General features: G+C 35.4%; 18 protein-coding genes across 35 annotated transcripts; all 18 read right to left on the bottom strand.

Annotated features, from left to right (window-relative positions):
• Positions 1–592: 592 nt before the first annotated feature.
• On the bottom strand, positions 593–10885 carry LOC135841746 (cytochrome P450 4C1-like). Of its 2 annotated transcripts, XM_065358894.1 has the most exons (12): positions 9482–10885; positions 9295–9401; positions 5714–5807; positions 5312–5497; positions 5139–5208; positions 4755–4878; positions 4602–4677; positions 4388–4488; positions 3883–3948; positions 1178–1343; positions 896–1075; positions 593–818 (listed from the first exon to the last, which is right to left on the bottom strand). In XM_065358894.1, exons 1-12 carry the CDS (start codon positions 9681–9683, stop codon positions 634–636), a joined length of 1557 nt encoding a protein of 518 aa, XP_065214966.1. In that variant the 5' UTR covers positions 9684–10885; the 3' UTR covers positions 593–633. The 2 variants fall into 2 exon arrangements, with proteins under 2 accessions (XP_065214966.1, XP_065214975.1); XM_065358903.1 differs by lacking the exon at positions 3883–3948.
• A 139-nt stretch (positions 10886–11024) lies between these two features.
• On the bottom strand, positions 11025–16030 carry LOC135841721 (cytochrome P450 4C1-like). Its single transcript, XM_065358857.1, has 12 exons — positions 15524–16030; positions 15326–15432; positions 15163–15256; positions 14723–14908; positions 14550–14619; positions 14114–14237; positions 13961–14036; positions 13739–13839; positions 11857–11922; positions 11586–11751; positions 11303–11482; positions 11025–11229 (listed from the first exon to the last, which is right to left on the bottom strand). The coding sequence occupies exons 1-12, from the start codon at positions 15723–15725 to the stop codon at positions 11045–11047; spliced, it is 1557 nt and encodes a 518-aa protein (XP_065214929.1). The 5' UTR covers positions 15726–16030; the 3' UTR covers positions 11025–11044.
• Positions 16031–16853: 823 nt separating this feature from the next.
• On the bottom strand, positions 16854–23220 carry LOC135841447 (esterase FE4-like). Of its 2 annotated transcripts, XM_065358420.1 has the most exons (11): positions 23083–23220; positions 22741–22881; positions 22488–22644; positions 22169–22354; positions 21875–22080; positions 21629–21791; positions 21371–21537; positions 21136–21286; positions 20824–20956; positions 18254–18411; positions 16854–16926 (listed from the first exon to the last, which is right to left on the bottom strand). In XM_065358420.1, exons 1-11 carry the CDS (start codon positions 23218–23220, stop codon positions 16922–16924), a joined length of 1605 nt encoding a protein of 534 aa, XP_065214492.1. In that variant the 3' UTR covers positions 16854–16921. The 2 variants fall into 2 exon arrangements, with proteins under 2 accessions (XP_065214492.1, XP_065214484.1); XM_065358412.1 differs by lacking the exon at positions 16854–16926 and having other exon boundaries at positions 18140–18411.
• Positions 23221–25484: 2264 nt separating this feature from the next.
• Positions 25485–28090, bottom strand: LOC135841478 (probable cytochrome P450 6a18). The gene is made up of 6 exons (XM_065358454.1): positions 27608–28090; positions 26902–27175; positions 26544–26836; positions 26240–26461; positions 25897–26145; positions 25485–25809 (listed from the first exon to the last, which is right to left on the bottom strand). Exons 1-6 carry the CDS (start codon positions 28011–28013, stop codon positions 25643–25645), a joined length of 1611 nt encoding a protein of 536 aa, XP_065214526.1. The 5' UTR covers positions 28014–28090; the 3' UTR covers positions 25485–25642.
• A 3062-nt stretch (positions 28091–31152) lies between these two features.
• On the bottom strand, positions 31153–33561 carry LOC135841614 (probable cytochrome P450 6a14). 2 transcript variants are annotated; one of them, XM_065358661.1, is made up of 6 exons: positions 32884–33561; positions 32538–32811; positions 32163–32449; positions 31856–32077; positions 31487–31738; positions 31153–31403 (listed from the first exon to the last, which is right to left on the bottom strand). In XM_065358661.1, the coding sequence occupies exons 1-6, from the start codon at positions 33257–33259 to the stop codon at positions 31240–31242; spliced, it is 1575 nt and encodes a 524-aa protein (XP_065214733.1). In that variant the 5' UTR covers positions 33260–33561; the 3' UTR covers positions 31153–31239. The 2 variants fall into 2 exon arrangements, with proteins under 2 accessions (XP_065214733.1, XP_065214725.1); XM_065358653.1 differs by having other exon boundaries at positions 31487–31741; positions 32884–33559.
• A 3070-nt stretch (positions 33562–36631) lies between these two features.
• Positions 36632–38844, bottom strand: LOC135841580 (probable cytochrome P450 6a21). Its single transcript, XM_065358598.1, has 6 exons — positions 38396–38844; positions 38047–38320; positions 37691–37980; positions 37377–37598; positions 37030–37284; positions 36632–36934 (listed from the first exon to the last, which is right to left on the bottom strand). Exons 1-6 carry the CDS (start codon positions 38769–38771, stop codon positions 36771–36773), a joined length of 1581 nt encoding a protein of 526 aa, XP_065214670.1. The 5' UTR covers positions 38772–38844; the 3' UTR covers positions 36632–36770.
• Positions 38845–41968: 3124 nt separating this feature from the next.
• Positions 41969–44680, bottom strand: LOC135841460 (probable cytochrome P450 6a23). The gene is made up of 6 exons (XM_065358431.1): positions 44216–44680; positions 43861–44134; positions 43206–43474; positions 42899–43120; positions 42333–42587; positions 41969–42255 (listed from the first exon to the last, which is right to left on the bottom strand). Exons 1-6 carry the CDS (start codon positions 44589–44591, stop codon positions 42092–42094), a joined length of 1560 nt encoding a protein of 519 aa, XP_065214503.1. The 5' UTR covers positions 44592–44680; the 3' UTR covers positions 41969–42091.
• A 7055-nt stretch (positions 44681–51735) lies between these two features.
• LOC135841700 (probable cytochrome P450 6a13) lies at positions 51736–54644 on the bottom strand. 2 transcript variants are annotated; one of them, XM_065358829.1, is made up of 6 exons: positions 54036–54634; positions 53669–53945; positions 53294–53571; positions 52464–52685; positions 52112–52363; positions 51736–52021 (listed from the first exon to the last, which is right to left on the bottom strand). In XM_065358829.1, the coding sequence occupies exons 1-6, from the start codon at positions 54406–54408 to the stop codon at positions 51858–51860; spliced, it is 1566 nt and encodes a 521-aa protein (XP_065214901.1). In that variant the 5' UTR covers positions 54409–54634; the 3' UTR covers positions 51736–51857. The 2 variants fall into 2 exon arrangements, with proteins under 2 accessions (XP_065214901.1, XP_065214908.1); XM_065358836.1 differs by having other exon boundaries at positions 51904–52034; positions 54036–54644.
• A 5242-nt stretch (positions 54645–59886) lies between these two features.
• On the bottom strand, positions 59887–61702 carry LOC135841789 (acyl-CoA Delta-9 desaturase-like). Its single transcript, XM_065358982.1, has one exon. The coding sequence runs from the start codon at positions 61395–61397 to the stop codon at positions 60309–60311; it is 1089 nt and encodes a 362-aa protein (XP_065215054.1). The 5' UTR covers positions 61398–61702; the 3' UTR covers positions 59887–60308.
• A 2709-nt stretch (positions 61703–64411) lies between these two features.
• Positions 64412–66294, bottom strand: LOC135841807 (acyl-CoA Delta-9 desaturase-like). Its single transcript, XM_065359005.1, has one exon. The coding sequence runs from the start codon at positions 65343–65345 to the stop codon at positions 64563–64565; it is 783 nt and encodes a 260-aa protein (XP_065215077.1). The 5' UTR covers positions 65346–66294; the 3' UTR covers positions 64412–64562.
• Positions 66295–66521: 227 nt separating this feature from the next.
• LOC135836062 (mucin-4-like) lies at positions 66522–77572 on the bottom strand. The gene is made up of 8 exons (XM_065350649.1): positions 73515–77572; positions 73252–73449; positions 68561–68974; positions 68205–68481; positions 67841–68115; positions 67212–67433; positions 66874–67125; positions 66522–66789 (listed from the first exon to the last, which is right to left on the bottom strand). The coding sequence occupies exons 1-8, from the start codon at positions 77431–77433 to the stop codon at positions 66626–66628; spliced, it is 5721 nt and encodes a 1906-aa protein (XP_065206721.1). The 5' UTR covers positions 77434–77572; the 3' UTR covers positions 66522–66625.
• Positions 77573–77704: 132 nt separating this feature from the next.
• LOC135841797 (acyl-CoA Delta-9 desaturase-like) lies at positions 77705–79668 on the bottom strand. The gene has a single exon (XM_065358994.1). It carries the CDS (start codon positions 79369–79371, stop codon positions 78307–78309), a length of 1065 nt encoding a protein of 354 aa, XP_065215066.1. The 5' UTR covers positions 79372–79668; the 3' UTR covers positions 77705–78306.
• Positions 79669–83686: 4018 nt separating this feature from the next.
• LOC135841755 (probable cytochrome P450 6a23) lies at positions 83687–86014 on the bottom strand. Its single transcript, XM_065358915.1, has 6 exons — positions 85410–86014; positions 85040–85310; positions 84674–84948; positions 84363–84584; positions 84033–84284; positions 83687–83922 (listed from the first exon to the last, which is right to left on the bottom strand). Exons 1-6 carry the CDS (start codon positions 85777–85779, stop codon positions 83759–83761), a joined length of 1554 nt encoding a protein of 517 aa, XP_065214987.1. The 5' UTR covers positions 85780–86014; the 3' UTR covers positions 83687–83758.
• Positions 86015–88063: 2049 nt separating this feature from the next.
• On the bottom strand, positions 88064–90736 carry LOC135841770 (probable cytochrome P450 6a23). Its single transcript, XM_065358942.1, has 6 exons — positions 90272–90736; positions 89898–90168; positions 89532–89806; positions 89206–89427; positions 88846–89097; positions 88064–88525 (listed from the first exon to the last, which is right to left on the bottom strand). Exons 1-6 carry the CDS (start codon positions 90639–90641, stop codon positions 88362–88364), a joined length of 1554 nt encoding a protein of 517 aa, XP_065215014.1. The 5' UTR covers positions 90642–90736; the 3' UTR covers positions 88064–88361.
• A 1989-nt stretch (positions 90737–92725) lies between these two features.
• LOC135841738 (probable cytochrome P450 6a23) lies at positions 92726–95070 on the bottom strand. Its single transcript, XM_065358883.1, has 6 exons — positions 94491–95070; positions 94154–94427; positions 93794–94068; positions 93480–93701; positions 93153–93404; positions 92726–93051 (listed from the first exon to the last, which is right to left on the bottom strand). The coding sequence occupies exons 1-6, from the start codon at positions 94858–94860 to the stop codon at positions 92888–92890; spliced, it is 1557 nt and encodes a 518-aa protein (XP_065214955.1). The 5' UTR covers positions 94861–95070; the 3' UTR covers positions 92726–92887.
• A 1796-nt stretch (positions 95071–96866) lies between these two features.
• Positions 96867–111669, bottom strand: LOC135841429 (MAM and LDL-receptor class A domain-containing protein 1-like). Of its 3 annotated transcripts, none has more exons than XM_065358384.1 (18): positions 111049–111669; positions 101492–101628; positions 101372–101396; positions 101121–101276; positions 100885–101029; positions 100624–100792; positions 100366–100542; positions 100131–100287; positions 99880–100064; positions 99724–99808; positions 99476–99646; positions 99274–99406; positions 99013–99199; positions 98850–98937; positions 98616–98774; positions 98350–98543; positions 98112–98280; positions 96867–98043 (listed from the first exon to the last, which is right to left on the bottom strand). In XM_065358384.1, exons 2-18 carry the CDS (start codon positions 101621–101623, stop codon positions 98000–98002), a joined length of 2376 nt encoding a protein of 791 aa, XP_065214456.1. In that variant the 5' UTR covers positions 101624–101628; positions 111049–111669; the 3' UTR covers positions 96867–97999. The 3 variants fall into 3 exon arrangements, with proteins under 3 accessions (XP_065214456.1, XP_065214465.1, XP_065214473.1); XM_065358393.1 differs by lacking the exon at positions 111049–111669 and adding an exon at positions 106034–106178; XM_065358401.1 differs by lacking the exon at positions 111049–111669 and adding an exon at positions 105646–105992.
• A 3598-nt stretch (positions 111670–115267) lies between these two features.
• On the bottom strand, positions 115268–120578 carry LOC135841510 (cytochrome P450 6k1-like). Of its 12 annotated transcripts, none has more exons than XM_065358565.1 (8): positions 119778–120578; positions 118736–118773; positions 117505–117702; positions 117162–117432; positions 116789–117081; positions 116481–116702; positions 116103–116354; positions 115268–115844 (listed from the first exon to the last, which is right to left on the bottom strand). In XM_065358565.1, the coding sequence occupies exons 2-8, from the start codon at positions 118737–118739 to the stop codon at positions 115675–115677; spliced, it is 1410 nt and encodes a 469-aa protein (XP_065214637.1). In that variant the 5' UTR covers positions 118740–118773; positions 119778–120578; the 3' UTR covers positions 115268–115674. The 12 variants fall into 12 exon arrangements, with proteins under 12 accessions (XP_065214637.1, XP_065214591.1, XP_065214616.1 ...); XM_065358519.1 differs by having other exon boundaries at positions 118736–119428; XM_065358544.1 differs by lacking the exon at positions 118736–118773 and adding an exon at positions 119429–119496.
• Positions 120579–121975: 1397 nt separating this feature from the next.
• On the bottom strand, positions 121976–129117 carry LOC135841501 (cytochrome P450 6k1-like). The gene is made up of 6 exons (XM_065358492.1): positions 128464–129117; positions 128073–128343; positions 123877–124166; positions 123557–123778; positions 122604–122855; positions 121976–122525 (listed from the first exon to the last, which is right to left on the bottom strand). Exons 1-6 carry the CDS (start codon positions 128834–128836, stop codon positions 122353–122355), a joined length of 1581 nt encoding a protein of 526 aa, XP_065214564.1. The 5' UTR covers positions 128837–129117; the 3' UTR covers positions 121976–122352.
• Positions 129118–137925: the final 8808 nt, after the last annotated feature.

A 137925-nucleotide genomic window follows, 5' to 3' on the forward strand; every position in this document is an offset into this window, starting at 1 on the left:
ATAATGGTTGATAGCACAAAATCGACCATGAGTAACCCATTATCTCTGAAAAAAGATCGCTATGTTGAGTAAAACAAAAAAACAAAAAAGACAAGTTTTCTTGGCCAATTTTTTTTTATTGATTTAAAAATGTTTTTTGGGCAAATTTTTGGATTTAAAGCAGGTAAATAATGGTTGACAACACAAAATCGACCACGAGTAACCCATTATCCCTGAAAAAGTAAATTTTTAATCGACTTCGCAGTTTTAAAATGGCGATATCTCACTGGTTTTTTGACTTTGTGAAGTGGGGGTGGTCTCATCATAAATGATAGAGGAAGGTCTGAAGAATAACAATATGGATTCATCTCAAAAAGGACATATGTGTCATACATACCCCTTTTTGTTATGACGTCTTCAATTGCTCAACTTTTTCAAATTGAAAACAGGAATAGGTATTTCTACATATTTGTTCTAATGTTTTTTTTGGTCACTTTTTCAAAACTTTTTTGTTTATTGCTCGTGAAGTTATTAGGTCAATATGTAATGTTTGAAATTCTTGAAGCCTCTAGATTAATTTTTCACTGTGTATCTGATTATAAATGAGTAGCACTCAAAAAATAAACCATTATTTAATCTACATAGTAATAAATTTTATTTCTTTAAATAAGAAGGTTTCCTAACTCGCGATGTAATAGACAACTTATATCCATTCACGGAAGTCATTGCGAATCCATTATCCGTATAAACATCTTCCAATTTCATATTTGTATAGAACGTGAATTTTCTCAGCAACGCACTCAGCGTTAGTTTTGTTTCGAGCATACCAAAATTGTAGCCTAAAATAGAAAGATGGTCAGTATTTGTTATCTATGTATTTGATAAAGAGTCAATAGAATATTAAGACGTTACTCACCTAAACACATTCTGGGACCTGCACTGAATGCTAAAAATGCCAGTTTGGGACGTTTTCCTACATTTTCTGGACTGAAATTATCCGGATTGAACTTCCAAGGATCCGGGTAGTATTTAGGATTCAAGTGTACCGCAGAAATAGATACAATTACGATGGTATTTGCCGGAATAATTCGATCTCCTAAAAGTGAAAACGAGTATTCATAAATATTTTGCTGATGTATGTATAATTTTTTGAAATGGATGCCAAGCACTTCGCTGTGTCGATGTCGGTACTCTGTACCTATTTTAACATCTTCCTCAGCTTCACGAAGTATCATAGGTATAGGAAATCGTCGCAAGGTTTCTTTTATAACTTGATCTAGATATAGCAATCGTTCCACGTCATTTTCATCAGCTGGTCTATCACTGTCTCCAAAAATTTCGTACAGCTCGTCGTATAATTTATCCTGTAAATATTTCGAAAGAAAACGTGATTAATTTGAGTTCAGTAAGTATCCACATTGTGAAGTACTCTGAATGAGATAAGATTTTAATGTCTAGTTAACCCTTAAAGACCCAGGGTAATCCTGAGATGTTGGGTGAAAATGCTTTCAATTTCCTGAATTAGATCATCACAAGCATCACTTTAACCCACAGTTTGCCCCCCCGCCCCTTAAAGCTGTCTCGTAAAAGCCGTACCAATTTATTTAATTTTCCTTGAAAACCGAGAAAGCAAAAACCCCAATGAGGTCAATCATGGAACTGAATGATATAGTATCATTAGGTGTACTGAATGAGTGAAAGCATATCCCTAAAGAACACCCCACCCCTTTTTGGGGGGCAAATTTTCAAAAAAGTTGGGATAAAAAAATTGGACCCATGCTCCATTTTTGGATAAACATATTGATGGTAGACCCTTCACAAAATGAAATCATGAAAGGTGTGAAAATGGTGGACCAGAGCGATTTTTTGAAAATTTGATTCGCTTGTCTCGATAAAAACCCGAAAAAACAGAGCATGAATACGCAAAGTACATAATATGGGAAATATTATCAAGTAGGCTTGAAATGACAGAAACAAGAATTGAAAGGAACACAGATGCTTTTAACAGCACATAAGTTCAGATAATCTACAATCCACCCATCAAATCTGTTTATCACTCTGTGGATATTCTTTCTCGATATTTGTCACCAAATAGTTACATCCTACAAAGGTTAGCAGTACGATTGTTTTTCTGCAGAAATATCGAAATAGGTTTATCTACCACTTTGAAAAGCTTTACACAGTCAAATTGCAGCACTCCCTGGCATTTCATAATGTTCAAGCATTCATGAAGAAGTCACTATCCCTCCTCGATCATAGATAATGTAGTTCTACATCTTGAAAATTGCACGAGCAGAAGTCATCGTTTATAATCATGAGATTGTGTCTAGCTTATGACTACAGGATTCAGGGGATTTGAGATTCAGTAAAAAGCTTTCAACTGTTGTTCAACCACAACTCTGAACTTTTGAATGTTTTGAGAAATTCCTGCTGAAGTTGATATTCTTTCTCGATATTTGTCAACAAATAGTTACATCCCGCAAAAGGTTAGTGGTACAATTGTTTTTCTGCAGAAGTATCGAAATAGGCTTATCTACCACATTGAAAAACTTTACACTGTCAAATTGCAGCTGTCTCTGGCATTTCATAATGTTGAAGCATTCATGAAGAGGTCACTATCCCTCCTCGATCATTGATAGTGTAGTTCAACATCATGAAATATCATGATTGGAAACAACGAATTCTGCTCAAGCAATTTTCAAGATGTACAACTTCACTATCAATGATCGGGGAGGGATAGTGACTTCTTCATGAATGCTTCAACATTATGAAATGCCAGAAACAGCTGCAATTTGACAGTGTAAAGCTTTTCAAAGTAGTAGATAAGCCTATTTCGATACTTCTGCAGAAAAACAATTGTACCACTAACCTTTTGCGGGATGTAACTATTTGTTGACAAATATTGAGAAAGAATATCAACTTCAGCAGGAATTTCTCAAAACATTCAAAAGTTCAGAGTTGTGGTTGAACAACAGTTGAAAGCTTTTTACTGAATCTCAAATCCCCTGAATTCTGTAGTCATAAGCTGGACACAATCTCATGATTGTAAACCTCGACTTCTGCTCGTGCAATTTTCATGATGTAGAACTACATTATCTATGATCGAGAAGGGATAGTGACTTCTTCATGAATGCTTGAACATTATGAAATGCCAGGGAGTGCTGCAATTTGACTGTGTAAAGCTTTTCAAAGTGGTTGATAAACCTATTTCGATATTTCTGCAGAAAAACAATCGTACTGCTAACCTTTGTAGGATGTAACTATTTGGTGACAAAAATCGAGAAAGAATATCCACGGAGTGATAAACAGATTTGATGGGTGGATTGTAGATTATCTGAAGTTATGTGCTGTTAAAAGCATCTGTGTTCCTTTCAATTCTTGTTTCTGTCATTTCAAGCCTACTTGATAATATTTCCCATATTATGTACTTTGCGTATTCATGCTCTGTTTTTTCGGGTTTTTATCGAGACAAGCGAATCAAATTTTCAAAAAATCACTCTGGTCCACCATTTTCACACCTTTCATGATTTCATTTTGTGAAGGGTCTACCATCAATATGTTTATCCAAAAATGGAGCATGGGTCCAATTTTTTTATCCCAACTTTTTTGAAAATTTGCCCCCCAAAAAGGGGTGGGGTGTTCTTTGGGGATATGCTTTCACTCATTCAGTACACCTAATGATACTATATCATTCAGTTCCATGATTGACCTCATTGGGGTTTTTGCTTTCTCGGTTTTCAAGGAAAATTAAATAAATTGGTACGGCTTTTACGAGACGGCTTTCAGGGGCTGGGGGGCAAACTGTGGGTTAAAGTGATGCTTGTGATGATCTAATTCAGGAAATTGAAAGCATTTTCACCCAACATCTCAGGATTAGCCTGGGTCTTTAAGGGTTAAACAAACCTGTATATCTGGATGCATAGCTACCATTAATAGGAACAATGAGGTTACGAGTGCTGGATCTGTTCCCTGTAATAGAGCATTGCCAATCGGTTTTAACTGAAGGGTAGAGGGTAAGAACCAGATAAGTGGATAATTTTCGAAAATGAGTTCTGGGTCGAGTTGAATTCACCCTGAGGATTGAGAAAATGTAGTCTATTTACATTTTTAAAAATTCGTTTTTTTTTGTGGTGAAAATGACCTTTAAAAAATGGAGGAGGGGAAAGAAATGATCCGAAACCAATTCTGAGGCAAAAGGAAGAAAATCTGAACATTAGTAAGTATAGGTAACTATTTAGAATGCAAAAATTTTTCATTAGGTGTGACATATTTAAATTCTCTAAATTCTCTACAAAGTTATAACTAGCACCAAAGTTTCAAAAAGATACTAATCTGGTTCTTTTTCTGTACCCTTCAGCTATCTACCGTATCATAAATAATTCTTCACTACAACATGCTGAGAACTTACCCCTGCAAGTATTATGATAAGTTCATCCAACATACTGTTTTCATCATTTTCTGAGTCTGCTAATTCGTAAGCTAATGTTAGAAATCGTTTTGCTGGAACATCTGAAATGAAAAATCAAAAAGATAGATCAACGAACAGACAGATAATAATTTACGTACCAATCTGTGTATCCACCATTTAATTTCAGCTTATGAATTCTTGATGATTTACATACCTTCTGGGTTGGCTCCAACTGTGGTTTTATGAGCTTCTATTTCACTTAGAATTTCATGTTTTTTCTCTTCAATCAGCTAAAATAGATCAAAAATGTTTCATGGATAAGTTGAACTTGGACATCAACTCTTCGAGATCCGTACTCAGTACACACTTTTCGTAGGAATTCTTCAGCTGTTCTTCGATGTGTTTGAGATTTCTTCTTGTATAAAAAGTAATCAATGACTTTGTGTTGCAACCAAGGCGATAGAACTTTTCTAAAACATATGTCCAAGCCTCTGAAAAATGCAATTCAACTGAAACTTTAGTACATGCAACAATTTTCATAGCCATAGCATTAGCTACCCAGTAGGAAAAGATTGGAAATGAAATCATATGCACACTCCTAGAGGCAAGTGATCAGTTGATCACGTCTGATAAGATGAGATCAGTAGAGCAGATCAAGACGTTCTCTAGATTCAAGGTCGGATCAGGCGTTCAGGCCTGAGTGAGTAGAATCTTCTTATGAAGATCGCCTAATACTTAATCCTTCACTTACTCGAGGCTCGCATTGTAGTACTGCAGAAGTGAACTGTCATTCCAATCCAAATCGACATTCATCATTGATTCTGAAAATACAACAACAATGTCACTTCATCAAAAATAAGTACCTGTACAAAGCTCCTGCTTAAAGTGCTTACTAAGCAGTGGGCAGATATAATCAGCACATACTGAGAATAATATCGAAAGCCAAGTTCGGCATGTAATCCCAAGCGTCGAATTCCGGACCGTCTACTAAATCTTGCATTTTTTTAGCCACCAATTCAGTTTTCTCATTAATTATAGATGTGTATCTTGGTAATGCGTTGCGGCTTAGTACAGGGAAAAAGTATTTTCTGTGCTTTTTCCATTTCGGAACTGCAAATGATCGTTTGAGAGTTATTGAAAAAGGCATACAACAAAAACAACTTGATATAATACGAGGTTATGGAAAAAGTGGTCTGGAAACCCTGGAAAACCAGGACAAATCGTTTCCGAAAATGGGTGAACATCCTGGAAATGGTACATGGTACCAATTTTCACACATTTCGACCTGGTGAGAAAGAATAAGGAACGAATGTTAATAATGCTTACTAGAACTTGTAATCAGTATCCCATCACCAAAGAAATCCTGAAGTGGTTGAAAGAGTTTCGGTTTCTTCAACATTTTCGAGTTCATAAAAATGTTCTGGAAATAGATCAATTTAAATCTGAAGTAGGTACCTACTTGATATTTTATCCTCTTGCAAGACTATTCAGTTAGTGGGTACATTTCCCCGTACCCCCCCATTTTGGGAGGGGTGGTAAAAAGCACCTAGAAGGATAGTGCTAGGTTAGTGCTGGATAGTGCACGTATTGCCGACGTTAGTGCACGCCCCCTTCACCCCCATTTTTTAAAAAATATAGGGGGGGGGGGTAACAGGGAAACGTGGTACCCCCCCATTCACGGAAGGGGGTTAAAAACCAGCTAGAAGGATAGTGCTAGGTTAGTGCTGGATAGTGCACGCATTCCCGACGTTAGTGCACGCCCCCTTATACCCAATTTTTTTAAAAATTTGTGGGTGGGTACAGGGAAATGTTGTACCCCCCCCCATTCGTGGAAGGGGGTTAAAAACCACCTAGAAGGATAGTGCTAGGTTAGTGCTGGATAGTGCACGCATCCCCAACGTTAGTGCACACTCTCTTCACCCCCGTTTTTAAAAAAAATTGTGGGGGGTACGGAGAAATGATTTACAAAAAAGGGGAAGAACGTTGTTAAAAGGGTTAAAACCCACATAGTTCGATTCAGATTCGTTAGTGCTAGTTAGTGCACACACTTATACAATTATTCTCCCTCCCCCTCCCCCTCAATATTAAATATAGTATATTACACAACGAGTGCCGAAAAAGTGATTTTGGACGAGGGTGAGGTTTGTGACCCGAACGAAGTGAGGGGAACAACTCACACGAGTTCAAAATCACTTTTTCTCCGAGTTTAGTGAAGTAATTTTTCCTGAACGAGGGTGGAAAGTACTTATTTTTACATCCGAGCGATTCTCGCGAGGTTGGAAAAGTAGTACTTTTCACCCCTAGATAGGAAAAATAATTTTACACCCTATGGTCGAGTAAAATTAGCATCGAATAGGGAAAATCGAAGTGGCAAGCTGATTTTCGGTATATTGGACCATTTTGATGTCCTGAAAACAAATCGGAGAAGTCCCCTACTGTACCGGGTGAGCTTCTCCCCAAATTGTGGATCTTATCTCCCCCCCCCCCAAATCGGTGTTTGACCAAAATCTCGAATAATACATGTTGACTCTAGCGCAAAAAAGGTTTTAAAAAATGTTGTTCTACTTGTACGTCACATTTCCCATCAGATGAGCAATTGATCAGTTTTCCAGTCCCAAGGGGGGGGGGGGGTGGACCTACCGCGCTTCGAACATAAGTGGGTTTGGAATAGCTTCATAACGTTGATAGTTAATATTGATCGTAATACGAGTATTTTTAATCATTCAAAAATGGCATGGTGATTGAATAATCATCAATCATCATTAAATCGATTATTTTGTTTTACAAGGTGAATTATTTGACTCCTGTTACGAGATGTATTTTTTAGTGTTTCAATGACTTTTCAATCCCGGATTTTCACAAACTTTCGCAAAGTGTGATTTTGTGTCTTCGCTGAAGACTCTCTCCTCCCCTCCCACTTCCTCAAATTTTTCTAAAAGTCCCTATTCTGTAACAATAAACTAAAAATTCCCTCCAGGTACCTTTTTTAAAGGTGTTACCATAGGTAGCAGTCTCGCTAAAAAAAAATCATTTTCGTCACAAACTTCTAACAGTTTAGAGGGGAGGAGTGGGATAGGAATAAATCACTGTAATCCTAATCTGCACACTTCATACTTTCGGTTTCATGTGAAATAAACAAACTTTGGAGACTCTCATTTCTCAAGACTTGAGTGAACTTGAAGTAAATCTGATTGTGGAATTTTAGAAAAATTACATAAGGGATTCCAAATCAGTGATTAAAATTTCAAAAGCTTGCTGGACGTTCAGGCAAACATATTGAAGTTGAAATCTAAAACTGAAAAAAAAATATTGCGAATACTTTTTTTTTGATTTTGTGCATATTATATAATTTATAAAATTACCTAATTACACATTTTTGCGCTGCTTTACAATTGAATTGGAAATTTCATTGTGAGAACGAGAAGGTAGGTACTAGGTAGATAATAGGTATTCAATGATTTAGGTTCATCCCCCCTTCAGGGGTGAGAAATGTGAAGGAAGGTGTATAAATTATGGCAAGTTACATGAATTAGAACATAACAATAGCAGAATTTTTCCAATTTGACCCATATTGAAGAAGATGAATAGGAAACAGTTTCGGGGGGATTGGGGTCCACAAAGGGGGAGAATTCATTACTCTACATTAAAATGGGTGTTTGAAACTCGTATTAACATTCAATTCGACATTTTTACAATTTTTCGTGCATTTCAATTCACTTCACGTACGTTATATGGGCAAATAACTAAATGGTGAGGGGCAGGTGGGAGAGGTGACACTGTAGTCCGCTCTGTACCACAAAAAACAAAGTGAACCACTTCAATCACCATGCCATTTTTGAATGATTAAAAATACTCGTATTACGATCAATATTAACTATCAACGTTATGAAGCTATTCCAAACCCACTTATGTTCGAAGCGCGGTAGGTCCACCCCCCCCCCCTTGGGACTGGAAAACTGATCAATTGCTCATCTGATGGGAAATGTGACGTACAAGTAGAACAACATTTTTTAAAACCTTTTTTGCGCTAGAGTCAACATGTATTATTCGAGATTTTGGTCAAACACCGATTTGGGGGGGGAGATAAGATCCACAATTTGGGGAGAAGCTCACCCGGTACAGTAGGGGACTTCTCCGATTTGTTTTCAGGACATCAAAATGGTCCAATATACCGAAAATCAGCTTGCCACTTCGATTTTCCCTATTCGATGCTAATTTTACTCGACCATAGGGTGTAAAATTATTTATTTAATATTGAGGGGGAGGGGGAGGGAGAATAATTGTATAAGTGTGTGCACTAACCAGCACTAACGAATCTGAATCGAACTATGTGGGTTTTAACCCTTTTAACAACGTTCTTCCCCTTTTTTGTAAATCATTTCTCCGTACCCCCCACAATTTTTTTTAAAAACGGGGGTGAAGAGAGTGTGCACTAACGTTGGGGATGCGTGCACTATCCAGCACTAACCTAGCACTATCCTTCTAGGTGGTTTTTAACCCCCTTCCACGAATGGGGGGTACAACATTTCCCTGTACCCACCCACAAATTTTTAAAAAAATTGGGTATAAGGGGGCGTGCACTAACGTCGGGAATGCGTGCACTATCCAGCACTAACCTAGCACTATCCTTCTAGCTGGTTTTTAACCCCCTTCCGTGAATGGGGGGGTACCACGTTTCCCTGTACCCCCCCCACATATTTTTTAAAAAATGGGGGTGAAGGGGGCGTGCACTAACGTCGGCGATACGTGCACTATCCAGCACTAACCTAGCACTATCCTTCTAGGTGCTTTTTACCACCCCTCCCAAAATGGGGGGGGGTACGGGGAAATGTACCCTCAGTGAGTAATCTAGGTACATACAAATATGAAAGTAAATAAATAGACACCTCTAGTCCTCTAATACCTACCTCTAAATCGTCAACGTTGCAAAACGTTATCGCAAGGTATTTGCTCAACCATAATCGATACGTATCGCCGTATTTTCTATTGTATTCAACAGCCAGCTTTACCGGATCTGAATGTTTTAATACATCATAATTAAGTATCATGCAAGTACCTTTCTTATTCTTCTACTTTTATAAAACAAAGTAATACCTTCTTTGGAATGAAACTTCAGACTATTCCCAACTAAAGGCAACGCTGGAGGGCCTGGCAAGGTTTTGGCAAATTTCACCATACGAGGGTCTCTTTGACACTGAGTTATTGTGTACTTGATTAAAAACGTGAGCAAGCTTATTCCCAGAAGAATCAACAGCGATGCAGGATCGAATACGTTGAGAACACCGAGTAATTCCATTTTCACGAAGCAAGAAAAAATACAGATAAAATTTCACTTTATCGGAGAAAATTGGGCAATATAAAATTGTAGAACACCAAATTAAGAATGAGTGTGACCCATTGTTAAAAATGGCCAAAAATACGGTGAAATATTTTAGGCGTAAAATCACACTCTGAGAAAAATAATGCACGATTTGATTTCTGGCGCACAACAGATCCAAAAGTTAACGACGAAACGAATCGAAAAAAATAAGTTGTCTGATATTAGGTATGTATTTATTTATACGTAGAAGTTTCATAACATTTCTTAATGAACGTAAAAGTAAACGGTTCAAATTGTTATCAATAAAAATTGAATGCGTGTTTATATTTTGTGAAACTAAGTCATTCTCGAGGTCATTTTGATTAAATTAGGTATTATACTCTCGAAGTCAAACAATTTAAAAATTTACAGCAGCACTTTTCAAGTTTACAAATTCAGAATGGGATCAGATATTTATTTATCTACATTAACATTTCTTAAGTTTATAAGTATGGTAGGCTACTTGCGCACTTGAATACCATTCATGGACGTTGTCGTTCGAATGGAGAAAAGCTTAGCTACTCGTACTTAACATACTAGTACTGTACTTACATGTCTTTCAAGGCATCTACTCTACAAGGTCATCCTAATGAGGGAACCTTTCGAACTCACACTCTCTAATTTGAATGAAACCACGCTAGATCAAAAGAGCATGTTCTAAAACTCCCGTCGCCAAAATATCAGATTGTGAAGTTCATTTTTGGGCCTGTGGCGAATTTTTGAAAATTTAAAAAAAGTCAAAAAAGTGTTGTTTTATGGGCGATTTTGAAACTTTTTCATGAGAGAGAAGTTTTTGAGCAGAGTGATCGAATGTGAATAATTTCTTCAATTTCACAATCACGCACTATATATCAGCTAGTAGTTTTCGACTATTATGGAGCTTCCAGGGAGTTTTCAAATATCTGCAGAAATTTCAAATCGCGCTGGAAGGGCCGAAAGTGATCTTTGAACTGTATAACTTTGGTTGGTGCCTATTTGGCCGCTTTTTTGGAATTTACAAGCCGTTCAAAAATTCACTTTCGAACGCACACTCCTGGAATTTCGCAAATTACGGGTTCTAAAATACTCGTAGGATTTGGGGAGTATGCTGATCGTCTTTACTTATTAGCACGGTTATCCAGATATGAGAAATAGGGATTGAAGATCTAACTAAATTTCAAAAATTATTCGCGCATTAAGTGAGACGTGAGTCAATATTGTTTGAATTCTTGAATCCTCCAGATTAATTTTTCAATGTGTATCTGATTAAATAAGAAGTGCCATTCAAAAAATAAACAGTTACAATCTAATAATAAATTTTATTTCTTTAAATAAGAAGGTTTCCTAACTCGCGATGTAATAGACAACTTATATCCATTCACAGAAGTCATTGCGAATCCATTATCCGTATGAACGTCTTCCAATTTCATATTTGTATAAAACGTGAATTTTCTCAGCAACGCACTCAGGGTTAGTTTTGTTTCGAGCATACCAAAATTGTAGCCTACAAGAACAAGATGGTTAATATTTAAATATTTGATGAGTTTATAAAACATCAAGACTGTACTCCTACTCACCTATACACATTCTGGGGCCGGCACTGAACGCTAAGAATGCCAATTTGGGACGTTTTCCTACATTTTCGGGGCTGAAATGATCCGGATTGAACTTCCAAGGATCGGGGTAGTATTTAGGATTGAAATGTACCGCAGAAATCGATACAATTACAATAGTATCTGCCGGAATAATTCGATCTCCTAAAAGTAAACAATTATTTATGAAAATGTTTCTCTTATGTATAATTTTTTGAAATGGATGCCAAGCATCCACTGTGTCGTCTGTCTGTACTGTACTCTGTACCTATTTTGACATCTTCTTCGGCTTCACGAACTATCATAGGCAAAGGAAATCTTCGCAAGGTTTCTTTTATAACTTGATCCAGGTATGGTAATCGTTCCACATCATTTTCATCAGCTGGTCTATCACTGTCTCCAAAAATTTCATACAGCTCGTCGTATAATTTATCCTGCAAACATTTCGAAAGAATTCGCGATTAATTACATTCAATAAGAATCCACATTGTGAAGCAGGTACTCTAAATGAGTTAAGATTAACGTCTGGTCAAACAAACCTGTATATGTGGATGCATAGCTACCATCAATAGGAACAACGAAGTTATGAGTGCTGGATCTGTCCCCTGTAATAGATCATTTCCAGTCAGTTCCAACTCAAGGGCACAGGAAAAGAACCAGATAAGTCGAAAATTTTCGAAAATGTGTTCAGGGTCGAATTACATTTACACGAATCAGTAAATAAATTTAAGTAGTCCACTTAGATTTTGAAAAAATTTGATTTTTTGTGGTGAAAATGGCTTTTGAAAAATAGAGGAGGAGAGAGAAATGAGCGGAGACCAAATCTGACAAGGGAACCTCTTGAGGTGTCACACTCCGATTTGAACGGCACCGCGATTTTTGGAAAGAGCATAAATAGTCTAAAACCCCACAAACAAATTTTCAGCTGCCCAAGTTCATTTTTCGATTTTTGGCGAACGTTTGAAAATTCAAAATCGACTGTTTTTGGCGATTTATGCATTTTTTTAAAAAGTACGTACTTGATCAGTAAAAATGGTGAAAATAAATCCCAAAACTAATATCAATTACTCAAATCCAAATTTCACCATTTCCAGCCATTCTGGAGCTTCCAGCGCGATTTTCAATTTCTCCAGAATTTTGAATTTGCTCCAGAAGGCGTGAATATGCAGTTGGGCAGCTAAAAATCGAGTTGTGTATCACTTTCGACCTGTTTAACGAGTTTATTCACATTTGAGCTGATTTTGAGAGTGACACCTCAAAAGTGGTTTTTTGACCAGCTTTTTTCAAAATTGAAAAATCAAAAAAATCAAAAGTTTTCCGTCTGCGTGGAAAATTTTGAAATTCGCGCGAATCGCTGTATTTTGTTTATCACTAACCCCTCAAATCCCAATTTCACCATTTCCAGCCATTCTGGAGCCTCCAGCGCGATTTTCAATTTCTCCAGAATTTTGAATTTGCTCCAGAAGGCGTGAATATGCAGTTGGGCAGCTAAAAATCGAGTTGTGTATTACACTCTACCTGTTTAACGAGTTTATCCACATTTGAACCGATTTTGAGAGTGACACCTCAAGAGTGGTTTGTTGACCAGCTTTTTTCAAAATTAAAAAATCAAGTTTACTCCCAATATCGGCTCAAATGTGGATAAACTTGTTGAACAGGTCGAGTATAATACACGACTCGATTTTTAGCTGCCCAATTTTATATTCACTCCTTCTGGAGCAAATTGAAAATTCTGGAGAAATTGAAATATCGCGCTGTAGGCTCCGAAACTGCTGGAAATGGTAGAATTTGCGCTCCAAGTGTTAGTTCTTGAAGAAATACAGCGATTCGTGCGAATTTCAAAAATTTCCACGCAGATGGGAAACTTTTGATTTTTTGGATTCTTCAATTTTGAAAAAAGATGATCAAAAAAACACTTTTGAGGTGTCACTCTCAAAATCGGCTCAAATGTGGATAAACTCGTTAAACAGGTCGAGTGTAATACACAACTCGATTTTTAGCTGCCCAACTGCATATTCACGCCTTCTGGAGCAAATTCAAAATTCTGGAGAAATTGAAAATCACGCTGGAGGCTCCTGAATGGCTGGAAATGGTGAAATTTGGATTTGAGTAATTGATATTTGTTTTGGAATTTATTTTGACCATTTTTACTGATCAGCAAGTACGTACTTTTTAAAAAAATGCATAAATCGCCAAAAACAGTCAATTTTGAATTTTCAAACGTTCGCCAAAAATCGAAAAATGAACTTGGGCAGCTGAAAATTTGGTTATGAGGGTTTTAGACTATGCTCTTTCCAAAAATGGCGGTCCCGTTCAAATCGGAGTGTGACACCTCAAGAGGTTCCCTTGTGAGACAAAAGGGAGAAAATTTGAACACCAATATCTACTTAGAATGCGATGTTTACTATGCTGAGAACGTACCCCTGCAAGTATTATGATAAGTTCATCAAGCATAGTGTTTTCATCATTTTCTGATTCCGATAATTCGTAAGCTAATGTTAGAAATCGTTTTGCTGGAACATCTAAAATGGGGAAAAAATGGATACCAATATCAGCGTTTAAATCAGGTAATATACCAATCTATCTAATCTATCCATCATTTACTAATTATTTTGGCTTATGAATTCTCAATGATTTTCGTACCTTCTGGATTGGCTCCAACTTTGTTTTTATGAGCTTCTATTTCACTTAAAATTTCATGTTTTTTCTCTTTAATCAGCTAAAACAGACCAAAAACGTTTCATGGATAAGTCGAACTTAGACATCAACACTTCAAGATCCGTACCCAATACCCACTTTTCGTAGGAATTCTTCAGCTGTTCTTCGATGTTTTTGAGATTTCTTCTTGTATAAAAAGTAATTAACGACTTTGTGTTGCAACCAAGGCGATAGAACTTTTCTAAAACATATGTCCATGCCTCTGAAAAATTCAAGTCAAGTCAAACTTCAGTACAATGACTTTCAGAGCCATAGCTATTCTGTAGAAAAAGATTAAATCTGTTAAGATCTGAGTAGGCCTGCTCAGACTCGCTTTCATCAGAACTGCTGAAATTTTCTACGCACTCAGAGGAAAGTGATCAGATCTGATTATAGATGCGATCAGTCATGTGCCGACCAATTTGTTTACATCAGCTCAAAACATTATCTAGATCCATAGTCAGATCAACTCTGATCAGATCTGATTAGATTCTTCTAATGAAGATTAATTATGATACTCAAATCTTTCACTTACTCAAGGGTCGCATTGTAGTACTGCAGAAGTGAACTATCATTCCAATCCAAATCAACATTCATTGCTGATTCTGAAAATACAACAACAATGTCAAATCATCAAAAATTAAAGGTACTCTTAGCCCCTGCTTATAGTGCTTTACCAAGCAGTGAGCCGATATAATCAGTACATACTTAGAATAATATCGAAAGCCAAGTTCGGCATGTAATCCCAAGCGTCGAATTCCGGACCGTCTACTAAATCTTGCATTTTTTTAGCCACAAATTCAGTTTTCTCATTAATTATAGATGTGTATCTCGGTAATGCATTGCGGCTTAGCACGGGGAAAAAGTATTTTCTGTGCTTTTTCCATTTTGGAACTGCAAATGATCGTTTGAGAGTTATTGAAAAAGGCACATAACAAAAACAACTTGATAATACGAGGATATGAAGCATGACATAAAATAAATTGAAATGCCGGACGAATGGCCTCCGGCCGCGATTGAATCGTGTGCAAAAATTTTATTGGCGAGGACCTAAGAGAATGGAGAGGGTATAGGTATGATTCCAGTTTTTACACAATTTCAACCGAGGTGAGAGAAACTAAGGAAAGAATGTTTCTAATAATGCTTACTAGAGCGTGTAATGAATATCCCATCACCAAAGAAATCTTGAAATGGTTGAAAAAGTTTCGGTTTTCCCAACATTTTCGAGTTCATGAAAACGTTCTGGAAATGTGTATAAAATTCTTGCAAGATCATTCTCTCAGTAACCTAATTATTTGGTACTTAACTTACCTCTAAATCGTCAACGTTGCAAAAAGTTACCGCAAGGTATTTGCTTAACCACAATCGATACGTATCGCCGTATTTTCTATTGTATTTGACAGCCAGCTTCAACGGATCTGAATGTTTTAGTACACATAATAAAATATCATGCACATATCTTACTTACGCTTCTAGGTACATACTTTCATAAAATAAACCAATACCTACCTTCTTTGAAGTGAAACATCAAACTATTCCCAATCAAAGGCAATGCTGTAGGGCCTGGCAAGGTTTTGGCAAATTTCACCATACGAGGGTCTCTTTGACATTGAGTTAGTGTGTACTTTATCAAAAATGTAATCAAGCTTATTCCCAAAAGAATCAACAGCGATGCAGGATCGAATATGTCGAAAATTCCAAGTAATGCCATCTTTTCACGAAGCAGGAAAAGATACAGGTGCTATGTCGGTGATAATCAACGAGTAAAATTTCACTTTATCAAAGAAAATTGGGCAATATAATAAAATGAAATTAATCTCTTAAGGCACTAAATTAAAAATGAGTGTGACCAATTGTTAAAAATATGGTCCAATTTGCGCTTGAAAAGTTGTGAACAAAATATTTTGAAAGAAAAATCGCACTGTGAGTAAAATAATCACACGATTCGATTTCGAACACACAACTGATTCAAAACTTAACGGCGAAACGAATCGAAAAAATCAAGTTGTTTAATATTATTTATACGAGTACGTAGAAGTGTAGAAGTTTCATAACATTTCATAATAAGTGTAAAAATAAGTGGTTCAAAATGTTATCAATAAAAATTGAATGCATTTTATATTTTATGATATGTACTAAGCTACTCTCGAGGTCGTTTTTATTAGATAGCTATTATATGTATGTTCTCTCGAAGTCGAACAATTTAAAATTTTACAGCAGCGCTTATCAAGTTTACAAATTCAGAATAGGGCCTGATATTTATTTATCTACATTTGACATTTATAAAGTATGGTACTGGTAGGCTACTTGCGCACTTGAATACCATTCATAGACGATGTCGTTCAAAAACAGAAAAGCCTACATACATTACTTACATGTTTTCAAGGTGTCTACAAGGTCATCTATAACAAGGGAATATTTTGAACTCACATTCTCCGATTTGAACGAAACCATAGCGAGATCGAAAGAACATGTTCTAAAACCTCCGTCATCAAAACTTCAAATTCCAAAGTTCATTTTTGGACCTCTGGCGAATTTTTGAAAATTGAAAAAAAAAACTCAAATTGGAAGCTGTCTTATGGGAGATATTCAAACTTTTTCATGAGAGTGAATTTTTTGAACGAAGTGAACCAATGTGAATAATTCTCTCAATTTCACTCTCACGTACCAACAACTATAGTGGTTTTAGACCATTATGGAGCCTCCAGCGAGTTGTCAAATTTCTCCATAAATTTCGAAATCGCTCTGGAAAGGCCAAAAATGAATTTTAAAATGTGAGAAACTTTGCTCAACGCGGGAAATCCCAGTTTCGTCGACACTGTGAAGAAAGTACTCGTAATACACGCGAATATGATTTATTCAACATAACGGCAAGTCATCGAATGCACAAACAAACAAAATTGTAATTTAAACATTGCACAGTGGGCTGTGAGCACCCTCAAAACGGGCGTAATTCAAAAACTTACAATGAACCCTAAAAAAATGGTACAATGATATCCTCCCTTATGTTTTTGGGGTCGCAGAATACGAATTTGACAATATTTTTTTTGTAGGGGTGGGGGGTGAGGGGGTGAGGGGAGCGAAAAAGTCAAAATTTGACTATAATGATGTGTGATATGTCGAAATGTATGTTATTGAGGGTGTAGATCACGAATCTGACAATATTTTTTTCATAGGGATCAATGGTGGGGGCTGAAGGGGGTGAAAACGGCGAATAATTCAAAATTTGAATATAATGATGTGTGATATGTCAAAATGTACCAAATATGAATAATTCAACTAAAAGTGAGTAATTTTCATCAATTTACTCGATTTTAGTTGTTATAAAGTAATTATAGAGGTATAATTTACGTTGAAACTCCGTTTTTTGCCTACTCTGCTGCATAAATAGTGGTAGAAAAAATTTTTGCACGTAGATGCACGGGAAATTCCAGTGGCTGGTAATACTTAAGATAGTGTATTTCAAGATGTTAATTGCCATTTTTGCTCCAAAGTGCTCCGGCGACCTCCACAGTCGATTATAGTGAAAAATCTTGGTGAATTTCGTCAAAATGTGACAAATTTTTTTTCCAGGGACTTTGACGGCTCCCCAATAGAAAATTCTTCATCCCCCACCCTTCAGCCCTTCTACACCCTCGAAAACGTACATTTTGACATATCACACGTAATTATGGTCAAATTTTGAATTTTTCACCGTTTTTACCCCCTTCATCCCCCACCATTCACCCCTACAAAAAAAATATTGTCAAATTCGTGATCTACACCCTCAAAAACATACAATTCGATATATCACACATCATTATGGTCAAAATTTGAATTTTTCACCCTCTTCATCCCCCACCATTCACCCCTACGAAAAAAATATTGTCAAATTCATTATCTACAACCTCGAAAACATACATTTCGACATATCACACATCATTATATGCAAATTTTGAATTTTTATACATTTTCACCCCCTCAGCCCCCACCATTGACCCCTACGAAAAAAATATTGTCAGATTCGTGATCTACACCCTCAAAAACATACATTTCGACATATCACACATCATTATAGTCGAATTTTGACTTTTTCGCTCCCCTCACCCCCTCACCCCCCACCCCTACAAAAAAAATATTGTCAAATTCGTATTCTGCGACCCCAAAAACATAAGGGAGGATATCATTGTACCATTTTTTTAGGGTTCATTGTAAGTTTTTGAATTACGCCCGTTTTGAGGGTGCTCACAGCCCACTGTGCATTGTAGGGTTTGGCTACTGGTTCTAGTAAATTTCTGAAAAATTTTAGTCGTGTTCCGTACACGTTACCTTCCTGTAGTTCAAGAGTACGATTTATGTTCAAATATCGTGGTTGATTCGAAGTGGAAGGTGACCAAATGGACTCATCGCTTGGTTTTCTGTAAAAAAAAAAAAATCCAATAAAAATAAAAGAAATCTCGCACTTTTCCATTCGTGAAAAGAAAATGTGTGTTTGCGATTAAAAATCTTGTAATTGCTTCAGAGTATTAAATTTTTTGAATCTCGAATTAGTTGACGAAAAAATGGAGTCGATAATTTGATTTAGAAGGGGCAAGTACCAAAATTAGCAAAATTCAAAGTTTCCAATTTCGTTTTCTGGCATAGTAAATTTTTGAGAGGAACCAAAAAATTGTACCGGGAGAATTTAAGGGAGGATCCAGCGTAATTACGAATTTTGGTTCGTAAATTACCAAAAATCGAGATTTATGGTTTACGAAATCTGGAATGATAGAAATACGGAAACGTAGATTAGACTAATCCATATTAACTTTGTTGTCTGGATATCTTTTTAAGCACTGGGTTGTCCATTTATAGATGTGATTAATTAAAAGGTGATATCTCTCGCGATCTGATGGTTAGCTCAGGTGATCTTCAGGGTCGTGATAGATCGCGGACGAAATTGGGGGCTCCCTCCTGGAACGAAATTCAGTTATGAGATGTCATAACAGTTTAAATTTAACGCAGGGCTTGCATATTAGTTGAATCCACAATATTGGTGTTTGGGCAAAACATCCCACTGATTTATAAGGTGAGACGGACCTATTAGTTGAAACAGCTATTAGATGAAAAATCGATCGATCATTGATCGACAGGTCGAAACTGGGGTCGAAAATCAGGATTTTCGACTAGAATACTTACGAGTTGGCATATTATAAGATGAAAATACTTCGGCGATTCAATGGCCAAAATAGCATTTTGACCATTATATAGACTCGACACACACATTTATATTGGATTGAAACGCATCGCAATACCAATCTTTGGTCACCATTTAAGGGATGAAATTGAAGGTTATTTGACTATTATTTCGAGGAAAGAATAGATTTTAGAAAACTTAGGTCAATAACACGAGGGTACTTATGAGAATAAACCTAGGACTGTTGGATACACGGGTTGCTTAGGTCAATAAAAGATACACGGGTTGCTTAGGTCAATAAAACTTAGGTCAATAAACTCGAGGATGCTTAGGTCAATAAGGAAATAATAAGGAACGAAAAGGATACGAAACAGAAAATAATAAGTCGAACTCCGCGGTAAACTTACAGAAGGCGATCCGAGAACAATGAGAAATCTCCAACTGTCCCCTAGGGGACGCAAAATAAGGAATACATAATTGTACAATTACGATCCCGAGTGGAGTCTGGGTGGTATTTCGCTGGTCCATATGAGATGATTATAAGGTGAAAGGTTGCCAAGTTGACCCAGACTGGAAACATTACTTAGTCCAGATTTTGAAAATATTTGTAAGTCCAAAAGGCGACACTTAGAAAAAATAGGCATCGAAACGAACTGGAACAGAACGGCCACTGGGTTGGGAACAAGTCCCAAGCCCACCAAAGGAACATCAAACTCGTACTTAACACAGGAACCACCGCAGAACACACACTGACGAGCGAGATGTTATTCTGATCGCTTCTCTAGAAATTATGATTTTTTAGGAAAAAGAGAGGGTAAGTTGTGCGCGCGCCTCGAATTACGATTGGCTAAGCATTACCCCCGGAAGTATTAAAGAACAAATAGGAAGTCGAGAATATGACGTACATATAATATTTAGTCGATTGCATCATATGCGGAAGTAATGTTTCCGGAAGTTACGTCATATTCAATAATAAATAGGTAAGATCGATTAGGTAGGTACGCGGGGCGGCAGGTAGGGTCGATGTATAAACGAGTGGTCATTAAAATTGATCATTTCAGTGAGTGGAAAAAATTCTCACTGATCGAATGAGAAAAATACCAAGTATTTTTCTCCCATCTATAGCTGACGGATAAGTCGTAATATTTCTCCCACTTAGGCGGCATAAAATCGCGGTAATTACATATATTTCAAGTCGATTTTTTTCTCCCAGTATAAGATGGCATAAAATGTTTTCTCCCAGTATAGACGACTGGCTTCTAACAACTTTCTGTCACTATACGTGGGAGAAATCGATTAGTTTTCTCCCAGTATAGGTGATACAAATCTGATTATTTTCTCCCATTACAAAATAAATAGGTACCTACGTATGACTTGAAAGATTCAAATTCAAATTCTTCTATTGTATGAAATAGGCAACAGATTAATCGAATACTTGAGTGAGACTAGCATCGTATTTTGTGATGATGATGATGATTTGTGTATTTTTGAGGATTTGAGATTGGTTCTTATTTTTGGTTTTTGGTTGAGTTTCAGGGAAATCGATATTTAGAGGCAAATTACACCTTCGAGCACACTACGTGCGCCAAGTTTTGTGCAAATTGAGGTGGGAATTTCTGCCAATTTCCTCTCGAATATGGATATAAAGACTCACCCAGTCTTGGCAAAATTGGTCCATAGCTCGGTAATGTTTTGTATCACTGCTAGGTCATCGCCTTCCAACGTCGGATTTGGGAACATTTTTGGGCTGTAGAAAAGGTATCCTTGTTCGTCTGCATGACACGCACCTGTTTCGAATAGTACATCTTATAAATTCCGTACAACTTGATGTAAAAGATTATTTACTAACTTAATTCTATTTTCAAATGAATAATTAATAATAATATTATGTATGTACTAAGTATGTAGATACCTTTGTCTAGTTTATATTATGTTATGTATGTACTAAGACTAAGTATGTAGATACCTTTGTCTAGTTTAATAATCGCAGAGAGCATGTGTTTGACAAAGTTCAGTCCGCCGCTGTATGTAAATTCATACACATATGGAGGAGTTGAGGAGTCGATGACGAATTCAATTGGTTCGTACAGTTGGTAGAAAAATATATCTGAGAATAACTGAGAACAAACAAGAAGAGATTTTTCCATTCGAATAAAATGATTGTAGCTTATTATGGAAGGAAGTGGGTAAATTTTACCTACATCTATTAAATGATCTGCTGTATCGGGGCCAATTTCTTTATCACCGAAATAAAACTCTTTGACTTTGGCGCTGACTTCAGGCAGACGAGCCGAATCGATGTCGAAATACTGTTTTAAAACGATGCTGAAATCCGTTTTGAGCAAGTCCCATATTTTATTCTGATGGACTAGAAAGAAAAACGAGATGAAATACATTTTACATTCGAGTTTTTTTTTGTAGCCTTTAACTGCATGTTGTGTGGAAAGGAGCACACTTACTGAAAAACGCCATTACTCCTTCTTTTTCATCTACTCCATATATAATAGGCAATGGATCTGGAGTTTTCAGTAGTTTATGAGGTAATTCGGGTAAAAATGCACCTTCCTTGATTTCTTCGACCGATGGTGCAAAAGGAATGTTTATACCTTTTTCCGGATGCTCCTGCAAGTTTTGAGTTATTTTAATGTATGTACGAGCTTCCAGCTGTGTTATCTTGAGTAGGTACACTCTCGTTTACTACCTACCTTCATTAGATTTTCAATCATTTCCATAACGTGACCAGTCAGCTCTTCAGCAGTTTGTTTTTTCAGGAAATTCAATAGATCCTGATCAGATCCACCTTTAAATCCAAATGTTTCGCCTAGTTTTCTAGCCTTGTCTTTAGGATCCAATGTCAGGGCCCAAGCTGATAATGCTGAGCCACTTTGTATGATAGCTTTTTTAAACAGACCTGAAAAAAATTCATTATGGCGATTTTGAGTCGATGCTTTAATGACGAGGAAATTGGATTTCCCGTGGTTGAGGTCTGTTTAGGATACCTTTGCTCGGAGGAGATAAGATATGGTAATGAACAGACGATGCTCCGGAGCTGATGCCAAAAAGTGTGACATTATCTGGATTGCCTCCGAAATGTGTAATGTTTTCTTTAACCCATTTCATAGCGAGAGTTTGATCCTTGAGGCCTGCGTTTCCAGGACATTCGGGTAAACCGAGGTTTAAAAATCCTGCAGGCATGTAAAAAGTATTTGTTTTTAGTTTCTGATTCGAATGTTTGAAATATGTAACTCGATCTTATGTGGTAGTGTTTATGATTGAAATTAAGTAGGTTATTTATCCACGTCGTAAAAATACGTTTACCTAAAACATGTTGTCTGAAATTGAATCGAACTAAGATAATATCATGCTGGATTAAATAATCGGACGAATAGATGTCTTGCGATGCAGATCCATTAGAAAATCCTCCTCCGTGAATGAATACTATGACTGCCTTGGGTACTCTTACTTCATTGGGAAGCTGTTGAGGAATAACGATTTATTTTCCGGTGAAATTACACATAATAATAGTAACTTTCAAGATTGAATGTGGCAAAAAGTCATTCATTCGCCTTACCTGAAGAATATCCACGCTAAGAAATAGACAGTTTTCTGATCCAGAATAAGCCTGAGGTGGGGCTAAATCCTTTTGCGTGCATGCATCTCGGTCAAAAGTAGCATCGTATACTCCCTCCCACTTTTCACTAGGTTGTGGAGCCTGACAAAAAAAAACCATAATTTTAATTACTGAATGAAATATAGTTATCATCGATATATCTTTGTACAATGTATTCGAGTGAGCGTAAACGCAAAGTGGATAAAATAAAGATAAATTTTTATTGCATTCTAATGCTACAAATATTGTAGGTACTTGATATAGGTGCTTAGATAGTTAGTGCTTATTGCGTAGAAAATTTACCTGAAATCGTAAATCCCCTATCGGAGGTTTAGCGTACGGAATTCCCAAAAAAGAATAATATTTCTGTCCATTTAATATAGATTTACTTTCTTTTCCTTGCAGTTTGCCTTGCGGTATTTCGACGATTAACGAAGACATTTTGAGCACGAGATCAAGCAACTTAGAACTTCAAAAGCACAGAACACCGAAACACGAGTAAGTTACTATGAACTCTTCAGAGTAATGTTTAAATGAATACGTATTCACTCGAATTGTTTTAGAAGATTACTTATATACATGTGCAAGTGCCTGTTCTAATTTTTCAATTTTGGGACCCCCGCCTTGCGTGTAATTGATTCTTATCAAAGTAACCTTGAGGCTTGATTTGAATTATTTTTGTCTTCGTATCACGTGTTGTGCTCTCGTATGGATATTTGTTATTGTTGTTAAACGTGATTGAGAAATATGATGAAATGTTTCCCTGAATCTCGAGTAACTCAAAAGTGAAGTGTGCATATGCTCGAGTTATTTGTGGGTAGAACGAATCTTACAGGTAGCCTACTTATTGACGAAGAATTTCAAATTTATTCGTTTACGTCTCGAGGGAAAGTTCATGGTGAAATTGAAAATTTCCTGTGCCTAGAAGAACTGGAGGATCTTCAGGAATAGTTTTTTATTCTGAAATATTTTGTTTTACGTATCAGAAACTTGTGTATTTTCTACTTTATTGTGCGGAGTGGTTTTCCAAGAAATTTTACTTATTTTTTTTCGAGTTGAATTCTCGTTCAAGTATACCTATATTTTGGTTCATAATTTTATCATTATCAGTTTAAAGGAAATAAATACTTAAATTGACACTTGAGAAAATACTGTACAATTGCACCTGAATGGGAAATATTCGTTCAAAAATGATGTCTTTTTGAAGTGTACAGAATGAATGTTTCACAATGTGATGGCTCGATAGGTAGATACCTGAAATAAGATATGTAGCCTATTATACTTATGTACAGGACTCGGATATTCTTTCACCAAAAACCCCTAAGTATGCCCTTAAAAATTTCCTGAAAAATATCAAAAATGCTCTATAAAACGTAAGAATATTCCCTACAACGATATGAGAGATGTTTTGCAGGAAAAATCATATTATTATTCTAAACGGCTTTATTAATACCTAGGTGTGATGTAATACATATCAAAAATGCAAAACCGGGTGGGTGTTTAATTTCATTATGAAATTTGAAAAATTTTGTTGTTTTTTTTCATGAAATTTTGTGGAAAATAATGAACAAAACTTCAAAATCGGATATAATATTCCCTATATAACACTTGAAAACTTTTCTGAAAACGCGAAAAATTCTCTTAAAAATGTTCAAGTATGCTTTTTGTATGCTCTTATAGGTAGGTGGAATATGCGAACATACTGCTCTATCAATTTGTCTCATTTTACTGTAAATTTTATGAATCTTGGAGATGGTATTGAAAAATTCTCCATCGTTATTACGTAACAAAAAACATGCTGTAGAATAAAAAATCCGAGCCCTGATTATATACAAAATAAACATTCAGTGTGGTGAATAGCCAAAATTCATGTTTCCCCTTCCCAAAAATTGTGAAAAAAGGTTGAATTTTTTGTCAGAATCAACAGAAAGTCTCTTTTTTTGAAAAACTGTCAGAAAGTTCTATTTTTACTTACCTAAATCGCCAAATAAAAAAGCTATTTTTTACCAAAACTGTCAAAAAGTCCTTTAATTTTTGCCAAAATTGCTGAGAAAGGTACAATTTTCTTGGAAAAATTTTGAGAAAATTTGATCTTCAATTTTATTCTTTGCCAAAATTGAAAATTAAAAAAGGTAATGACTTTTCCTCATTCACTGTTTTGTTCTAAAATTGCCAAATGAAAGTCCCACTTTTTGGGAAAATTGTCAAAAAGTCCAATTTTGTATAATGTATGTATTATAAAATCCTGTTTTCGTAAAAATTGTTTTTCTGGTTTTTTTTTTCAATCAAATTTTGTCATTTTTCGCTTACCTATTCTTTTCTTTTAAAAATTTAGAATTTTTATTCATTCTTTTATTTCAGTTCTTCTTGAAAATGAAAAAATTGTGACCCCTAAAAACGCTGTCGCGGTCTGGAATGTACATTTACCTCCCCTCCTCTTCAACAAGCTTGTAACATTTGAAAAAATGTCCTACCAGAAGTCCTCTTGCATCTGTCTCCTTTGGCTTGTCCTATACAATATACATGTATGGCCACCGTCTTCGTTTCGGGTGAAAATTTGAAGTAAAACAATTAGCTTATACAAAAATGATTTTTTTTTTTTTGTTTTTTGAATCAATTCTCGTGTGAGAAATCTGATCAGAAAGCTTTCGTGTCCTCCGAGAAGTTCTAAGAATTTTTAGTTTAAGGAATTTTCTGCGTATCTAAAAAAAAAAGTTCGAGTTTTTTGGGTGAGTTTTTATTTTGTACATTTTACAGAGGAGTGTGGCTTGAATTTTCAAAAATGTCTTTGTTTTTTATCAAACATTTAACATTCGAGTCTAACTTTCAGTGTAAGTATACTTGAAAAGTTTGTTTGTCGCTGTCATAAAGGCCGGCATTTTAACCAAATTCCTCCTTTGATGTTCGTCGCAAAACTAAAACTTGGCAAAAATTCCAAAGGAACTATAGTTTTTGGTGATAACTCGAAAGAAAAATCCTTCAATAGGTGAACTGCTCCTAGTTTCACTTGCATCTTCGCAAAACGTTCCCCTGAAAGTAACGAAACGAAAAAAAAAGTCATTCGTTGAGTATTTTTAGATGTGCTGATAAAATTCTGCCTTACTACATGTTACTTACCTATACAAATCCTAGGACCATCTCCGAATGGTAAATAAGCAAAATTAGGTCTCTTGTTGATAGCCTCTTTGGTGAAATGTTCGGGGTAAAATTCATCTGGTTTTTCGTAATACTTTTTATCGTGATGGATTCCTAGAGTTGATATGAATAGAACGATGTCTTTTTCAATTACAGCGTTCGATTCGGGAATTTTAAAGGATTCCGTGCATTTGCGAATCATGGCTCCTAAGGCGTACTTTCTCAGGATTTCTAAACAAGATGTTTTATTTTTACATCTGTGCTCATTTTTGTGAGAAGTAGATTAGTGGGAGGGGAGGGGAGGGGAGGGGGGGGGGTTTCTAACCTGCTATGACCATATCCAAGTAAGGCATTTTGTTGAGTATTTCGTAGGTTATTTGGCCATCGTTTTTCTCAATGATGGTTTTAATTTCTTCTCGAAGTTTATCTTGGATGTCGGGATGTTGAGATAGTTCGAATAGAAGGAATGTGAGTGTTGCTGAAGTGCCTTCGAATCCTCCGATGAAAAATAGTAAACATTGGGCTGCCATCAATTCTAAAGTCATTTCTGAAATGGAGAATATTGTGCCACAGTAGGTTAGTTCAGTATCTATTGGAAAATCTGGGTTTCAAATAGGAAATTTACTTACCTACATCATTCTTGACGAATTTGTCGCCGATTTGATCCATGAATTTGGCAAAATCTACATCTTCATGCTGATCCTTATTGATCTTCTCCGTGTGTTTGCTGCGATTTTTCATACCGATAAGAATATCGAGAAAGTCTCCCCTGCTGATGTTATTTTTTTCTCGAAACTTTACCATATCTTTGATGATTTTGGTGAAATAATCGGTGACTTTTTTGTCGATGGATTCCAAGCCGAAGAATTTTATCGCCCAGGCTGGTATGTTGGTGAAAAATGCTCGAACAAAGCCTTGCCATCTGTTGGGAAATAATTCTCAAAATTGGTACTTAATCATTTTTTCACTCTCAGGATCATGTTTTACCTCGTCTCGAAGATTCGTCTGCCCATTATCCGGAATTCTGAATCGGGATTTTGTAATGAATTTGTGTCCACTCCGAAAGCACAACTGCCTATGACATCTGTGGTGTACCTGGCGCAGAAATCTTTGACGTCGAAGCCTTCTGGAGTCGAGGAATACTCGTTCAGAACTGGTTTCATGTCTTCGGCACATTTTCTCACCAAGGGGAACATCATCTTCATTTTACCACTGGTGAAAGTGCAGGTTAATTTGATTCTGAGGTTTTTCCATTCGTCTCCTGTGAATGTAAAATACGTATTTGGATTTATGTATTTGAAATACATTAATAATGTCATTGTGATAGTCTTGGAATTATTTTCCGAATTCTGTTTTCGGAAAGAAGAACTAGGACGTAAAAATTGTAAAATTTTTTTAAGAAAGATTTTATTTCTGGTTTCGAATAAATAAACAGTTCTTGCAATAAATTGTATGAAAATAATTTTTATACGTGAAAGGGAAAGGCATAATATAATTGTTGCTACATCTGAAGCAATTCCTAAACGCAGACGTATGCCCTTATCAAGTCTATGATTAAAGTTCACTGTGTTTATGAACTTCTCGAGAATGACGTTCGTACATCGTTAACGAGCCAGAACAAGTGTCACTGTCAAGGCCCTATTCATTAGATTACTTCGGAACGTAATTTTTCAAATTGTATTTATAAATTTACCTGCCATATTGAATAAATTATGAGACATCGGTTCCGCTTCTTTGCTGTAGTAAACCCCATGGTCGTGAAAATGATCGAAATCTTTGATCAAAATGCTCTTCAAAAGTTCAGGATCTCGTATCATGACAGCTGGTCTTTGCATCGTGTACAGTCCGACGAATCTGTGAGGTTCGGATTTTTCGTATAATTCTTTCAAGGTCATCACGTATGATTTCTTGCATCTTATGGCATCTTCCATGTGACCGTAATACCAATGGGATTTCGTACACGGTATTCCATATTTTTCGAAGTACCGATGTGATTTTTTAAAATACCGATATAAATAAAGGATTAAAGTAACAACGAGAACACATAAAATAGCTACGAACATAGTTTTGGCGAGCTGATACAGTAACGGGAAATACATAAAAACTCGTGTATTCTATATCGCGTGTGTTTCTTTTCGACTATTTTTAATGGTTGGCTAGGTTTCGATGTAAACAACAATGCAATTGATTAGGCGTCAGTTGATGGTAATTTGAAGGTGTGCTGCGTAGTAAATCCGTCATTGTTGAATGTTGAGATATAAAAACATTATTCGCGGCGGGTGGGAAGTTGATCAAAGAAGCTGTGATTCCGGTATCGTCTGCAGTGGCGATAAAATTTAAATAGAGTTGAAATTCGTATCAGTATTTCCTTAGCACTGGTGTAGGTATTTTTGTTTTTAATGTTTGAAAAGAGCTTGTTGTTTATTTTTGAAAATTGGAACGTACTAATTGCAAAAATGAATCGCGTGTAGTGTGTGTACAGGGTGTTCCGAAAAAAAGACAATGTGTTTCGGATACGTAGATTTTGATGTTGAAAGCTCACCTTGAACAATATTGTTCGAAAGTGTGATTATTAAATATGCTTGATAACTTGATAAGAGTATTTTTCGTGCTCTTTCCGAATATTCATATCATAGTTTCTAACATTTAGGTAATTTTTGGATGTTTTATTTGGTATCGAAATAAATGCTAAAATATGTAAGTAATGACATTTAGAAGTTTAGGTCATCAAAAAATGCACAAAGTACGAAAAATTTTGGTTTTTCAGCCGCTCTAGACCCTTTTTCTTTCAAGTTTAAAGGTATCTTACTTCCAAAAAAAAAAAATCGATATTATTTCAAGAAACATAATGAAATTTCCAATATCTCCCTCATAATGTTTGACCTCCCAATTTCAAATTTTATAGGCGATTTCAAAAAATCTGTTTCAAGGACGACTTCTGCACTGGTTCATCCTAAATTATATTTAGAGCAAAGTGAACCAATGTGATTGATTTCTTCAATTCAACTCCCACACATCAACTATTACTACAACTTTGAGAGTCATTCTGAAGCTTCTGTCAATTTTTCAATTTTCTCCAGAAATTACTTATCTCTGTGAAGAAAACAAAAAGGTGTAATTTCGATTATTTATAGATCGAAGGATCGTTTCGACACACACTAGATGGCATTTTGCAGAAAAAAAGCTCGTTATATGCCATCTTTGAATTTTTTCACATTTTTTGTAATTTACCTAAAAATTGGTCAAAAATTCATACGGTTTTTGAGGACACCCAATAAGCACCGACCAAAGTTATTGTTAAAAATTTGATTTTTTTCACATTTTCTGGAATTTACCTAAAAATTGGTCAAAATTTCATACGGTTTAGAAGACCCCCAATAAGCACCGACAAAAGTTATTGGTTTTGTAGTAAGTTTTTGATTCCTCCAGAGTGATTTGAAATTCCTGGCAGAAGCGTGTGGAACGGGGTTGGAGGTGGAGGGGAAGTTGCCTCCCTTCAGACAGAAAAATGTAAGTACAAAGTTGAGTGAGTTGAGTACCTCTACCTAAGTATAGACATCAATAATTTTCATCTTTCTCAATATTCTTCAATTTTGGGGGTCTCATAAAAATGGACCACCATCATTTGGAGGACAAAAGGGTGTTTTTCTTGAAAAAGTGGTTATCTATCTAAAAGTACTCTGCTCAGAAATGAAACATTATCAAAAAATTTGTATAGATAAGAATTTTTAATTTTTTTTGTTGATTTTTTTCAACTTTGAGAGGCTTTAAAGGTAACCAACATGATTTGGGAGACCGGGGGGGGGGAGGTTTTTCTTGAAAAAGTGGTTATTCAGAAAGATTCTCGTAAATAAAAAATTTTCAAAAAATTTCTGCAGACATCAATTTGTAATATTTTTTTTTACTTTTCCCGAGGGGCTCCATGCAAGAGAGCCAAAATCATTTGGGGGTCCAACAATGGTTTTTCTTGAATAAAGGGGTTACATATGTAGAACAATTGTAATGTGGAAATGAGATATTGTCATCTAATTTTCCATAACTTTGATTTATTATCATTTTTTGTGATTTTTTCAACTTTGAGGGGCTCCTTACTAGGGAGCCAATATGGTTTGAAGGGCTGGGGGAATTTTTTTAAAAAAAGGGGATTATTTAGGAACATTCTGGCGCAGAAACAAAAAATTTTCATGAATAGAACTTTTTTTGATTTTTTGATTTTTTCCCTACTTAGGGGGCTACCGGCACCACTTTTTTTTACAGATGGGGGAAAATAAGAAATAGGGAATTATTTTCTCACCTGAGGTCATGTTTTTTTTTGGGGGGGGGGGAGCTACAAAATTCCAACTTTCAAAATAAGGAACACCCTACTCGGTATAGATCATTTTCCATTTTTTTCTCTACCTTTTGAATTATTAATTTTTTTCACAGCTTTTGCCAGAGCAAAGTGTGAGCAAGATCGAGAATCTTACAAAAATTACATATGTTGTGTCCTCCCTTTTTGAATTTTATTTTCACAGACAAAAAGCCTAAAAAAATAAAAACTCAAGAAAACGGTAACAAGAAAAAAGTTGCGAATTTTTGACTTTTGATTTCAGTACACTAAGAACGATTCAAATTTTTGTATTGTATCTACACATAAATGCATCTTTTTTGAAAATTTTTAATTATATGTATTCAACATTTTTGCTTCCAAAATTTGTTTAAATTACATCTGGCTATAATCAGCTGAAAAAAATTCCTGAGGTGGTGGGGGGGGGGGGGGTTAAGGGGTGAAAAGTTGGAAAAGTCTGACGAAAAATGGTGGGAAAATTCCAACCCCCGCCCCCAACGACCCATCACCTCGTCACGGCTCTGATTCCTGGAGAAAAGTGAAAAATCGTTGGTGCATGGCTTCAGAATGCCTCAAAACTTGTCTATTTTGATCTGTGTGAGCTCAATCAAAGGAATTACTCGCATTGTTTCACTTGACTTAAAAAAATTTATATTAGATGTTGAAAATCGCCCTTAAAACAGTTCTGGTTTGGTTAGGGGGGGTTTTAGGACATACTTTTTGGATCTAGCAAATCGGAGAGTGCCAATTCAACAGATTCCCTTTTGTAAGAATCAACCGATTTCTATCAAAACGCCCTACTTTTTTGTTTTGTAATTCATTCCTCTTGAAAAAATCTTGGGGATCTAGAAATTTCAATCGAAGGCTCTTATTTTTATTCTGTGACATAATTTTTCATTTGAAAAAAAAAATGCAACAATAAATTTTATTAAAAAAAAAAAAAAACAAACACAATAATCAGTAATCTCACTCAAATGCATTACTGCAAAAATTAATATTTACAGTGGCTTGCATTTAAGCCAAATTCCTCCTTTAACCTTCGGAGTGAAAACCGAAGGCAAAAATTCCAAAGGTAAAACAGTCTTGGGGGATAACTCGAAAGAGAAATCTTTTATCAAATGAACCGCCGCAATCAAAATTTGCATATTTGCGAATCGTTCGGCTGTAATCAGAAGAAATAGCAACGATAAAGAATCAAAAATTGATAGTTGGTTTGGCAATGATCGAGTTTATCTATTTTTGTACCTATGCAAATTCGAGGACCTTCTCCGAATGGTAAATAAGCGAAATGAGGTCTCCGGGATATGGCTTCTTTGGTAAAATGTTCGGGGTAAAATTCGTCTGGCTTTTCGTAATATTTTTCATCGGAGTGTAATCCAGACAGTGGTATGATTACTTGTGTCCCTTTCCCGATTGTGGTTCCTGTTTCTGGTATTTTATAGTTTTCATTGCATTGTCGTAAGATGACGCCTCCATTTGGAGCGTGCAGCCTCATGACTTCTAAACCCAAAATTGAATTGAATGAATGATTTAAAAGTATATATAGCTATCGAATATTCTAATTTACTCGTTAAATTTAATGAATTTTGTATCAACTGTAAAAATAGTAGGTACCTTGTAAAACCATGTTCAAATACGATAGATTTTTGAGCATATCGTATTTCAATTCTCCTCCGTTGTTCTCAATCGACGATATTATTTCTTGGCGTAGTTTATTTTGAATTTGTGGATGCTGAGCTAACTCGTATAGTAAAAACGACAAAGCTACAGAAGCACCCTCGAATCCGCCAGCGATAAATAGAAAACATTGAGCAGCCACCAACTCTACAGTCATCTCTGCAGCAATAAAGACACAAACGTGAATCAAGCTATTTTACATACGTATAACTAACTATGAAATTTCATCAGCAATTAGCCTTACTTATGTCACTTCTGATACGATTTTCACCAACTTGAGGTGCGGATTTGTTCAGGTCTGCAGTTTCCTGAGGATTATTGACTTCTTCCGTTTCGGTTTGATTTTTCAAAGCGATCAGTAAGTCGAGAAAGTCACCCCGGGTTACGTTATTTTCTTCTCTGTATTTGACCATATCTTTGGTGATTTTCATAAAGTAATCCATCACGTCTTTGCTGAACATTTCCATTCCGAAAAATTTCACACACCAGGGTGGCATTTTTGGTGTCATCAGTCGTATGAGAAGTTTCCATCTTAATTGTCATGCGGCATTCGTTAATATTCGCGAAATTCGAAATGAATTGGATGAATAAATTAGGGACTGTAAAATTAGGTAGGTACCTGAATTCGAAAACTCGAGCTCCCATTTTTCGGAATTCCGAATGCGGATTTTTAAACGAGTTTGTATCCACTCCGAAAGCACAACTTCCTATCACATCTGTGGTGTATCTCGAGCATAGTTCTCTGACTTCAAAACCTTCAGGATTGGAGACGTACTCGATTAAAGCAGATTTCATCTCTTCGGCGCATTTTCCCACCAACGGGAACATCTTCTTCATTTTTCCACTTGTAAATATACCGGTCATTTTCATTCGGAGGCTTCTCCATTCCTCTCCTGGGGAAGGTGAGGGTTGAATTTATTTTTAAAAAAACAAACGATAATGATAAATTAGTCTGATTTACATACCTTTCAAATTGAACAAATGACATGCCAATGGTTCGATATCTTTGTAAACTTCTGTACCATGGTGTTGAAAATACGAAAAATCTTTGACCAGAATCCTTTTTATCAGTTCAGGTTCACGAATCATGATCGAACGAGAGAATAAGTTGTAATTTCCAAAAAGTTGATGGGGTTCGGAACTTAGGTATGCTTCGGATACCTGTTTTACCAACGGTTTTTTCATCCATAAGAACTCCTTTGTGTTTACGAATGCGGAAAGAGGTGTGATCGTTGGAATCGACGCTTCTTGAAAATAAGCGTAAGATTTTTTCAAACTGTGATAGACGTATAAAAACGCGACCGAAAAGAATAAAATGAGCCAAGTTAATAAAACGTGCATTGTGGTGAGCCTGAGCGCGAGAAATTTCGATGTGAACGTGAGACGATGGTTTAATTTTTATGATGTGGTGTTATTAACTGAGTGCTATGTGTAGTTACCCTATATATCATGATCCATATTTTATTGCTTCGTTGAGGATAGGTACAAATGCCTGGATGTTGCGCAATGCTGTTATTATTTCGCCATCTGAAGTAATATTGTGTAGAAGTAAGAAGTCTATGAGATAAATTCGGCTAAAATTTAATTGAAAGTGTTGACTTTTGACTTCTAATCAACGTGATTCGAGGAGTTGAAACGTGCCTGTATCGAAATAGCTCGTCAAGTGGCTCGATAGTCGTCAATGTGATTATTTGCAAGTACCTATGATTAATTTCTGCGCATTGTTATTTTTCTGCACTTGAAATTATAAAAGATGGTAGATGTTTGATGATGAATGATAATGTATACCTAATTATTTGGGTTGATTTGAAAAAAAAAACATACCCTGGATTTGGACGAAAGTTGTTGAGGAAGTTTACTTTAAGTAGAGGACTACATAGAAAAATTGTGAACCTCCTGGCCGTTCTAGAAGCTGAGCCAGGGGTCCTCATAGTAGGGTAATCTTTGAAGTAGCCCTTCGGTCATGTCATCCCCTCTTTCTCTCCCTCCCCCCCAAAAAAAAATTGAGCTCAGATTTGAGGTTCTGAACATTCTCAATTTCTCATCAACTTTACAGCACGTTTGCACCATTAAAAATTCATTTTGCCAAAAACTAACGCAGGATTCGTATTTAGCTGGTCAAAATATTCCAAAAATCGCCCTTTCGCGATCATTTCGGGAGAATTTTTAAAATTCATATTTTTCACTCATTTTAGTACTTACCTTCACATGCTAGAACAAATTCAAGCAAAAAAGTGAAATTAGATTCTTCCATTAAAAGTTATGCTTATTAAAGTAATTTTCAAAAACTTTTTTGCTTCTCTTTCTCTTTTTTTGTAATATTTACTTATTAAATATGGCGGAAAAAGTTGAAGAAATTGAGGGAAAATTCGCGATTCTGGAAGGATTTTTCAACTTGAGCAACCAGCTTTTGAATTCGCAAATTTCTTACGACTTTTCACGAATTTCAAACTTGATTGCTAAAATTGCAAATGCGAAATCCATATCGAAAATTGCGAATTTCTCCTCATTTCCTTAACTTTTTTGCCTATGACAAAAATAATAGGTAGGTATGAAAAAATACTTCTTGAATCATACATTTTTGCAAGCTTTTGTGTCGCTTCTGTGAGGGTTGATTTGGTGAAATTCAATTTGCTTGAAAACTATTGTTCAAGTCTAAAAAATTCAAAAACTCAAAGAATCATATTTTTCAATGTGAATTTTCGCTTGAAAATTTTTTAATACAATAAAAGGAAAATATCATCTAAAACCTGATTAATGCAGAAAAATAATGATTTTGGTATTAAATACTTACCTATGTCTAGGTACTAGAGTTTGTTGAGAGCTTGTTGAATCTCACAATAATGTTGAAATCCAATTCACGAAATAGATTCAACATGCGATTTTGAGTACCCTTTGTCCTTTTGTGCAACACGTTTGTGAATGATGCATTTTAAAGATTTCACTTGAAAATTATTAGTTATTCACTTGTGTCGTTTATTCCTTCATTTTCAACATTTTTTTCAAGTGCACAATTTTAGGAGGCCATGTTCCTAAAATTTAGCATTTAAAGACCTTTTTTGGAAAAAATTGAATAAGTCCACTAAATATTGATGAAAAAATCTGAAATTTTGATATGTTGTTGAGGAAGGTTTAAAATACCCTTGGCGAAAATTTCGTTGTCATTGGTCATGTTTTGGACAATATTTGGCGAAAAATCCACTAGTTGCGTAATTTTAGGCGCTCTACTCCATTTTTTTTTCGCTGAATACGAGATATAAGTTTTCAAAAGCTTTTGTCCTCGCTTCGCTTGGAACTAGTTTCTTTTCCTTCTCAAGAATAAATTAAGTATTCTAGAATTAGGTAAGTAGTACAGACTACAGAGTACTCCTTCGAAGCAAATGCACTGAAGAGGTCTCGGAGAATCATTGAAATTTTTTGAAGAATCGTAATTTTCTGTGTAAAATGAATATTAAAGCACAACTTTTCCAACATTTTTGATGTCGGTTGTTCGGTAACATTTTTTGTGTCTCAGATTTACTTGACTGGAATCCAGAATAAAATGAAATAGTGAAAATAAAAAATTATGAAATAATGCTGCAAAATTTTGAGAGAGGAAAGAATGAATATTAAAGCACAACTTTTCTAACATTTTTGATGTCAGGTTGTTCGGTAACGTTTTGTGTCTGATTTACTTAGCTGGAATCCAGAATAAAATAAAATGGTGAAAATTAAAAAGTTATGAAATAATTCTGCAAAATTTTGAGAGAGGAAAGAAATGAAAATTTTATGCTTAGGCCGTCGTATTAAATTTTTCTAAAATTCGTTAAAGTAGCCCAAACATTACACCAATTTTTTAATCGAGTAAGAGAACCAGGCACAAACATTGTTGAAGGTTGTGTGAATTTTTTTTTTTTTTGATATTATTACGATTTTTTGAAGAAAATAAATGGATTAAAACAATGTTGATACTTTTGTTGACATCCCTTGAACTTGATCTTTGTTTTTAGTAGGGGAAAGAGCCGAAAGAGGTAAACGATGTGTTTAGGTAGAGTTGTAGAGTTGACACGACACAAAATTTCTTTTGTAAGTGCCAAAAAAGCGCGAATTTGGATTCTTGGATTTTAGTTATAACATCTTGGAATTACGAATTTTCAAGACTCTTCAATCATTTGAATTTTTTTTATCATGTGTCAGTTACTTTTTGATTACCTTCTTTTTTTTTTTTTTGGTAGAATGATTATTAAAGTTGTTATTTCCCCTTGAAAAGTAATTGTTCTCTCTCCTCCGTCAAGTGCATATTACTGAATAATTCTTTAGAAACATTTCACAATATTTCGGGAATTTTGTTTAATAGTTGAAATTTTTTTTAAAAATTGTTGAATATTCGTCTCAAAAGCTCTGCATCTTAATCTTATATTTTAAAACTAGTTTTCTCCCTACCTATTTTTATTATTGGAAGTGGGGAAAAAATTGTGGAGTGAAGAAGTTGAAAATCATGTTTTAAATAATGTATTATTGCAACAGCTTGTTCCCTATGGGTCAACTTTTTTCGAGGAAGTTTCATGATGTATTTAATTTTCCTGTTTACTTGATCGGATTCATAAATTTTGAGATGTGTAAAATTTCATAATATGAGTTTTAGCCTACCAATGCTTTTTGTAGCTAAAGAATTCTTGCAGAATTGACAAGTTTTCTCTTCAAGTAGGTACATATTGAAGTCTGAAAAATTGGTATTACATAATAATAATTATATTGTTTGTTATTTTATAATCAAATAAGTACATTTCGTAAAAAGAAAATAAATACACCAGTCTTCTAACTGGTAGTGATAGTTCAGACAAAATATGACTAGAAATAATTATCAAATTAATCACAACGGTTTACATTTAAGCCAAATTCCTCCTTTAACTGGTGGAATGGCAGTCGAAGGTAAAAATTCCAAAGGTAGAATGGTCTTCGGAGATAATTCGAAAGAGAAATCTTTTATCAAATGAATCGCCGCGATTAGAATTTGCATGTTTGCAAATCGTTCAGCTGTAAATCGAAGAAAAAACATTTATATATAATCTTGGTAAATAATTTAATTTTAATTACTCGTGATGGATGAATTATTGACGATTTTTTTTTACCTATGCAAACTCTAGGACCTTCTCCGAAAGGCAGATAAGCGAAATGAGGTCTCTCGGATATGGCTTCTTTGGTAAAATGTTCTGGGTAAAATTCGTCTGGCTTTTCGTAATATTTCTTATCGGTATGGATCCCAGCTAATGGTATTACAACTTGAGTACCTTTTCTGATAACGGCTCCGGATTCGGGTATTTTATAATTTTCATTGCATTTTCGTATGATTGCGCCACCATTCGGAGCATACAGTCTCATGATTTCTATTTAAAATTGAAGAAAATGTTTTTTTGGTGTTAGAATTGCCTATACCTATTATCACTTTTTTTCGATTCAAATTAACTTCACGGTTTACCTTGTAAAACCATATTTAAGTATGGCAGATTTTTCAGCATATCGTATGTAATTTCTCCGCCATTTTTTTCAATCGTCGATAATATTTCTTCGCGTACTTTATCCTGAATTTCAGGATGCTGAGCTAGCTCAAATAATAGAAATGATATAGCGACGGAAGTACCTTCGAATCCTCCGACGAAAAATAGAAAACATTGGGCAGCCATCAATTCTACAGACATCTCTGTAAGAGTAAAAATGAAAGAAAGATAAGTCTGGTTCTGTGGTTATTTTCAAAACGTCAGAAATGTAATTTTTTATGCGATTTAGTCTCACCTACGTTACTTCTGACGCGCTTATCGCCAACTTGAGTGGTACTTTTGGCAGTATCTTTGGTGCCATTTGGATTTTGCTGCTGTTTTTGCGTGTTGGTGTGATTTTTCATGGCAATAAGTAAGTCGAGAAAGTCATCTCTGGTTATATTATTCTCCTCTCTGTACTTGACCATGTCTTTGATGATTTTCATGAAGTAATCCATCACGTCTTTGCTGAACATCTCCATCTTGAAAAACTTGACAGCCCAAGCTGGCATGTTTGGTACCATGAGTCGAAGTAAATTTTGCCACCTATTATGATTTTTAATTCGTTATAACATCGATATTATAATTGGAACTTGATAGCGAATCAGCTACCTGTATTCGAAGATGCGACCTCCCATTTTTCGAAATTCCGAATTCGGGTATTTGAACGAATTTGTATCTACTCCAAAAGCGGTGCTTCCTATTACATCGGTGGTGTATCTCGAGCATAGATCTTTGACTTCAAAGCCATCAGGACTTGAAACATATTCCATTAAAGCTGGTTTCATTTCTTCGGCACATTTATTAACCAAAGGAAACATCATCTTCATTTTCCCACTTGTGAAAATACCGGTCATCCTCATTCGTAGATTTTTCCATTCTTCTCCTGCGGCGATATTAATTATCAAGATTATACCTATTATTGTAAATTAATAATGATAATGTATTGGATTTCATTTACCTTCCAAGTTGAATAAATGACGAGCCAATGGTTCAATTTCTTTGAAAATGTTTAGTCCATGGTTTTGGAAGTATGAGAAATCTTTTACTAGAATTTTTTTCACTAGTTCAGGATCGCGAACAAAAATCGAACGAAAGAATAAGTTATAAACTCCGAAAAATGGGTGAGGTTCGAACATATGGTATGCTTCAGTCAACTGTTTGACGAATGGTTTCTTCAATCGCACGGTATCTTTCAAGCCTATGAACGCGTAGAGTGGTCTGATGGTCGGAATCGAAGAATCTTGAAAATGTTTGTAAGATTTCAAGAAACTGTAATAGATGCATAATAGCACGGTTAAGACGAATAAGAAAAACGAAGTTAGTAAAATACTCATCGTGAAATTTGGCGTGTACGCGAAACAAGCTGGTCGTACTTTGTGTCGTTTCAATATCTAAACGTATGAATTTAGAGGTGTCTTGATATTTTATATTATCGTGTCCTCGCGTTTCGTGTGGCGCAATATTATTATTATTTCATCATGTGAAGTAAAATTGTACGAGGAAATTGAAGCATTAAATATGCGAAAAATTTGTCTTGTGTAAGAAATATTGATTCTTGACTGATTACCCACTTGGTTTATGTGAATAAGGTTGATGTGGATGATGCAAGTGTGAGGTTAATTTTGGATTGAAACGACATACCAGAATAGAGTTTTGCCAACTGTTGCGTAGCGATTTGAAAATTTGGTCTCGGGAGTTTTGGACCATGAAGACCGCAACTTCCATTGATTAATTTCAAAATCCCAGTCGGAAGCCAATTGGCTTTTCTCGTATGTAGGTATGCCTAGTTAGTCCGAGAGGATTGGCTCAAATGAGAGGATTGTGTGGAAAAGTAGGAGGGCTGAATTTTGGTATGTGGAAGTTTTTCGATTTTCTGAATACGAAATTAAAGTATGACCTCCGCTGATGGCTTGAAATTGTAATCCTTGAAAAACAAACTTAAAATTTCAATGTTGGACTTTCTTTCAGTCAAGCGTAAAAAGTTACAAATTCACAAAATCCGTCATACTTAGGCTTAGTTAGTAGAACGGAAATTTCGAGAGCTTTCCGACAATGCAGTGGAAAACTTGAATGCATTGAATTCGTACCATTTCCGCAGAGAGCCGATGTGAGCCCGAGGCAAAAAAATGAGTCTCCTGAATATTGTTTACTCTCCCTCCCTCTTCTAAAGCATGTTCGGGGCATGTACTTTATTTCGGTTACTTTTTTTGAAACTTTGTTTTGCTGCAGTTACCTACCTACTTTTTTCAGCAATTTTCCAACATTCCATTTTTTCCCAATTTCGGCCCTACTTCGTGAAGGAAACCAGAACAAATGTCTCGCTTCTTTTTAAAAATACTACAGTATATAGATACATAAAATAATGTATGTAGTAACAAATCTCGCCTGTTTCAAATTTGGCAAAAGGATTGGTTTCTTGCTAAAAATTTCTAAAAATTGCGCTTTCTTGCAAAAAAATTCAAAAGTCTCCTTTTTTCCAAGAAAAATTCCATAAATTTCGTTTTTTTGACAGACATTGTCTAAAATCGCCAAAAAAAAAAGAAAAGGTTTTTTTGCCTAATACATATCACCAAGATACTCAAAGTATTATTAAAAATTTGCAAAAAAGGTAAACTTTTTTGGCAGAAATTGTTGATTAAAATTACTTTTTTGTCAAAAATTTCCAAAAAGTCTTGTTTCTTTGCTGAAATTGTCGAAGTCTTTCTTTTCAACAAAAATTCTCGTTTTTCAGCCAAATTTATGGGTGTCATGTTTCGCTTTTTTCCCAAATATTTCCAGAAAGTAAGGTTATCACACTTTTCGTTAATACATAATTCTTAAAAAGCCCTGCTTTTTGTAAAAATTGCCAAGGTCTTACAAATTTTTAGCAAAATTATCAAAAATTGTCGAGAAGTCCCATTTTTTGCCAAAAATTCCTATAGGGTGACAAAGTTGGTTTTTTACAAAAAATTCCAAAAGATCTCACTCTCTTTCATAAAATTTGTCCTTTGTCCCGGTTTTTACCAGAAATTTCTAATAAAGACCTTTTTTGGTTGAAATTATACGAAGGTACGCTTTTTTCCAGACATTGCAAATTTTTTACTTGTCGTGTGGATCCAAATTGTCAAAAAATCTTGATTTTTCTTATCTGAAAGTTTGAAAATCAATTTTTTTTACCAAAAATTGCGAAAAAAGTATCACTTTTTTGGCACTAATAGTATCTAGTTGCTAAAAAGTTCTTCTTTTTGATGAAATTGTACAAGTTGGTTTCTTTTGGTGATTTTTTTCTGCATTAAAATGTTTAGCCCATATTTTGTCACTTTTTTGATGACTTTTTGGTTACTTTTTTGATTACTAAAGTTACCTACTTTTTTTGGAAAAAAATGAGTATGAGCCCTGTATGTGTTTTTTTCAAAAATTGATGTCGAAAACGACTTGTTTGAGAAACAAAGTTTTTTCACACGTTTTTCTACATAAAGAACTCTCCTCCCTCTCAATCATAATTTTATTTCCCAAAAAAGCTTATTAAAGAAGTTTCTTCTAAAAATGTATTTTTAAAAAGAAGTTTCCTCAAAGAAGAAATGTTCTCAAATAAGAAGTTTGCTTGAAAAACCTCATTTTTGAAAGATTAAGGTCAACAACAAATTTTATTTCGCAACAAACAATCTTTAAAGAGAGGTTTTTTCTCTTGTAGAAAAGTTTTTTTTTCGAGAAAGTCATTCACAAGAGACTTTTTTTAAAGGCAAATTTTAATAGCTTTTGTTCCGTGACATTCTATTTTCCCTTCAAAAATGAATTTTCCAGTTTTTCCTCAAAAAATCAAAATTTGTATAAGTATCTGTTCAAAAATGAAGTTTTCATTTTTTTTCTTCATGGAATGACGATGTGTTTTCTTTTTAGAATGAAGTTTGCATAATTTTTCTCTCTAAAAATGAAGCTTTTATTTCATTCCCAAAAATTACGATTACATTTTCTCTTATAAAAATTAAATTCGTCAATTTTTTTAAAAAACGTGGGCCCTCTAGAAAACGTAGGTCCGAGGCACATTGCTTCTCTTGTCCCTTTGTCGGTGGCACTGCTGTCCATTAACGTAGTGAAGTGAAAAAGTAGTGTTTTCGGACAATTCTACATAGCAGAAAAGTACTTTAAATTCACAAGAAAATTGGGGAAAAAACAAGAAAATCGATAAAACATTTGAAAAGGAAATGGTCGAATGGTGATTGGTAACTTTGTTCAAAATTATTATAGTGTCCAAAAATGATGGACTCTGAATGAACCAGAAAAAACATGAAAAAATAGGGAATACCTAATTATAGTAATACTATGATTACATTTTATGAAAATGTTTTTCAAATTATAATAGGTAGTAAGAAATTGAGCCAAAAAGCAGTTATTTTTGTTCTAGAATAGCATACAAGGTCAAAATCTGAGTTATCCGTTTATCATTATATCTTCGTCTCGTGGCTGAAAATTTATTCCAGCGTACCAAACTGTAGGACATACAATACGCTGTGAAAAAGAAAAAAGTGTAGGTACCTAGGACCTATACAAATTTTATTTATACATTTTTATTTCAAAACAACACATTTTGAATATTAACAAGCAAGGTAGCCTTTTTAATCGTAATTCAGACATACGAGTAATTTACGATTTAAAAACGAATAAGTAATGATTTTTACAGCGGCTTACATTTAAGCCAAAGTCCTCCTTTAACTGGCGGAATAGCAATCGAAGGCAAAAATTCTAAAGGCAGAATAGTCTTGGGGGATACTTCGAAATAGAAATCTTTTATTAAATATATCGCCGCGATTAAAATTTGCATGTTTGCAAATCGTTCGGCTGTAACAAAGGGAGAAAAGAAAAGTAAAATTAGACCAAAAATAGTGTATCGATTCCTCAAGTGAATATTTTCTCACCTATGCAGACTCGAGGACCTTCTCCAAAAGGCAAATAAGCGAAATGAGGCCTCTCGGATATGGCTTCTTTGGTGAAATGTTCGGGATAAAACTCGTCTGGCTTCTCATAGTATTGCTTATCAGTGTGTATTCCAGTCAATGGTATAACAATTTGCGTTCCTTTTCTGATTACGGCGCCGGATTCCGGTATTTTATAATTTTCATTGCATTTTCGCACAATGACGCCTCCATTTGGAGCATGCAGTCTCATTATTTCTGAATGGAAAATGGAATGGAACAAAGAGTTTAAAGTTACATGAAGATACTCGTTAAATTAATTCGTATCGCTAATTTTGGACGAAATATCATCAAAGTTTGACTTAATTAAGAATTTTAGACTTGGTTAATTATTTTCGATCTTTGGAAGTTCGAAATTTTTGTCTCGAATATCAATTTTTTGGCGAATTACTTATTCTTTGATGCTACTGTATGAGTAGCAATTTAAGTCAACTTTCGATCAATTTTTCATCCAAAAAAAAAAACATTCTTATACTTAGTGATTTATGCCTATTTACGAGTTATCGTACCTTGTAAAACCATGTTTAGATATGGTAAATTTTTGAGCATATCGTACGTTATCTCTCCGCCATTGTTTTCAATCGCCGTAATTATTTCTTCTCGTACTTTATCTTGAATTTTTGGTTGCTGAGCTAACTCAAATAGTAGAAATGACACAGCCACAGAAGAACCCTCGAATCCTCCCACGAAAAACAGGAAACATTGAGCAGCCATCAACTCGATTGTCATCTCTGAAAAATATGGACGGGTCCAGTAGTTGTACAATCACCAACGACAATGACATAAATTTGTTAAGTATGCGAGTATTGGTCTAACCTACGCCGTTTCTGATACGCTTGTTACCAACTTGAACGTCAAATTTGTCTACGTCTGTGGTCTTTTCCGTTTTTGTGTGATTTTTCATCGCGATAAGCAGGTCAAGAAAGTCATCCCTGGTTATATTGTTCTCTTCTCTGTACTTGACCATATCTTTGATGATCTTCATGAAATAATCCATCACGTCTTTGCTGAACATTTCCATTCCGAAAAACTTGATGCACCAGGATGGCATTTTTGGTATCAGAAATCGTACCAAAAGTCTCCACCTTTCGTCAGGCCAAATCGATAACATTTTGAAAGTCGAATATGCCGAAGGTCAGAAGTGATTATATGTAGTTGATCAGAACCAAACTTTGTTTAAAACGAATAGCTCGAAAACAACAATATGTTTCATGTGACCATACCTAATTCGACTCCTTTTGAATTTCAAGATAGGCAAACATACACACATGTGCTCAGAAGGAGTTGTCTACTGACCAGTTTAGAGGAAGGTCATTCGTTTTGGTACACCCTGTATACATATGCAGATGTCAAGAACACAGATGTAAGGTTATTGACCTCTCAATATTTATGCTATGGACCCTAGTTCTGTTTTGATAGATGGCGCATGATCACTTCTGACCGTTCGTAGTACTTTCGAATCGAAAATTACCTGAATTCGAAGACTCGACCACCCATTTTTCGAAATTCCGAATGCGGATTTGTGAATGAATTTGTATCTACGCCAAATGCACAACTTCCTATCACGTCTGTAGTGTATCTCGAGCATAGATCTTTGACTTCGAAGCCATCAGGACTCGAAACGTATTCCATTAAAGCTGGTTTCATTTCTTCGGCACATTTTTTCACCAAAGGAAACATCATTTTCATCTTTCCACTTGTAAATATCCCGGTCATTTTCATCCGTAGGTTTTTCCATTCTTCTCCTTTGGAGAAATCGCGTATTAAAAATATATCGTTTGAATTAATGTAAACAAAAAGAAAATGATTGAGCATGAACTTTTTACCTTCCAAGTTGAATAAATGACGAGCCAATGGTTCAACTTCTTCGGAAATATGTGTTCCATGGTTTTGAAAATACGAGAAATCTTTGACTAGAATTCTTTTAAGTAGTTCTGGATCACGAATCAGTATCGAACGAGTAAACAGGTTATAAACACCAAAAATTGGATGGGGTGCGAAAGCCTGGTATGCCTCGGATAACTGTTTCGCGAATGGTTTATTCAACCATAGAGCATTTTTCGTGCTTATAAATGCGTTAAGAGGGTCGATGGTCGGAATCGACGTTTCTTGGAAGAAAGCGTGAGTTTTCTTCAAACGATAATAAATGTATAATATCACGGTCGAGAGGAATAAGAAGAACGAAGTCAATAAAATATACATCGTGCTAAGCGCAAGTAATCTAATGTGTACACGAGACGATTCAATACTGTAACTTGCCACTTCATTTGCTAACAAGTAGCAAGTACCTACATAAATTTTCATAATTGGAACTTCATTGCATTGTCGAGTATCTGAATGCTTGGATGTTGCGCAATATTGTTATTATTATTTCGCCTTATGATGACATAGTGATAGAAGTAATATGTGGAAGTGGAAGCATTGAAGTGTGTTATAAATTTGACTTGTAATATTGATAATGTTGACTGTTGACTTGTGATCCACGTGATTTGGCGGAATGAAACGTGCAGGTATACTGAAGTAGGTAGGTGTTGAGTGGCTTGAAACTCGATATTTGTTGGTTGCGATTAATTTTCGTATTTCGTTATTTTTTTTAAATTTGAAGAATAATGTTGAAGTGATTAGGTTCAAGGACAGCTGTTAGCTATATTTTTTTCGTCAGATTATTAGAACATCGGCCATTTGAACCATTTTTCTCCTCAGAATCGGCGAATGGAGAGAGAAAATTAGGGTGATGGGAAAACAATCGAGCATTCACAGATTCACATAAAGTGGCTGATGTCTGTTGTATTTCAATTTAGTAATTTTCATCTCAAGATATTCTATGTACATACTTTTTGTAAGGAAAATTAAATGTTCAAAAATTTATCACAAATCAGAATAAATCTATGTAAGTATTTTGACAGCTCAAAATTTGGTCGTGAAATGTGGATTACATTTGAGGAGCTGAGAATCAAAACTCACATTTGCCAAAAAAAAAAAATACCGTTTTATGGCAGATTTGGATATACCGTTTTACACTCTATAATGTGACATATTCGGTTTTTTTGGACCAAAGTCATTTTGGTGTGAAATTCACTTTCAAAACCAAGGGTGAGAATCAAAACTCACATTTGCCATTGGCAAATGTGAGTTTTGATGAAAACTTAGTTTTGTTTGCAAAATTCCATAGGGAAAAGCTTGATAACAAGCTGAATTTTGGTACACGGGGGTTTTTTGATACGCTGAACACGAATTTGGGGTGTCCAGGTGAATCCGGTGTACGCTTCCCCCTTTTTTGTGGACCTTAAGCCCCCAAATTTGTTTTTTTGCGTTTAAGTCCGAAAATATGCAATTTTATGCAAAATTTATGTTTTTTGAGTCGCAGAATACGAATTTGACAATATTTTTTTTGTAGGGGTGGGGGATGAAGGGGCGAGGGGGGAGAGAAATTCAAAATTTGACTATAATGATGTGTGATATGTCGAAATGTATGTTTTTGAGGGTGTAGATCACGAATTTGACAATATTTTTTTCGTAGGGGTCAATGGTGGAGGATGAAGGGGGTGAAAATGGTTAAAAATTCAAAATTTGACTATAATGATGTGTGATATGTCGAAATGTATGTTTTCGAGGTTGTAGATCGCGAATTTGACAATATTTTTTTCGTAAGGGTTGATGGTGGGTGATGAAGAGGGTGAAAAATTCAAAATTTAACCATAATGATGTGTGATATGTCGAAATGTATGTTTTTGAAGGTGTAGATCACGAATTTGACAATATTTTTTTCCTAGGGGTGAATTGTGGGGGGTGAAGGGGGTGAAAACGGTGAACAATTCAAAATTTGACCATAATGATGTGTGATATGTCGAAATGTACCAAGTATGAATGATTCAACTGAAAGTGAGTAATTTTCATCAATTTACTCGATTTTAGTTGTTATAAAGTCATTATAGAGGTTTAATTTACGTTAAAACTCCGTGTTTTGCCTACTCTGCTACATAAATAGGAATAGAACAAATTTTTGCACGTAGATGCACAGGAAGTCCGAGGGGCTAGTACTGAAGATAGTGTATTTCAAGATGTCATTTGCCATTTTTGCCCCCCAAATGCCCCGGCGACCACAACAGTCAATTATAGTGAAAAATCATGGTGAATTTTGTTTAAATGTTACAAATTTTTTCTTCTAGGGACTTTGACGGCTCTCCAATAGAAAATTCTCCATCCCCCACCCTTCACCTTTTCTACACGTTCAAAAACATACATTTTGACATATCACACATCATTATGGTCAAATTTTGAATTTTTCACCCCCTTCATCCCCCAACATTAACCCCTACGAAAAAAATATTGTCAAATTCGTGATCTACAACCTCGAAAACATACATTTTGACATATCACTGATATCACACATCATTATGGTCAAATTTTGAATTTTTCACTGTTTTCACCACCTTCATCCCCCACAATTCACCCCTACGAAAAAAATATTGTCAAATTCGTGATCTACACCTTCAAAAACATACATTTCGACATATCACACATCATTTTGGTCAAATTTTGAATTTTTCACCCTCTTCATCACCCACCATCAACCCTTACGAAAAAAATATTGTCAAATTCGCGATCTACAACCTCGAAAACATACATTTCGACATATCACACATCATTATAGTCAAATTTTGAATTTTTAACCATTTTCACCCCCTTCATCCCCCACCATTCACCCCTACGAAAAAAATATTGTCAAATTCGTGATCTACACCCTCAAAAACATACATTTCGACATATCACACATCATTATAGTCAAATTTTGAATTTCTCTCCCCCTCGCCCCTCATCCCCCACCCCTACAAAAAAAATATTGTCAAATTCGTATTCTGCGACCCAAAAAACATGAATTTTGCATAAAATTGCATATTTTCGGACTTAAACGCAAAAAAACAAATTTGGGGGCTTAAGGTCCACAAAAAAGGGGGAAGCGTACACCGGATTCACCTGGACACTCCAAATTCGTGTTCAGCGTATCAAAAAACCCCCGAGTACCAAAATTCAGCTTTATGTTAAAGCAGGATCGGCTCTGTATTTATGACGTCATTATATCTTTGTTTACGTATTGTTTATATGAATACACGCGATTTGCGATCTGTATTGCGTTGAAATGGGTGGTTCGGCAAGCTGCCCTCGTGGTGTACTGCTCGATGCGATGGGTTGTAGTGTTTTTGGTTAAGTTTGGTTAAGGTTTGGTGAATTTTTTTTTAATATTATAAAATGCGATTAATGAAACAGAGGGAGGATTGCAGCGGCCTGTCGGCCGGTTTTTTTTTTTTATAAACTGACATTTGTTTCTTTTCTGTTATTACTTTTCATTTTTCAACTGAATGCTTCACCAAGGAGTGATTATATTAAATGGGGGTCTGGGGGCGAAGCCCCCAGCAATATCTCTGTCCGATATATTGAATAAAATAGCAGAATTGAAGCAAAAATTAATTTAATAAACCTGCAATGTAACATTCACACCGCGGACGAGTGTAAAACGGTGACGTCATAACCAGAGCCAATCCTGCCTTCACGTGAAGCTCAAAATTCAGCTTTGTTATCAAACTTTTCCCTATCGTTGTAATTAAAACAGTGAAAAAAATTTTGATCGCAAATCTTGGAGTCAAAACTCACATTTGCCATTCTTTGTCTGGATATTAAAGCAGAAGGGAGCGAGGTGAAAATCAGCCAACACACGGAATCGTGTGCTAGCAGCGCTATCTAATGATTCATTTTGGTATTATAAGTTTTTTCAAGTGGCAACACTACTAACTCAGTTTTTCGCATTTTTCTCAAAATCGTTTATGGTGGCAAATGTGAGTTTTGATTCTCAGCTCCTCAATTTAGGTATGTTCTTTTAGTGGGTATGCTTAAAGTGGTTTACATTTAGCCAAATTCTTCCTTCAACTACTTAGTTGAATACCAAACCAAATTCGATGCAAACAAATCCGTTGTTTTTTAACCAAACCATAATCACATCTAGTGTAAAATTTTCAGTTTTGTTTTTTTCTTTTTTGCGGATTCGCTGGAGAAAGGAGGGGATCTGCAGGCATCCCAATTAGGTTAGGTAGTAACTTGGTTACTTTTTTTCACCCTTGGTTACTTTGGTTACTATTTTCACCGAAAGGTTACTTTTGTTACTATTTTCAACGGAAAGTTACTTTTTTTCAATTTTTCACTGTAAAGAAGAAAAAAAAATGCTAACAATTTCTAATAGATAATAACTTTTTTCAAAAGCTGAAAAGTACTTTTTTGTTTTATCATAAGCCCAATCCTTTTAATGCCGAAGTAACGTTGTTCAGTTGTGATTTTATTTTCATCACTATTTTTATGTCGATTGAAATATTTGTTTCTCAGATAATATTCTCAAGTACTGAAAAGCAATTTGCTATTGTCTTTTTTTATAAAATTATTAGTAGGTTATATTTTATGAAATTGAATACCTACCTAATAAAATATTTTAGAATAATTTTAGGTTTTCTTGAGATTATTAAGTATTCTGTTGGTAAAAACTGACTGAATGAATAAAATGATTCAATCAGAGACGTGACGAAGTGATGTGTCTTGGAGAGGGAGTGAGATTGGAATATTCTCAAGTTTTTTCGCCAGATTTTCTCAACTGTTTACCTCAGACCTCCCCCCCCTCCACTTTGAAAGGGTGAGTTGGAAACAAAAATATATATATATTTTTTTTGGGTGTTTATAATTACAAGATTATTACACCCGTAAGGGGGGGGGGGCTAGATTTGGTTTGTGAGGCCGATGTTTTCTACTAGGGAGATGAATTTTTGTATTTCTGAGGGTTCGTCAGGGATAGTAGGTGGGTTTTCTTTTATCTGTAGTGTAAGTCTGTTTTGTTTTAGTTGGGGACAGTTGAAAAGTATGTGTTGGATGGATATGGGTTCGTTTCTGCAAAATTGGCATGAGGGTTTTGGTTCTTTTTGGTATAAGTGGTTATGAGTAATTTTTGTGTGGCCTATTCTTAGTCTGGTAATCAGGATTTCTTCTTTTCTGTTCAGGTGGCCTAGATTTTTCCAGGGGAGAGTAGTTTTTTTTATGTTGGAAGAGTTTGTTTGAAGTTTGTTGTGACCAAAAGTTCTGCCAGTTTGTAAATGTGTTGTGAGTGATTAGAGATTTAATGTCATCAGGAGTGAGAGTGGTAAGAGGGGAGGGGGTAGCGGCTGTTTTTGCTAATCTATCAACAGTTTCGTTTCCAGTGATACCTATGTGGCTGGGAACATACATGAAGCTAATTGAGTAATCATAATATTGGAGGTTAAAAAGGGACTTATGTATGTCTTGGACTATGGGGTGGTCAGAAAAAATGTTTTGAATGGATAGCAGTGAACTTAGTGAGTCGCTTTGGATTAAGAATTTTTTATTTTCTGATTGAATGGAAATTATATCTATTAGGCAATGTTTTATGGCAGTGAGTTCAGCTGTAAAAATTGAGGCACAGTTGTGAATTTTGAAACTGAGAACTTTGTCATTAATTGAGTAAGCATAACCAGTATGAATATTAGAAATTTTTGAACCATCTGTGAAGCATAAGTTATATTCAGTATAGTTTGATAACAGTTCTAAGTAATGACTCTTGATTAATAATGGGGAGTGATCATGTTTTGGGTAGTTTCTTAAGTAAAATTCCATCTGTATAGGTTTGAGAGACCACGGGGGATAAGATATTGGTTGATGTATTAGGTTTTTTAGGTCAATTTGTAGGTTGTTCATATTTTTGATAAATTCTGGGATTGGACCTGAAGTATGGAGGAAATGCTGAGAGCTGTAGACATTGAGTGATCTTTGAAGAGGGTGAGATGGATTATTTGCAACAGTTGTTAAGAATTTGTTTGTCATGAGAATTTTCCTAAAATCAGGAGGAAGCTCTGCAGCTTCACAATAAATACTATCAATTGGAGACGAATAGAGAGCACCTATGCAGATACGCAAAGAGGAATTTTGAACAGTTTTGAGAATGTTAGTAGTTTTATTTGACAGGTTTGTAAAGCATGGACTTCCATATTCAATTTTACTACGTATCAGAGCTTTGTACAAGTGAAGTAATAGTTGGCGTGATGGGTTATACTTTGGATTTTTAACAATTTTTAGTAAATTTAGACGTTTGTTAAGTTGAGCTTTTATGTTGAGAAAATGAGGCGTCCAAGTAAGTTTTTTAAACAAAAATATTGAATACCTAATTTTAAATGTTCAAAAACTATGGTTTTATACACTTGACAAAAAATTTGAATTGGTTCTGTTACAAGGTTGGGACTGAAATCCAAAATCAAAAATTCCCAATTTTTTTTCTATTTTTTTTTAGCTTTTTGAGCTTTGAAATCAAATTCATAAACAGAATGAAATATTTTTGATTTCGCATGAGTGTACTTACATAGTTAGTGCGGAAGCTTCAGAAAATTTACAATTTGTGAGGTACAAAAAAATTATTTTTCAATGAATAAGAAATTTCAATGCCAAAAAAAAACTTTTTTTTTGTTGGAAAATTTCAAGCAAGTAAAGCAACATTACCTACTTTCGATGTGGAAAGTACATTTTTCTACTCTCTAACTTTGATTGGAGAAAAGAAAAGGATAATGATTTGACCCGAGAGAAGCGAGGCCAAAAAATTTTGAAAATTTATATCTAATAATTCATGAAGTAAAAATCCAATTTCTTTCCAACTTTTTTCAACTCACCCAATTTTTCTAAATAATTAACAACTTTTCACCTGTTTTTTTTTGTCTGGAGGGGGAGGGGATCCCCCTCCTGTTCGGCACGTCGTCGTCTCTATATTTAATTTTTTGATTGTTTTATTGACCTTTTCTCATGTTATAAAAGTTTCTAGGTTCTACTCCCTCCAGTGTTAATTTTTTGATTTCAATTTTCATGCATGAATATTGATGAAAATATTTGCAAAAATGAAAATTTTTGGTTACTTTTTTGGTGAAAAAAGGTTACTAGGTAAAGTTGTTGTTTTTTTATTGAAAAATATCTATATCGGTGGGATGCCTGGATCTGTAAAATATCGAACTCAGGAGATTTTGTGGGATACCTTGAAATGAACTTTTCCTCCTTTTTTTGTCTGAATTCAACTGAAGAAATCTGAAATTAAATTTTTATTATTTACTCTTCAATACCTAACTACGCCTTTTTCTTCGTTAAATTGATGTCTGATTACCTTAAAAACAATTTTTTATTTTCCTATCTACTTTTTTTGGTGTTTACAGAAAAATCGAATTCAATGAAGAGAAGTTACGAAGACCTCATTCATGAGTAAGTAGGCTAAGTACGAGTAATTTTCATTATTTGTTACGAATATTTAATTATTAGGTACATGATATATATATTTATATTACAAAAAATTGTACATAAAACTCGAAATCAACCGAGTAGTGAGAAATGCAGATATAATTCAGTTGTAGCGATGTGCATGTATTCTGAATGACATTATTTTTAAATTTTCTTGCACCTTAATCTGATTCCTCCTTTAATGTCTATTGTCAATATTCCATGGGCAAATTCTACGGGAAGTTTCATTTTCGAAGACAAAGTGTAGCAGAAATCTTTCAGTAAAATAATGGCGCCGACTTTGATTTGCATTTCAGCAAAACGTTTACCTATCGAATAAATCTGATTTATAAGTATCATTTGTATCTTAAAACCTACCAATTTGATAATAATCATTATTTATTTAAATTAAAACGCACCTATACATATTCTGGGTCCCTCGCCGAAAGGTAAATACGTATAATTTGGTCGTTTGGATTGAGCTTCTTCGGTAAAATGCTCTGGATAAAATTCGTAAGGTTTTTCGTAGTATTTTGTGTCGTGATGAATCCCCAGTACGGGAATTACAATGGATGTTCCTTCAGCTAGGACTATGTTCGAGTCAGGTATTTCATACGTTTTGGTGCAGTGCCTGGCTAGAAATCCGCAGATAGGGTATTTTCGGAGAGTTTCTGCGAAACATTCGAAGACTTTTAGCAATGTTCTCGGATGTTCGAGTAAAATATTATAATGAATTAAAACGCTAATAACTACACCTATATAGTTACTCACCGGCTACTACCATATCCAAATATCTCATCTCTTGAAGCGTTTCGTAAGTCAATTGGTTATTGTTGTTTTCTAAAACGGTTCTTATTTCTTGCCTCAGTCTATCTTGAATATGTTGATGTTGAGCTAATTCTAGCAGCATGAAGCTCAGTGTGCTTGAAGTTGATTCGAAATTAGCGAGAAAGAATTGAAATGTTTGAGCTGCCATTAATTCTGGAGTCATTTCTGTAATGAAACATCAATTAATTTACTTAGTGAAGCTGTAGCGACAGGGATGGTGATCACGGGTCAGGGATGCGGGTTCTTAATATTAGGGATCAGGATCAAGGATCGGGTTGAAGGTTTAAAGCTTTTAGAGTGCAACTAGTGCTAGCTCAAATTTTTATGATAAATATAAAAGTTGGACAGTCATTTTAAAAATAGGAAAAAAATTACACTTGAAAATTTTCTTTTCAAAAAATTATGTAATTTCCAAAATGAAATTTGATCACTCTTGATGTCCTCCTGAATGATGGCACAAGATCTTCTAGTTCGGATATTATTTTTTTTAAAAAGAGTAAATGGATTGTTCAACATTTTTAAAATTTAGGGCTTTGAATCAAGTTTGCCCCTTTAATTTTCATAAGGGGCTGTTTGTCATAATAACATTTTTTTGTTCGCTCACTCGAGTGCTATGTGTTGTGGGCATCATTTTAAATGATTCAAGCATTAGGTATCTTATTTTTAATGATTTTTTAATTTTGCGAAGCATGTGGCATTGTGGCTCCATCAATTCGTTAAGATAGGCAACTATTGCGTCATAAAAAAGTAGATTCAATTAATTACATACTAACCTATGTGAGCATTGGTGCAGTATTTTCCGTCAATTTGATTCAAAAATTGGTGGGAATCAGCTTGGGCTTGTTCATCTTGCGATTTCTGCGAGTTTGTTTCATTTTTAAGATGTATGAGTTGATCGAGAAAATCGCCTCGAACAATTTTATGTTGCTCGCGACACTCGACGATTTCTTGCACTTTATCTACGAAGAAACTTTGTACGATGGTGTCGACGATTACTTTTTTTGAAAGTTTCGTCAAAAAAGGAAACACTTTTCGTATAATTGATTTGTAACTGCAAAAAGTATAAAATGAATTTCTGTTCAATAGTCTGCTGAAATCTACGCGAATTTTGGTCAATTGATTTGTTTTTCTTTAGATTACATACTTACGTGAATTTGGAATTCGATGATCTATTTCCCATCTTTACGAATACTGAATCCGGATTCTCGAGTGAATTTATTTCCAGGCCGAAAGCGCAGCTTCCGATTACATCGATGGAAAAACGGGAACATACGTCTTTAATGAAGAATTCGTCTTTGTCGGTCATCTCTTCTATTATCGAATGTAATTTTGTGCCGTATTGTTTTACTAAAGGAAACATCCTTTTCATTTTGCTAGAAGTAAAGGTACTGGTGAGTTTGATCCTGAGGGTTTTCCACTCATCGCCTAATATGAAATGCATACGAACAAGGAACAAAACAGACGATTATAAAAGTGATAGGTACACCACATTATGAGATGATTATTTACACCTACCTTTCAAAAAGAGTAAATTCCTGCTGAGTATATCCGTGTGTAGATCTCGTTTGGTTCCGCGATCGTGAAAATGATCGAAGTCTTTGATTAAGATTTTTTTCACCAATTCAATATCTCTGATTAGTAACATTTTTCTTTCTCCTACATATACGCCACCGAATCGATGAGGTTCCAGTTTCTTGTACAGTTCAAAATGAATCACAGATAGAGATTTTCTCATCAAGATCCATCCAGCCACGTTACCAAAAATTGGTAAAGGTTTGATGTATGGAATACCATTTCGTTCGAAGTAAGAAAAACTATTTCGAAATCGATGATACAAAAAGACGAACGAAAAGAAAATCACACAAATTATGACTTCGATTGTATTCATCGCGAAATTTTTTGTGTTATGGTTAGCACAGTTCGATTGCAATGAATAATTCGTGTGTTACGTTTATTGAATCGAGAACAAAACCAACTTTGTTTATAAAAATACTTTGAAAAATAATAATTTAGAGCGCGACTCGAAAGTAGCCAAATATTTATAAACTACATAGTTGGTAAGCCACAAAATATCGACTTAAGTATCAAATGTTCCTCGAGTTACAAAGTTGTTGCAAATATTTGGCTACTAAGAAGGGGGTGGAATCAGTGGCCGCTATCTTTGTTAACCGAACTACATATCATATAGATACATAACTATCTATAGCTTATTATATTCTCTTGATAAGATAAGTTATACATGTGCAAGAACAGCGGATCTCCTCGGTGATATTGCATGATGTCATGCCATTGCAATGCTTACTGGGTTCTATGTTTCTGTTTACATTTCAATTCCGGGTGATAAAGATGGTCGACCACATGAATGACCAATCAGATTACAATTCGCAACGCAAAAATTAATAATTTAGTTGACAACAATTTTTTTTCTTTTCTCAAAGTCATCAAACGACTCCTTTTGCTGATATACTATTTTCTCATTTTTGTTTAAAATACGTTTACGTTTCTAGGACATTATCTCCCGCTCGCTAGAAGATTCAATTCAGATGCGTCAGTCGATATATGCTTGAAATTATGATAGGGTTTAGATTAGAGTGAAACAAAGTAAATAAATCGCAGATTCTGATTTTTCGCTCACTATTTGTCTGACTCGCTTCCATTTTTTTTCATGCGTATTGAAAAGTTTAACCTACTCGAAGGTTTTCTTCATCTTAATTTTTTAGAGTACCTATGTAAATAGGCTAAATAGCGATGAAGTGCAATTAATTTTTGATGATTTATCTCAGATTTAGAATTTTTGTTTAATTTTGGTGCTTCAGTTCATTGTTTGATTTTCCCTCGTGTAACTATCTTGAGTGGGATACTCACAATGAATTTATTTTTAAAACCTATTTGTACTTAAATAAATAGATTATATGTAAAGATGATAATGAAGTGTCTTTAGGTGGAAGGTAAATTGAAATATATTTTTTTAGTGGGGTGCACCATTTTCTACGATAAGCTATTAGGGTGTCAGGTGAGTGGATGTCAAAACTTCAGGTTTGGATATAACTGGGTACGACTAGAAGAAAACATTAGATGGACAGTTTCCTATCTTTGAAATTTAAGAAGAAACCGAGCTTTGAAAAAACATTGAGATAAACGTAAGTATTTTTGACCTGCGGAATGGATGTAGTACTTACTTTGGAAAATGAATAAATTTTGTCATTATGAATTTTTGCCTATTTTAAAAGAAAAAAAATATTTCTAGCCCCTTCAATTTTAATGTTAGGCAAAAATTCATAATGACAAAAGTTGTTTATTTTCCCAAGTACGTACTACCCATTCTCAAGGTTAAAAATACGTTTTTCTCTATTTTTTTCTTTTAAAATATTTCTGGCACCTTCAAGTTTGATGTCTAACAAGGGAACCTCTTGAGATGTCCGCCTCCGATTTGAACGGGACTGCGATTTTTGAAAAGAGCATGTTTTAAAACCCTCAAATCCAAATTTTCAGCTGCCCAAATTCATTTTTCGATTTTTGGCGAATTATTGAAAATCCTAAATTGACTAGGTATTTTGGTGATTTATGCTTTTTTTAAAAAAAAGTACGTACTTAATCAGTAAAAATGTTCAAAATAAGTCTTAAAACTGATATTAACCCCCCAAATCCAAATTTCGCCATTTCCAGCCATTCTGGAGCCTCCAGCGGTACTTTTCAATTTCTCCAGAATTTTGAATTTGCTCCAGAAGGCGTGAATATGAAGTTGGGCAGCTAAAAATCGAGTTGTGTGTTATACTCGATCTGTTTGACGAGTTTATCTACATTTAAGTCGGTTTTCGGAGGGACACCTCAAGAGTGGTTTTTTGACCAGCTTTTTTCTAAACACGTAAGAAATCCAAAAAAAATCAAAATTTTACCGTTTGTGAGGAAATTTTTTGAAATTTGCGCGAATTGGTGTATTTCGTCCACAACAAACCCCCCCTAAGGCCGAGTTCCGCCATTTCCAGCCATTCTGGAGCCTCCAGCACGATTTTTAATTTGCTCCAGAAGGCGTGAATATGAAGTTGGGCAGCTAAAAATCGAGTTGTGTGTTATACTCGATCTGTTTAACGAGTTTACCCACATTTGAGTTGGTTTTGGGAGGGACACCTCAAGAGTGGTTTTTTGACCCGTTTTGAAAATAAATTGTCAAAAAACCACTCTTGAGGTGTCCCTCCCAAAACCAACTCAAATGTGGGTAAACTCGTTAAACAGATCGAGTATAACACACAACTCGATTTTTAGCTGCCCAACTTCATATTCACGCCTTCTGGAGAAATTGAAAAGTAGCGCTGGGGAGGCTCCAGAATGGCTGGAAATGGCGAAATTCGGATTTGGGGGGTTAATATCAATTTTGAACATTTTTACTGATCCAGTACGTAATTTTGTTTAAAAAAAGCATAAATCACCAAAATAGTCAATTTAGGACTTTCAAAAATTCGCCAAAAATCGAAAAATGAACTTGGGCTGCTGATAATTTGGATTTGGGGGTTTTAGAACATGCTCTTTCCAAAAATCGCGCTCCCGTTCAAATCGGAGGCGGACACCTCAAGAGGTTCCCTTGTAAGCTACATGTTATTGGATGTTTTGGATTTTTTATGAGACATTTTAAACTCTAGCCACTCAGGGAATTTGCACAAAATCCATGATTTTTTTTGACTCGCTCCCCTAATACACGCACAATCACTAGAATGGATTACCAACAAAAAAAAGTCGGCGGATTTTGACCAAATTCAGCAGAGACCTTCATTTTGAGTTGGAAGTTGATCAGAAAAAAATTCAGGTTGGAGGTATCTCTAGCAGGGTATCTAACAGGTTCCTAGTAAAAGTAGTGAAAGTAGTGAAAGCAGTGAAAAAGTGGTGATTTTAAGTGAAAGTAGTGAGAAAGCGGTGAATTTAGTCAAAAAGGTAGTGAAAAAAATATGAAAAAATTCATACTCAAAACATAGACCTTCAAATTGTTGAAAAAAAAGTCTATTTTTGATGAAATTAAAAAATACGTAAGTATATGTAACTTTGTAGGTAATACAAATTTTCTCCCAATTTCGTTTTTTTTTTTTTTTTGAAAATTTTCCTGTGAAAAATTTGACTTTGTTGTTATTTTTTGTGTGTGTGGGAGGTGGGGGAGGGGGTGTCGAGTGGAGAGTTTTTTGAAAATTTGGTTGAAAAAAGGTAATGAAAAAGTAGTGATTTTTTCAACAAAAAAAATCCGTTAGATATCATGTTTAGAGTCTGGATGGAGGGATGGGCCCTCAAACTACCTAATACTCTTCAATTGCTTACTTCACTTCTTTTTCATTTTTCTGAGTTGAATTTGCCTTTGATTTCAAGGTTTACTTGAGAATATACACGTACTTAGTTACATACTTGAATCGGTGGGAACGGAAAGGGGCTAAGTCCATTTTCGCACTTTTCAGGAATAACAAAAAACTGATTTATTTGAAAATCAAAAATTTTTGATAAATATGCTTAAGGTCATTGAAAGAGGACCCCAAGACACAATTTTTAGCACTGTTTAGAAAAAAAATATTCACGTGCGCCGGCGCTGTTGCTGCCTAAACAAATGGGACTTAGACCCTTTCTGCACCCAATCGACAAAATTTCTTTTGAAATTGCTCGTGCACGAATAGGGCTTGATTCTACATCTAAGTACATCATTTAGACTGCTATCTCGTTTAAATTGACCAAAAACTCCCTGAGGTATCAGACTTTTTGCCGAAGTTGTTAATTTTTTCATCATTTTTTAGTTCAGAGATTAACTTAAATTTCAAAAAATGGTCTTCTCAAAAATGTTAGTTATTTTTCAAGGAATCAAAAAAATTTTACAAAAAAGTCATAAATGCTGACCCGCCCTTTTTCTGAGCCCAAATACCACTTTCCCGGCAGTTTTGCTGAAATCTGACATCACCAGTCGATCCGCCGTACTTTGAAACCCCTATATCCGTGAAAAAAAAATTTCCAAAAATGTGACTTGGTCCCTTTTTGCACCCACCTATTCAATTATAAAAATGTCTTACCACAATTTTGCACAGTAGGTATTCCCTTTTGCTTTTCAGAATTTATGCGAAAATCCGTTGAAGTGTGTATTTTTGATAATCGTTGAAAATTCAATTCAGATGCGTCCGTCGATGTCGATACGCTTGAAAATATGATAGGGAGAGGGACTACTTTAGATTAGACTGAAACAAATTTATAAATGAATCACAGATTAGGTATGATTTTTTGCTCACTATTTGTCTGACTCGCTTCCATTTGTTCCACGCGTATTGAAAAGTTAAATCTACTCGAAGTTTTTCTTCATCTTCATTTCTAGAGGAACGTATAAATAGGCTAAATAGCAATGAAGTGCAAATATTTGATGATTTATCTCAGATTTAGAATTTTTCTTTAATTTTGGTGCTTCAGTTCGCTGTTTGATTTTCTGTCATGTATCTTAAGTAGGTATAGGATACTCACAATAAATCTTTGGCACGAAGATTTTAAAAATCTGTTTTGTACATTATAATTATTAAATTCCCCGTTCTATAGATAAGCCTGGGTACTTCATTTTATTCATCACTTCGCAAGTCAATTCATTTTCGTTGTTTTTCAACACATATCTAATCTCGCTGCTCTAAGCCTTTCTTGAACATATTGATTTTATGCTAATTACATCAACATAAAGCTCAGTTTGCAAATCGCTTATTAAGTATTGGATAAATAAATTCTGTTTTGAGAATTTTTTCTTCGCAAATATTTCGCATTAATTATGCCAAAATATTGAAATGAAAGGCATCGTTCCTGAAACTGGGGAATTATTTTGCAATGCAGTGGTGCCAATTTTTTGATCATTATTGTCAACTTGAAAAAATCGAAATTTCATTCGTTTTTGGCAATTTTTTTCCAATAATGACCAAAAAATTGGCACCACTGCGTTCCGAAATATTTTCCGAGTTTCAGGAATGATATGTTGTCTCTTTGAAGGTCTATTTTTTCCCTCCATGAAGCACCCCCAGAGCTAACCTTTTTTCTTACTTACTCTTAACCAAGGCTTTTTTTGTGGGTAACTTGGAGGGATGCAGTCTCTGCAAAGGAAAGTTCAAAAATGTCAAAAAATTGCCACAAAAACTAATAAAATGAAAGAATTTTTAAAAAATGAATACCTAAATTTTGGTAACTTTTTCAAAAAATTTTGACTTTTTTTAGGTCAAAATTATTCAAAATACAAAGTTGCTCTAAATCTACGATTCAGCATTAAAGATTTTACCTTAGTACCTACTTACCTTTTACTTGGATTAAAATGAAAGTTACTCTTTTATTATTTCCAAAAATATGTTTTTAAACAATAAAAAATAATTAACGTATAAGTACTTTTATTTTATTCTCAAAGCACATTGACAGGGGAAGGGGGATTTGAAAATCGAGGACTTACTACTTCAATTTAGCGCCCCCCCCCCAATTAAGGAAATACAAAAAACCTACTTTCAACTAAAAATGGTCTCTTTTGAATTTGGTCGAAATGCATCGACATTTTTTCGGCGATCGACCCTAATACACGTAGCTTACACACGATTCATGTCATCTTGGGCTTCGCTTGAAATTTTTCATCTACATACGTTGCATCAAAATACTTATCACTTTTTTTGAAAAATTCACGGAGTTATTATGGAATGAAATTTAAAAATTAAAAGAATCCATACATCAAGACGTTATAACTTGTTTTTTATTTTTTGACTATCAATCCGTAATATACTGGTAGTACTGTAACGCTTCAGCCCTGAATTATCTATCTTATTCCGTTTTCGTTTCCAGCTTTTTACTTGATTTACAAACTGGATGAGTACCATCGCCACGTTTTTGTGTAACAGTCCGGATAAGTTCTTTCGACGGCTGTTTTAAATCATAGGCCCAACCAATTTTAGCAAAAACGTCAATTAATAATGTTGTCAAACCTATTTCAACTATGTAATTACCATACTCAGCAGATTTGTAATCTGCTGGAAAAGTATGATGATAGTTGTGCCAGCCGTCACCGCCACTCAACAAAGACACGATGACATTATCGGCCGGAGCAATATCTTTGTCGTAAGGACGATTTCCAAACATATGAGCGAAACTGTTAAGACCCCAGGTAATGTTTAAAGAAACCACGTACCGCATAAAAATTTGTGATATGGTCGCCCAGTACCAAGACTCATCCCAAAAGTAGACAGGAATTACGAGTGGTATGAGGAACCCGATTACAAGTCTTAATACGTCAAAATGTTTCTCAATGAATTCAACAACAGGATCGGAAAGTACGTCACTCATGTCTATTGATTTTCCTTTTTGTAGGACGGCTGGGTGTCTTTTCATAGTCATCCAACCGATATGTGAAAACCAAAATCCTCGACTCGAGTTTACAGGATCTGCGTTTGTTTCTGAAAATTTATGGTGAATCCGATGATCTCTCACCCAATATAATATCGAGTATTGTCCAGACACCAAGTAGCATACTGATAGGATTATTCGTAGAGGAAGTTTCGCTTTGTAAGCTCTGTGAGACCATAATCTATGTACACCAGCAGCGACTCCGAAATTAGCTACCATTATTAGAAAACAGCTCCAAATACAAGTTACCTTCTTTTCTTTATATGGAAATGCGATGAAACCATACAGGGCTACGAGATGTAAAGTCACAAAAATATAAATGTTTTTCCATTTGATATCCTTTCTCTTTAGAAAATGTTGATTTATCATATCTTCGTATTCTGCGGCAGCCTTTTCTTCTTCTGTTTGTCCTTCAATACGTTCTTGAGGTTCTCGTGATGGAATTTGTGATTCATTTAAAAGTAAGAAATCTTCACTTTGATGATTAGACGTTGTCTTGTTTGTAACCATGGTACCTAGTACCTACTTTGTTTTGTTAGTTTGCTGGGTTTTGTTGTATATAGCGTGAGTAGATAATCTTTAAACCAACGCTTACGTTGCTATTACTTATTAGAATACTTCACTTCATTTTTTTTCAACGTCTAATTTAACCACTGCCTACAACAATACTTGCACATGTGTTCAATTTGAATGTACAATGAATGATGCCCACGATTATCTGAGCTTAATAGTCTTTTCTTACGGCGCGACGAAGTCGATAACACTTTCAAAATGCTACTGCACAAGTACCTTTTAATACAATAGATTTGTAAATTTACGTCAATAGGTACCTATCATTTGTGTCTTATCATTACTTCTAACATCTTAAATCATTGATATTGAGTACTACACGTAAGTAGGTACATATTTAATTCATACAACATACATCATTGTATCTCACGTTCCATGGCATGTGCACTGTAGGTACATGCTATTATGTACATGTATTGGGGTGGACCGAAAAAAAAGTCGACGGATTTCGACCAAATTCACCAGCGAAATGAAATGGACAAATTCTCTTCAAAACCTTCAATATATTGAATTAACATGAATGTGGATTCCATTCTACTGGAATCTTGGGTGAATCTACTATTTACGAAAGACGACCTTCATTTTTTACCACACGTTCACAAATTACATGAATGTCAAGTCTCTTCATATTTTAACCAAATTCACAATGGTATCATGTACCTATGCATGGAAATTAACTCGGATCCGTTTCCTTTCTTCGTGGTATTTTTTCATTTTAGGGATTTCTAACCAAGAAATTATCGAACACCTGACCATTAAATCTAAGGCTTTTTTGCGTATCTTATTAAAAAAAAATAATTATAAATACTTTTGTTTACTTACTTACAATATTTAATTTTTTGTTCATTTTCTGATCATTGATTTGTAAAAAAGTAATGTCATTTGAGATTAAAAAACACTCATGTATGTAAAAAAATTGAGTGGGTGGGGGGGGGGGGGTGGGTATATTCTGACGGGGGGACTTACATTTTTGGCTGCACAAATACAGAATAAATCCAATAATTTTGAGGAAAAATTCCAAGTGTTGAAGTCGGAGTTTTTTAAAACTGCAAAGCGATATAATTAAATTGAGGGGGAGGGGGTCCATTCAGATGGATGGAAGCCTCATTTTGATGCGGGGGCCTTACATGTTTGGTATGTACATTTGTACAAGCATCATACGAGTATATCCAATGATTTTGAGTAAAAGTTCTTAAAACAACATAAATCGTCCCCCCGGCCCCCACCCACCGAAATCGTCAATGAAAAATCGCTCTTCAAGAATACGCCCTCATCGCATCCCCGAGGGTGGATCGAAAAAAAAGTGAATGGATTTCGACCAAATTCAGCAGATACCTTCATTTTTGAGTCAACAGTTAGTTAGAAAAACATTTCAGCTGCAGAGGAATAAGAAGTACCTATCTCTGGAGGGGAGATCTGCGCCTTTAAAGAAAGGGAATTTTCGAAAGAAACATGATTTTTTGCTGCAGTTCCTGGCAACCTGGGTTGGGAAAAGTGGTCCAGTTCCTAATGAAAGTACATATTCAAGATTCTGCGTCGATCTATGCCATTGCTGTCAAAATCCAAGACCTCTTTACGGTTCTGCTGACAGTGCTGAGCGATTAAAAAATTTCAAATTGCTTATTTCTGTGTAAATCCGTGTTTCGAAAATTTCGTCTTCGCAAACATTTCAAAGGAAATGTTTTGGAATGCAGTGGTGCCAATTCATTATTGCCAACTTGGAGAAATCGAAAAAATTTCGTAAGTTTTTGGGTATATTTTTCTCGTTTTTGAAGCATTTACAAATTATGCAATGAATTTTTCAAGTATGAGGTGGTTAGGAGTACGATGTTTTTCGATAATCTGGTGTAGGTATTTGACAATGAAACTGATTTTGTGATAGCCCTCTCCCCCTCCCCTCCCTTCCCCTCCTAAGAAGAGTTGACGGGCAAAGGCAAAAATTAAAGTATTTCCTCAAAGATTATAATTTTTAATTTTGTAATTTTGAAGCAGTTTTCTGCATTTTTTAAATAATTTTCTTGTGTTTTGTCTTCTTCGTTGAATTCTCGTCTGACTACTTGAAAAGATGATTTTTTTATTTACCTACCTTTTATTCTTTGTGTTTGCAGAAAAGTCGAAGTCAATGAAGACTGAAGAGTCACGAAGACCTCATTCATGAGTAAGTGCATTTGTATTATTTGTTATTAATTTGATTAAATTTGCAATTGAATGAGTACACGGAAAAAAAAGTATGGATAATTTTTACTATTTCATACAGTAACCGGATCCCATTCAAAAATATTGTGATTTTTACTATGAGAATAGTAAATTTTACTATGAGATTAGTAAATTTTACTGTGAGAGTAATAAATTTTTACCTAATTTTAGATAAAATGTATTTTTTGGCTGAGTAAAAATCACTATTATTTTTGAATGGGATCCGGTTACTGTACTGAAATAGTAATTTTTATTAATTTTTTTTTTCCGTGTACACTCGAGTAATGTGATTTATTCTAATTAGTGAAAATAGGGATGGTATTAGCTATCTGCATTCGATGACTCTTAAGATTACCAAGGTAGAATAAGGGGTCATATTAATCGCTGTATCTGTGTTCACGATGTGTGCATTGATTCAAATAATCCTAATCACGACTTTTTTTCAATTGAACGGGCGAGGAGGGAAACCATCATAAAATATGAGCATTTGAATTAATTTTTGTAAATTTTGTGATAATTTTCACCAAGTTTGGGTAAGTACGAGTAGCTAGAAAATATACTCCAAATCGAGTTTGGTAAATTAGGATCACCTAACTTTGACCCATAAACTGTAAAAATTACAAAAATTTTCGCCCATCTTACTGAAAATCAAAGATAGTATAAAGTAAGTATCGGATGTTTGACCCACAAGCTTGTAGTTGTCCTTCTATGTGTATAAGGCATATAGGTACCTACTGTGAAATGAAACGTGAAAAGAATCAATCCATAAATTTTTTTATTTTTGACCTTATGCGTGTAGGTACAACTATGATAGTACATATTAAATTAGGTACGTAGTATTTGTACATTAGTAATCGAACACGTAGTATGAAAGCTTCATTCCTGGATTATCTTATTTTATTTTTATGCCTAGCTGTTACTAGATATTTTGTAAATCGCATGAGTCCCATCGCCGCGTTTTTGTGTAACAGCGCGAATATGTTCTTTCGGCGATTGTTTTAAATCATAAGCCCAACCAATTTTAGCAAAAACATCGATTAATAATGTTGTCAAACCAATGTCAACTATGTAATTACCGTATTCCGCAGTTCTGTAATCTGCTGGAAAAGTATGATGATAGTTGTGCCAGCCTTCACCGCCACTTAGAAAAGACATGATGAAGTTTTCCGCAGGAGCAATTGCCTTGTCGTAGGGACGATTTCCATACATATGAGCGAAACTGTTAACACCCCATGTAATGTTCAAAGAAAACACATACCGCATGAAAACTTGCGATATAATCGCCCAGTACCAAGACTCGTTCCAAAAGTATACAGGAATTACGAGCGGTATAAGGAACCCGAATACTATTCTCAATACTTCAAAATGTTTCTCACTGAATTCAACAACAGGATCTGAAATTACATCACTCATGTCTATTGATTTGCCTTTTTGTAGGACGGCTGGGTGTCTTTTCATAGTCAGCCATCCGATATGTGAGAACCAAAATCCTCGACTGGAGTTTACAGGATCTGCATTTGTTTCTGAGAATTTATGGTGAATCCGATGATCTCTCACCCAATATAATATCGAGTACTGTCCAGACACCAAGTAGCATACTGAAAGGATTATTCGTAGAGGAAGTTTCGCTTTGTAAGCTCTATGAGACCATAATCTATGTACACCAGCAGTGATTCCGAAATTGGCTACCATTATTAGGAAACAGCTCCAAATACACGTTAACTTCTTTTATTTATATGGGAATGCGATGAAACCATACAGGGCTACAAGATGTAAAATCACAAAAATATAAATGTTTTTCCATTTGATGTCCTTTCTCTTTAGAAAATGTTGATTTATCATATCTTCGTATTCTACGGCAGCCTTTTCTTCTTCTGTTTGTTCTTCATTACGTTCTTGAGGTTCTCGTGATGGAGTTTGTGATTCATTCAAAAGTAGGAATTCTTCAATTTGATGATTAGTTGTTGTCTTGTTCGTAACCATGGTATTTTTTTTTTTTTTCTAGTTTGCTGGACAATTTTATCGTATGCAGTTCTTTAAACCAGCACGCACGTTGTTATTACTTATTTTAATACTTCACTTCATTTTTTTTCAACGCTGAAATTAACCACTGCTTACAGCAATATTCTCACAATTCAATTGTAAAATGAATAATTACCTACGTTTTTCTGAGCTTAGTCTTTTCTTATGACGAAGTCGATAATACTTTCAAAAAGCTACCGCACAAGTACCTACTCAATACAAATCAAGTATTAAGAATCAAATGAATAGGATCAATGGATTTGTAAATTATACGTCAATATGTATCATTTTTGTCTTATCATAACCTCTAACATCTTGAATCATGGATAATGAGTTGAGTACTAAGTAGGCATTTAATACATTATTATAGTATACATCATTGTATCTGACGTCCTGTGGCATGTGCAATGTACATACATGGTGGATCGGAAAACTCAGCAGGTATCTTTATTTTGCGTTGAAAGTTTGTTAGAAAACATTTCAGCTCCAGAGGTAATCTGAGCTGCTAAGTGAGGAACTTTTATCAAGTCATAAAATCTTGTCGAAAATTATTGCATCGAAATATTACACAAAATTTAGTGAAACAAGTTTTGTAGTGAATAAAAATATTTGCTCCATTTGATGGCCCTTTTTGCTATCGTTATTACGATTTTTTTTTTCTTATTGATTTTTAAAAAATGTTTTCAAGAAGTGTTTTTGACAATTTTTTTTACTCATGTTGTTGAATTATTTTTGAAAAAAAAATCCAGTTTATATTCATTGGCTTGGTTGGAAATGAAGGGTTTGAGCTTTTTGAAAATTTTCATATTCCTAAATAATTTTTCTATTTGGTTAAGGAGTAAAATGTTTATTTCAAGATTTACTTGAGAAAATACACGTACCTACTTGATTATAAAAATATTCACTACATATTTATGTACCGCGATACCGCTACGTAATGACGTTTGTTTTCAAATTTGTTGACATCTTAATCTGATGCCTCCTTTGACATCATTTATGGTGACTCCGTGAGTAAATTCTGCGGGAAGTTTCATTTTCGGAGATAAAGTGTATGAAAAATCTTTCAGTAAGTTCACAACTCCCACTTTGATCTGCATTTTGGCAAAACGTTCACCTATTGAATGAATTTGATCAGTACCCAAATATCAGTCACCTCTCTATCTTGAAACATATCACTCAAATCGTCAACGTTACATACCTATGCATATTCTGGGTCCTTCGCCAAAAGGTAAATAAGCGTAGTTTGGTCGTTTGGATTGGGCTTCTTCTGTGAAATGTTCTGGGTAGAATTCGTATGGTTTTTCGTAGTATTTTGCGTCGTGATGGATTCCCAGTATGGAAATTATGATGGGCGTGCCTTCAGCTAGGACAATTTTTGAATCAGGTATTTTATACCCTTTGGTACATTCTCTGACTAGATTTCCAGTGATGGGATATTTTCGAAGAGTTTCTGTGAAGTTTTCGAAGAATTATTAAAAGTTAGTAATTTACGACTGTTGAGACTTTTGGATTAAATAATCTAATGATAATGCTCACCTGCTATAACCATATCCAAATATTTCATCTCTTTAAGAATCTCGTAAGTCAATTGGTTGTCGTTATTTTCGAGAACGCTTCTGATTTCTTGTCTAAGTTTGTCTTGTATGTGCGGATGTTGGGCTAATTCAAGCAGCATGAAGCTCAGTGTACTTGAAGAGGTCTCGAATCCGGCCACAAAGAATATGAAACTTTGTGCAGTCATTAATTCTGGTGTCATTTCTATAAGCGAAACATATAGGTAATTCAATGAGCTTACCTAAAATAAGTATGCATCATGAGATTCCCTTATAAAGGTCACAGATTGTTAGCGTATTATGAAGCATTTTTATCTGATTACATGCAGTAAATCGTACATTCTGATGAGCTTAGCGTCAATTAATTAGGCAATGAGTATGTAACCAGCTCAAGCTGGACGTCTTATCGGTTGCCTATTCACTAGTCCTTCAATTAAATTCATAAAATCATTAGACTGCCCCTTGAAACGTCTCAATCGGCAAACCTACTTGCATAGTAGATAATGTAGCTCATTATCAAATTAGAAAGGCATTATACTGCGTTAAAAACACCCAATATGTTAGATTCATCCCCCCCCCCAAAAAAAAAAATTATTAATACTTCTTACTGACCTACGTTATTGTTGGCGTGTTTTTCTCCAATTTGACCTAAAAACTTGTCCAAATCAGCTTGCCCTTGCTTATCTTGCGTCTTCTGCGAGTTTGTTTCGTTTTTAAGACTGATGAGTTGATCGAGAAAATCTCCTCTGACGATTTTATGTTGTTCACGATACTGGATGGTTTCTCGGACTAGATTTATGAAAAAGTTTTGTATGGTGGTATCGACTGCCAAGTTTTTTGAAAGTTTTGTCAAAAAAGGAAACACGTGTCGTATAATTGATTTGTAACTATATGAAACAGACAATGAATTTTGGTTTAATTTGCTGAAATCTTGGTGCAAATGTTAATTAGTTGAATAATTTGTTCTCTGATTTACTTGGACTTTGGACTGAGCACTCGGTTTCCAATCTTTCTGAATTCTGAATCCGGATTCTCGAGTGAATTTATCTCCAGTCCGAAAGCGCAGCTTCCGATTACATCGGTAGTGAAACGAGCACATGCATCTTTCACGAGGAACTCGTCTTTGTCGGCCATTTCTTCTAATATGGAATGTAATTTTCCACCACATTCTTTAACTAAAGGAAACATCACTTTCATTTTGCCTGAGGTGAAGGTGCTGGTGAGTTTGATTCTGAGATTTTTCCAGTCGTCGCCTGATGAATACATGAAATCACGAAAAAAGTATGAGATAAGTATAATGATATTGTCCTACCATTGCATCGGTTTACTTACCTCTCATCATGAATAAATTTCTGCTCAATATATCAACGTGTGGATCTCGTTTGATTCCGCGATCGCGAAAATAACCAAAGTCCTTGACCAAGATATTTTTCACTAGTTCAACATCTCTGATTAGGATCGTCCGTTTCCATCCTAAATATACTCCGCCGAACCGATGAGGTTCCAGTTGCTTGTATAATTCGAAATGTATCACTGGTAATGATTTCCGCATCAAAATCCATTCGGCAACGTTGCCAAAAAAGGGCACAGGTTTAACGTACGGGATACCATTTCGTTCGAAATAAGAGTAAATGTTTCTAAATAGGTAATATAAGTAAATAAACGAGAAGAAAATCGCGCAAATTATGAAATCGATCGTGTACATCGCGAAAAAGGTTTTTTTTTTTCTTTTTAGCTGCAACGTTCAGATTGTGAATAGTGTGGCTCGATATCGTAATAAACGTTCACAAATGACGAGAAGGTTTGTGTAAAATAATGAGATAGGCGATTAAAACATGAAGAATGCATCGTGAACGAATAATTTATAATTTCACAAAACTGTGTAATGTGATGTTAAATTACATATTATGTAGATAGGTAGCTGTAGTAATTAAATGTGTGGGGATTTATTATTCTGCGGGTCATATTTTATCTTTTATACTTCATGTTACGATACGTGTGGCTGTATTTTGTTTATTTGCTAATTCGAGCAGATAAGCTACGTATTTTGGACCAATTTGTTGATTTTTTACAAATTCGTCTGCCAAGAAAATTTCTTTTTCAGAATCACTGTAACTACCTTATGTGGCAAGAGTTTGATAATCAATTGACGATAACTTTTTTATGACGAGGTTATTTTTACGAATTTACGAATATTGATACAATGCGAGGAATTTTTCAATATATGTACGATGTGAATTTTTCAATTTAAAAAAAAAAAATTGAATCGTGGCATCGATTATTTAAAAATTGTTTGTTTTTTGGCTTCAATTAGCTTGAAATTGAAAAAAAAAGATTCTTTGTAATTTAATTAGTGCAAAAGTACTAGCAATTGATGAGAAATTTTCAAACCATTTCAACTATATGTTGCTATTTTGAATTACTTACCTACATATCTACCTTGTTGAGAGCATTTGCCACTGTGCCTCCTCCTCCCTTAGGATACAGGAATGAGCAGACGAATGAAATAATAATATTTTTATATTTGTGCTTCTGCAAAACGAAATGTTAATTTATAATATTGACCAAAGAATCTGGTTGGATTTAAATTTTCAAATTTTTTATTCGTAGTGATCGTGTCGGTAGTCATAAGCTTGTGAAAAAATGAAAATGATCAGAAACAATAGCGCAGCATTGAATCATATTCATCTTGGATTTGATACTTATCAACTTTTAAGAATATCACAGATTTTCTTGCATTTCAACCAAATCACTCCTTCGATATCGAGCAGTCCGAGCCCGTTTCTGCGTCAAATTTTTTCTAATTAATCCCCTTTTCAAGAAAAAACTTTCTCCTGCCTTTCAAACCATATTGGCCCTCTAGTAAAAGGAACCTCTCAAAAATGAAACTCATAAAAAATGAGAATTGATCAAAATAGGGAAATTTTTTTCAAAATATCTCATTTCCAAACCAAATCTACCCCCCCACCTCATTTTGCGAGTGTAATCATCTTGTAATCATAAACACGTATCCTCACCCCCCCCCCCCCCCGGAAAAATATTATACATAACCCTCTTTTCAGAAAGATCTCTTCGTTAGACCTCCAAATGATGTTGGCTCACGTCTTCTATGGAGCCACCCAAATTTGGAAAAAATAAAAAAAGATATAAAATTGATGTCTGTGGACATTTTTTGAGAGTTTTTCATCTCTGAGCAGAATACTTCTAAACAGGCCTTTTTTCCACTTCTTTTTCGAGATTTTTTCTCAATGTCTGCCTGTAGTAATATGCATCTATCAGTACTTTGTTAAGTACTCTGAGATATATTTTCAGAATGGCTCTTATCGATGTTTGTGGAATATTTTTGCGATTTTTTCGACTCCCACCTCAAAAAGTTTGGTTTTTATTCTTGAAAATTCCAAAAAATATGCTTTATTTTTGAAAATTGACGAAAATTTCTTCATTTTTGAAAATTTAATCCCTAATAATTTCAACTATTTCCTTCTCCCTCCCCCCTCAAGAAAAAAATTGAAAAAAAATCGATTTATCCAGGTCAAAATTCATCTAAATAATGTATCCTCTTTTAAAACCCTTCTCAGTGCCTTGAGGTACGTTGGTCTTTATTCTACGCCCCCGCCCTCGCCCCCACCACTTTTCGAAAAAATCAAGAATTCAACACCAAAATGGATAATTTTTTACTTATAAATTTCCAAAAGCTTTCGGCTTCGCGAACTTGAAAAATTTCAGAAATATGACCAAATCACTGAAAAAAATTCAAATCTTTTGCATTAAACCATCTCATATTTGAAAATTTGAAAATTATCCGGCATATTTGTTTCTGACCCCCACCCCTCTCCCGGAAGAAAAACTTGTTTGCATAAAATTGGCCAATTAGTTGGGAAAATCTGATTCAAAAATTTAAGAAAATTTCAATCTAACCCCCTCATTTTTGGAACAGTTTAAAAAATCGTTTAATATTTCTCAGCCGTTCAAAATGTCACCTTAAACAAGTTATCTGCATACTAATAGGTAATTATATCAGCAAGGTGTTATATTCGCCTATATTCGGCTCCGCTCCCCTCGCTCCGCTCGCCCATGTTCTAAATATTTGCCCATGTTCTCCTCGCTCCGCTCGCCTATGTTCGACTTTAATTATGTACTTACATTATAATTACTGTACTTACCTGGTATGTACTAATGTACTGAAATTCGATTCAGATTATTATGCATTTTATTTATTTCTAAGAGGTTTATGTAAGATACGTATTTAAGGGACTTGGGTGACAATAGGCCAGTATGTTAGGAGTATGTTATGTACGATACTGTACGGCATTTTTCTCTCCCTTTCCTATACCCAATAGCCCACTGCGCTATTATGCGAATTTCGCGATTCCTCACACTTGACACTTTAAGCCTTCTTGTTTCTTTCCTTTAAAAACACCTTTTTTGACATTTATTACACCTTTTGGTGGCCTGCTGCTAATTTATCGCGATTTTCCATTACAATTCAGCGGCCACCCAAATGTGAATTTCATGTAAAGTTTAAAAGGTTCTATTTTTAGAATACCTTTGAGTGAGATCGTCATATCGATGAGATCATACTCCGCCAGACTGGCACCACATTTTTTTTACCCATGTTTCTGCTCATTTTTCGACCCTTTTATTATAAATACTCGTAGATTCCCTACAAAATTGTCCAGTTCTGTCTCAGTTTTGTCAAGTTAGTCAGTCAGTGTCGAATCGCGAATCGCCGAAGTTCCTACTGTCAAAGTACAATTTTCAAGTTGTTGAAATCTTGAGTTTTACATAAGAAATCGAAACTTAGTTCAATTTTTTTCGGTTTCAATTATTTTTGTCCGTTGGTTAAAGTATTGCAATTTCGAGAACAGTAATATTTCGATACTTATTGAGCCAGAATATTTTATTTTAATTCGCATTTCAATTTTACTGTAATTTCGTGAGAAATCCGTCAAGCAACTTTGCATCTTCAATTTCGCCGTCGTTCCAGCTGCCAATTTTTGTCAATTCTATTTTTCTTACTCAGCCAATATTTATTTTAATAAAAATGAATCCGATGTTGTCGTAAGTTTATTATATTATTTACGCATGTATTATTTTAGAATTTTATTTATCTGATATATAAATTTGCATGATTAAAAATTATTTAAATTTTACCAATTTTATTTATTTTGACTCGGAGGAACTTAACAAAGGCTTTTTGTGGGGGGGGGGGGGGGGGTGCGGGGGAGGTGGCTGACGAAAGTTCGAATATATCAAAAAATTGCCATTAGAACTAAAAAATGAATGAATTTTAAAAAAATGAACAAAAATAAATTTTTATTACTTTTTCAAAGAATTTTGAAATTTGTTAGGCCAAAATTATCCAAAATAATACAAAATCTATCAAGGTTGCCACATCAAATCTTTTCTCACCCAAAATATGTACGTGAATTGGCAAAATTTCTGATCCCAAGAAACAGCCAACAAGCTCTTTCAACATAAAAAATCAGTTCATCCTTGGAAAAACTTCTCCCACTTGAATAGACTTGAAGAAGTCATCTTGACACGACTGAGAATTGGACACACCAAAATCACACATAACCACCTTTACCTAAAAGCCCCTAAGCCCTCATGTCAATTTTGCTCATCTGAACCCATATCTGTCCAACACCTACTATTCTATTGTCCCTATTTACACCAAGATCGATTATCTCTTCAAATAGATAAAAATTCTCTCTTAATTACTGACAACCCCAACGAAATAGAAAAATTTATTATTCTTATTGAAAAACACAACCTAACAAATTCAATATAATCTGACTGTTAGTAGGGAAACTATCGAATGAACTAAAAAAATACTCGAATTCATTTTCTACATTTTTAATACTCGAAAATCGCTGAAAGCGAGGTACAAAATTATATCTAACTGTTAACGAACTAAACTGTAATGTGACTTGACTAAAAACGAATAAACTACCCTAGAGGATCGGAGAAATAGGCTTTCAGCAGCCATACAAACGAGAGAATGAACTGGAGGTAATTACGCTCGGTAAAAACGCGTATTTCGCGTGAACATCCCGCCGCCGCGGCGCTGAAAGCGTCGGAAAACTCGGAAAAGTCCTTGAAATCGAGCTGGTCTCTTGAGTGGAGTGACCTGGGAGCCGAGGCGGTGAACTGAGCGTCGCGAACTCGAGGGAAAGGTCGCTGTCGTTTCTTTTTTGACTGGAAAAGCTTGGCGCCGTCTGCACGGACATGGGCAGAGGTCAATGACCTCTCAGTACGAGTTGAATGGGCGAACGGAGCCCCTAAAACAGCGGTGAAATGAAGAGTGAGTGTGAAATTGAATAGAGGCCTTCTGTGGCCAAATCTGGTGGTGAAACGGGTGCCATGCGGATTGAATGCGCTACAGAGAGCAGAGTGACGACTTGATCAAGAACAGCCATGAGGACTGAGGCGGACGAGTCAGCTGCTGTGCTGAGTAGATGCGGAGCAACATGAAGACTTGTGGAGGTCCAATCTGAAGTTGAGACGGAAGCTGGAGCGGCAGAAAACGCTGCAAAAAGCAGTGTCGCGAGCATGATGAGTACCGCCAAAATAGCTGAAGCTGAGAGCTCAGTGGAAGGGGATAACGTTGCTTTATTCTGCTTGATAGGTGGCATAAAAATAGCCGGATGCGCTAAAACGTGCTGATATGACGTAGTACCAAGTGCCGCCGCCGCTGAGGGCATCTCTTTCCTTGTCTGGTGATGTGCTGAAAATGTAGAGCGGTGCAACTGGGACTGCTTCAGCGAGAAGAGGAGCGGTAAGCTGAGAGGCGGAGCAGATGCCACTGCCGCCGCCGCTGCGAATGGATACGATGCTGTCTGATCGCTAGATGTGCTGCTATTCGATGTGGCGCTCATTGGAGCGGGTACGAGTGCGGCTTGCGCGGAGGATGACGTAGATGATGGGGAGGTGAGCAGGGTTGATGCTAAAACTGGCGCGTATTGCGCGGCTACTGACGTGATAAGTGCTGAACTGGAGGCGAAGACAGGCGCAGTAGTGGCGCTCTCTGGAGCGGAAACTGGCGCAGATGGCGCCAAACTAGCCGCAAAAACAGACGCAGCTAAAGCTGGCTTAGTGAGCGCCAAACTGGTTGCTGCTGATGCGCTCCTTGGAACGGGTACCGATGCGCATTGTGCAGCTACTGAGGCTGAGGACACTGGAACTGATGCAAAGGGCGCAGTGATGCTCACTTGAGCGGAGACTCGCGCCACTAGCTTGAAAACGGATGCGGAGGCAGGCGCCGCTGCAACTGGGACCAGCGTTGCGCATACTGATGCAGGTGGGGATAGCGCAAATGCTCGCGCGGATACAGATGCTACTACAATTGCTGAAGCTAGAAGCGCATACTGGAGCGCAGGAAGCGCTGAACTTGGCGTGGAAGGCGCGGAGCGTAGCATTGGAACGTTTGTCAAGGCTGAGAAGGCGCAAGAGGGATGCGCGATGCTGTGTTCGGAAGCGAGTTCATCGGTAGGTGTGAGACTGACTGCTGAAGCGGAGAAAATGCGCGACGAATGCGAGGTATGGCGCAAGGTTGTAGAAGTGGCTACTGGCAAAAATCTAGGAAACAAATGTGTTAAAAACTGGCGATGAATCTTTTTACAATTCGTTGCTGACTGAGCTGTGAAATCCGAAGATGTGGCAAATGCCATGTATAGCACTAGAGTTGTGCTTACGCTGGAGACAGCGAAGGGAGGCGCGTCAAATGCCGCCTGTGTCTTCACTGAGGATGAGTGAGAAGCTGGCTGTATGATAGGATGCGTTAAAGGTGCGGAACCAGGCGCCGCTGGATCCAAGGCAAACGTGGCTCGAGTAGGTGCGTGTCTGTGCGAAGCTGAGTGAACTGACGGCGCAGATGAGAGCGTGGAGGTCTTGGAAACGACCACCTGCAGATCTGAGGGCGATGTAGAAACTACTACGGACTCTGATGATAAATTGGCTGCGGCTATTGGCATCAGGAGTGCGTGTGAGCACTCTGATAGCACAGAAACGATGCTGTTAACTTCAAGATGCATTACAGATGCCGCCGCCGAAGCGGACGCTGCTGGCGCGGCTACTGGAGCGGAAATGATACCGGAAGCAATGTTGGCGAATGCGGCGATTGCTGTACTGGGTGCGGAGTAGTTATTCGAGCTGAGATGTGTGGGAAATGTGTCAGGTGCTGCCAAGAGAGGCGGATGCGCTGTTATTTGTGCCAGAGGCGCGTATGATTGCGCGAATGTGGCGGAAAGGATGCTCCATGGCGCGGTGCGCGGTGCCAATGTTGCCAACGAAGCTGACTCTGACTGCGGCGTTGTTACTGTTGTAGAGACGATGCTGTGTGGTACTGGATGAGCTGCGGATTTAGCCGACAATGCAGACATTGCTGGAGCAGTTACTGGCGCAGCTGTGATTGCAGATATGAGCGTTGGAGACGAGTTACTGGTGCTGGAAACTGTACTGGCGAATAATGAGACAGCCGCACTGCTGGCTAAGCGAACAGGTGTGCGGAGAGGCGCGGTGGATGCATCAGAAGCCACTATGTAAGGCAGATGCGTTGCTTTCTGGGTACTAAGAGCTACTACGTTCGATGACGCGTCGACTGGCGCAGTGATTGCGCGGCTAACTGGTGTCCTAGGTGCGGAAAGGGTTGCTGTGGCCGCCGCCGAAGCGGGCGCTTCCTGTGGTACTTCTAACGGAGATGTGAGCGCGGATATGAGCGCAGGAGGCGAGGTACGGATACCGGAAACTGTGCTGGTGAATGCGGAGATGATGCCTGGGTGGAGAGGTGTGCTAAACGTGTCTGATGCATCCAAGGTGACTGCGGTAACTGGTACAGGCACATGAAGCGCCGAAACGGGTGCAGTGCGCGCGGTGATTGGCCCATTGCACACTGGTACTGGTACTAGAGCAAAGAGTGCGGAAACTGACGCAGCATTCGCTGAAATTGACGCCGCCTGCGCTGAAAATTGCGCAGCAAACGTCAGAACTGGAGCCATGAACGCAGCTACTGGTTGCGCATCTTGCGCGGAGAATTTGGGAACTGGTACTGTGTGAGCGTTGATGAGCGCACCGTGCGCGGAGACTGAAACTGGGGTATAGAGCATGGAAACTAGCGGCGAGTGCGCGGAGGCAAGCGCATCACGCGCAAATACTGGAAACGGTGCAGAGAGTGCCGAAAGTGGAGCCGCAAGCTCGGTTACTGGTAGCGCATCTTGAAGAGGGATTTGTGGAACTGACACAGCCGCAGAGAGAGCTGGAACTGGTAAAGCGCGCGTGATCACGAGCGCATCATGCGTGGATACTGGTACTGGTGCTGAGAGTGCTGAAACTGGAGCCGCGGGTGCGCCTACTGGTAGCACAGCTCGCGCAGAGACTTCCAGAACTGGTAGAGGTGCAAGGAACTTTAGGAGTGACGGCGAGAACGTGTTCGTACGCTTGGCCGGAAGCTGAAGTAAAGGTACGGCCAGCTGAGTAGCTGGAAACTGAGTAAGTAGCGGCGCGAACGTATTGGAACACTTCGCTGGATTCTGTCGCAAGTATGGCGCGGATATTGATGAATATTCGGCCGGATTCTGAAGAGAGTATGGCGCGGACGTTAGCGAACATTCGGCCGGATTCTGTGGTAAAGAAACAGTTAACTGAGCAGTGGAATCTGTGCTGGAAACTGATGACTGCATACCACTAGCAGCTCCGATCTTGCTGGAAGTATTACGTTGCTCTAACTGAGGTACAGATGAGGCTGGCAGAGAAGCTGGATGCAATGATGCGGTTGGCGGAGATGCCAGAGACCAGTCTGCGGTGAAAGAAGCTACTGATAACGACGTAACTGCCGAGGTAGCTGGATACAGACTGGTGAACGTTTCACAGTGTTGTAGTGTGTGTGCTTTCTTGCAGCACGGACACACACACACGACTTGCTTCGAATTGCAGTTTTCTAACTGAGTAACTAATCTAGAAAAGGTACCTTCTAGTAATCGAGCATCTTCACCGGACTCGTTCTGGTCTTGCTGCCTAAGCTCTTCTGTGAGCTGCACAGCCCACTGGTATTTCTGTGTAAGGTGTACGATGCGGCGTTGAATCTCACGAGTAGTAGGAACGATATCTGGGTTCACTAACCATACGTGCGTAGCTACAAACGATGCTTTACTGTGGGCCCTGAGTCTTCGTATGCCTACAGGGTTACGGTTGTTTGGCAGTGCCATTACTAAAGATGTGCTGATAATGAATATCAGTGCTAAAGAGATTACTCACCACTGTGAGTATTACTAAACGAAACGAACGAACTGAACAAAGGTAAATATTACAAACTGAGATATTTGCAACATCTCAGAGGATGATGCAACACGAGGTAAAGATAACGAATAACGATCGCGAAGTGATACAAACTATCGCGAACGAAAACTACATATTACGTCGGAGGGTCACCATAATGTTAGTAGGGAAACTATCGAATGAACTAAAAAAATACTCGAATTCATTTTCTACATTTTTAATACTCGAAAATCGCTGAAAGCGAGGTACAAAATTATATCTAACTGTTAACGAACTAAACTGTAATGTGACTTGACTAAAAACGAATAAACTACCCTAGAGGATCGGAGAAATAGGCTTTCAGCAGCCATACAAACGAGAGAATGAACTGGAGGTAATTACGCTCGGTAAAAACGCGTATTTCGCGTGAACACTGACGTAGAGTGTAGTAATCTAGTAACGTATAAAATTGATTAAAATTTTTTATTTCAAAAAGGTTCAAAATGACGTGATAAGTATCTTATTTGGACTTGCAACTTCAATTTAGTGTCCCTTCAAGAAAGGAAATACCAAAATATGTCCGAATTTATAATGTATTTGCTCGATGAAAAATTTTCCAAGTACATACATACATACATACGTCAAAAAGCAATAAAATCCATAAATTAGGTGAAAATTTATTATGAAATGAAATTTAAAAATAAAAAGAATCCAGTACAAACCCATGGGGCGTACCTTACCTACATCTGTAATATACTCGTTAAACTAAAAAGCTTCATACCCTGAATTACCTATCTTATTTTGTTTCTGGCTACAGCTTTTTACTACGTAGATTTATGAATTGGATGAGTACCATCGCCACGTTTTTGTGTAACAGCTCGAATAAGTTCAGTCGACGGTTGTTTTAAATCATAGGCCCAGCCAATTTTAGCAAAAACATCGATTAATAATGTCGTCAAACCAATATCAGCGATGTAATTACCATACTCGGAAGATCTGTAATCTGCTGGAAAAGTATGATGATAATTGTGCCAGCCGTCACCGCCAGTTAGAAACGACATGATGAAATTATCAGCCGAACCGATATCCTTATCGTAGGGGCGATTTCCAAACATATGAGCGAAACTGTTAAACCCCCACATGATGTTTAAAGCAAACGCGTGTCGCATAAAAACTTGCGATATAATCGCCCAGTACCAAGATTCGTTCCAAAAGTAGACAGGAATTACGAGCGGTATAAGGAACCCGAATACTATTCTTAATACGTCGAAATACTTCTCACTAAATGCAACAACAGGATCGGAAAGTACGTCACTCATGTCTACTAATTTCCCTTTTTGTAGAACGGCTGGGTGCCTTTTCATAGTCATCCAACCGAAATGTGCAAACCAAAATCCTCGACTCGAGTTTACAGGATCTGCATTGGTTTCTGAAAATTTATGGTGAATACGATGATCTCTCACCCAATATAATATCGAGTACTGGCCAGACACCAAGTAGCATACTAAAAATATTATTCGTAGGGGTAGTTTCGCTTTGTAAGCTTTATGAGACCAGAATCTATGTACACCAGCTGAGACTCCGAAAGTAGCTGCCATTATTAGGAAACAGCTCCAAATACACGTTACCTTTTTTTCTTCATATGGGAATGCGATGAAACCGTACAGGGCTACGAGATGTAGAGTCACTAAAATATAGATGTTTTTCCATTTGATGTCCTTTCTCTTTAGAAAGTGTTGATTTATCGTATCGTCGTATTCTGCGATAGCCTTTTCTTCCTCTGTTTGTCCTTCATTACGTTCTTGAGGTTGTTCCGATGGAATTTGTGATTCGTTCAAAAGTAAGAATTCTTCAATTTCGTGATTAGTCGTTGTCTCGTTTGTAACCATGGTAGTTTTTTTTTTTTTAGTTTGCTGGGAAATTGTATTGTAAAGCGCGAGTAGTTAGTTTTTTTAAACCGACACGTACGTTGCTATAACTTAATTAGTATATAATTCACTTCATTTTTTTTTCAACGCCGAAATTAAACACTGTCCGCAACGATACCGGGTACTCGCACTATAAATTCTGTATTTAAATAACTGATACGTTTTTCTGAGCTTAGCTTTCCCTTACTTGTGACGAAGTCGATAACACCAAAGTCTTTCAAAAAGCTATTGCAAAAGTATACCTACTCCACATGCATAATGTAGGTAGCTAGGTACTTATTTGTAAATACATATATACGACATACGTCAAGGTTATCATTTTTATATTATCATTACAGCTGTAGCATTTTAAATCGTGCATAGCGAGTATTAATGAGTAATTAGGCATTTAAGGCATGTGCATTGTGCAATTGTGCATTGTAGATTTCGACAAAATTCAGCAGATACCTTCGTTTTCTTGTTTTGCCTCTCCCTAAGTACATATATAAAAAAAAGTGTAAAAATAAACAATTTCATAACATAACAGAGATGGAGCAGCGATCAAGTATACGTCATAACATAACTCATAAGAAGTTCAAAAATTGCAAGTGGGAATGTTCTCGAATGAAATTAGACTGGGTGGCGGCTATAGGTATTGGGAAAGTTGTATTTTTTGCTTTCCAATAACCTCCATCGGAATATTTTCGCTATATTGGACACAATGAAGTGATCAAGCAATTGAAAATGACAAGTATACTATGTATCAGGTCAAACGTGAATAAGTTGTTTCTACAAAGACATTAATACGTATTTTTACTTTTCATCGCATTTTCCTTAATAAGTGGGTCATTCCACGTCAATTGGACCAAGAAGTGGTAGGTGGGTTCGGCGATTTTTTTGAAATTTTTCCTGTGGAAAGACCTTCCGAAGGGATGACCAATGGCGCAAATCGCAGCCCTCTAGCTCATTTTTAACGGCAGCCAGGGGGTGTCAAAGTTTTCAGTGAACCTAAAATATCATCCATTTCAGCAGTGGATTGCTTGATAACCGCGATACCTACAAAAATTGAACTTTTCCCCATAGTTAGAGGTTTTGAAAGGCTTTTTGGTGATATCATAAAAATCAGTGTTGCCACTTTTTTTCGTACAAAAAATTAGCTTAAAAAGTTTCAAAACGTAATTTTCATATCGTTCCGACTCTCAAAAATTCTGAAAAAAATATATTATGGACAACTATTCATGCTGAACAACATATTAAAAAATTGGGATGGTAACTTGTAACAAAGTCGATTTAAAAAAATGTAAACTTTGCGAAAAAATGTGATTTTTTGATTTAAAACATGAAAAAAAAGTTTTGATTGGTAAAGTTGACCCATTTGACCCCTATTTTTACGTATCTGTTGAAAAAGTTGAAAAAACCCCTTCACTCGGTGAAATTAACTCATCACAAAAAAAATCAAAATTCAAAAAATTCAAAAAAAAGCAAATTTTATTTTTTTTGCCGTGAGTGAGATTTTTATCAACTTTTTCATGAAATACGTCAGAAAGTGGTCAAAACAAGACAACTGAATAAATTTAAACTTTTTTTGATGTTTGAAATTGAAAATTGAATTTTTTCAAATTTTGATTTTTTTGTGATGAGTTCATTTTATTGAGTGAAAGGGGGTTTTTCAACGTTTTCAACAGATACGTGAAAATAGGGGTCAAATGGGTCAACTTTACCAATCAAAACTTTTTTTCATGTTTTAAATCAAAAAATCACATTTTTTCGCAAAGTTTACATTTTTTAAAATCGACTTTGTTACAAGTTACCATCTCAATTTTTTAATATGTTGTTCAGCATGAACAGTTGTCCATAATATATTTTTTTCAGAATTTTTGAGAGTCGGAACGATATGAAAATTACGTTTTGAAACTTTTTGAGCTAATTTTTTGCACGAAAAAAAGTGGCAACACTGATTTTTATGATATCACCAAAAAGCCTTTCAAAATCTCTAACTATGGGAAAAAGTTCCATTTTTGTAGGTATCGCAGTTATCAAACAATCCACTGCTGAAATGGATGATATTTTAGGTTCACTGAAAACTTTGACACCCCCTGGCTGCCGTTAAAAATGAGCTAGAGGGCTGCGATTTGCGCCATTGGTCATCCCTTCGGAAGGTCTTTCCACAGGAAAAATTTCAAAAAAAAACGCCGAACCCACTTACCACTTCTTGGTCCAAATGACGTGGAATGACCCAAGTAAACTTCGAAAATTTTAAAATGTTTGCGTCAGCAAGTTTTCAAGAACAGTAAAACCAAACAAGTGAGAACATGGAAAAATCGGGTGATGGGACAATGAAGGGCATGGTTGAAAGTTTCTATTAAAGCACTTTAATACAAGTGGGGAAAGGACGGATAGTAATTGGATCAGTGTTCTGAAAATTGCCCAAAAAAAATTCTGGGAGGGTTTTCACAGAATCCTCGACACGAGCTTACAGGATCTGCGTTTGTTTCTGAAAATGTATGGTGAATCCGATGATCTCTCACGGCTCATCCAATGTAATATCGAGTATACTGTCCAGACACCAAGAAGCATAAAAATTTTGAAAAAGACCAATATGAAAAAAAAAGAAAAAAAATGGCTAATAAATATGTACTTGCCAGTACAAAAAGTCTCACAAAAAATGAACACATTCCTGTTTTTTTTTTTGGGGGGGGGGGGATGAAATCAACGAAATATACCTTGGTAAATGAATAAAATGAAGAATGCTAATTAATACCCAATGGACTAAGTAATCAATTAAAATACCTGAATACCCGAGTCTAAAAGGAACAACGATTATGACTATAAAACGATTGAAGATCACTAAAATGATCAAAGATGTCAACTAAAATGAACACAAGCATATTACGAAAGTGACCTTTGTACAAATAAAAAAAATCATTTAATTGAGAACATGTTCAAGCCAAATTTGCCATTTGGTACTTCAAAATTGCAGTCATTGTTTGTACATCCAGATTGTCTCAACCTCACAATTTTCTCTAGAAATGATCCACCGCAAAATAGAGCAGAGAGAACGTCAAATCAATAAGAGCTACCAATATTATATTGTTGGGTATACTTGAGAATATATTTCTCACCTGGTAATATTTTTTTTAAAAAGGATAAAAACCAATCGCATTATGCTTAAGTATAAAGCTCTCAGTTTTCATAGTGAAGATATTTTTGAATTAGAAAAAACGAAAAATTTTATGAGTTTTTGCAATATTTTTCAAAAGTTTTGGTCCTCTTGAACACCCCTTTTTCAAACAAGGGATGTCACACGTATTGATTATGGTACCCCAGCCAATACCCTATACCTAATGCCACCTACACCCTCCTTCCTTGCTGTATTTATTTTCATTTTGAGAAATTTATCTACTTATCCCATAACATTTCGTTATTTTTAGAATAAATTTTTGAAAAAAAAATTCACACATTAAACTAAAAGCTCTTCAGCCACAGGGTAGTACCAAAACACGCGTGGGCACCCCCTCTACTTCTACACTGAAAAAAGTCAAGGGGTCAATAAGAACTTTTTTCAAAATAAGGAAAAACGAAACATTTTATAATTTTTTTTCAATGTTTCTCGAAAGTTTTTTTCTCTCTACTCACGTGGCTGTATTTCGTGCCCCTGCGGACTGATCGATATATGCAACCATTATAACATGACTCAACTTCGGTTACACACTTACCCACATGCAAGGAACCAGACCACTCTGGTTTCACCCTATTTCGGGGGAAATATTTTGGAATGCAGTGTTCCCAATTCATTATTGCTAACTTGGAAACATTGAAAAAAATTCATAAGTTTTTGGCTATTTTTCTCGTTTTCTCGTTCTAAAGCGTGCAAAGAGTATTCTACCCGATGAATTTTTCAGGTTTGAGGTGGTTGAAAGTACGACGTTTTTCTAAGCTAATTTTTTGCTAGCCTTCTCTCTCCTCTCCCGTCCCAAGAAGAGTTGTTGAACAAAGGCATGTAATTTTCTGATGTTAGGTCTATTTTTCAATTTCTAATTGTTATTAAGACTCACCTGGAACGACATTTATCGGTAAGTACATTAACTTATGTTCGTTCGTATACGATAAAAATTTCAGCCCTTTAGCTTTCATTTAAACAAGAGCTGTGGCGAAAAAAGTATTGAAAGAGTGTGTCATTTTTTTCAAATGACCTTACACACCAAGAAAAAAATGATAATGCATTCAAACGTTAAATATGACATACAACCTTATACTTGGTCCTTAAACAGTATTTATTCAACATTAAAAAAATAACTTTAATAATCACGTGCTATAATTACATATTCATACATTTTGACACGATAAATCATCAGTTTCTTTTTCGAAATCAAATTCTCGTACATTTCAGCCAAATTCCACCTTTAATGTCAAATAATCCCACACCAGGAGAGTGTTCCACGGGAAGCTTCAGTTTAGGCGACACGTGGTAGGAAAAATCCTTCAATAAGTTGACAGCTCCTACTTTTACTTGCATTTTGGCGAAACGTTCGCCTATAAGTATGATTAAATTTTAATGAGTGGGTCTAGTTAGATATTTATTTGTTATGATTGATTTGGGGTAGAACATATCAACGCCTGGATGATATTATACCTAGACTTACCTATACAAACTCGTGGCCCTTCACCAAACGGTAAAAATGTGTAATGAGGTCGTTTAGCTTTTGCTTCTTCGGTAAAGTGCTCCGGGTAGAATTCGTCTGGCCTTTCGTAATATTTTGAGTCGTAATGTATACCTCGGATTGATATACTGGTAGTAGTGCCTTCTGGAATTACGAATTTTGAGCCAGGTATTTTGTACGGTTTATCGCATTCCCTTCCTAAACTTCCTGTTATCGGAAATTTTCTCAAGGTTTCTGCAAAAATATATTTTTAGATTGGAAAAAAATTGAAAATTATTTAGCTTAATTTTGAGATTGAATTGATTTCTTTACCATCTATAACCATATCTAGGTACTTCATTTGTTTCATCGCTTCGTAAGTGAATTCGTTATCGTTGTTTTCCAACACTTGTATTATCTCGTCTCTCAACTTATCTTGAACGTGTTGATTTTGAGCCAATTCTAGTAACATGAAGCTCAACGTGCTAGAAGATGTCTCAAATCCGGCCACGAAAAACAGAAAACTCTGAGCTGCCATGAGCTCAACGGTCATGTCTGAAAATGAATTGGGGGAATATGAGTGTGCATAATGCTTTAAAATAGGTACCTACCTGTTGACGTTTTGAAGCATTTCGCAAACTTACCTACGTTACTCGCGGTGTGTTTTCCACCTATTTGGCTTATGAATTTTTCCAAATCTTGGCGAGTTTGATGATCATCAGTCTTATGAGAATCCGTTTCGTTTTTGAGGTTGATCAGTAAGTCGAGAAAATCTCTTCGAACGACTTTGTGTTCTTCTCGGTGTTTGACTGTTTTTTGTACCAGGCCCAGAAAGAATTCGGAGACGTCGTTGTTATTACGAAATAAATTGAAGAAGTTTTGAAGTTTAGGAAACATGAAGCGTAATATGTTTATATAGCTGATGATAAAATAAGCAAAAAAAAAGTACGTGTTTGAATTTTTGAGTATCTACTCAATTTGACGACGATGCAAATTTTGACGTTTGTCACCTGATTTCGAAAACCTTGTTGCCCATTTTTCTGAACACAGAATCCGGATCATCTAGCGAATTAATTTCTAAGCCAAATGCGCAGCTTCCGATTACGTCGGTGGTGAAACGAGCGCAGATGTCTTTGACATAGAAATCGTCCTTGTTTGAGATCTCTTCTAAAACGGTGTGTAATTTGGTACCGCACTCTCGGACCAGAGGGAACATCAGTTTCATTTTACCCGAAGTGAATGTACTCGTCATTTTGATTCTGAGGTTTTTCCATTCTTCACCTTTGGATAGTATAAAAACATGGAAATGCAGTTGTAATTTAAATTTTAAAAAAAAACTTGATAATTTGAATTTGTGTTGTTATAAAATTAGTTACCTACCCCTCATCATGAATAAATTCTGGCTCAAAATATCCGATTTGTTCGATTTAAGGTGACGATTTTGAAAATAGGAAAAATCTTTAACCAAGATGGTCCTTATCAGTTCCGGGTCTCTGATCAAGACGGTCTTTTTCGTTCCCACGAACATTCCTCCGAATCGATGAGGTGCCAGCTGATTGTACATGTCGAATTGAATCATCGGCAAGGATTTCTTCATCGCGATCCAGTCGAACGTGTTGCCAAAAAATGGCAAAGGTTTGACGTAGGGGACGTCATTTTTTTCGAAATACGAGTACAAATTTTTGTAAGAGAAATACAAATACACGAATAATAATAATATCGCGGCGATTATCAAATCACTCGTATCCATCGCGAATTACGACTCTTAATTCGAATCAAGTCGGCACGAGATGCTCGATTTAGTTATTCTAACTCACTGTAGAATTTACTCGCGATTAAAAATTGTGCTTGAAGGAAATTATTATTGTGTGCATTGCATACGTAGATAGGTACTTAGTACCTACCGGGAAAAAAGTTTCACGAATAGTTGAAATAAGCGTCGTAAATTACACAGCTTTAATAGGTACGTATGTAGCCTATGTACACTCAGTGATAATCTGTGAGCGGTCTCGGTTGATGAATCAACGCGTGATGATGTATTATTATAAAAGAATATTTTGATATACGTGGTGTTTTTTTTCTGGTTACGATAGATGAGGTTAACGTTAACGTAATTTTGTTGTATTATTGCACGATATTGGCGAAATTTTTAGATGGGAAAGGAAGATGCAAAACTGCAAGCTTATGTGCATAGCTGTGCACATGTACTGTTTTTTTAAACAATATTTTTAGCAGGGTATTTTGTTAACCATTCGTTGAAGGGCTTGATTTGATACAGAAATATTGGGAGAAAACAGATTACCAATTTGCTCAATTGATACACTAAAAATTAATCAATTCGTTCGCGAATGATTCATCAAAAATTGATTATTTCGTTCGCGAATGATTCACCCAAAAATTGTTCAATTCATTCGCGAATGATTCACCGACAATTGATTAATTCGTTCGGGAATGATTCATTAAAAATTGATTATTTCGTTCACGAATGATTCACTTGGAAATCAATCAATTTGTTCAATTGATTCACCAAAAATTGTTCAATTCGTTGGCGAATGATTCACCAATAATTAATCAATTCGTTCATGAATGATTTACTTGAAAATCAATCAATTTGTTCAATTTATTCACCAACAATTGTTCAATTCGTTCGCGAATGATTCACTAAAAATTGATCATTTCGTTCACATATGATTTACCAAAAAATTATTCAATTCGTTCGCGAATGATTCACCAATAATTAATCAATTCGTTCACGAATGATTCACTTGGAAATCAATCAATTTGTTCAATTTATTCACCAACAATTGTTCAATTCGTTCGCGAATGATTCACTAAAAATTGATTATTTTGTTCACAAATGATTTACCAAAAAAAAAATTTCAATTCGTTTACGAATGATTCACCAACAATCATTTAATTCGTTCGCAAATGATACACCAACAATTAATCAATTCGTTCGTGAATGATTCATTAAAAATTAATTATTTCGTTCACGAATGATCCACTTGGAAATCAATCAATTTGTTCAATTGATTCTCACCAACAAATTGTTCAATTCGTTCGCGAATGATTCACTAATAATTAATCAATTCGTTCACGAATGATTCACTTGGAAATCAATCAATTCGCTCAATCGATTCACTAATAAATAATCAATTCGTTAGCGAATGATTTACTAAAAATTAATTATTTTGTTCACAAACAATTACCAAAAAAAAAATTCAATTCGTTTGCGAATGATTCACCAACAATTATTCAATTCGTTCGCGAAAGATTCATTAAAAATTGATTATTTCGTTCACGAATGATTCACTTAGAAATCAATCAATTTGCTCAATTGATTCACCAATAATTAATCAATTCGTTCGCGAATGATTCACCAACAATTAATCAATTATTCGTTCGTGAATGATTCACTAAAAATTGATTATTTTGTTCGCGAATGGTTTGCCTAGAAATCAATAAATTTGTTCAATCGCCAATCGTTTGTGAATGATTCAATTCGATTGTAAAGGGATCAATTGCTATGCAAATGTTTCACAAAAACTGATTCAATTCGTTTGTAAAAGCTTTTTATTTGAAGAAAAGTCTGTTTTCTCACGCCGAAAGCAGACAGAAGACGGAAGTGATTGAAGTGCTTATAATTACTATCGTTATCGGGCTTCGTAAAACTGAAACGTAAAATATTAATTTTTATTGGAGTAGATCGCGAAAAAAAAGTCGGAAGATTTTTTTCTCACCAAATTCAGTGAAGATCTTCATTTTGGTTTGAAACGAACTCAGAAAAATTTTGCTTCAGTGATGCCCCTGGAGAGAAAACATCGGTCCTAAAAGAGGGGGAATTTTTAAAGAAAAAAAATCGTGGTTTTTCCACTGTACTCCCTATACAACCGGTTTTGGTAAAAATGGCTCAGGTCTTAAAGATGGTGTTTGAGATTCTGCGTTGACCTAGGTTATTGCCATCTAAACCGAGACCTCTTTGAGAGTTCTACTGAGAGATTAAAAATTTGTAAATCGTTTATTTTTTGGGTAAATTCGTGTTTTGAAAATTTTTTATTCTGAAATATTTTGCATTAATTATGTCAAAACATGGAAAAATAAAAATGGAGAAATATTTTGAAATGAATGGTGCCAAATTTTTTACCGTTATTGCCTCTTTCTAAAACTTCAAAAAAAGTTGATATTTTTCTCGATTTGTTAGAATTGGCAAAAATGCCCAAAAAATTGGCACCACTGCGTTCAAAAATTCAACTTTGAAAAAATAACTAATTACGGCTTGCGTGGTAATTAATCATCCATCTTGACTCAGTACACAATTGGGTTTTATCGTTTTCAAATTCTCGTACAATTCAACCAAATTCCGCCTTTGATATCGGACAATATGATGCCAGGAGCGAATTCCACCGGGTGCTTCAATTTAGGCGACACGTGATAAGAAAAATCCTTCAATAAATTAACAGCTCCTACTTTTACTTGCATTCTGGCGAAACGTACAGCTGTAAAAATAAATTAAATGTCGGAATTTTTCACTGTGGATTAACACTTTTTTCAAATTCAGTAATCAGTTACCTATCGATCCGTCTAATTAAAATGTACCTATCAAAAAATCACAAGTGTTTTTTTCACTCCCAAGCATAGTAAAATATTGATGTAAATTCATCTAAAGTGCTTTCCCTTGGTTTAGAAAAATCTATACGAGGAAATGTAGAATTTCTATGTGATTTCTCGCGATGAAGATGAATATTCCCCCCCTCCCCGTGATGACATTTTTTGATAAACGGTGATGCGAAGAAAGATTCGAATGATAATGGCTTACCTATACAAGCTCTCGGACCATCGCCGAATGACAAGAAAGTATATTGAGGTCGTTTAGCTTTAGCTTCATCGGTGAAGTGCTCAGGATAGAATTCGTTTGGTTTTTCGTAATATTTCGAGTCGTAATGTATTCCTTTCATCGATGTATAGACGATAGTTCCTTGTGGAATAACATATTCTGAGCCGGGAATTTTATACGGTATGGAACATTCCCTGCTTAGAATTCCGAATATCGGGAACCTTCTCAAGGTTTCTGCAAGCATAGATACGAGTAGGTATTTTAAATTTGAGAGAATTCTAAAATACGTTCTTTCAACAGCGAACTCCCTACCAAGTTTGAACAAGATATTGGTTTATTTACCGTCTATAACCATATCTAAGTACTTCATTTGTTTCATTGCTTCGTAAGTGAATTCATTATTGTTGTTTTCCAACACTTTAACAATCTCTTCTCTGAGCTTATCTTGGATGTGTTGATTTCGAGCCAATTCTAGTAACATAAAACTCAGCGTACTAGAAGGCTGCTCGAATCCACCCACGAAAAACAGATAACATTGAGCTGTTATGATCTCGATGGTCACGTCTGAAAGTTGATTTTGATTCATGAATTATTGAATATGGTCTCGTGAACACTTTTTAGTCAGTTTCAGACTTCAGTATTCGGAGCATGACAATTTGTTGACTTACCTACATTATTCTTGGAATGTTTTCCTCCTGTCTGGCTGATGAATTTTTCAATGTCTTTGCGAGCTTGGTGATCGTCAGTTTTATGACCGTCTGCTTCATTCTTCAGGTTAATAAGTAAGTCGAGAAAATCACCTCGAACGATTTTGTGTTGCTCTCGGTACTTGACTGTTTTTTGAACCAAATTCAAAAAGAATCCGCAAACGTCTTTGCTCTTTCGAAATAAATTGAAAAATCCATGAAGTTTAGGAAACACGAGACGTAGAATGACTGCATAGCTATTAATTGAAATATAAATTTGCAAAATAATCAAATGTAGTTGACTTGTCTTGAGATTTGAATTTTACAGTTTATGGATTTAAATATCACCTGAATCCAAAAGCTCGATCACACATTTTTCTAAACACAGAATTCGGATTATCGAGCGAATTGATATCCAAGCCAAATGCGCAACTTCCAATCACATCGATGGTAAACCGAGCACAAATATCTTTGGCGTTGAAATCGTCTCCGTTTGAGATTTCTTCTAAAACCGCGTGTAATTTGGTACCACATTCTTGCACCAGAGGAAACATTTGTTTCATTTTACTCGATGTAAATGTGCTGGTCATTTTGATTCTAAGATTTTTCCATTCTTCGTCTTTAAATAATATGGGAGTTGGATTTTGATGAGGGTGGGTAAATATAGGTAATCTTAAAATGGAGCTGGAGCAATTTCGATTTAATTATGTTGACTTACTTACCCTTCATATAAAATAAATTCTCATTCAAAAAATTTGTCTTGTTTGGGTTCTCGTTACGATTTTGAAAATAGGAAAAATCCTTAACCAAGACGGTCTTTATCAGTTCCGGGTCTCTGATTAGGATGGCCTTTTTCATTCCTATGAACATTCCTACGAATCGATGAGGTGCCAGCTGATTGTAAACGTCGAAATGAATGATCGGCAAGGGTTTCTTCATCGTGATAAAATCGAAAGCGTTTCCAATAAATGGCCAGGGTGTGACACAAGGAACACCATTTTGATCGAAGTACGAGTATGTATTTTTGTATGAGATGTATAAATATACGAGTAATAATAATATCGCGCCGATTATTAAATCACTTGTGTCCATTGTGAATTTCAATTTTCATTCGAAGTGATGTAACCATGTGTGCGACTGTGCGTGTGGTTCGATCCACTTGCTCGAAGTCACTATGGATTTTATTCGTTTTTATGAACTTGAAAAAGCGGATCATGCTGAAAGCTGTTTGTAATCATAGTGTTATCTACAGGTACCTACTTTACTTACATATCAGAAAAAAATTATCGAAGTGTTGGAGTACCTATTTGAACGTTTTATTGCAAAGTTTTAGTACGATTATTTTCCATAATAATTTTTAGCGGTTTTAGTTGGTTTTAAACAGGTAATGTCTGGGAAGTGCAAAACATTTTTTAGCTTTCAGTTTTATTTTTGTGTCAATCTGTGTTGAATTGCTCAGGATTTCGGTCTTGAAGTTAGCAATTTTTAAAATGCATATCTCATCAGTCTAGAATGGTCAAAAATTCGATGAAGTTTCTATGTGCACACCAATTTCAACTTCTAAGTGATGGAGTGGAGGGAACTATTTTTTTAATATTGTTTCTAGATATTACTTGTATAATTATGGTGAATTATGATTTCGAAAAATAATGACCATAAATTGTTTGACATGTTAATTGGGATGGTTATTATAAAGTTGTACTTGGATAGTAATTTTTTTTGACCCATCTATCTGGCTTCTCTAGGCCACTGACCTACCTGTTAAGCCTCTCATGGTCATCATTCGTCCGTCTGTCTATCCTTCAAAGGTCATTGGCCTGTCGCTCTGACTTTTGAAAACTGGCTGGAACTAGGTCTAACCTCCTAAGGTCATTAACCTGTCTGTATGGTTTCTTAAAGTGGCCTGGAGTCCTGTTTGACATTCTAAGGTCATTGAACTGTTCTTCTGGGTTTTGCAGGGTGAGGTGTCTGGCCTTGTAAGGTCGTTGACCTTTCTGTCTGGGTTTTGCCGGTTGACTGGCCTTGTAAGGTCATTGACCTTTCTGCCTGGGTTTTGTCGGTTATCTGGCCTTGTAAGGTTATTAACCTTTATGTCTGGCTTTTGAAGACCGTCTGGTTTCCTTCCTGTCTGGCCTCGTATAAGGTCATTGACCTGTATGTCTACCTTTTGAAGGCCATCTGGCACCCGCTCTGGGCCTTTAAGGTCACTGACCTGTCTGTCTGGGATTCGAAGACCGTTTGGCGTTCTGGCTGGCCTCGTAAGGTCACTGATCTCTTAGTCTAGCCTCCCAACGTCGTCTGTCCACCTGCTCGCTGATGCTGATTTTGCAGCATAGGTAGTTTTTTTTCAATGGGATGAGTGGGGAAAGGGAAGTGTTCTGACGTCGAGACCAAGTGTTCTAAACAGCTCTATTGATGCTCTATCCTTTAAATAATTCTTGCTAAGGTTACCGTCTCGCCAGCCCTACCAGAGGTTTTTTTTAATGGAGAAGGGGACTGCCTAATATCTGGACTGGGTGTTCTAACTTGCTCCAACGATGCTCTATCACTTCAAGGGGGTTCCTTTGGCCCTCTATTTCTGAAACTGGTAGGGCCAGCGACGTGACTCTTTTTCAGGCGGGCTTTGAAATATTTCTGTTTTGCCTGAATGTTTTTTCTTTTTTGGTGATTTACAAAAATCGTTTCAAATATTATTTTCTAGCTGTTTTTTATAATCGTTATGCTCATCTATTATTTTCATTTGTCTGATTTGCAGGTTTCCTATTTTCAGAAGATATGACCAAATTCATCTTATGCAAACTGCGTAAAGGTAAGAACATCAAAAATGTATACCTTTATTGAATAATTTAAAATTGAGCAAGCAAACAAATAACAAAACAACAGTATCACTTGGCCAAATTTTAGGTGCCAAACTCAATTTTTTAATTCTTGATGAATTTTCAAAAATTAGAATTTGGTCATTCTTTATTGAAAAATCTAATCCCAATAATTGAGGCAGAATGTTGAAATTAGGTTCACACCTCATTTTCGACCTTCCGAATTGATCGGTAGTTCTTTCAAGTTACTTTGCGACCTTAAGCAAATTTTTTCGGTGAGGAGAGGATTGTCAGATTTATCTGGGTTGTAGAACTAATTTCAGAATAGAAGGGGTCAAGTAGGTAAGAGAAAAAGTGAGATATTTATCACCCCTGATTCGAAGGTCTTGACACAAATTCGATGCTCTTCTCATACATCGTTGTGATGCGTTAGACCGTCTCAAGGGTTTAAAATGATTATTTATTTTGTTTTATCGAATACAAATCAAGTTATTATTGAAATATGTACGTGTGAAAAAATGTTCAAAGTTTATGGCATTTCAACCATATACCACCTTTGATATTCATTAAGCCAATTCCAGGCAAGTGTTCTACTGGTAGCTTCACTTTTGAAGACAAACTGTACGAAAAATCTCTCAACAAATTAACAGCTCCAATTTTGATTTGCATTTTACCGAAACGTTCTCCTGTTGAATAAATCAAGCACGAGATGATAGTTTAAAAAATGAGTATGTATCTACAAAAGCTCGAAGAAAATATTTATCCTGAAGGGTGAATGAATACTTACCCATGCAAGATCTTGGCCCATCACCGAATGGTAAAAATGTATAATGAGGTCGTTTGGCTTTGGCTTGTTCGCTGAAGTGCTCGGGGTAAAATTCATCTGGTTTTTCGTAATATTCTGTGTCATAATGAAGACCTCGAAGTGATACGATGACAGTGGTTCCTTCCGGGATGACGTATTTCGAATCGGGGATTTCGTAAGGTTTTCCACATATTCTGATTATTCTTCCTGTTGTCGGGTATTTTCTCAATGTTTCTGAAAAATTGAGAAATACCTATTGGAGAAATTGTGTTTTCGAGCATTTCTTACAATGCTTCATTTTTTCCCTACCATCTATGACCATATCTAAATATTTCATTTGCTTTATTGTCTCGTAAGTTAGTTCGTTATTATTGTTCTCTAGAACAGTTCTGATCTCGTTTCTCAGCTTATCTTGAATGTGTGGATTTCGAGCTAATTCTAGTAACATGAAGCTCAGTGTGCTGGAAGATGTCTCGAATCCAGCTCCGAAAAATAGGAAACATTGTGCGGTCATTAGTTCGACTGTCATATCTGAGAATTATATTTTAAAAAATCACAATATTATAAAATTAAATTTAGAGAACAATTTGGCTACGTATTTCAAAAAAATCTGAGGAACTGACCTACATTACTCTTCGTATGGTTTCCTATCTGGCTGATGAATTTTTCCAAATCTTCGCGAGTCTGATGATCATTGGATTTTTGAGAATCTGTTTCGTTCTTCAGATTGATCAATAAGTCGAGGAAGTCACCTCGAGAAACGTTATTTTCTTCTCGATATTTTACGGTTTTCTGAACCAACTCCGCGAAAAATTCGTTAATTTCTCGATCATTACCAAACAATTTGACAATTTTTTGAAGAGGAGGTGGCATCAGTGCACCCAGTATTTGTACAAAGCTGAAAACGAAATTAGAAAAAATATATTTTAAAGAATTTTTATTTGGTGATATTTCTTTTATAACTGATCAAAATTTCTCATCACCTGATTTCAAAAATCTTATTACCCATTTTCCTGAAAACAGAATCCGGGTTGTGAAGTGAATTTATCTCTAAACCAAAGACGCAACTTCCGATCACATCGATTGTGTATCGAGAGCAGACATCTTTAACGTCGAAATCTTCTTGTTTATTGGATAAATCTTTTAAAACTTGGTGTAAGTTTTCAGCGCAGGCTCGTACCAGAGGAAACATGAGTTTCATTTTACCGGAAGTGAACGTGCTGGTTAATTTAATCCTTAAATTTTTCCATTCATCGCCTTTAAAAATAAAAATAACGTAAACATTTTCATGATTTTTTTTTGAATTGCTCTTTATCTTACCTCTCATGCGTAGCAGACTTTTGTCCAAGAGATCAGATCCACCAGATCCGCTGGGTCGATCTTGAAAATAGGAAAAATCTTTGACCAATATGTTCTTGATTAATTTCGGATCTCGTATTAGAATATTTTTCTCCGTTCCTATGTACATTCCGCCAAATCGATGAGATTTCAGTTTCGTGTAAACTTCGTAATAAATGATTGGTAAAGGTCTGCGCATCAAAATCCAATCTTTAGCGTTTCCGAAAAACGGCACAGGTTTGACGAACGGAACGCCATTTTGATCGAAATAAGAGTACAGATCTTTAAAACGAAAATATAAATAAAGAAATAATAATAAAATCACGCAAATCAACAGATCACAGGTGTCCATCGCGACGCGTTACGAGACGTTCGAATATTTCAGAGTGACTTGCACGAATGTTTTGTGTTGGGAGATTCGTTCGAGTTATTAATTGTTGATAAAGTGCTGCAAAATCGTGACGTAATTATTTATTTATGTAATTTTTATTAATTTCATACTCGAATTGTGTTACTTAATTTGGGCGAAAATCATAACGATGGGTTCGGTTGTAAGTATACCTATCTGCTAACAGGTTGATGGCAAACAAAGTAAGGTGCGGTTGCGAATTTATTGCGTCGGAATTATTTTAAGAGCTGCGATAGTGTACTCATAGTTGACAAAGTGCTCATGAGACTTGATAGCTAGATATATTTTTATCATTAGCATCACTCTAAATTCTCTCAAGTATTGGAAATGATAGTTTGCAAAATGAAATATTAAAATTTCTCACCTGAAATAGAATTGTTTTTTTACATGGACCCCTCAGTGCCTCCTTAACCTCATAATTTTGAGGACAAAAATTTGGAATAAATCACGAAAATATGAATGTGACGTGTCGATTTATACTGATTCTGGAAAATCAAGGTCGAATATCCACTCATTGTTTACCTTCAATCCCACAATTTTGAAGAAAAAAAATTGAAAGTAAAAAAAAAGTTGGGTTATATGTCGAATTTGACTAATTCGTGGTCGCATAGTTTAGTTCGAATATCATCTTTGCTGCCCCCCCCCTCCAGGTTAATCAATTTTCAATTTGTTTGCAAAATTTGAAACACGATGAAAATATGAGCTCATCAAGTCACCTTTTCTCTGTCACGCTGTCAAAGTTTCAAAATTTCATTTTTTTCAAATTTAAAAATGAAACAAACGTTCAATTGAAATTAGAAAATTCTTTTCAGAAAATTGAATTACAAATTTTTTGGGTAACTTTGATCTTTAAAGAAAGGAAAAATTTTTCAAAATGCTAAACCACTGAAGAAAGTGATGTATGAGTGTCAAAATGCATGTTTTCGAAGGTGCTAATTCTGATTCTAAAAAAATTGTTGACTTCAAAATAAAATCTGAGCTACTCAGAGAGAACCAATTTTTATTCCATCTTGCATTTCTCAGAAGTTTAAGGGCTCAATTTTGATTTTGAAAGCGAACAGTTATCGGAACGAAAATCAGCTTTTCTTAAAACCCCAATTTTTACCTTCATATTGGATTATTCGAAATTTAAGACTCCAATTTTCCTTTCAAAATTCAGCTTTATTTTGAGGTCATAAATTCATACATAATTTTTTCCTATGTTTTGAAATTATTCATTCATCTCCTTCCATTAGAACTCCATTTTTTAAAAATGATCCAATAAAAAGACACGTAAAAAATTATTGTTGGTATAAAGTTTCATTCGAGTTTTCCTGCAAAATGATTTCTTTGAACATTTTTTTTCGGTGAGCAAAATGAATTTAAAATTATTTTTTGGTCATTTTGGGAAGGGAAAGAGGGAAATCGAGAAAGCGATTTTGAATCGTATTTTCATTCTGGACTAAATTTGATATCTTTTGAGAGCCCTAAATTTGTGTAGTAGGAGGGGAGAGCTAAAATCAAATATGTACATAGAAATTTTTAGATTTTTTTTTGAAAGTTAGGTATATTTTAAATTTAAATCCAAAATTTAAACCAATTCGGTTTTTAGACAGAATAATGAACACCAGAACCCAACTTTTTGGTGTTCTAAAACCCATTCTTTCAAAATTTTGAAAAAATTGAGTACAGTCGGTAAGAATATTTTAATTGTCAGGATCTGAGAAAGTCTGTAAAATGCAACATCTCAACCTAAGCGACCAATCTGAGGGAAGCTGGTGTCCGAGCTGGGTGGGGAAGGGCCATTAAGTGGTGGAGAACTTTAGAATTTTCGAGGGAAAAAATTCATTTTATTTTTCAAAAAAAAAATCAAATGTTTAAATTTTTTTATTTTTCTTCAAGTTTGTAAAAGTGAGTAGTGATTTTGAAAACTGTTAGAAAAAAAGGTGAAAAAAATTTAAAGAAATGAAAAAAGTTCGAAGTCATGTTTTATTATAGAAAAAAAAATACAAAATTGAGTATTTATTTGCGATAAAATTGCAACTTTTAAAAAAATGAATAAGGTAGGTAACAATTTGTGAATGTAGGAGGGTCTAAAAGTTTTCAGAATCGAATTCGAGTCTTTTTTATAAGCTGATGATAGATAGGTTTCTGTAGAAAGCGGTAATTTCGAAAAAAAAAAAAAAAGATGAAAACATGTTGAATAGAATTTTTAAATGATAATTTATTTATAATAAATACATAAAAAACACTCATTTTCATGATTCACGTACCTTGTACGTGGAATTAACGCTTACATAAATACAAATTGTTATTTTAAAATACAGAATAGATATATACATGATTTAAATTTGTATAATAATACCTACATTTATGTACATTTTAAATTCAGGAACTTATTAACTTAATTTTTCAAATAAAAAAAAATCTTCTCTTAATGTGAAGAATATCTATGATGGGCAATTATACTTTGGTCTTTTATTACGCTGCTGCCTTAAATTGGCAAAATAATTCTATATTTACGTATTACGTGTAAAAATAATATTAATTTATTTAATAAAATGAAAAAGTGATATAAAATTGAAGAAAAAAACGTATAAAAATAATAAAATCTTTTTTAACAAGCGGTTAGCTTGTGAATTAGAAAAAAATACCCTAAGATTTAGCTTAATTTTTCGATGCTATTGTACGTACGTTTCTCTATAGGCTACATAATCACATAATAGAAGGCAGTCTTCTCTCCTTTCCCGCTGAGCTTGAAACTAGTAAGTAGGTATCTACCCGTAAAAAAGTATGAAAATGCAAGATTTTTCGAGTCGCACTAATCGTGCCCGGATCTCCAACAGATTGTGCTTTGAAAGAGGAAATTTTACGGTAAAAGAAAAGCTTGAGAAGTAATGATTGGAAAATGGTAAGACATTAGATCGTAGATAGGTATCTATGTAGGTTGGCAAATTAGGCCGAAAATGTTCCCTGATACAGATTTTTATACCGGAAGAAATATAGAGATTCACAGACTGAGTGGTGTTGAAAGGAGACACAAACATCGCAATTCGAGATGTGGCAAGAGTTTTAGAAGATATTACCGGAGACCAGCAGATTCTTATTTTTGACGAGCTTCGGTTACGGCAGCTTTCTCTGGCCGAGCTGTAAACCAAGAATGAGTTAGTGAAAAAAGGCATTACGAAAGGAGGATCAGAAGTGGAACCACTTACTTGGACAGTTGCCTGGGGTAAAAGTAATATCATCTACGGCAAATCCACCATTGGTTGCTTGACCTTCTAAGACTATATGAAAATCTCTGGTTGCTTCAACTGTTACTTGAGCTGGCATCCAAGTTGGTCTGGTTGTGTCCATGTTTTTCGCCTCGAGGGACCAGATTTTCTAAGAGAGGAGTATAATTAAATTATGCTGTCAGTTGACGAAATAGCTAGACTTTTAAATACTGTTTACCTTTTCTCCAGCACCGTCGCTGGAATTGTCTTGTTTACTGATCTGCATCAATGCTGACTCTCCTGCTCCGAACGCAGCGTACCAGAATGAGAAACATAGCTGAGGATCTTCGCCACCAGGAATCAACGGTGAAATCAACTTTACCATATTCGCACCCAAGATTTGGTTGAAGAGATCGTAATAAATGTAACCATCTGTAGAGGATTTTTCAAGTCATTAATTAGGAATAATGTACCAAAATCTGCTCAAGAACGATGTAATTGTACCTGGTGCTCCGAAGGTCTTGTCTGGTAGATTGGCAGGTCTTCTAGTGACTGTTGCCAGCCTCCAGGATGCCATTGATTTATCAGTTACATTGGTCCATTCGCACATATCTCGTTCGAATCTACATTCTCCTGGTCTGACTTTGGCTCCCTTTGGTAAAGCTGTCAAAATTAGAAATAAGTGAATGCTTGGCCTTCAAATAGAAGAGGTCGAGCGGCGGTATTGAAGTCACATACTTGTACAAGATCCACCAAAGAAGGTAATATCGTCGAAGGCGATGAATCCACTGGCTCGACTGGAGCCCCAAATTCCCTCGATAACGATCTGTGAAATGTTCGAAAGTTTTCATGTGATTTTGGCAGGTGAATTTGTGAGAAAGAGGTAGAAAGAAATACTCACAGAATCATTGGGCTCGTTTATCAAAGCCTGACCATATTGCCAGTTCGGTCCTTGATGATTATACAGACGCCAGACTGGTTTCATAATCAATCCTCCGGTGCTGTCCTTCTCGGCTGACTTGGCGTATACACTCAATGCCCCTAGACTTGGTCCGGTAGCATCGATGAAAGGTTCATTCATAACAAACCTGAAAATTTTTCCGGAATTGGGTTATTGAAGAAGAGAAATCAGTTTTAAATCAGAGATGGCTGCGAGTGTTACCAAAATGAAAGACATCTGGGGGAGTTGGTTGGTTGACTTTGAGTCGGTGTAATGATTCTGAAATCTCTGGAAGTGAACCAAGCTCTGCTACCAGGTCTTTGAATTGTGCTTCTGGCCAAAGTCATGAGGTATCCTGAAGACAAATGAATCAGTGGTTAGGTGGGAAATGCCATTCTGCATGAGAAATATATTATCTAGGTACCTTTTTCAGTTCCTAAAGTATGGTCATAAGCGGTATTTCGAAGAGCAGCTCCAGATGTACGCTCCCAGTCAATGTCATCCAGTCGTTCACGAGATCCCACATTGCTCCAGCCGCATTCATCGACCTCAAAGGTACAATCTCCAGATGTAGGAGCAGCAATTTGAGGAGCAGCTGGAAACAAAATGGCGAATGTGGAAGTACGTGCGTTGTGAAGGAGAGATTATTATTGAATAACGAAGGCAACTTACTCGGACAACTTCCTGGAGTTAGTGATATGTCATCGACTGCAATATCTCCTAGATTATTTTTACCAATTTTTCCTGTGATAACGATCTGTGGAAGAGAGAAATTTGGATTGATATTTTTCAGAAATGAAATGAATTATATAAGATGATGAGACGTACTTTGAAAGGATTAGAAGAAGATACTGGTACTTCAGCTTGATACCAAGCGTTGCCAGCTTCGCCAGTCAGACTCCAAATATCTCTAACGTGAGCTTCTCTGGTATCACTGATGCTCACCGTCAACGTGCCTATTCCATTACCGAACATGTGTGTCCAAAATCTCATGCAGAGTGGAGTATCTGGACCTGCGGATTATTAGATTTAGTGTTTCGTTCGGTTCTGATGAGTTAAGATATTGTTGTGTAACGTACCTGTTGGTTCGAATTCCATGCTGGATAACTTTGCTATATCGCCTGGTCGTCTTGGATATGAAGAGTCTATGTATCCGTAACCTCCTTCCATGCCACCGTATATGAAGCTAGATCTGTCTGTAGCCGGACCCGTGGAAGGATTTCGACTACCTCGTCCCTAAAATTATATTGCAGTGAAGTCGACAGATTTTTATCAAGTTTGGTTTGAGTGAATTTTTGTTACATCTGCGCTTACCAAAGACCAATCAAAATCATCATCTTCATCATTGGTCCATCCGCAGAATCCTCCTTCGAAGGTGCAGTGGCCTTTACACTCGAGACCACTTTTTAAAGCCACGTTATCTACAGCAACGTACCCTCGAAACTTTCGAAAGGGATCTGGCAGGTCTTTGGCGATACCTTCGAAAACGATCTGCAGAAAAATGGGTTAATAAAATGTTGAAATGGGTCAATTCTTGCGAAAAATTAGGTATTTCAGGAGTAAGTTGCTTACTTGGTGATCTCTGTTATACGTGTATAGTGCTTGGGCTTCCATCCAAGCTTTATTGGTAGGATCTTTGGTACCCCAAAGTATTCTGTAGAAACCCTCTGGTCGGCCATCTTTACCAATAGGTTGTAGCATTACTCTGAGCCCAGCAGCACTCAAACCATCGATGGAGAAACTATATACGTATACGAATATATAAATCAACATTATTTTGAATTAAGTGAATGGAGATAAAGAGCCATTGAAATGTGAAAAATTATGCTTTACCCGAAAGAGACGCATTTTCCCTCCGCTCCAGTGGTCTTCAGTAGTGGACTTTCGATGTACGCATTTTGGCCCTCTCGAATGGTAATATCGTCCACTCTCAGGACTGGAGCTGCCAGTAGCGATGTTTCGAAAAATATGTATCCCCCTGGAAATGAAAGGTTGAATTATGACCATAAAATATAAACAATTTCCATCACTCAATACAACATCCAATGCCTATTTTTGAGAGTGATTACCTCGTTCGGAATCCTCCCCTGCTCCTGCATCCTTCGGAGGACCTCCCAACCAATTTGAGAGTACCCCTGCTCCTAATTCCCAACGTAATATGGAACCGTTACGATTCGCCCAATCGCAAGTTATCAAGCTCGGCTCGATACCGAAATCGCAGAGTTCTGAAACAAAATTGAAAATTATTGTAATTTTTTCATTCATTTTTTTACCATAATATCGAACAGATTCGCATCTAGACTTGAATGTTGCAGCTTACCTGTAGCTTGACGTTTTTCTCGAACCTGTTTTGTAAGAAAGAAATTTTCATCGTTAATTTTATGTCAAACATTATTGCAACTTCAGCTAAGGAGGAAAAATGAAGCTTTTTTGTGCTTACCAGTATAGGAAAATCGTCTTCTGTACTTGAAGCTACTTCGTACAGTGTGCTCGAAGGTGAACTTTGTACGTAAACGATTGTACAAAACAGTGTGCAAAGTGCCTTCCAAGAAAAACATTCTGAATGACGCATTCTGTCTGTAAAAAAAAGTATGAAAAGCTATAGTTAGAAATGAAATGAAATCATTCATATTTAATTGGGGCATGAAAAATGTTCGAGTTGATTATTTAATGCATAATGCATGCTTTACCTATGTGATCGTTATCACGAGTATTTTTAATTTTACATTTATTTATTTATTTTTCAAGTTCGTAGCTGCACGCAAGGGGGCTGGAAAAGCGGACGAGGCAATAGCTGGGGGCTCGTACTCGCTTAATTTTCAAATAATTAAGGCATCGTTCGTCAAATTTGCAACATGTCTTGTTTCTTGCCAAAAATTGCTAAAATTTGTGGTAGGTATTTTTTGCGAAAAATTTCAAATAAAGTCTCTCTCTTTTGACTGAAATCGCGAAAAAGCATCACTTTTTTTCCGAGTTGTCAATAAATTCTGTTTTTCGTCAAAAATTAGAGAAATTCTCATTTTTTCTTTCATTAATTGCCAATGTTTTACATTCGTGCTATAAAGTTTCGCCATTTAGCCAAAACTTGCTAAAAAGCTTTGCATTCAGCTAAAATTGTCACAGTCTTGCGTTCGGCCAAAAATAGCAAAAAGTCTTGCCATTTATCATAATTGCTACAAAGTCTTGTTTTTTTTTACTAAAAATTTGTTTAAAAACTCCAAAAAATTTGGCTTGTAAAAATGTAGGTAGGTATTTTTTTCGTTAATTAAATACATATAATTTGTCAAAAAGTCCTGTTTTCTGTTGAGATTATCAAAATCTCGATTGATTTTCATCATCTGCAGATTCCAAGTTGAACGAATTTTTGTTTCGTGATTTTTCTACCATTAAAACATTTAATCAAAGCTTTTTTTGTTTTTTTGTGATTTTTTTCTGCATTAAAATGTTTTGCACGCGCTTTATAAGTTTTTTGGTTACTTTACGAGCAAACGAGTATGGTTACTTTTTGTTTTCTTTTTCAGACTTTTTTGGTTGCTGAATTTATTTTTGTTTCGAAAAAATTTAGTGTAGTACAGTAAATTAGAGCTTTTCAACGATGTATTGAGAAACCAGTTTGCAGTTACTGGTTGCCTCAAATTTTGAAAAATGATTTGAAATATTACTTTTCCCTCACTACGTCACAGATATACGTATGGTGAAACTTTATTACGCATAAATTGCATATTTGAGGTGCTAAACGCATTATTTTACAAACATTTTCAAAAAAAATTTTTAAATAATGTTTTTGCTGACTGATTTTTTTAAAGATTTCCTCATATTTGTGGCAACCAGGAAGTGCGAACTAGTTTTCGAATTTCTTCCTTATTTCAGCCCCCCCCCCCTCGAACTAGTCCTATAACTGAGGACTACATACCTATTACCTAACCTACTTGTGAAAATGAAAAAATGCGCGAGAAGGAAGACTATTTATAAAATACTCGAAATACTAAAAAAGTATCATTTTGAAATTTTTTCCACCACCTCCCCCTGTCCTTAACTCGTGATTTTCAACAATAAGTAGGTTGAAAGGGGCGAAAAATCCTTTAAAATGTTCAACTCGCACTTTTCAACAAAAATTGGACAAAATAAGTGAACGAATTGAATGGGAAGAAAATAATATCGAATCTACCCCATTTGGGGAGTAAAATCATTCAAAATTTTTCTCTTCTTCCTGCGGCTCTATACCTATAGGTACTCTCATTTTTACACAATGAACTGAAAGGGGAATTGTTGGAAAATTAAAGTCAAATAAGGGAGAAATGGAAAAATTTTAAATACACGATTTTACTCACCAAATCGAATGCATTCAACACCATCTTCATCTCAATCAATTTTTTCATTTTCAAATGTTTTTTTTTCCGCCGTCGATTGTTGATATTTGAAAAAAAAGTTTCTTTTTCGGCCACCAAAAGTTACGAAAGTCTATTTTGGAAAATTATTTTGTGCACAAATGCATCGAAAACTTCAAATTTTTAGCACATGTATTTTGAAGTCAGTTCATCGCAATATATTTTTTTTCGCTGGGATTCGTTTATTTTTTTGGGAAGTAAGAGTTACCCTTCCCCCTCCCTTTTGCTCATTTGACTTGAAATTCGCGAATTTCTCTTGCTATAATGTCAAACAAATTTTTAGTGTTGAGTAAAATGATGAATTTTATCGTATTGTAATCTGCTGAATCATCCTCCTCTCCTCTCCCCCCCCCCCAAACAGACTTCAGCTGAATTGAGAAAAATGTAATTTTTTGAACTTTCTGAACAACTGTTTGCAAATGGTCACTAAAATAATTTTTGTATTGAAAATCTTTGAATAATTATGGAGAAGAAGAATTTGAATTTTGAAAAAATATTTCTACCTACTAAAATTTCAAAATTCCACCCCTCCGCGTTTTTCATTATATCTATTTCCCATTTTTTTTTTCAATTTTTGGTGAAAGGTGATATATTTCAATTTTTTTTAATTTTCTCACTCAGCTGTTTCGAAATTTGAAGTACCACTTCAATTTGTATGCTTTTAGAAAAATCCTGAGTTTTGGGCCTTAGTGATCAACTTTTGTCAACCATTGGTGGACAGGTGCAAAAGAAGAGTAGAAGAGGAATTCTTTTCAGTCTTATCTTAGGGTCATTACTCTATGCCAAATTGGCGGATTTTTGCACGAGGGGTCTTCAATTTTTTTTCAAAATCAGATGATGTGTAGAGGGCACCTAACCATGACAAATGACGCAAACGCAAACCGGACATTTTTTCGATTTTTTTTCCTGGCGGAGCTGTAAAGCTTCAAAGTTCTCCAAATTTGTCAAAAATTGAACATTTCAATTGCAAATTGCTCCGGTTGTACGTGGTATAGAATTTTTAACTCTTTTTTAAATTGTAGTTCTTTGAGAGGGTAATCGACCAATGATGTCAGAATCAGTGTTGCCACTTTCAAAAACTTGAAAAAATTGATTTAAAAACTTATAATTTAAATATATCCATGATCTCGGCGAGTAAAAATTCTGAAAAAAATTTCAGTTTTAGTCCTTTTTATGTAGAATAACATATCAAAAAATTAGACTGGCATTTTTTTTCATTTTCGAGAAAAAAAATTTAAAAGTTTTTCACTGATTAAAAAAATACCATCAGAAACCTAAAAAAATGAAAATTTTTGCATTTTTGAGATATTTTACGAATGTGTAGACGAACATGTGAAACAATCCCCCCTCCCCCAAATTTGTCAACGGATTGACGAGAAACGCCATTTTTCGTGCTATAATTTTAAGAGTGAAACACTCAAACATATTTTAAAAAATTTCGCGACCACTCAGTGAAACTGAAATTTTCCATAAAAAACCGTTACTCGTGTCATTGTATTGCCAAAACAACTTCCTCTGCTGACTTCATCCTTACGCTGCAAGGTACTCGGGCAGTCCTTCAACAACCAACGGTAACATCGGGGAAAAAAGTCAAGTACATTTTTTGCCATTGAAACAGACGACGACGGTCTGTCTGCCTAGCTATTCTATATTCTCTTATGCTGTGTGTAAAATGCAAATTTGACGGCTCGTATACGAGTTAATTATTCATTACCTTGCTCGTAATGATCCGCAGGGAAGCAGGGATACCCAGTGCGTATGTGTGGGTGTGTAAACGTCACACATGGCTGGATGATTTTCATCAAGTGTGAAATTCTCTTAAAGGTTATGTACACCATGTATAAGTAAAAGTATACACTACACAGGACTCTACTGCAGTGATATACAATATTACAGGACAGGATCGAGCAAAACAGGTGTCATGTTGATGTTGTACAGTAGTAGGTGCTATAGAGGTGGTATTTATTGCATTTCATGTGCGAGGATCAAAGTACTTGCGGTTTAATTAACCGTTTAGACAGCTCGGTTCTCGGTTCCGTTTCGTGAGTTTTCATATTTTTATGCGTGATCATCCATCGCGATGCGATGATGGAATAATTATACGTGGGTACATCACGATGGGCTTGATGACATTATTAGTAACGACCCCTCTACCAGTATCATACGTTAAATGCGACAAGTGTGGAAAAAAAGTGAAATCCTTTACCTTCTATGTAGGTAATCTCGTATACTGCTCACCCTCATAGGTACTAAATCCACTCGCTATTCTTTCGATGACTCGATTAATCATTTAATAACACGCGCGCGAGATGAACGAGCATATTTTTTTATTTTATATTTTTTTTTTTGTAATTTACACGAGAATGTGAGAGTAAAATTCCTAACGTCGATTGTGTCTTTTATCATTTCAATAAATGAAGCGGAAAAACGCCAATTTCATATGGACACGAACAAAACACCGAGCGTTATGCATGAACTGTGCATAGAACGCGATGGATTTCTTCCGGCAATGAAAAAAAATAGGTAATGAATGGTATCTCTAGTAACTACAATATCGAAAACTAAAAACTATTTAGTATATGAAATCTACGTACTCGTGTTCGTATATTGTGGTTATTTTTCCATAATGCTTATGGTGGTATTACCTACTACGAATTACGATTGAACGTAGGCAAGTATCTATAGTGTAAGACAAAGCTGTAAGTACTACATACAAGGTGCTGTGTAATTTACTTCGAAATATTTTTCCTAGCTGTACGAAGGACTTGAGTATATCTGTTCAGGTGCTCGAAAAAAAAAATACCTGTTTTTCGTACTTCTTCTTACACCCTCCCTCCCTTCGTCTCTCCTTATCCCTACCTATTGGAATTTACCGTCTGCTATAGGTAGGTAATTGTTGCGAATTTCAAATACGAGTACACCGGTTGGTAATCATACGAGGTGATTACGCGTACATTGAGGCGAGTTTTATGGAGCTGCGTTTGCATTTTCATTGTTATGAATGATGTACTGGTACAGATAATAGGCAGCTATAGGTTTAGGTATGCGTTCGTTGTACGAGTAGTGTCGTAAAAGAAGCGGATATTTCAACTGTGAGCTCGTGAGCTGAAGAGCTTAATTGACCGTGCTATCGTTTTAATGTATGAGTAGATTATTTTGTTTTACTTTTTAATCTGCAGAGTTCGAGTGGATTTTGCGTAAGGTTGAACTCGAATGATCTATGAAGATTGAAGATGGTCGGATTGTTACGCAATTACAGTTGCCTAAGGTTGACGTTTTCGTCGAATTGATTTCAAAATTGGTCGAATTTACGCACTTCACGCGATAGTATGGTGCGTGAAGTGAGATGAAAATGAAATGGTGAAATATGGTGACCCCCAGATGATTTGAGCTGTGTTTTATCCTATTTTTATGGTCAGTTTGTTGGGAGGAGGGGTTGGATTTTCGTTGGAGAATTGATTAATTTTAATGGAAAGCAGTACTTGAGGAGGAAAATAGCAGTGGCGATGCCAAGGGGAGGGCGAAGGGCAGTGGTTTTCCTTGAGTTTGAAAATTTTTTGTGGAACATATAACATCAAGTGTTTTTTGCCTTTTGAAACAATTTTTTGAAAAGGTCATGTTGTCGATTCACTCAAGCATGATAAGTTTACCTTTTTTATACCAAAAAATGTTGTTTTGCCCCCCCCCCCCTGAGAAAATGGAGAATTTGGTGCATACGTTTTGAAGAGCATAAATATTTTCCAAGTTTGCTAAAAATTCATTTCATGGAAACAAGCTTTTTAATTTTTGTTCGAAGTGCCTGTATTAGAAAAAAAAGTCTCCACTTCCCCAAAACTTATGTATTACCTACTTATCTGATGAAATTTAAAAAAAAATCAATTTTTATCATCAATCGTTGATTTTGATTTAACTTTTGCTCAGAATATTTCGAAAAGCAAAACTTCCAAAGAAAAACACTAATTTATACGTTGCTGGAGGAAAATTTCATGCTTTGCTGTACCTGTTCTGTTTCTTTTCATTTTTCTACTTGAAACACTGGATTTTCTCAAAAGTTGATTGATTTTAAATGTAAAGTTACCCTTATTTTTTTATTTTTCTGTCTCAAGAAATCGAATTTGGAAAAAAACAAAAATTCAATCACAAAAAAATGAAGAGAAGCAAAATTGAAGAATATTTATTGTTCTATCAGATGATAATTTTTTTTTCTGGCAGGCGTTGTTTTTGAGCTTTGTATGTATTTCGAGCATTTTAGAAAACTCAGCTTTATGGAACAATATTTCGTGGCATATTTTGAATGAGTCTCAATAATTAGAGAAGAGAATAAAATGGAATGAACTGATTTCACTTCGATTTTCGCTAGTTTTTAAAAGGTCTGAAGATGGGAAAGAAGAAGAGTTACGAAGAATGGCGGTTGTTTTGACTGTCCCCCTTTGATGGTATTCCACATTTTATCTGATGAGAATTGGGGAGGAGAGGAGGTCTGTTTTTCATATCTTTCTCGTGCATTTTTCACAAATACTTTTTAATCAGTGTCTCGAAGATGTTGTGAATTTATTCTGGAAATTTTTGACATTTTCCGATTGAAGATTGCCATTGTCCAAACCATGATCAGGACCAGGAGTAACTACTAAATGTTAATCATTTAACGTTTCATGTACCAACCAAGCTCAATCATGAAGGGCAATAAAACGCGATCAGTGATTTTCGGATCATTGAATTTTTTTTATGAAAGAAAAATTGATAAATAGCTATGTGAGCACTGAAAATTTTGTTGAAAATATTATTAGACGTCTTAATGTGGTCTCATTTTCCTGTATTTCATTATTTCAAGAATTGCATATCCTGTTCTATTTTATATAAAACAGTATTTGTTGAGGAAAAGTTGATTTTAGAATTTCTTTATCCTATGTGTCATGGTCATTATAAAGTAACATTGCAGAGTGTCTACTGGCAAGGAAATAGCAAGAAAGCAAGATAAAGGCGAGAAATTGACCTGGGTGGCAAGAAAGCAAGAAAATAGTGTAGATTCCTTCAAAAATCAAGAAAATTTCCCAAAAATTCACGTAAATCTCTAAAAAATTGAAAATATCCCACCAATTTTGAAAAATGTTGAGATTAGAAAAATCGCATCTTTTCATTAAAATTGATGTTTTTCTACTTTTCGAATTACAAATTTTCCAAAGCTTTTGCCCTTGCTTCGCTCGGGCTTTACTGAACAGATCCACTAACTTTTCAAAATTTTTGATACCATTATATGCTCCAGTTAAAATGTAAAATAAAATGTACAAAATTCTCGTTTTTAGGACCAAATTTTTAAAAAATTTTCGCTCTCGCTTCGCTCGAGCAGTGATTTTGTCTTCGTTTCAACAAAATAATCATTCATTATGAACAATTTTCGAAAAATTACCTAAAATGTCAAATTTTCATGTCTGAAAATCTAATTTTTCTCTCCTCCCCCCCCCCCAATCAAAAATAAAAATATAAATTCCCTTTATGATTTCATCCTGTAAACGCCACTGATGTTCAGCATGTATTAATTGGGAGGGAGGGGGGGGGTTAACGTAGATTATCAATGCGTAAATATGAGGAGGGGTACGAAATTTCATGTTTGAAAGTAAGAAAATAGCACGAAAAAGGCAAGAAAAAAGCAAGAAATTTGCATTTTTGGTTTCAGTAGACACTCTGCATTGAAAATTAGAATCATTTTTCAAAGTAAATAAGTAGGTCAATCAATGTTGAATTTTTATTAATATTATTGTAATAAAATGGGATTGATGCAGAGAAGTAAGATTTCCATCGAGATAGTCGAGAAGCTGTTGTCTATGTTGGCCTCTTTTTTTAAAGAGACATCAAATTTTGTTTGCAGGGATCAATTTTTAGAGAACTTTTAAAAATGTACCCAGTTATTTTTATTCTACCCCCCCCCCCCCAATTCAAAAAAAAAGAAGAAAAGTTGAGATTTCTCGATAGTTTCTTGAAAGAATGAGAGGGAAGAGGCAAAATTGGGCGCCAAGGAAAATCCTCGAAATGTTTCATAAAAGAAAATATTTGTATTTCATTCATTTTGTGCAAAGCTTTTTGTACTTTTTGTGGCAATTTTGAAATTTTTTATAGTTGAAAGCAATTTTTCTACATTTTTTTTATTATTATTGCATTTTAAAATACCAGTGTTTTTGAATTTAAAAACGTCACAGTCTATTCTCGACCCATCTATGCATTCTTTGAAAGTCAAAAGTCTCGTTCTCTCTCTCAAAAGACGTTTCTAATTGTAAGCATTATCAATTTTTCGAAGAAATTTTGAGAAAGTTGAACTTTGAAATGTTGGGAAAATTGGGAATATCCGCTTCGCTCAAATGTGTGGTATTTTTTTGGAAAATAATTGTGAACTTGCTACATACGTAATTTTATTAAATTTTGTACTTATTTTTTATCAAGAACGTTCTAACCCTCCCCCCTCCTTCACACTTCGCCTCTCTTCGTATAGTGTGTGGTACTCAAATAAACTGAAGAAGACTTGAAAGAAATAGTTTTCGAAGGTCAATGACCCTCGAGAAACATAATTTTTGAAGAAAAGAAATAAAACTGGTAAGTTTTGAAATTTTTCTTGTAGTGAGCTTCAACGTTTGAGAATAAGAGTTTTTTTTTAAAGCCATCAATATTTCTTACTAAATAATAAATCATTCAGAATTGTGTCTCCTCCTCCCTTCCTTGTTTCCTTGTCTTCTTTTCTTCTATAAATGTTTTCACCTTTAGATTCTGGGTTTGAGCCTTGAGGAAGCTGGTCTATAGGATTCTCATAAATGGACAAAATTGTGTTTTTTTTTCAACGATAATTTTGAAATCAAAGAACGAGTTGAAAAATCGAAATTTTTGGATCGATCAATTTTTATTGATAATTATGTGGAAGTGACTTGCTTTAGTGATTCTTTGGATCACAAGTGACAATTTGATCCATCCCTATCTCCCAACCCAATTTTCTTTCGGTTTTTCTAAAATTTGAGTTTTTAAATTTTGACTTCGAAATTCAGAAAGAGATCAAAATAAAAAAATTCAAATCATTTTGAGTAAAATTCCTCTCGAGATTGGGTGCAAAAATCGTTTTCACAAAGTGTCACAGAATTAATTCAGACAATGGGCATTTGTGTGATGTACGAGTAGGTAAATATGTGTGCTACTTTCCAGATCTCCATTTCCATAAAGCTGATAATGGTGACATTCGTGTTGTCATAATACGTTGAATTAGTAAACTGATCTAATAAATCAGCGTATTTCCTGTCCCGTCGAACGTCCCTACTCCAAGTTTGAACTTAATGAGTTCATTTCAGTAAACTTCGTGTCAGCGTGAGTTTTCATCCAAATGCAGATTGCGATGCAAAAAAAAAAAGATAGCGAGTCGTTTCGATTTGAATTTTGAAGCTAATAATCTCGTGTGTGTTTCCCATGATTGGGCTGTTTATGGGAGGAGGTGAAAATTGGGGTGCAAATTTTGGCATACCTACCTATGATGAGATATGCCTCTATTTCTCAATGAGTTTCTATTGTAATCTATTTTAAATTTTTTTTTGTAAATTGAAAGTAAAACTAGGTGCAAAAATACTCGTGTACTCACGTTTAAAAGCAATTTTTCTCCAATAATTCCTTTTCGAAGCCGAATATCTCGTTCAACTTCACGTCTAGACGAAACTGGGTTTAAAAAACTCCGTAATAACGAAATGAGATCAAACACGAACAAATAATAATTATAAAATAAGAACCACGTTTTTTTTTTCCTATTTTACAAAAACACCAAGTACACGCGACTAGAATAAATTATAAAACAACGGCGGAAGAAAAAAATCCGAGAAAAACTCGGCTAAACGAAACTAAAACGCGCGAATTACGAAACGTAGAAAAGCTCGAGCTTTTGATAATTGGTGGAAAAGCGTGCGCGAAGAGCGTCGCGTTGTTCAAAAGCTTTTTCCGCGTTACAATGTACGAGTAAACGTGGAAAGGAAAGGTTAACGTACTCGGCGAGTTAATTCGCAAGGTTCCTTTGCGGACTATACGAGTACGATGAAATAATTAGAGAGACACACGAGTTTACCTATCCAGGTGGCAGGTACGCTTACGGGTGCGCACATTTAACACCGCTCACCGACAGACGAGCGAGTTTGATGTACGAGGCGACGGAGGGTCCGCTGCATGCGGACGGACCTATGGACGGATGGATGGACGTCGGGACGTTGACTACACTCGTAGCTGATGGAAAAACGGAAAGGTGGTGGCGCAACAGTGCGTGCGCTTGAGCTGAAACTATGTGCACCAGATCCTGTTTGTTTTGAATTCTGTTTCCACGGAAACTCGCGACTCGCAGTACCACAAAACGAAGTGAAGGAATCCTCAGCGTAGTCGGGACGATTGAAGATAATTTTTCATTCGGACCGTGATGTGTTCTCCATCAATCATATTCGTCACGTTATATCGATGAGCGTAATTAATCAGAACAACGTCGATGGTACGGAATGAATGAAAGAGTGAGAGGGAGGAGGGGAGAGCAGTGAGTAGCATAGCGCGCATATTATGTACCTACTATTTATGTAGGACGAAAATAATACACAAATTATAAAAAATTTTCTACTTATTTGGGTTATACAGCTCGATGCTGCGGTAACGCTTCAACACCTATAGCTTTACTTCCGTATGTGACGTGATATGTAAATTGTATATTTGTACGTACGTATGTGTGGTTTCCGAGCAGCCCCTTCTGTATATTATTTGTAGGTAGGTAGGTAGGTAGGTTTATTATTTTTATTCGGAGTATTTGAAAAAGCACACTTCGTGACAGCAATTGTGCCGAAATTCTGGTCACGAATGAGTTCGCGATCTAGATCAAGGCGATTTAGGCACGTTTAAGGGTGATTTTTACTGCCTTTTTTTTGTTACCCTTTTAGTAGGTAATGTTGTGTGGAAATGGGGCGTATGATACGAAATGTTTACAGGATTTATTGTCTCAGAAATGAGTGGACTGTGGAGGAGAAAAGGAAGAAATTGGGGTGAAGGAACGATCTGCTATGTGAAATATTGCTCAATTTAACGGTGAGAGGTGTTCGAAATAAGGTGGCCTTTTTTGCAACTTGCAAGATGGATGAATAAATTTGATTTTTGCAGGTGCGAATTTGAATATTTGGGGAGAAAATCGAAATTATTGCTGTGGTGGGCGAAAGGAAAAGTCGCATTTGGATTTAAAATGGTTGAAATATCGAAGAAAAAAAACAGGATATTTGCAAGATTGAGAAATTTGAAAATCGGTGAAAGAAATTGAAAACCTCTCTCAAAAATCACGAATTACCTATACATGTTTTTATTTCACATTTGTTGGTAAAAATATATTTCTACATATTAAAAATTGATAATTTCCGTACAGAAAGATTCCTAATACATAATTACCTTTTCATGAAAATATTTCCCCAGGTCTTTCAAACAGTGTTGTTCCTCATTTACAGAGCCCCAAAAATCGTACTGAATCAAAAATATAAAAAAGTTTAGTACAAAAAAGAGAGTCAATAACATTTTTTTGTCAGAATGCGTTCAAAAATGCTTACTTAGGGCGCCGATGTAATTTTAATCTCCTCCTATGGAGCCTTCAAAATTGAAATAAAATCTTTTTTGAAAAAATGGGAAAGTCGATGGCTGTTCTTGATGAAGAATTTTCTGTTTCTGTGTCAGAATATATTCAAATAACCCTCATCCCGAGAAAAAACCTCCCTTATACTCTTGCTACAAAATTTTGGGGTGTATAACGGTCCTGCAAGTCCTGCAGTTGTCCTGCTGCTTTTCATCACTTTTCATCAAAAAGTCCTGTTTTTTTTTCAATCAGACTTCAAATTTTCAATTCATTTCTGCTTTTTCTGAAATTTTGAAAAAAAATTCGTAAACTCCTCCCTGCTTTCAATGAAACCTTTTCTATTTTACTTCTCAAAATACGCATTTTTGAAAGCTTTTGGCCTCGCTTCACTCGAGTTCATTTTTGTTGTTTTTTTTTCAAGTACCATTCAAATTTTAAAATTTTGAAACAAAATAATGAACTTCTGATTCTGTACTCTAAAAAACATCGTTATTATACGTAACTCTCGAATTGCCGATTTTCGAGAGCTTTTGCCCTTGCTTCGCCAGGGTCAGTTTGTTTCTCATTTACAAAAAAAAAATCCAGATTTGAAGAAAAAATGGAAATATTTATGCGTTGTATGAATATTAAGCAAAATTATACTTATCAAATGGTAAAATTGTTTATTTTATCTTTTTGTATGTTCGTCGTTTTTTTTCGAAAAATTGGAATATTTTTTTCCAAATTTCGTTCAAATTTTCCATTGATTTTTTTTTTACATTTTTACGTTACCTATGTTGAAAAAAGTGCTTTATTCGCCCAATTTGATTACATTTGCAAGAACCATGAGAGTGTAAATAAAATCAAAAATTGAAAATCTTGAGATGTTTGAAGATATTAGAAAAGCGAAAAATTTGAATATAAAATTTGCCTTCCCCCTCTTAAAAATCCCAAGTGTTTGGAAAATATCCTGCAGAAAGTCCAGCTTTTTTATTTTAAAATTTTATTAGACACCCTGAAATTTGAAAAATAATTTTCATTTCATCAACGAATTGTTTTTTGAAGAGCGTTTCTGACTTGGAAATTGAAAATTACTAGGTTTTTTTACCACCGGGGAAGGGGCGGGAAGGCTGCTTACAAAAGAACCAACATTTGGTACTTAATGAAAACGGGTAAGAGGTTTTTTAAAGTGAAATTTGAGAAAATATATAAAATTTTTTGAAGAATTTTCACCAACTTCTCTTTCATTTCAACTGATTATTTTGATTTTTTTTTCAAATTTGGAGGGGTTTGTGAGGGTGAGCCGACATTGTTGGGGGGGGGGGGGTCGAGAGAGTGTTTTTTCATTTTTTTAAAATGAGGTTCTTCACTTGAATTAATAATGCATAATCAAAACTTTTTATAAAAAACTCTCTTATTGCATTTTTTTTGTTTCAACTTTGGAGAAGCTCTTTGTCATTTTCGAGAATTTTTTTTCATAAAAATCAACAATTTTAGGATACGAGAGCAAAAAAAATGCAAACAATTTTCACGTGTACGTATGTATAAATAAAGATCGCCCGATCTCGTTCTGTTTTCCTCCATTGAAAACGGTTCTTTTTATATAGGCAACATTTTCCGACTATAAACACTTAAAAAATGGATTCTTTTGTCAAGTACCCCTTCAAGGTTGTAGATGGTGAAAATGAATCGAAAAAAAAATTGATAAGAATGTTCTAATTTAGTAGTGTTTATCCATGGGTTTTCAAGTTATAAACTATAGGTACTTTAAGCTTTTGTAGCGGAGAAAATTGGTTATTAATGAGTCAAATAATTTCTTATTTCGAATATTTTTCAAAAAAAACTTTCAAACTCTATCAAATTTTGTAGAAAGTCCGATTTTTGATACATTAGTGAAAATGTGATATTACAGAATTGTTTCAATAGTGATGTTCGTGATGACTGAGCCTTTTTTTTTTTTGAAAGATGCATCAGGAAGCAAAAGAAACTCCTTGGAGATTCGATGCACCGTTTGAAAAAAATCCAACAAGTTTTTTCAATTTTCATTTTTTTCACATTTTTGAAATGGAATTTTTAAATGTGTTTTTTTTTTTTGAAAATGTCTTAGTCGAAAAATTACAAAATCGTCGAAATTTTCATAAAAATTCTGTAAACTATTGAAAGGTATTCAAATTATCGAAATGATCGTTGTAAAAATGTTGCAAATGTTCGAATATTTTGAGAAATATGTTGAAAGAAGTTTGAATAAAAGTATAGGTAATGTATTTAGAATTTTATAACAGCTGATTTTGAAAATTCTGTGTAGACATGTCCTATTGTCTAATCCTAATAAGTATAATAAAAATTTCATAAAAATTAATAGAGCGACGTAAAACAGTCAAAATATGATAAAAAATTAAACATTGTACAAAACATTGTCTTGAAACGTGACGAAATGGCGTTTGAAAGTCATTTTAAAATGTTGCTAAAAATTCCCATAAATTGTTCCCAGCTTCACGAAGTATATATCTCTTGATCAGATTTTTCATTCGTTTTCACAATCTTCTCAACAGCTCGAATATTTCGTGTCTTTATCTAGTTGCATACCTAGTGCTTAAAGTTGACGCACTCATCGCTGGAAAATTCCACTAAAGTGCTGTGAAAAATTACCCATCAAGTCCTTAGTTTTTCTCGTTGCAGTAGAATACTGTTATTAGGAGTCAGCAGGCCGAAATTTTTATCATATTTTATAGGAAATTTCATCTCCGATGAGATTCGATAAGTGTAATGCCACAATGCGTAAATCAGTCCAACCTTGACTATGATTTTGGCGAAACGAGCTCCTAAAATAATTTTACAACGATGTTATTAAAATGTTGAGTACTTAAAACAAATCATAATGTGTACCGGGTGTTCTGTAAATTAATACGGGAATATAAATTGGATTATTGACCACAAAAATTGAAAGGAAAAGTGTCTCTGTCTAGTATTCTTGTCCCTTAAATTTTCATGGTCAGCAAACCAATTTACATCTGTACGTTGTTCTAGTATTCGATACTTGTTTCAAAACACTCACTATTCTTGTGTAAAGGCAGTGTTACCTATGCAATATCTTGGCCCTTCTCCGAAAGGCAAATACGTATAATTCTGTCGTTTGGATTTTTCTTCTTCCGAAAAACGTTCTGGGCGGAATTCCTGCGGATTATCGAAGTATTTCTCATCCATATGTAGTCCATAATTTGAGAGCACAATCGGCGTAGCAGCAGGTATCACAACTTTGGAATCTGCCACTTTGTAGTTTTTTACCGTTCTTCTGAACAGGACCGCGGCTGATGGATATTTTCTTAGTGTTTCTAGAAAATGTTGAAAATTGGGAATTCATCATTCAACTGTTTGCAATTATTGAAAGGCTGAAGAAAACGTGGTAAAAAAATGAAAAATGAAAAATGAATGCGAAACATTTGTCTGTGTATACTAACCTTGAATTACCATATCTGTGTAAGTCATTTGTTTCAGACCATCGTATGTCAGTTGGCCATCACTGGCTGAGATAACATCGATTATTTCTTGTCTAACTTTATCCTGAATATGTTGATTTTGTGATAATTCCATAAGTGCGTAGCTCAGGGTCGTCGATGATGTCTCGAATCCAGCCAGGTAAAATATGAAAGCTTGTGCTGCCAGCGATTCATTCGTTATTTCTGTAACAGATAAAATAGTAATTGAAACGACCCGGAGAAAGGGGGGAAGATGAAAGATACAAATTGATTATTCGTTGAATCCTTACTCGAATCAGTTTTAATCTCTCTAGCGCTTCCATTTTGATTGACAAATTGTTGTGAACTTTTCTCCTTTTCTACAGTATTGTCAAGTTTTGGGAAAATGTAGTCATTTTTCAGCGTTATTAGCAAGTCTAAAAGGTCATTTCGTTTGACGTTGTTTTTTTCTCGATAATCGATGGCCTTGTAAACGATGTCGCCGAAAAAATCTTGCGTTTTCAAGTCGAAAAATGTTATTTTCAATAATCTTTTCAATCGCTGCGGCATCTCGAATTCAAACATTCGAAAAAGCGATCTGAGCCTTAAAAAATTGAACATTTTTGGATTATTTTCAAACAAAATTATAGTCGAAGGGTATTTTTTTCTGTTATACCTATTTACCTGAACTGTAGGAGTTTTTTGCCCATTATGATGAATTCAGCATTTGGATCGTCCAACGAGTTGGTCTGCAGACCGAATGCACAGTTTCCTATCACATCGGTAGTGTACCTGGATGATAACTCCTTGACGTCAAAAAATTTGTCGTATTGTGTTTGGTCAATAACTTCGGAAAGTTTTTCGCCACATGCTTTCACTAAAGGTAACATCAGTTTCATTTTTCCAGTTGTGAATGCGTTGGTAAGTTTGATTCTGAGGCTTCTCCAATCATCGTCTTTAAATTTAAAATAAGCTTTGGATAGTTGAAAAAAAAATAACTAGAAATAAATGAAAAATGTAAACTTACTTTGCATAGTGAACAAATGATGGCTCAAAGGTTCCAAGTCCTGATCGATTTTCCAGCCACGGTCGCTGAAGTAGGCGAAATCCTTGATCCATATGTCTTTGATTAGGTCCGGATCTCTGATCAGTATCATTGGTTTGGTTCCAAAAAAAACGCCAGCGAATCTGTGCGGTTCTAATTTTTTATACAAATCCGCGAAACCTTCAGCCATAGATTTTCGTAATAAAATAACATCAGTCATGTTACCAAACAAGGGAGTTGGTTTGATGTAAGGTATGCCATGTTGCTCGAAAAATGAATAGGTTTTTTTCAAATACCAGTACAAATAAAGTACCGACGAAATAAGTAACAAAATTACCGAGTTGAAGAAAAACATTTTTAACGCGTGTATTAGGGACCTATTCGAATGCCCAAGGATGATCGTGTGCGAATGTCAACTCATTCGGAACTACATTTACGCGAATGGTGTTTTTTTGAGGGTAAAATCGGCGTAGTTCATTTCAATGTTTTTCTTATCGAAGTTGTTAAAATATTTCGTGTGGATGATAATAAATTCATTCAACTCACGAGTAGGTACTTATTCGAGCTTACCTGACATGAGCTGATAGCGAGAAATATCAATCGATCGAACAATTGATGCGAATATGAATGAAATCACGTTTGGCGTAGAAATTCTGAGAGATTGTATGAATTGAAGGATGACCTTTGGTACCCATCACTAGGCTTAGGGTATTTTCTTTTGTTATTTGTTACTTGTGCGAATTCGCGATAACATCTATTTCGTTTTACATTGACTTGAAGAAATAGCATTTTTTGTATTTTTTCAAGGTTTTAGTGCTCTTCTCTATTTTTGTAGTATTGCAACGTCGTTGTTGAACGTTGTTTTTTTATCTTGAACGCGGCGCGATAATTGACAAAAAAGTCGTAATTTTTATAAACATTTTCCAAGAAATGTTGGAAAATACAAAGAAAATTATCAAATTGGCTATAAAATCACTGAAAATAACAAAAATAGATAGGCACCTACGTAAAATACTAAAATAGCCTAAAGGAAACAAAAAGTGAGTGATATGAATTAACATTTAATAAATTGACATTGTGCAAAATGGTGGAAAAATCTGAAAAATTGATTCGCAAAAAAATTGATTCAATGCATATGAAGTTTATTTAAAATTATGAAAAAGTTATGCATACTTATGTAAATGGTTAAAATTTTGGCAACACCTATACCTACCCATTGTCAAAATTGTGCAAAATATTGATGAAAATGACCTATATAAATCAAAATTATGAGCCATGAAAAACTTGTGGAATGGACAAATCGTCGCTCCCGTGCAGAAACCTCGTAAGTCCAAGTAAGTTTTTCAAAAAACTTTTTTTTGACTTTTCTTATAGGAAAAAACACGAGGAATCGAATAGAAGAAACCTCGTAAGTCTTAAAAAATTAGCTAGCACTCTTACCAGGCAATTCATAAACATCAAACGAACAAAACCTCGTATGTCCAAATTTTTCAGGATGAAAACCATGTGAAAACCTCGTAAGTCGGAGGACTTACGAGGTTTTTGCCATGGACTACCATTGACATACTAGGTTTTTGATACAAGAAAACCTCATATGTCCACATTGCATTAAATAAAATCCAATTATTTGATGTAGAACTAATGTTGAAGTAATGATATGTTTGAAAATACTATCCAGGTATTGCCCTAAAACATAAAATCGAAAAGTTGGTGGAATCTTTTATAAAATGAACTTTTTAAACAGTTTTTTGTACCTCCTGTAAAATTTTCAAATTTGGACTTACGAGGTTTCTGCACGGGAGCGACCAAATGGTCTACCAATACTTCTCAAAAAATTACCGGTAATTTACCAAAATCGGTTATCACTAGACCTATAATAATAATTTACTAGAATCACTGTATGTACCTATTTTACCAAAATTCATCATGGAATTTACCAAAATACCAATAATTTAACAAAATGTTGTGAAATATCTACAATTTACTCAAATTGTAATAGCTATAATTATCCATACTACGTTATGGTAATATGGATGGGATGTATCACTTATAGGAATAGATCTAGGAAATATCACTATAGGTGATAGGAAATTGCCCGAGCCAGGGTTGTGGGATATTATCCGCTAAATAACTATTACATAATAGCTACCAATCGATGCCTGCGGTTGAGGAATCAACTGCTAACTACCACACCGATGCTTCAGATGCCCACCTCCCCCGCATTCCTACTACTGGGTGTGTCTCCTACTACTTACTTCCTGCTCGCGGAAACTAGAGCTTCACCACTGGGGGTGATAGGCGTACTATTATGCCACTTAAGTCATAATAGCCCTATCCATTACCTGGAGGGTACGAAACCACCTCACAAAGTCGTCATGGGGCTAGCCGGCGCAGGACCACTCCCACATGAGTCGTTTACACATCCGAAGATGTGCCCTAGTGCTGAATACAGCTTTCCCTAACCAGACTTGATGCAGTAATGTATCGCATCTCCCTAATAGACTTATCTTGTGAGGCGAACAAGGTATTTCACTAAATTCACGGCACTCCCTAATAGAACACACAGCTCTCGAACGGTGTAGTATCTTTAACCCAGCGACGATACGCGAAACGGCCAGTGGACGAACACCCGAATTGGCCAACAACGAACATTCGCCTTTCGCTTCACGTACGCGGCATTCCCTAAAGACCTGGGTCTGTAGACTATTCACGCGGCGGCGATCACGCAGAGCACAAACGCGGCACTCCCTATAAGACTATTTCCCTAACATTGCACCCCGAAGGGTACGCAAGTGTACTGAGACAGGCCACGGTGATGGAATTAACCATCAGACAACGACCACTAAAGCACATTGCCCTATGCCAGTTACACTGCCGAGACAGGCAATGAACATAACCGCAAACCACACCACATACAATGTCACCGCAGATGGCAACCTTGTAAAGGCGAGACAGCCCAACACACAAGGAATAGCACAACCACCAAGTCCTACTAGGCTACCGAGGAAGGCAACCTAGTAGGATCGAGACAGCTCAACTACTGACGTTCTAGTCTCTCGTAACCTCGCGCTTCGGCTCGGCTACTGCCACATAGCCACGCCCATCGGCGTTGCTAGTGGGAGCTAGACGCAGTGTTACCACTCATACGTAACCGTAAAGTACCGCATAAACATGCTTGGCCATAAAGTATATCACAAAATTACCAGTAATTTAATAGGATTACAGAGTTTCACCAAAATTACCAATAATTTTCTAAAATACAGGTAATTTTCCAAAGCTACCACTATCAGTAACATACCAGAAAATCCGGGTAAATTTACAAAGATTTTTAGGTACTTAATTGATTCAAATTATCAGAAATTTCTTAAAATCATCAGTAATTCATCAAAATTATTAGTAATTTACCAAAATTACGAGTAATGTACCAAAATTACCAATATTTTACCAAAATTACCCACTTAAGTACCAGTAATTTAACAAAATTGCTCATTTACCAAAATTATCTGTAATTTACTAAAATTACTCGTAATTTACCAAAATTACTCTAATTTACCAAAATTACCCTAATTTACCAAAATTACCCTAATTACCAAAATTACCCTAATTTACCAAAATTACCCTAATTTACCAAAATTACCCTAATTTACCAAAATTACCCTAATTTACCAAAATTACCCTAATTTACCAAAATTACCCTAATTTACCATAATTACCCCAATTTACCAATTGCCCATTTACCAGAATTATCTGTAATTTACCAAAATTACCTGTAATTTACCAAATTTTATATTTATTGGCGCAAGCTAGATAATATAATATATAAATTGAAAAAAAAATTACCAAAGTTTTCCGTAATTTACCAAATTACCTACTTGTAATTTACCAAAATTACCTGTAATTTACCAAAATTACCTGTAATTTACCAAAACTACCTGTAATTTACCAAAATTACCTGTAATTTACCAAAATTAACCACTTACCAAAATTATCTGTAACTAAAATTTGCCAGAAATATGTATGCCAAAAGCGATTAAAAGTTATCAAAGTAGGTAGGTACGTACATAATAAAAATTACCATCGATTTATTAGTTGCTTAAAAGCAGTAATGAAAAAAAAATTGCATTTGTAGGAACTCTGCAGAATTCTCAAGTTTGTAAAAGTCTGATTAGTCTGACAAAATGTCTACAAGTCATTGTACTTGGCAGCTCATATTGACTTCTGTTTCCAAGAAGTTATTAAAAAATGGACTTGAATCTACCAAGTGGGGCATAAATAATCCTAAATGACAGATTTTTAGAAAATTATCTCAAAATTCGGTTTTTCATTCCTAAAAATCTTATACTTTGCTCACAAATTGGACTAACTCTTGCAACTCCACAGAATATTCGTGTGCAAGATAAAAGAGATGAACTTTCAATTTACTTAATACATATTGAAAATCTATAACAACACGTTTATTTCACTTGAAATATAATTTCTTTACAAAACTAGTCACATACAATTTCTCAACAAAAAAATACTCTTTCAAAAATTTAAAAAAAAAATGAATAAAAAACTCGTTAAAAATATCAATTAGTGAAAATATTACTTCATAATTATGAAAAATTCGTACAAAATGATCAAGTTGGAGTTGTTTTTTTCCAAAATCACTCAGATGATTTTTTTTTTAAATATAAATTTTAAAAAATTTGAAAATTTCAGATCTTTTACTGGGACGAATTCCAGAATGAAACACATTAGTGCTGACGACCTAAATGTGCTTAAGTACATATTATTTACTTGGCTAAAAACATCTGAGAAAAATAATGTTACACGCAATATTTACGTCCTCTAATAATCGTTTAGTTTTTCTCGTTGTATTAAAACACTGTTACTGGGAGCCAACAAACCGAAATTCTTATCAAATTCTATAGGAAACTTCATTTTAGGTGATACTTGATAAGAGAAATTTCTCAGTGCATAAATTAAACCCATTTTTACGTTGAGTTTGGCGAAACGTGCTCCTGAAAAAAAAAATTCAAAAGTTGAGATGATTTAATTTTACTAGTAAAATTTTTATTTTGTGGAATTCTTCGTGTTACCTATGCAGTATCTCGGTCCTTCTCCAAATGGCAAATATGTGAAATTCGGTCGCTTGGATTTCTCCTCTTCGGTAAAACGTTCTGGGCGAAATTCCTGCGGATTATCGTAGTATTTTTCGTCCGAATGTATTCCATAGACTGACACGATGATTGATGTTTCAGCCGGTATTACGACATCGGAATCGCGTATTTTGTAGTTTTGCGACGTTCTTCTGGATAATATTGATAGCGGTGGGTATTTTCGTAACGATTCTGGTCAACATATTCGAATGAGTGGTTAGGTTTTTAGGGGAGTGTATTGATGAGGAGAAGTCCCAACTGGCAAAAAATTTCAGATCAGGGCTAGAAAAATCAAATTCTGGCGAATTTTTCTAGATAGTTACGAATGAATTTATTTCTGTCCTGTTCCCATTTTTGATTCTAGGCTTCAGCGAATTTATAAATTTCCTCAAAAAATTGTACTATGAAAAATTGTGTGGAAAATATTTTACCTTGAGGAGTAAATTGGCCAATCCGATTATTTGGATTTCATTTGAATTTCTGTTTGTATTTTTTAAAAACCCAAAAAATCTAAAATCTGCTGAAAACTTCAAAATGGCTGGAAGCCAACACCCCATTGGATTCGTCAAGTCAAAATATAGTGTTGATGAAAAATCGATCTTTCAGCTTTGCTTTAATTTATTTTATCAGACATTTTTTCATGAAAGTTGTCCAAATTTGAATTTTCCCAGATTCACCAAGAATAAAAAATTTACTCATTCTTAGGGCTTGAAAATATTTTTAAATGCCTTTTTGCTTTTTCAATTTTTTTTTCACGTGATCCAAGATTAAGTTTTCTGCCAGTTGAGACGTCTCTTTTGTGAAGAAAGTAAAATTATCGGAATTAGGTGTTAAGGAGGTTTTTGCTTTAGTCTAAAAGTCATTAGGTAAACTTTTTCCAGCTTTCTTTTTACCTTCGATCACCATATCCACGTACGTCATTTGTTTCAAAACGTCGTAGTTCAGTTGCCCATCGTTGGCGGAAATAACGTCGTTGATTTCTTGGCGAACTTTATCTTGAATATGTTCATTTTGCGATAACTCGAAAAGCACGTAGCACAGGTTTGTCGACGACGTCTCGAATCCTGCCAAAAAAAATAAGAGAGCTTGTGCGGCCAGTAATTCATCGGTAATCTCTGCAATAAAATCATGTTCAGAATTGAAAACAGAAACCAATGTAATAAATCAAATTTACAGATAACTAATGTACTACGTATCGAGAAAATTTTCTTACTTAGGTTATTTTTGCCATCTTTGTCACCTCCGACTCCGTCGAGGAATTTTTGTAAATCTTCTTGCTCCGTGGCGTCTTTGGGCAAGTCGGATGATTTTTCGCTTTTCAATCCGATTAGCAAATCTAATAGGTCTTTTCTTACCACGTTATTTTTTTCTCGATAATCGATGGTTTTGTAAACAGTTTCACCGAAGAAATTTTGATATTTTACATCGACTAGAGTAATGTTGAATAATTTGATTAGTTTTGCTGGTATGTTCAGTTGGAGGAATCGTAAGAGTGATCGAAATCTGAAAATAGTAGGTATAATCTGGTTAGTCTCATTTTCATGCGAATGATAGATTAGGAATACGCCTTCAGTATTATTTGAAGGCAACCTTTCGTGCTCTCTTGGTTTTCTTTCACGCCTGCATTTTTGATCGAGACCACTATTTTGGTTCGAACGCTTGAATTAATTGTTTGCAAATCGATGTCCTGTTTAAACGAAAGACTTCCCTAAATATGTACTTGAATTATCAGTGTACCGAATTTTATTTTTGCTAAAAGTGCAGGTCAGGTCAAGATGGGTGTTAAAACTTTCTTGATAACTATTGTTTGATGTTTTATTCTTGTATGCCGCAAATGATAATTAATCCCGAACAAATTAACGCTGGTGGTGTAAATTTGTATTTTTAATATCGTTTGTAAACTTTTTAACCTCGTTAATTTGCAATATCAACCAACATTGTACGTATGTAATGTAAGTTGATGAAATAATGATGATAAGCATCCTACCTCGTATTAGGGTCATTCCACGTTAATTCAACCAAGAAATGGTAAAGGGGGGGGGTCGGCGATTTTTTTGAAATTTTTCCTGTGGAATAGACCTTTCGAAGGGATGACCAGTGGTGTAAAGAAAGTCGCTGTGTCGCTGTGGCTGGTATAATTAACCCAAGATAGAGCCTAATTACCTTCCAGAATGCTAGGTATCTAATTAAAACCAAGTTAATGTTCATATGTAGAGACTCCTGTTACCTATCACTCGACTAGTTCACATTTAAACCACGAATTCGTTATTGAAAGTATTGCTCGAAATAACTAAATTTACATCCAACGTGTTACATAGTTTATTAACACATTAGCTGTACAATTACGTTAAATACTTTGAACAATACGAAACTAATTATTGTGGATTCGCGATTACAATTATAAACAAACATTAAACCGATAGAACATGACGTTTAACCTAATTAAAACATTCCTGTCTTTACAACATACATTGCCGCGCGAATCACAGCCCTCTAGTCCTTTTTAAAGGCTGCTAGGGGGTTTCAAAGTTTTCAGTGAACTCGAAATATCATTCATTTCAGCAGTGGATTACTCGATAGCCGCGATACCTACCAAAATGGAACTTTTTCCAATAGTTAGGGGGTTTGAAAGGCTTTTCGGTGATATAAAAATCAGTGTTGCCACTTTTTTTCGTATGAAAAATTAGCTCGAAAAGTTTCAAAACGTAGTTTTCATATCGTTCCGACTTTCAAAAATTTTGAAAAAAATATATTATGGGGAACTTTTCATGCTGAACAACATAAAAATTAAGATGGCATTATTTCGTAAAATCGATTTAAAAAAATAGAAAGTTTGCGAAAAAATGCGATTTTTTGATTTAAAACACGAAAAAAAGTTTTGGTTGGTAAAGTTGACTCATTTGACCCTTATTTTTACGTATCCGTGGAAAAAGTTGAAAAAAACTTTTTCACTCGATGAAATAAACTCATCACAAAAGAATCAAAATTTGAAAAAATTCAATTTTCAATTCCAAGCATCAAAAAACGTTTAAATCTATTCAGTTGTCTTATTTTGACAATTTCTGACGTATTTCATGAAAAAGTTGATAAAAATTACACTTATAGCAAAAAAATTAAAATTTCGTTCATTTTTTCAATTCTCTCGGGATTTTAATAATTTTTAAACGGGGAAGGGGGAGTGTGGAAATCTTGCTGGAAGCTTTAGACGAGCTGAGAATAGTGAAATATGGAGTTTTCGAAACATGCCTTTTTTATGGCTTTTTTTTTTAAACTATTGACTTGCATTAATTTTGTTTTGGTGATCAATTTTCTGGTTTCGAAATTGAAATTTTATTCGCTCATAATGAAAAGATTCACAAAACAAACTATAAGTTGTTCAAGGAAGATTTTTCACCAAAAAAAAAACCTTCACGAAATATTGTCTTATTTGATGAATTTGTTAACAAGCAACTCATTGATTTTCACAAATTCTCCTTCAAAATCAATCTTTCAAACAGCTGCAAAAATATGCAGCTCTTCTATAATTTTTTTTTGGGTCGTAGGTATCTGAAAATAATTAATGAAAAAAAATTGAATAAAATATGCAGCTCTTTTGTAATTTTTTTTGGGTCGTATCTGAAAATAATTAATGAAAAAACAAGCCATCAGCTATTCGCTGATTGCAAGAGAGTTTTTGCATTTACCTTTTGCTTATTGGGTGATCTAAATTCTAATGCTGTATGCTTTTGAATAGTTCTTCAACAAATCTTGATGTATGATCAATATAATCTCACCTCAGACATACCTAGACGAAATATCGTAATTTATTTTATTTTGAAAAATTATTAATTTTTCTGAATTTACCGTTTCAATTCTTGTATAGATACTTAGAAAGATGCCCGATTTTTATAAAATTAAATTCAAAATAATCTTTGGAATTTTGCTACACGAAATATATCGTTATATTTTATTTTGGAAAATTACAATCTTCACATGATCTTCACCGATTCGATTTGTTTTTCGTTGTTGAAAAAAAAAATGAAAGATAAACAACAACAATAATATTTTAAACTTGATTCGAAATTCAGATAAAAACATAAACGTAGCCAATTATTTATGCATATTGCTTAGCATTTTAATAATTAAAATGCTACGACGACGACGACGACGTTGACGACGATGACGATGACGACGTTGACGACTGTGAAAAAGTGGTTACAATAGAGTTTTTTCGCGCTCCGCGCAAAAACTCTAAAAAGGGAAAAAGTTGAATATTTGAGTAGAAAGTGGGTTCAAAAGGAGAAAGTGATCAGATTAGTTTCCTTTCTGTTGAGGATTTTTTTTCTAGAGAAATTTTGAAAATTAAATTTTGGCTAAATAATGAATATGAAAAGAAAAAAGTAATTTCAGGTAACTCTACTGGAAAGATGAAATGTTGTATGTACCTACCCCTACCTATACCTGCTTTTTATTTTTGAACCCTCCCCCATCCCATCCTGAATCGACTCGATGCAGTTTTTAGTTTCAGATCTTCTTGGGTACGTAGTTGTGGAACCTCCAGAAAATTTTTGGAGGTTGAAATCGACGTCAAACTTTATAAATTACGATAAAATTTGTGTTTCTCACTTTCATCCTCGCAAATCACTATTACGTATAATTCTCCAGAGTATGGAAAGTGCTTCTGGGAGATTAATAACTCCCCCTGGAGTGATTCATGATCTAGTGTCCATTTTACTCGATAGGTACTTTAATCAAAGATGGGAGAGTTTCAATGTCTGAAGATGCTTTCAGATTTTCACTTAAATTTGTATACATAGAAAGAGATAACTTTTTTTGTTGAAGGGAGAAGGAGGCAGTCTAAGTTGGAAAATGAGAAAAAAATCTCCACGACGATGTCAAAAAATATGTACCTACAGAAAAAATTTCACACCTCTCGTTTGAACCTTCTTCGCTCCACCTCCCCCCCGCCCTCTCCATACTCTGAGCCAGATGAGATTCAAAGCTTAAACATTGTCAACGAATTTGAGAAATTCATAAAATAAAATTCGTCTGTGAAATAATTTTAAAATGAATATTTTTTATAACAAAATATCGCTAGTTTTAATCTTACAATCCTTATCATGTTTTTAGAGACAATATGAAAATAAGGAAAGGTGTCAAAATTTCGATTATTTCTTCATTATTGATAATTTGACATCTGATATTCCACAAAACAACCGATTTGGTGATCAAGATTTGAGGCCCTGGATCAAAATGAGGCACTTTGCCCCATCACTTTTTTTAAAGAGTCAAATTAGAAGTTTAAAAAAGGTCGCGTCACTTTTTTCAAAGAGTCAAGTGAAAAGTTAAAAAAATGTCACCAACTACCAGTCTTTTATACTAAATACATAGTTTCGAGCTTTCAAAGTGTTCTCTCTTATATTTGTTTACCTGAATTGTAACAACTTCTTGCCCATCATTCTGAATTCCGAATCGGGATTCTCTAATGAATTCGTATCTAGTCCGAATGCGCAGCTTCCTATCACATCTGTTGTATATCTCGCCGCTAGATCTTTGATATCGATGGATTCGTGTGAGGGTGTGTTATCGATAACTTTTTGGAATTTTTCAGCACACCTTTGCACCAATGGAAACATCATTTTCATTTTACCGGTTGTAAAAGTGGTGGTCAGTTTCATTCTGAGATTTCTCCATTCGTCGCCTTAAAAAAATGGCAAAAGTAGGAATTTTTGAAAATTACACCTGTTTACGATTTGGTAGGTAGGAACTATGTACTTTTTTTTTGGCTAAGAAACTTTTTTGTATACCTAGGTTTCCTTACCTTTCATAAGAAACAAATTGTAACTCAACGGTTCCAAAGTCTGATCTACGTTAAATCCGCGATCGCTGAAATAAGCGAAATCTTTGATCAAAATATCCTTCAGGAGTTCCGGATCTCTGATCATTATCATCGGTTTCGTCCCAGCGTAAATTCCGGCGAACTTATGAGGTTCGAGGCTTTTATACAAGTCTGCAAAAGCTTCGGCCATAGATTTACGTAATAAAATAACGTCCGTCAAGTTACCGAACACGAATGTAGGTTTGATGTATGGTATTCCATGTTGCTCGAAAAACGAATACGTTTTTTTCAAATACCAATACAAATAAAGCACCGAGGATATGATTAGCAATATAACCGAATTATACAAGTACATATTATTGTTTATTTTCAACACACTTTGTTTTTACTCGAGCGCGAATTTCAAACTGGATTATTTTATAGAAAATTTTTCGCGCGTGTTTCACTCAACCAGACTAATAATAATATTATACATAGGTGTGCTGAAGTAACGAATCGAACATGCGAATAGATAATCAAATGATTTATAATCAAGTTTGGTTCGCGAAGAAATTTATTCTGCGAATGTCGTTTGAACATACTGAACTGGTCGTCTGACAGAGTTGGGTGGAATATTTTGGCTAGGAAACAATTTTAAACTACGTCGTACGTGAGTATTCGGTGATAAAGATTCGCATAAAATTCGTAAATAATGGTGTAGCGATGTAATGTAGGCCTATGTTATCATATACGAAAAGTTGTGGGTAACCTTGGATGGTTCGTTGGTAATGACACATGAGATAGGACTACTCGAAAAACGTTGGCTTGGTCAAGGACAAGGTAAACATATTACGTACGTTGTATAAGTTTAAAACCACGTTGTGATGTTTACAGTTGATAATTCTTGGTGATAAAGCGTTGTTTTAAAAAAATTGAGTATGATACTCGATGTATGGAAATTTTTTACGTTTTAACGGATTCAAATATGACACGGAAATGAACGAATTGGTCATTTTTTTTGGTTGTAGGATCGCGAGGGAATTGCTTACACGATTAAACGACTGTACTCAATCATTCGTCTCATTGCCGAATAATTGATTCCAGGCCAAATTTTGATGGGGTGGGGGGGGGGTAAAGAGTACAGTCGGAAGTAGACTCGATCGAGAAAGAGTAGGGTGGTGTGAAGATCTTATAAGAGTAATTATGTGGATTGAAGTGGTGTTGTTTTGAAATGGTGTTTATTGGCTCTTAGACCTTCAAATTAATTTGGTACTTTTTACGTATGCAAGAATAATTCTCTTTTTTATGGGAGTATTATACTGAATACCTAGTGAAAGTAATGACGGTGATTTGAGTAAAAGGAAATTTATGTACCTACTTGGTGAAAAAGTGCTAAGTTTTGATATTTTTCTTGGTTGAATGTTACGAAATGAATAACATCGCCTGGGGCTTGAAAGGAACACGTTTCCAGTGTCTAAAAAAAAAACATTTTTCCAATGATCTTTACATTTCATATCTCTGATTTTTTACGTGTAGGATTTGCTGATGTTTTCCAAAAAATTTATATCAAACCAATTTCTTAATATTGTGGTTTTCGCCTAGGAAAAGTAGGTATAAGTACAGTAATGTATTGAAAAAAAATGAAAATAAAAGCCAAAAAAAAATGGTTCTTATGGGACTAGGAAATTTTAAAAGTATCTATCTATAAAATTTGATTCGTGACTGCACTTCTGAACGTGTGCATGTAGCTAGATGCAACTTTGACAGAGGTGTACAATTGCATTTAACTTTACCTATGATTAACGTATTAAAATATTTTTTTGTTGCCCTTGAAATGAGCGTATAATAACCGGTCGAGTTGGTGATAATGATCAGTTTTTGCTTTGATATCAATTTGCAATACCTACTTGGCTATTATAAATACGTAGTAATTGATCGACGATGACTTGATGTTCTAAATTATATACGTAAGTTGAAAGATCTCTGAAGTCGTTATTGAGCTGGTCACAAGTTGAAGGTGAAGAATTTACGTGATTTTTATGCAACTCTCCTTCCTCCCTCCCTTAAACGAGTAATATTGTTTTTGAATTTTTCAGAATCATTCACATTATATAGTCAATGAACGATAAGTGATTTATAGTTATCTGTTTTTTCAATTTTTTTCACCCCTTCTATTACTGTGTAAGCATGACCAGAATTTTGAACTCCCAAATTTCAGGTATTATTTTTTAAAGGGTTTTCTTATTTATCGAGCTATTTAGGTAATTTCTGCTGAAGTAGTTTAATTAGTTCTTTGTTTTCTTTGCTGTCCTCTCTTTCTTTTTTCTTCAGATAAAGGAAGGGGGAAGATGAACTCTTGGATGTGCCAGATCTTCAATTTATTTTTCAAAATTTGATGACTCCAAGCAAAAATTCTATTTTTTCCAAATATCGAATATCGATTTAGGTCTGTCTGGCCTCTCAAGGGTTTCTGTACTCCCATCTGGCCTCTCATGTCTGTTTGACCTCTCAAGTCATTGATCCGTTAGTATTGCTTTTCAAGGTCATCTGTATCCCTAGTCTGGCCTCTCGAGGTGGTCTGAGTGCCAGTCTGGCTTTTTAAGGCCATTGAACTGCGTATCTGTACATTCAAGGTCACTGACCCGTCTGTATGGCCTCTCAAAGCCGGGGTGTCTGCAGGCTTCTTGAGGTCATTGACCTGTCTCACTGATAGTCCAGGAGCCCAACCTGAAAAAATGTACGAGGGGGGTTGAAATTGGGGACCCAGCCCAAAAGTTACTATATGTAGTCCTCTTTCCAGAAATGCCACTCTGGCAATTCGCAGGTGGGGCTTTCAAGCACAGCAAAAGCTCAAAGTTCACAATTTTTATGAACTTTCAACTTGGAAAGTTTTATGGCTGAAACTGGGGGATTCTGATAGGATTTTTCACGCTGAATCCAAATATGCCGGTCTGCCGACCCCTAAGTGTCCCCAAAGGGATGCCAGAGTGGGTTAAAGGGGTAAAAATCGCAAAAAATGCTGTAGTTTTTCAATAAATTTTCGTAAAAATCAAATAGATGACAAAAAGTGGCGAATTCTTGAAGAATTTTTCGCGCTGAATCCAAATATGTCAGTCTGCTAACCCCTAAATGCCTCCAAAGGGGTGCCAGACTACTTTAAAGGAGTGAAAAAGGCAAAATATTGAGGTTTTTCACATCTTAGGCGCATAAACATAGCATTATTTGGTACCTAATTATTTTATTCGAATGTGGTTTGCGAACATCATTTTTGAAAACAGCATAAAATTCTTGTAGACATCCATACGCGAGGTGACAAAAATTTTCAACCGTCTCCCCTCATATTTACCCCTCGAAATGGCGTTTTTCAACTTATTTTATGATTTTTAACAATGTAGATTTCGCGAGGTACATTTGTGATCTGTCACGAGAAAACCAGCTTAGTGTCCAAAAAATCGATATTAGGGTGCTGAATCCGACTGTGGGGGTTGAAACGTTCGCGAAAGATTCTCTTGACCCTAAATCTGAGGTCAAAAAAATAGAGCAACTACAGTAAAAGTTGAAAAAATTTTTTTCTTGATTTTCTTGAAAGGTATGTCTTGGGGAGTCCAAATGCAAATTTTTGCAACAATTGGCCCACATTTGGAGGATTTGTGCCATATTTTGAAATTTGAATAAAGCTTGAGTTGGAAAAATCAACTCTTTTCACCTTGAACAAATTTGTTAAGAAACGGGATAAATTTAATAATAATAACTTATTCTTCATTAATAATTCATACTCAGGTAGTTTTTGCAACATTTTTGGCGAAAAATTCAAAAAAATCAAAAAAATTGATTTTGGGAAATTTTGATTATTGGACTTGGCAACCTTGAATGTGATGATTTTGAAAAAAAAATATCGGGTTATGTTGGCACTCATGGGGGCCAAAAGTGGTGCAAGTTTCACGGACCTACAAATTTTAGATCACCTGATACATAGACTCAAATCTTCAAATGCCCTTCCTGTAAAAACCCCTTTAACCCACTCTGGCACCCCTTTGGGGACACTTAGGGGTCGGCAGACCGGCATATTTGGATTCAGCGTGAAAAATCCTATAAGAATCCCCCAGTTTCAGCCATAAAACTTTCCAAGTTGAAAGTTCATAAAAATTGTGAACTTTGAGCTTTCGCTGTGCTTAAAAGCCCCACCTGCGAATTGCCAGAGTGGCATTTCTGGAAAGAGGACTACATGTAGTAACTTTTGGGCCGGGTCCCCAATTTCAACCCCCCTCGTACATTTTTTCAGGTTGGGCTCCCTGACTATGACTTTTAAATGTCATTGAACTGCATGTCTGTACTTGCAAGGTCACTGACCCATCTGTCTGGCCTCTCAAGACAGGTATCTGCCTTTTTAAGGTCATTGACCTGTCTATGTACGTACTTGTGAGATCATTGACCCCACTGAATGGGTTCTCAAGGTCGGCTGTCTGGCTTCTTAAGGTCATTGATATGCCTATTTGACTTTTAGGGTCATTGAACTGTGTGGATGTATTTTCAAGGTCATTGACCTGTCTGTCTGTCTTCTCAAGGCTGTCTGAGTGCCTGTTTGACAGGTGCATTTCTCCGCCCCCCCACCATTTTCAACCCAATTGGTCGTGGTGGGGGGCTCACGTTTTCCCAGCCCCCCCCCGCCACAAACTTTTCTCAATATCTCCGAAAGGGTTAAAGCACAAACGACCAGACTTGAAGCACAAACAAGCACAAACGAACAACCTTACTTAGACCCTTATTGGCGGTGGTGGGGGACCGGGGAAATGCACCTTTGTTAGACTGTTCAATGTTGTCTGTCTGTCTGTCTGCTTGTCTGGCTTAGTAAGGTCATTGACCCATCTGTCTGATCTCTCAACGTTTTTAACCCGTCTCTCTGGACTTTCAAGGTTACCAACCTATCTGACATGTATCAAAAATGTCATGAGAATTATTTCCGTTTTCAGAAGTTTGGCATATTATTAAGAATTTATTGAGATTTTTAAAAAAGATGACATTCTGATGTTAGAAAGTCAATGAATTTTCCCCCTAAATGTTCAAAAAAAGTCGTTCGATTTTTTCAAGTTTTCAAATTGATGCTAAACGAAATTATTTTCTTTATTGCTGACCGGATGTGAACAACGATTGACTACTAGTGAGGAGGAGGGGTACTTTCATTGTTTGTTTTTTAATTTGAGAGTTTGAGATTTTTCCAACTTGAAACACTATTTTTTTAACCTGTTCAAGTGATCCTGAAAACATCTTTATCAGAAAAAGCTTTTCCCCTTTTTTGAGTCTTTCTATTTCTTTTCAATTTTTTTCGATTTCGGTCATCAATTTTTCATTAATTACATGGTAAGTTCGATTTTCGACTCCTCCCGGGAAAGCTAGAGAAAATTGAGGTTCTTCTACAACGGTAAGTAAAAAGTATATTTTCTACACATACGTTCTGAACAATTTCTAAAAATACACTCGTAAGTTGATTTATAATCGATTTTTTTGCAATTGTATTGCATGTTCGGGGCTCAGCAAACCAAAAGTCTTCTTAAATTCTATGGGAAATTTCATTTCGGGCGATTTTTGGTACGAGAAGTTCTTGAGGGCGTAAATTAGTCCAACTTTGACTTGCATTTTGGCGAATCGTTCGGCTGAAAGGAAATTAATTCAGAAATCGAGACAATGAGACATCGACCCGAATGAGTAAAATAATTAGTTATAGGTTTCTACTCGAATTGGTGCTGGTTATTTTACCTACCTATACAGACTCTGGGACCATCGCCAAATGGTAAATAAGCGTAATTTGATCGTTTGGCTTTTTCTTCTTCAGTGAAACGTTCTGGACGAAATTCGTTCGGGTTATCGTAATATTTTTCGTCTGAGTGTAGCCCATAGACTGATATAATTATCGATGTATGAGCAGGTATTATCACTTTGGTATTGTATTACCAACAATTTGATTTTTTTTTTCATTTTTCAATTGAGCTACAAACGTTTTCCATTCTTGATTCGAAATCACATCTCAAGAAAATTCAGAAAACGATAGTTTTAATTACAGCAGTGGGCGAATAGCTTATTCTTTTCATCGATACCTAACAAAATCTTATCTGCTACTATAAGTAAATTAAATTATACGATCTTCTTTTTTGCAACAATGGTGGATCTTTTGGATAAAGAAAACTAAAACCTTTAATAAATTCTATGGGAAATTTCATTTCGGGTGATTTTTCGTAGGAAAAGTTCTTGAGGGTGTGAACTAACCCAACTTTGCAACTTTGACTTGCATTTTTGCAAATCGTTCAGCTGTAAAAAAAAAAAAAAAAAAAAAAAAAAAAAAAAATGGGAAAGTTTGAATGTGTAAATAAGGCGGCAAGTACTCGAATGTGTTGTGGTTACTTTACCTATACAAATTCTGGGTCCATCACCGAATGGTAAATATCTAAACCAAATTCGGTCGTTTGGCCTTTTCTTCTTCAATGAAACGTTCTGGACGGAATTCGTTCGGGTTATCATAGTATTTTTCGTCGTAATGGATCCCATAGACTGGTATATAATGATCGATGTATGTGCAGGTACAAATATTATCGCTCTGGTGTTGGGTATCGCGTAATTTTCGGCAGTTTCTCGAAAAATGGCAGCAATTGGATATTTTCGTAATGTTTCTGAAAATCAAATGTATTTTAATGATTGAGTTGCCTTTGACTTTGGTGTTGCCAATGTTGCCATAACTTTATCCTTTCACCGTCTTGAGAGCTTCGTAAGTCAGTTGGTCATTGTTGGATGAAAGCACGTCGAGGATCTCTTGACGAGTTCTATCTTGGATAGGTCTATTTACACTTTACAGATAATTCCAATAAAACGAAACATAAGGCGGTGGAGGTTGCTTCGAAACCAGTGGTAAAGAATACGAATGCTTGAGCAGCTACAAATCATTTGCCATGTCTGGAATTTGAAATTATACTCGCCGTTTGTAAAAATTGTAATTTTCTTGGTGTTTTATGCTCCAAGTTGACAACTGGAATGTGCAGAAATATAGGTTATTGTCTTAATACCTACGTCGCCAGGGTGTCTACTGGCAAGAAAAAGGCAAGAAAGTTAGAAAAAGGCGAGAAATTCGCATGGGTGGCAAGAAAGTTAGAAAATAGTATAGAAATTCCTTTGAAAAGCAAGAAAATTTACAAGAATTCACATCAAAAATTTCTGAAAACTTGAAGTTATTCCACCAAAATTTCAAGTTTTTATATTGTTAAAATTGATGTTGTTCTACTTTTCAAATGGAAAATTTTCCAAAAATTTTGCCCTCGCTTCACTCGGGCCATTCAAGATAGTGTTTTCACAAATTTTAGAAATTCAAAAATTAAATAGGAAATTTTGGATTTCCAGGTAGGGTAATTACTCAAACCACTTGAAAAGTGCAATTTTTTCATTTTTTGAATAGAACTAACTTTTCAAAATTGTTGATATTATTGTGCTCCGATGAAAATGTAAAATAAAGCATACAAAATGGCCGTTTTTTCGTTTTTCACACAAATTTTTTCTACAAATTTTCGCTCTCGCTTCGCTCGAGCAGTAATTTTACCTTCATTTCAGTAAAATGATCATTCATTGTAAAGAGTTTTCTGAAACAACCTAAAATGTCGATTTTTCGTGTCTAACAATAAAATTCTGATTTTGCTCTCCCCTCAATCACAAATAAAAATATAAGCTCTTTCATGGTTTGATCCTGTTATTGAAGGGCCCAGTTCCAAGTCGGCCTAAGTCCATTTTTTCCGTTTCGAGAAAAACGCAAATAACTGTTTTTCTCGCCCTTCCGCTTCAATAATGAATGATGTGATTATATGGTTGTGAAGGTTGATCTTTCTGCTTTAAAGTACTGTATTGGTATTTTTTTAATTTTGCGTATTTTCAGCTCCAGAGCGCGTCAAAGAGTCAGAAAAAGTGGACTTAGGCCACTTTGGAATTATCTGATGTTAAAAATTTCGAAAAAGAGCTGAAAAAATGCGTTTTTTCAAAAAAAAAATTCACGAATCATTAATTTAATACATTTTTGAAACAATTTCATTCAAAGCACCTTCAAATTTCGTCTATTCTGAAAAAAAAAATGAATAAAATATTCGGTTTTTCTCCCCTGATCCGGCAAAACAGCGCTCCTGAGCGAAAAAAGTAACGTCAGGTGTTGGGACAAGGTGGTAAAGGTGTTAATCAACCTGTACCACCAGATGGCGCTGCTAACTCAAAAATGATAAAAATGGACTTAGGCCGACTTGGAACTGGGCCCTTCAATTGTATATGTCACTGGTATTTAGCACGTTAAAATTTTGATTTTTGTCAGAAAAATAACAATTTTTTGTCGGAAAAATGACATCATATTCCCCCTCCCCCCAAATAACATGACTTTGATCCGCATTCAAGTTTACTTTTTATATTTTTGTTACTGTTGTCATCATAGGATTGAATTCACTTCAGTAGACTTGCCTCAACGTTTGTTTTCATTACGTTTTTTATTACTATTTTTTCATTTGAGAAATTAATTCACTTCTCTGCTTTGAAGAATAATTTGTTGAGAATTTTTTTTTTTGGGGGGGGGGTTGAAGGGGTTAGCGAAGATTATCTATGCGTAAATAAGAAGAGGGGTAAGAAATTTCATTTTTGGAAGCAAGAAAAAAGCAAGAAAAAGGCGAGAAATTCGCTTTTTTGATTTTAGTAGACACTCTGACGACTTTTCGTGCATTTATCGCCAATTTGTTCGAGGAATTTTTGCAAATCCTCATTATCGGCGGTATACTGTCTTTGTATTTTTGCAGAAGAGTGTTGTTCTTCAAAGCAATTAACAAGTCGAGGAAATCGTTTCTTGGAATGTTTTTCTGTTCCCTGTATTTAATGGTTCTATCGACGATATCTATGAAATAATCTTGTACGTTTTTGTCTACCAATGACATGTTGAACATTTTGATAAGTTTTTTCGGCATTGTTGGCCATAACATTCGTATGATTATTGCTGGTCTGTAATGAAAAAGTGAAAGAATTACGACTGGATTATGATTAAAATGTTTCGAGGTGTCAGGCTTCAATAAAATAAAATAGTTGTTTTTAATCGCAAACTTTAAAGCTACCTAACAAATTTGTCGAATTTGAGAACTTTTTTCTCAGCATCGAGTTGAAGATAACATAGGTATAAGTACCTAATACGTACTTTGTAATGAATATTCATATTTATGAATTATTATTAGAGTTGAAAATATTATTAATTTAATTTCACGGCCCAGAGGTGCTGTGATGGGGGTTTCTTGATGAGTAACTCATCAAAAATGATTTTTTTTTGGGGGGGAGTGGAAAATTTTTCATATTTTCTCTTCCCCCCAAAATTAATCTTATTTCCCCCACCCCCAAGTGAGAAAAAATATGTAATTTACTATGCAAAAAAAACGCGTTTTCAGCACCATACGCACATTTAATTTCAGTCCT

The sequence above is a fragment of the Planococcus citri genome, chromosome 1 (genome assembly GCF_950023065.1).
Source record: "Planococcus citri chromosome 1, ihPlaCitr1.1, whole genome shotgun sequence".
In the NCBI taxonomy this organism is placed as follows: domain Eukaryota; kingdom Metazoa; phylum Arthropoda; class Insecta; order Hemiptera; family Pseudococcidae; genus Planococcus; species Planococcus citri.

Bases quoted from the DNA above. Each gene is read 5' to 3' on its own strand.
- LOC135841746 (XM_065358894.1), bottom strand. From the start codon at position 9,683: ATGGAATTACTCGGTGTTCTCAACGTATTCGATCCTGCATCGCTGTTG. The intron at 4,879-5,138 runs GTAAGTGAAGGA...TGCATTTTTCAG, and splicing joins TACTACAATGCGAGCCTCGA to AGGCTTGGACATATGTTTTA. The intron at 4,678-4,754 runs GTGTGTACTGAG...GATCTATTTTAG, and splicing joins CTGAAGAATTCCTACGAAAA to CTGATTGAAGAGAAAAAACA.
- LOC135841721 (XM_065358857.1), bottom strand. From the start codon at position 15,725: ATGGCATTACTTGGAATTTTCGACATATTCGATCCTGCATCGCTGTTG. The intron at 14,909-15,162 runs GTAAGCATTATT...GATCATTTGCAG, and splicing joins GATATTCATTACACGCTCTA to TTCCAAAATGGAAAAAGCAC. The intron at 11,483-11,585 runs GTACAGAGTACA...GTTTACTTTTAG, and splicing joins CGAAGAAGATGTCAAAATAG to GAGATCGAATTATTCCGGCA.
- LOC135841447 (XM_065358412.1), bottom strand. From the start codon at position 23,220: ATGTCTTCGTTAATCGTCGAAATACCGCAAGGCAAACTGCAAGGAAAA. The intron at 22,081-22,168 runs GTATCCTAAACA...AATTTTTTTCAG, and splicing joins CTTATCTCCTCCGAGCAAAG to GTCTGTTTAAAAAAGCTATC. The intron at 21,287-21,370 runs GTAGGTAAAATT...GTTTGTTCTCAG, and splicing joins CAGCAGATCATTTAATAGAT to TTATTCTCAGATATATTTTT.
- LOC135841478 (XM_065358454.1), bottom strand. From the start codon at position 28,013: ATGTATTTCCCGTTACTGTATCAGCTCGCCAAAACTATGTTCGTAGCT. The intron at 27,176-27,607 runs GTAAATTTATAA...TTACATTCACAG, and splicing joins TAATTTATTCAATATGGCAG to GAGACGAATGGAAAAACCTC. The intron at 26,462-26,543 runs GTAAGTAAATTT...TCTCCATTTCAG, and splicing joins ATTCGTCAAGAATGATGTAG to AAATGACTTTAGAATTGATG.
- LOC135841614 (XM_065358653.1), bottom strand. From the start codon at position 33,259: ATGCACGTTTTATTAACTTGGCTCATTTTATTCTTTTCGGTCGCGTTT. The intron at 32,812-32,883 runs GTATGTAAATCA...CACCTTCCCCAG, and splicing joins TCATTTGTTCAATTTGAAAG to GAGAGGAATGGAGAAGCCTC. The intron at 31,404-31,486 runs GTACAAAAATAG...TTCTGATTACAG, and splicing joins AGGTCCTCGAATTTGCATAG to CCGAACGATTCGCAAATATG.
- LOC135841580 (XM_065358598.1), bottom strand. From the start codon at position 38,771: ATGAGTATTTTACTAACTTCGTTTTTCTTATTCGTCTTAACCGTGCTA. The intron at 37,981-38,046 runs GTAGCTGATTCG...AAATCATAATAG, and splicing joins GGTCGCATCTTCGAATACAG to GTGGCAAAATTTACTTCGAC. The intron at 36,935-37,029 runs GTAAAAAAAAAT...TTCGATTTACAG, and splicing joins AGGTCCTAGAGTTTGCATAG to CTGAACGATTTGCAAACATG.
- LOC135841460 (XM_065358431.1), bottom strand. From the start codon at position 44,591: ATGTATATTTTATTGACTTCGTTCTTCTTATTCCTCTCGACCGTGATA. The intron at 43,121-43,205 runs GTTAGACCAATA...CATATTTTTCAG, and splicing joins GCGTATCAGAAACGGCGTAG to AGATGACAATCGAGTTGATG. The intron at 42,588-42,898 runs GTACGATAACTC...TTTTCCATTCAG, and splicing joins TCTAAACATGGTTTTACAAG to AAATAATGAGACTGCATGCT.
- LOC135841700 (XM_065358829.1), bottom strand. From the start codon at position 54,408: ATGAATACAATCGAAGTCATAATTTGTGTGATTTTCTTTTCGTTCGTC. The intron at 53,946-54,035 runs GTAGGTGTAAAT...ATTTCATATTAG, and splicing joins GAATTTACTCTTTTTGAAAG to GCGATGAGTGGAAAACCCTC. The intron at 52,686-53,293 runs GTTAGTATGTAA...GTTTCATTACAG, and splicing joins CTGCACCAATGCTCACATAG to AAATGACTCCAGAATTAATG.
- LOC135841789 (XM_065358982.1), bottom strand. From the start codon at position 61,397: ATGGTTACAAACAAGACAACGTCTAATCATCAAAGTGAAGATTTCTTA.
- LOC135841807 (XM_065359005.1), bottom strand. From the start codon at position 65,345: ATGGTAGCCAATTTCGGAATCACTGCTGGTGTACATAGATTATGGTCT.
- LOC135836062 (XM_065350649.1), bottom strand. From the start codon at position 77,433: ATGGCACTGCCAAACAACCGTAACCCTGTAGGCATACGAAGACTCAGG. The intron at 68,975-73,251 runs GTAATTACCTCC...TATTCACAATCT, and splicing joins AATACGCGTTTTTACCGAGC to GAACGTTGCAGCTAAAAAGA. The intron at 68,482-68,560 runs GTAAGTAAACCG...TGTATTCATCAG, and splicing joins AAATTTATTCATGATGAGAG to GCGACGACTGGAAAAATCTC.
- LOC135841797 (XM_065358994.1), bottom strand. From the start codon at position 79,371: ATGGTTACAAACGAGACAACGACTAATCACGAAATTGAAGAATTCTTA.
- LOC135841755 (XM_065358915.1), bottom strand. From the start codon at position 85,779: ATGGATACGAGTGATTTGATAATCGCCGCGATATTATTATTATTCGTG. The intron at 85,311-85,409 runs GTAGGTAACTAA...TACTATCCAAAG, and splicing joins GAATTTATTCATGATGAGGG to GTGAAGAATGGAAAAACCTC. The intron at 84,285-84,362 runs GTAAAGAAATCA...ATATTTTTGCAG, and splicing joins CCTAGATATGGTTATAGATG to AAACCTTGAGAAAATTTCCG.
- LOC135841770 (XM_065358942.1), bottom strand. From the start codon at position 90,641: ATGGACACAAGTGATTTAATAATCGGCGCGATATTATTATTACTCGTA. The intron at 89,807-89,897 runs GTGATATTTAAA...TTCAATTAATAG, and splicing joins GATCGAGCTTTTGGATTCAG to CTATGCAGTCATTCTACGTC. The intron at 89,098-89,205 runs GTAAATAAACCA...CTATGCTTGCAG, and splicing joins CTTAGATATGGTTATAGACG to AAACCTTGAGAAGGTTCCCG.
- LOC135841738 (XM_065358883.1), bottom strand. From the start codon at position 94,860: ATGGACACCTGTGATCTGTTGATTTGCGTGATTTTATTATTATTTCTT. The intron at 94,069-94,153 runs GTGATGAGAAAT...TTTCGTTTTCAG, and splicing joins AATAAGATTTTTGAAATCAG to CTTTGTACAAATACTGGGTG. The intron at 93,702-93,793 runs GTCAGTTCCTCA...TATAATTCTCAG, and splicing joins CCATACGAAGAGTAATGTAG to ATATGACAGTCGAACTAATG.
- LOC135841429 (XM_065358384.1), bottom strand. From the start codon at position 101,623: ATGCGTCATTCAGAATGTTTTTCTTGGAAGGCACTTTGCACACTGTTT. The intron at 101,397-101,491 runs GTAAGCACAAAA...CTTACAAAACAG, and splicing joins AAGACGATTTTCCTATACTG to GTTCGAGAAAAACGTCAAGC. The intron at 98,044-98,111 runs GTAAGTGGTTCC...CTTGGTTTACAG, and splicing joins TACCCCAGGCAACTGTCCAA to CTCGGCCAGAGAAAGCTGCC.
- LOC135841510 (XM_065358503.1), bottom strand. From the start codon at position 117,877: ATGTTTTTCTTCAACTCGGTAATTTTGTTACTTATTTCGTCGGTACTT. The intron at 117,433-117,504 runs GTAAGTTTACAT...TTAAATTTAAAG, and splicing joins TCATTTGTTCACTATGCAAA to ACGATGATTGGAGAAGCCTC. The intron at 117,082-117,161 runs GTAAATAGGTAT...CAATTTTTTAAG, and splicing joins AAAAAACTCCTACAGTTCAG to GCTCAGATCGCTTTTTCGAA.
- LOC135841501 (XM_065358492.1), bottom strand. From the start codon at position 128,836: ATGTACTTGTATAATTCGGTTATATTGCTAATCATATCCTCGGTGCTT. The intron at 124,167-128,072 runs GTAAACAAATAT...TACTATTTTCAG, and splicing joins AAGAAGTTGTTACAATTCAG to ATTTCGATCACTCTTACGAT. The intron at 122,526-122,603 runs GTAACACGAAGA...TTTTTTTTTCAG, and splicing joins AGGACCGAGATACTGCATAG to GAGCACGTTTCGCCAAACTC.